This window comes from Haemorhous mexicanus, chromosome 5 (assembly GCF_027477595.1).
Source record: "Haemorhous mexicanus isolate bHaeMex1 chromosome 5, bHaeMex1.pri, whole genome shotgun sequence".
NCBI lineage: Eukaryota > Metazoa > Chordata > Aves > Passeriformes > Fringillidae > Haemorhous > Haemorhous mexicanus.
The window spans coordinates 46009414-46140408 of NC_082345.1; the positions used below are offsets into that span (position 1 = coordinate 46009414).

Sequence of the window (130995 nt, forward strand, 5' to 3'; positions counted from 1 at the left end):
AACCAGAAGTTCTAAGTCTCCTTCATGTCCTGGATCCTTCTCAGCAAGGGACTGGGTAATAATGTACAGAATGAGTTAATTGAAGAAGCTATGGAAGTGCAGTGATCAGAAAATGTGCAGTAGTCTCTGATGTACAAAGGTACTGTCTGCAAGCACTAATGCCTCAGCTGGTTTTCCTCCATCATCTTGTCTGCTATTTATTTTTGACCCTGATGGTTTGATCAGTGCCACGTGGATTGAATGCTTTAGGTACCTGGAGCTCGTGGAGGGCTACAACAGCAGGTGCAAGAGGCTCATGGTAATGACTGCCATTCAGCCCTGTGCAATCTGGTTTTATTGGAAATTATTTGTTACAGATAGAGATCTCGAATCATTAATCATTTTAAATCCCTTTTGTCCAAGGTAACTTGCATCCACTAGTAATCACTACAAAAGTTAAAGAATAAAACCTGTGCCAAAAATGCTAAACTTTTTCTTCTGTGTGTCTCATTGTTTAGTGAGTATTTCTGGAATAAATAAAAGTAAACTTAGGACAATGCTTTTTCCAGAATACTTGTTTATCTCAATACCTCCTTTTTTACTTTAATATTGTAAGTGATAATTGCACCCCTAGGGCACATCTTGGCTGATATCTAAACCACATCTAAAACTGTTTCATTTTACTATGAAAAATTGTTTGAAATGAGAAGCTATGGATACTTTAATACCAGGGCCAAAAAATAAGTTATCAATAAACCTCTGTCATTTAAAAATGCTAAGTGATGCTGAGATTTATTAAATACCAAATATAATTTCACTGCTACCGAATACCATAACCCCATTCTGTTGCATTAAAAACAAAAGAGAAAATAGAAAAATAATTAGCTCTATGCATTCAGAAATCTCATAGAGCCCAAATAATAACTCTGGTCTTTACTTGGTAGTACACAAAGGATCTACCCTGGGCCACAAGATTTCCCAAAAACTTCCTGCTACTAATAATGCCTAATGGCTTCAGTGCAAAGAAAATTACTTTCTCCTGCCGTTATTGCAAAGTCCAAACCAAAGAACTTCATTAAAATTACGTTGTGCTTTCCAGCACAAATAATGATATATTCTGTAGGCTTCTCCATGAGAGGTAAGCAGCATGGATGCATCTTTCCTAGTCCTTGCAGGAGAGATAACTTGAGAATCCCACAAGGTGCAGTAGGCATAGGACAATACGTTGTGATTAATCATCTGATGAGGAATGCCAACAGGGAAATTCACTGGAAAACACCATTTGGCTGTAACACAAGTCCTTGGGGGACAGGTAGGAAAAAAAATGAAGGGAGAGCAACAGGTAAATTCATATTTGCAAAGTGAACCTATTCCAAGCCTGCGTCCTGTGTCATAAAGCAGTTCAGGATGTCCACAACTGCCTCACAAGCTTTGTGCACAGGAATGTGCTCAGTGTGAAGTGGATATTCTAAAATAGAAATATTAATAATTATTCTCAGTCCTTCTCTTCTAAAATTATAGGTGTTTCTAACTGAGCAGAGTTGAAACAGTCTTTACATGCTAGTCTAAATAAATTCAGATTTACTATGGATAAATATGAAGTCGCTTTGCCTTACGTACAAGACTTTGTGGATTCCAAGACAGTGGTATGAAATTCCACATTCTGTTCCTAATTCCATTCTTCTAATTTCAACACAATAATTTATTAGAACATGTTGCAATCATTTTTCTTTCCTATCCTCCTCCTGGAGGAGGGGGCCAAATAAGAAAACCCATGGAACCAAAGTTTGTGGTTAAAGTTACTTTTTTTGACACGATATTTATTAATGATTTTCCCATAATACTTCACTTTGAAGATATTTTTTTTCTTAAGGTTTTTGACAAGAGGTAAATGCAAAAGGTGACTGAGCAGAGTTACCTGCCATGATCTGGAAGCTGTAGACTGCCTTTCCTGCCAGAGCTGAGCCCAGGGCCAGCACACTGCCAGTCAATTGGGCACTGGCTGGCACCATCCTGCAGTCCCAGCTCAGGGTGTCCATGGAGAGAAAGCACCTCTGCTTTTTGTGCTTTCTGGGGTTTTCTCTTTTTTTGCTACCAAGTCCAAAACCATTACATTAAAAAAGAAGTCTAAAAACACAATTAAAATGTTATATCTTTTAAATATTAAACATTAGGTTTTGGTGAACTGAATTACCAGAAAATTTGTGGATTTTTTCAATCAATTTCATATGCAAGAAGATAGAAATTTGCATGTATCTGATGTCTGCCTTTAACAGATTGCTTGGTGCAATGGGAAAACTTTGAAAATGTCTCTAGTCACAAATCTCAAGAATGCAAAAGACAATCCCATTGATCTGCAATGTGATGTAACAGTCCACTATTTTTTGCTACATATTGATATGTTTTATAGAAGCTAATCCAACGCATTCAACCATAAGAGCATGAAAGGAAAGAAGCAAAGCAAGTATGGTATGAAATGTGTGCTGGACAGTCTTCTGAGGAGTGGGAAAAATGTGAAAAGAAAGTACAATTTTATATTCTGTGCATTCTGGTTCTTAATAGCCATCTGAGCAAACCATCTACTATTAGCTGCCCTATAAAGAAGAATGGGAAATGGGTAGGTAAAATATGTGAAAGGAACAATAGTCTAAAAGCTAATTGCTCTTATTTCCATATAATTCAAAAATATAAAATTGTCTTAGTAAAATTACTGAAGTGATTTATTCCTAGCCTGTGAATACCCTAAGGCTCACTTGTTTCCCTGTTCTAAAAATGCTTGGGTAGGAAAGTTGAAACAGGAAGCTCATGTATGCATTTCTTTCCAGGGTGAGGTTTGCCATTCAAAGATGGTAGGTAGCTCTCAAGCCTGAGCAAGGACAGGTTATATCTAGAGATGCATCCTTCCCTTGCACAGGCTTCAGATCCCCCACCACAGCTTCAAAGTCAGCAGCCCCTTTTTATACAAGGAAGAACTACTGCTCTCCCCAAAAGCATCCTGGAGAGGATGCTTTGTGCCAGAACATGTGTGGTACTGTCTTTGTGCCAGAACATGTGTGGTACTGTCTTTGTGCCAGAACATGTGTGGTACTGTCTCCCCCACAGCAGGGGTGTTTGGGGTGACTGAGAAGGTTCACGGTGCCACAGCTTCCCTCAGTGCTGGTCCATCAACCTGATTTGGTGGATCCCTGCTTTGTCTCACCAGAGCAGAGGACAGCATCTCCTGCCTTAGCAGGAGACTCCAGTATCAAGAAACACTGCTTTAACTGAAAGTAGCAATTAAACTCAATAATGGCAGTGCTACATAGCAGGACATCAAGTTTAATAGCTCAAAAGTTAGGACAGTAAACATCACTCACAAAAAAAGCATGCATCAAATGCATTTTTTTTAAAAACTAAAGCAATTAATCTAAAATTACCAGGATAGAAAAAATTAGTTAAACCTATAGAACTGAGTGAAAGGCAGTATTGTCACTACTGTCATAATAACATAGGCTAGTAGCATAATTCAGGGTGAAAAGGATCTCAGAAGGTCACTAGACCAGCCTTCTGCTCAAAGCAGAGTCACCTCTGAGCCCAGACCAGGTTGCTCAGGGATATACCCATTTGGGTCCTGAAGACCTCCAGAGATGGAGGCTGTGCAGCCTCTCTAGGCAGCCTCTTCCACAGTGTGGTGGGGAAAACGTGTTCCCTTTCAACTAACCCCTGAATGTCTCTTATTTCAAATTATGTGCCTTGTCTCTTATTCTCTTGCCATGTACCACTATGATGAACCCAGACCTCTCCTCTTGCCAAGACCCCCCCCCAAGAGGTGCCAAGGGCTACTCCTGGGTCCTCCCGTATCTTTGTCTTTTCCAGTCTGGCCAATCTGGTTCCTTCACTCTGTCCTCAAAGGGAAAATGGTCCACTCCCCACCCAGCCTAGGGGCCTCTGCTGAACTCAATCCAGTCTACCCATGTTCTTCTTTGTTCAGTATCTAGAAAATCCCTCCCCTCAAACTACTGACTAATGCAGCCCAGGAGAGTTCCCAGTCACCTTCTCCTTCATGTGCCAGAAGTGCACTCCAAGAGGACTCACTGAATGATTTCCTGAGGAAACATCAGTAGGCTGAGCAGTCTGCAGATCCCTGGGTAGGTTTTTGTGCCCTTTTGAAGATGAATGAAACACTTTATGTTAAAGGAAAAGAGCAGAGGGAAGAAAATAGAAGATTGGACCATTTTAAGCTCTGGCTTACAGCTTTTCAGCTTACAGATTTTCAGCGAGGTCGGAAAGAATCAGAAAGAACTCTGAAAGTTCTATGAATTGTCTTCTGGAATTAGGTCAGATTATGACTCTGCTGCATAATGCTAAGTCTTATAGTGATCAAGGTAGGATGCCTAGGGTTTGGGTATTAGAAAGAATATAAATAAGGGTTCTCCTGTGTGGAACACCATCTCGTACCCCAGGACAGCATCTCATCTTCAGCAGTCATTGAATTCGGACTGGTGGGGCTCTCAATTCCACCTAAACCGCTCTGCTAAACAGTCCTGGTAATCCCATTGTTTGCAAACTCACTAAATTCCTTTATAGCTCATTATAACTTTGGTAGCAATAAATTACATCATTAAATTCTCCGTTATGTTGGAGAAAATGCTTCCTTGTGTTTGACTTAGAGTTGAGGCTGTCCCCTAGCTCTTGTGTAGCAGGAAACAGTGGGAAATGAACAATTCCCTGTTCACCTTCTTTCCACTGTGTGCAGTTCTCTTAGATCCCATCAAAGCTGCTCTTGAGCATTTTCTTTCCTGATGAACTTCGTTTGGGATACATTTCATATGTCCATCTGTCTCTCATCCCCTTCCCATGTGTCTCTCCCACAAACACCAGTTTGAGAACTGTTTACAAAACAGTCCACAGATCTCCTGGCAGACTCTTAAGCAAAACACAGCCTCTAGCCAAAGTCTGTGTTTTGGAAACTGTTTTTCTTTAGTAAGTATAGTTTCATTTTTATTTGATTATCTCTATTTGCTAAATGTAGTTAGCTAGCATTTTACAACAGCTATATTTCATCAGCTGGAAAGAGAGGAGAGACTCTTGTACTGTATTTGGAAATGGGAGTGAAACATGTCAGGAATGGCCTTCACCAAGGTCTTTCAAGTTTTTTGTATTCAGAGGGCTCCCTGCATCCCATGTCAAGGCGGCCGCCTCGTGGAGGCCATTGCTGCCACTCTGGAATTCCGGTGGGAGGCTTTGGAGAAAGACTTGGAGATTGGAAGAGAGAGGCAGGACAAGGATGTTGGGGTGTGAGGGCCTGCACACAGCACCTGCTGGCATCTGCCCTCTGGGCATCCTGGCTCACAGTCCTGGCTGCCTCATCCCCTCAGGAACTGGAATCATGCTTTTCACACCACCACCGCTACTTTTGCTCGGAGCTGGGTGCAGAAACTTTGCTGTGCCAGCACCAGGAGCAACACTTCCTCTGTATCAGTGCTCCTGCAGAGCACAAGACAGTCTTAAAATATTACCCTTGGTGCAGTCAGTATTTTGGTTTTAATGACCTTAGAATCAATAGTGATATAAATCAGTGCTGGAAAATTATTTCTTGTGGTGAAGGGAGAGTTTCAGCATACTGAGGTGATGAAGCAGCATGTCTGGACTGACTGTACCCACAACTCCGTGCACTGCTCTATGAGGCTTTAGTATCCATCATGTGGCAGAGAACCTCCTTTCCATTGTTTTTGTCATATGGAAATGCAAATTGCATTTTATCCTTTTATTAGCAAGCCAGGTCCACCAACAATTTTAATTCTGTGGGGAGAACTTACTTTGGGGGTAACTTTTCTAGTCATTCAGTTCAGAGCTGCACATGTTGTCCCTACAAAGCAAACTCCTTTCTCTGGGTCTCATCCTTTCTCCAGCAAACACAAAACACATCAACTAGAGACATTATTCTAAATAGAGCTGGGAAAGGACAATGTATTGGCTTTTCCTTGCAGTGACCAATAATGGTGATCAAGTATAAAAAAGGAAAGAATAACAAGGCAAAGCTACAGATTCTGTCCTGGGTGACATTTGGTTTTAGTCTAGGCTTTGGAAAACCTAGAGCACTTTCCTCAAGTTTATAGTATTTTATGTGTATCTAACTTGTTTCTCAGGTTTGAGTTTGAGCAAAAGTGTGGGCCTTCAAGACACACGTTTGTAGTTTGTTGTTTGTCTCTGAATTTTCTGTGTCAGGAGTCATACACTTTTTAACGTTTTCTTATTAGAGAGTTTAGTGCAGTGAAGTTGGGGCTGCTCAGCCTGGAGAAGAGAAGGTTGTGGGGAGATCCCATAGCAACCTCCCAATATCTGAAGGGGGCCTGCAGGGAAGCTGGAGAGGAGCACTTCATCAGGAACTGTAGTGACAGGACAAGAGAGTATGAATTGAAAGACATTAGGTTTAGATTAGATGTTAGAAAGAAAATATTTTCTGTGAGGTTGGTGAGACACTGGAACAGGTTGCCCAGAGAAGCTGTGGATGCCCCATCCCTGGAGGTGTTCAAGGACATGTTGGATGGACTTTGAGCAATCTGGTCTAGTAGGAAGTGCCCGTGCCCTTGGTGGTGGAGTTCGAACAAGATAATCATTGAGGTCCCTTCCAACTCAAACCATTCCAAAATTCTATGATTCTATATCAACACTCCAGCACTTATGTTCTCTCTTCCACAAATAAAGCATTTTGTTTTCTAGCAGCTCCATTGCCGTGTCAAGCCACACAGACAGATAGTGTCTGGATCTAGAAAACTTGTACTTTTCTGTTTTCCTGTCACAGGAAAAGGAGCAAGCTGAAGGTACTTAATGAAGTTGACGTGAATTTTGTTTGGCAGAAGCGTCAATACTTTGAAGATCTTTCACTTTTTTTATTTTGATTCAGCCATTTAGTACATTGTATTAGTTTTCTTTAATACCATTGTGTGCTTTGATTTTCCTTCTTTTCTTATCCAGACTTCCCTCCTAATGGCCACAAGCCTTAATTGTGTAACCTAAAGAAGAGAAGGCCATAACACATTCTTTTTGCCAGTGCAGATAACATAGAGAAGATAAGAACATTTACCTATGGCTTACTCCAGTGCAATCTCTTACAGACTGTGCTGAAAATATGCAGACTGGCAATCTGCATAAGGTTTCTGTTTGTGCTCTGGACAATATTTCTGACTAGATCCTCAGCTAATTTAAGTCAGCATGCGTGTGCTGACTTTAAAATTATTTCAGTTATGTGCAGCGAACATGTTTATCTCAAATTTAAACAAAGTTTAAAGATGGCCAAACATCACAAGCTCTATTACCCAAGAACCCATTTATTCCTACTTGAGTGATAGAAATTTTAAAGCTGGTTAAAACTGTTATGCAGCCAAATGGTTTTCATTGGGTAAACTTAAAAACCTGGTTCAGAAAGGCTTCCAGTATATCTTCAGTCTCTTTGATACTCAGTAGAAAGAATTATTACAGTACAGAAAAGTTCCACAAATTTTAAGAAAAAAAATTCCATATTAATTCCACAGAATTCATATGGAAGAAAAAGAAAAAGTAGAATTTGAGGTAAAATAAATTTTCATGTGACCCAGAAAATTACAAACTTATGAGTGAAAGAAACAGACAAATATTTCAAATGTGCTTTCTGTAGGCAGTGTTTCAGATTAAGATACTTTTTTCAAAATTTATTAGTTTGGAGTTACAATTCCTATGTACTGTTACTCTTTGAAGTAGTTCTATTTAGCTATAGTATGATGAACACTAATAGGAATACCATGGGTGTTTCGAAAAATGTTCACTATAGATGTCTCTATTCCATTGTGTGTATTGTTACATCAGATTAAATCCTGTTAAATCCTGTCTCCTAACTCTATGGGTGATCTTATTTTCATTTATGATTAAAAATTATTGATGGTTTCTGTTTTCAAAATTTTTCAAGAGATAAATTTATAAACTTTAGTTCATATACATCTTCATCTCTAGTACTAGGGTTATAATTCATTAAATAGAAATAAATAACCTACACATTTCTTTTGTGTACTGTCTAATTACACTTACTTTATACAATCTAAATTACTTATGCTAGTGTTTTTTCTCTGAGATATACATAACATTTATTTTCCACTTTGGTTAGTTTTATTTAGCAAGTAACTGCGACAGATTTTATTTATTCACACCTTTGTTTTTCAGCGAGGGCATTTTCCTCTCAAAACTACACTTAGATATTTTTTCATGTGTAGCTGTAGATGTACTTGTACTGCTGGATAAAGTTGAGCTATTCTCCTTCATCAATATTCTTGGTGGGCATACTTTATTTTTAAAGGCCTTGTGGAAAATGTGGAAATAATTTAACAGGAAACATTCAGTTTAGGATTTAGACTTTGTTAGACATTGAAAAGAGTTGGAGGAAACTACAGTACTTAATCAAAGTGCTTGAAGATCCTATTTCCTAAAGTATGAGGAAAAAAAAAAAGAAATCAATATTTTATTAAATAAGCTGTTAACCACAAAGGTTTACATCATCCAGCATGAGTTTCCAAACAAGGGAAAGGTAAAAAAAAAGCAAAAATTCCCCTGCTTTACATTCCCATGGAGGGCCTGGGCAAATTCCTGCCTCCATGGTGAATGTTTCGGTGTCCCCTGTGGCATGGTGGGAACTGGAGGAAGCAGAGCCCCCAGAGCCAGTGCCACCGACATTGCTGTGCCACTGCCACAGTCCCTTTGCCCCTGTTCTCCTGTCCCTACCCAGCTTCTGCTCTCTCCCCTGCTCTGGGAGCAAGTAGTTGAGGGTCCATAAAGAAAACTGAGCTTGTGCCTCTTTCCAACAAGGATTACCTCTGCATTTCTCCAGTCTCTGCAAAGGTTGTAGTTGAAACATTGTGTTTACACCCACATGAGTACAGGACAGTTGGATATTTTCTTTCAAGAAGGACAGAATATAATCTGATGCATTTCTAAGTGATTGCAGTATCTCGAAATACATCTTTTTTCCTGCATGGAGCAGGAAATATACCCCATGGTATACCCATTCTGAAGTACATGGAAGAAGATTTCTGCTTCTTTTTAATTCTTCTGACATTTTTCATAGTCTTTCTGGAAAGTCTCCAATATGGAAACTGCTAATTCACAAATTTTTGTTGCGTGTTGTTGGATTTTTAGTTTTTGGCAGTTCTGAAGAATCAATCTTCAATCAACAGCTTAGACATTTTCCCCAATGCCTATATTCAGACTGTTAAAATATTCTATATTTATATATAAATATATATTTATATCACATATGCTATCTATCAAACAGAATTTGGTTGTGCAGGGTTTTTCTGAGGTCATCTGCTGTGAAAAGTTCACAGATCTGATCAATCTGTTAGATCTACGTGTCTTTTCTACCCTTTGTCACAGTTTTCTGTTTCCCAGTGAATTATTAGAACCCTTTTAAGCCTCGGGCCCTAGGCAATGCCCTAGGCTCCCTGTCCTTGTGCTAAAACTGACTCTGGGCGTTTAACCTCAGCAAGGGAATGTGCTTCCCTGGGATTCACACTCAACAGTCCAGCAAGAATGCTCTCTTTCTACTTTGACACCATGCTGTTAGAGGGTTAAGAAACTATGTTTATTTGATTTGTCTTCCATTACACACAGGGATTCTCCAAGATCCCCATATCTCTCAGTGAATCCTTCACTGTGTACAGCCTTCCCGGCACTCCCCTGCCTCTCCAGTCACATGTTGTATGGTTTTGGTTCCTTTTAGCTTTCTGTTTGTTCTCTCAGTCTCTAGTTTCCCCTAAAGTTGGAACACCTTTATGATGTTCCCACCCACACCCAGCTCCTGGGGTCTGGCTGCAGTGCATTGATGTTCTGTGGCTTTCCCTGCCCTAGGTACCACACGATGCTCTTGTCCACATGCCTGTAATGAGAAGCCAGTTCTGACATTGATAGAATTGCAAAAATAAATAACCAGCAACTTCTCCACACCACTACATATTTCATTCCCCTTAAATGTATTTCTGCACATAATGAGTTCTGCTGGTTTAATATTTCCCCGTTTGGAAGATCTTCCCACTTCTGGACTATCTCCACTGTGTTTCTCCCACATCTATACCATTTCTGTGATGATTTTTTAAATAGCTGGACCTGAACTGTCACCAGTAAGGGTAATTTCACCTCATCTACACAACACCATAATTTCTGGTTTGACTGTTATTCCTTTCTTACATATTGACACAGTGTCTAGGCTGGCACTCTGCAATCACTTGGCAGAGCACAGGGGAGCAGAGAGAACAGTGCTGTCCAAATGTTTGTTCCCTGTGATCATGCTTAATAAAGCTCCCTACTGACTTATCCCATGTTACACCTATGTTGTGAAGCACTTGGTATCCCCAGATATGACACTTGACAAAACTATGTTTCTTTCTTACTGCTATTAACAGTGAGCTGAGTGCTCCCCACAGACCTACCAGCAGTGACTCCTAGTTCCCTCCTCTGTTTGGAAATAGACAATTTAAAATCCATTAATTAATATGTGCCTAGTTAAAATTGTTTGCCTCCATGTTCATTATTTTACATTTAGTGACATTAAATTTTTGTCTGTTATTTTACAGCCTACATATCCAGAGCTTGTTCATCAGACTAAACATAGGAAAACGTCATCTGAGCCAGGTACCATGTGATCCCATTATAGGCAGCAGAGAGAAAGAGGCATTTCCAGGGCCATGATTCCTCCAAGCCTAATATATATATATTATATATCCCAAACAAATCAGGGGAATCCAGCCTGTTTCTCTCCACTGAGTACAAAATGAGCCTCAGGTGGTTCTTTGTTTCTCTAATAGCTAAGCTGTGGTCAAGTAAAATAAATTCCACCTGTTGTGAGCTGTCTCTTCTACATTGCAGACAGCCTTTGTGTTTATGTTGCCCTAAACTATTTTGTATCATCTGCAAATGCTGCCATGCTGCTATTCACTTTTCTCAGATGATTTTTATGTGAATGGAACAGGCACACAAATCCACAGATGCTGGTGGGACTGCTCTGGAAATGTCCCTTTTAAAAAACCCCAAGAAAACCCCCTTGACAATCTGCTCCTACCCTTTCTTTCCAACTGTAAGAGCTCCATCTATTTAACAAGCTTTTGGGAAGGATGTTCTCAAAGCTGCTTCAGAAACACAAGCATGCTTCATGAACAGCACCACCACAATCTGTGCTCTCACTGACTATTTCCAAGGAGCTCAGTGGATTTATGATGTAATATTTTCTCCCTGCAGAAGTTCTAGGCTTTATTTTAAGTTTCCTATGTTGTTGTTCCTAAGTCAGCATTACCCATTTATAAGTGTTTGAACCTTTTCTAATTTTCTTTTCCAAAACTGAGTTCCCATCTACCTTTTAAGGGGAGGGTTGAGCAGTTTAAGCAGTTCTTTTACATGTCTGGGGAAATACCTCAGGGTTCTGCTGATTCATTACTACCTATTTTATTGTTCTCTCCTAAGTAGTCCCCTACTACATTTGAGCTGCTCCTATTTGCTGTCATCAGGAAAGCCTATGCAGTGGGAATGTCCCTGAGTTCTTTGTGGTCACCAAGCCTACCTAGCTTTCTTCTTTCTGGAAACCCCATTGGCCGTAGGATTCCCTGATTGCCCACAGCAAGTTTGGGAGAGATTTCACTACATAATTTGGTTCTTTTAGCAAATTGTCTTCAAAATGTTTTTCAGACCTGACTCCTTGTGATCTTACCTTTTGCTTACCAGAACACAATCTATGCTGACTTCCTGGAGATTTGTCTTTGATGTTGTTAGTATCAATAAAATATTTTTTGTTCTGTTTTGTAGAAAAAGCCAGTATTTTGATAATAGTGGATTAGATTAAGTGAAGCTATGACCTATATTAGGCACTTTTCTGATTATTATGGTGAAGGTGTAGTTTGCCTGTTTCTGCTCACAGTCGGTAGTTTTGGTAACAAGAGAGTAATTTCCATTAGTAGGGATGGCCCAAGGTGGGCAGCAGAAGTTTTTGTGCTTTGGTACCCATCCTTTTCATGGCATTTTTAGAATGCTCTCTGCTTCATTAAAAAAAAGAAGAAACACCTTCCATTTTTAAATTAATTGAGTTAATACTGTTTTCATGAGAGAGGAGATTCCTCAGAGGAAGGTCAATAACGTAATTAGGAAAATATAATTAAGACGGGGGTGCTGAAGAACAAGAATCAAGTTGCTGGCCAGATGCTTCCCTTAGGACAGCTGGTAGGTTGGTTCTGTCCTTTGGCTAGGCTTGTGAAAAAGACAGAATTTAACAAGAAAAAAAAACCTCTTGGGTCTGAATATCTGGCACTTGAAAGTCAGCACGTACTATGATTTCGTTTTTTAAGCACTCAATTTTTTGCAGCTTTGCATCATGAGCAAGAAAAAAGGCATAGTTTATTTTCTTCATTTCAATAGTTAATTTTACGTCACATATTAATTTGTAATATTCCGTGCTTTCCATTTGCCCTTTCAAGTATATTTGCAGATATGAGCCCTACTGAAGCCTGAAACAAGGCCGTTAGTATAACCTACTAATGCAGTCCATACTCTCACTTTTTCTTGATGAATACTCTAATCCCTGGGACTTTTTATAGAAATAAAAACTAATTCTAAATAATAGCCGTATTTGAAAGTTTGAACTTTTGTTTGTGACAATTCGTAAAGAGGAGAATCAAAAATTATCCAGTGAATTACTGGCAATGAGTTATTGTTCTTGCTCTGTTGATACTCATGGGAACAGAAGAATTGCTATAGTGTAGCAGACATCTACTGCAATGAGTCTGTTACCAGTTCTTGCACAGTGATCAATTCCTTATGTTTCAAAGGCATATTATGTAGTAACCTACACAAAAGAACAGTTTTTAATCTCTGGAAACTACTGCCCGATTTAGAGCCTCAAACATGGCAGTGAAAGTCCCAAGTGTTTCAACTTGTCTTTCCTTACAATGACTCCTGTGAATACCTGAAATGCCAAGACCTGGTTCTACCTGCACACTGTGGGTTTGGTTCTGTTCTTAGTTTTTAAAGAAGAGTTACTGACATTTCATATATTTACTTGCCATCTTCAGAAAAAAAATCATCTTTATTTATCTCTTTGACAGATCCTGGAAAGGCAGGAGTTTCCTCACACAGCTTTATGGGGGCAAAGTAGCCACAGCATTAAGAGTGAGAATGAAACCAGTCTTACCTCCTCATTTTTGTTTTTCAAACTCCAGACTTTTTTCCATCAGAGCACTGCTGCTAACTGGATTAAGACTAATTTTACATACAGGAATGTAATTTTCCAATTGCTAAGCACTATTATCTTTCAGCAGGTTTGTTTTTATTAACAAGTGGAAATCTATGTGTATTTTTTATTGTTTGTAACCCTTTTTCTTTGTATGATCCAATTCTCATCTGGGTATATGATTCCAGAAAGACTGTAAACTCAAGTAATTCAGTCATCCAGAGTGCATGTTTAGGTGTTTGAATGCTCTAAATATGCTTTCTTGAAGTTCATTGATTAACACAGGGCTCCAGATTTTATTTAGTGGCCAGTGATTGTTTCTATAAATATATTTTTGGCCATGGCTTTAATTCTGTTGGAAACCCTACTTAGGCAGGGATGACTGATGGACCATTACAAGTCATTCACTGTGGCCAAGATTAATCAGACAAATCTCATTAACCTGAATCTGATTCTCTCCTTTATTATTGAAAGACAATTTACATTTTCACAGTGAGGTTAAGGAATGAGTTATTTTATTATAAAATATGTCTGTATATTAAGCATGTGTGCAGTTTATATGAGAGTTTCTAGAATAAGGAATACATTGTGCAAAAGCATTTTGTAGTGCTATTCAATCAGAAAAAACCCACAGTACACTTAAATGAATAGAAGACTGTTCTTTTTCAGTGTACAAGTGCATAAAAATGGCCTTGATAGCTCTTTTCTTTTTTTTTTTCTTTTTCTGTGTTCCTAGATTGTCTTTTTTTTTTCATTCTGCCAAATCTTTTTTCATTGTTTTATATTGATGTTTCATTTTCATTGGGCTGCTTACTTGCTTAAATACATGACTTTCCATTCCCTGCAGTGGTGATCTCCACCTTGTCTGCCTTGTCTAGCTTTTTTCCAGTCTTGCACATAACCCTAGTAACCTTATTGGTGGCACAATGTTGTCTCCAAGTAGTATGTTCACATTTTTGAAACAGATCTAAACATGGTGAGCTTTATTTCTCAGACTAATGGGTAAACCCCTGTTTATTTCTCTTATTTGGCAAACATGCTGTGCCAGTATGCCATGAGGAGTGGTATGTAGATAGCAGACCAACTCATTCCTTCTGTCCTTCAAAAATGACATACTTATTTATACAATTTTGAATTATGTGTGGCAGTGTGCTACACATGTGCCTCCCTCTATACGTGGGAAAGGGAACAAGACTGAGTCCTCTTTCTTTGCAGTCACTGGACTTTCCCTCAAGATTCACATTGTAGAGAAATCTGGAAGCAGTAGGATTTCCTAGCACATCCTACATACTTATGGGGACATCAAACCGCAATTAAATACTTAAAATCTTGTTTCTGTTGCTAGCTGACCCTGGCAGAATCATAAGTCCTTAGGCATCTACATTTCTGCCAGAAAAATCTTCAATTTTTTGAATGATATGTTGGGATCATGACCAACTTCATCTCGTTGCTGAGAGTAACTAGGTGTTCTCATATATCCGCTAAACATGGTAATTTCTTCTGTTAGATCAATGTTTTGATTTCTTCTCCAATCAATATTTTATATCAAATAACTGAATAATCTTGAGAGCAGAAACTGTAATGACACAGTCTTCCATGCTTTCTCCAAGTGACTGGATTAGAGTCATTCTCTGGCTTGCTAGCTCAACAGACATGCAATCATTTAAGTAAAACTGGAAAATTAACCTGAAGAAACTGGAAAATGACATACAGATGTATGTTGCTGGCCACAACAAGATGTAGGTTAAAACTGCCTTGGCAGAGGTGAATGGGCAAGGCTCCCACAGACCTGGATGGTTGTCCTCTTTGCTCCTAGAAAGCAAGGAAACCAAGAAGGTTGCATCAGCAGCTTCCTGGGGCTGAGGGAGAAAAGGTTTTCCCCCTCAGCTCAGTGGCAGCTGGATGAGAGAGTTCTCTATTCCTTCTGGTGACTTCTCCAGATCCTGTTCAGAGACATGTGGATGTCCCCACATATACAACAGGGAGCCTAGGTATATAACTCAGGGCTGGATATTTCTCTGTGGGATAAGATATTGGATTCATCCCATGGAAGAGTCAGCCTGAATTATTGCTCGGATTCTCCATTAACTTCAGAGGAGCTCTGCAAGGTCTTTGCTTCTGGCTAAGGTTCCCAAAGTTAGCGGGATGAAGCCGGCTGAAAGTGTCAGAAGTTCAGAATTGCGACACTTGATATTGCAACTTCTAAAGGCTTTTGTGGAATGATCTGGTGGGGAAATTTTTGGTTAGGTAAATGCAGTGATATTTTACAATTTACCTTAATAGCCCTGGAAGGAATTTAAAGAATTCTGTCAAATAGCTAATGCCCCTACTCTAGAAGTAGGTATTAACTGCCTTTGGTCCAATAATATTGAAGGATCAAAGCCATTCCTCCTAGGTCTTGCTGTAATGAAAGATAGGGTTTTAACCATTCTTTAAAAGCAGTGAATCGTTTCAATTCTTTCTCTCCTGAAAGCTCTTTCTATCAGATGTATTTTGATAGAGTTAGAATCATGTCCCTGTTTTCTTACTAAATGTTCCTATTTATATGTTAAAAAAGCTGGCAGGTTTGCAAGTACTGAAAAAAAAAACCTCAAGGGGACAGCATTTTTTAAATGGAATGGGATTCAAAGTGAGAATTCATGAATATGCCTTTGGCTGGCTATGACTGCAATTCTTAGAGAGATCTGTGACACTCTCATTCAGCAGAGTCCAGCTGGGAACTGGCATGTTGTGTCTGTGTAGCCCTTTGCTCTCTGCATCTGTAGAGAAGGAGGTCAGTCTCAAGCCCCGTGGAGGGGGAGGACATGGGATCTCTGGTGCAGTTTGGGGAGGGGCTGTGGTTATGGCTGGAGAGTAGGGTCTCTGCTGGGGGTCATGAGTCCTCGATCACTGGGCTACTGTCAGCCTTTTGTTTGGTTCTTGATTGGGGAAACCTTCCTGAGTATGAACACACACATCACTAGAAACCTGTTTTGGCATTTGCCGGTTTCTTCTCTTTGAACACTGACTCTGCAGAATAGAAATTACCATATTGTGCTGTGCATCCTTAATACAGAAAGCAATTATAGTCACTGCCAACTCAAAAACATCTGCCTGAGGGAAGATCTTGCTGGTCCAGGCCATGAAGCTTTTTCTCTGAGGTTATTCCAGCAATAACCATTTGTGGTTATTCCAGCACTGTTCTGTGCACACTGTTGTGTGGCTCAGTTCACTTCTTCTGATTGTACTTCCATCTTACTCTTTTTCTACATTCCCATAAAGTGTGGGATGAAAAAGGCCTTAGGAGCTGAGAGGGTCTGGAAGAACTACTGTCAGCTGCCACAGATTAGATAAAGTGCTGCGAGGGCTATAGGGTGGTAGGAAAGATGGCACCAATCAAAATACTGGTCTAAATTTTTTTGCCTGATTGAAAGTCACTAAAGCCTAAGAACATACACTAAGATAACTCATTATTGCACTTAATGGGCAGTTGGTTGTATTGCATCAGGTTTCCTTTATGTTACAGAGTAATTGGACAAAGCAGAGTCTTGCCATACCAACAGGCATCATCTAAAAGCCAGGAAATATTTCTGTATATAGAGATGGAGGGACCACAGCTGCTTGATTCAGAGAGCGAATTAAAAAAAGTAAATGTATGAATAGAGTCAATATGGAGTGGAAGATGCACAAAAAAATAAATGTTATAGAAAATCAAGGTCTCCTATTTATTCTTGAGCATAATGCTGAAACAAGGTAATTTGAAATGGAAGTGAAAAGCAGCATATCCTGAGTGGTATATTATTAATTTATGGTATTGATTGTCTCATCAAAAGGAAGGATTTAGTAAAAATAAAAGCAAGGAGAAATCTCTGTATGGATAATGAGAAGATCTAAAACCTGTTAGACAGCACTGGATGGCACAAGCCACGGGAACAAAAGGCAGGGCCTTAATTAATTGGCAGTAGATTTCTTGTCCCCTCATTTTGGCAGCAATCTGAACAGGAGTTTCAGATGGCCAGATCATTTCTCTGGTCATGTGTTGCAATGCTGTACAGACAAGCTTAGGCATGATTTTGCTAAAATGCTCAGAAAGACTTTTGTGTATCCACATTTCCAGCTAAAATACGTTCAATGTGACTTCAATTTCATGTGCCAAGGACAGCTTGGTGTCAGCCACAGTTGCTTTTCATGGTCTAAGCAGTATTAAGGAACCTGAATTTGACAAGAAACAGCTGAAGAGAGTACATTCATTCCTACAGTAACTCCACTGACCTTGCTAGAGCTGATCCAAAGTTCAGTTTAGCCTTGACCTGTTTTACTGTAGTTCGCAAGTTGCGTGCCTGGAGAGTTTCTTCTACTTCTACTCTTCTGTCCATCCTTGTTCAAGGTAATAACAAAAGAAATAAAAAAAGGTTCAGAGAATGGTGACAAGCTTAATTGGAGCACAGGAAAACTCTCATATGAAGGGAGATTAATAAGGCTGGAGTGGTTTCTCTCAGAGATAAGACAAATCAAAAGGAGGGGAAAAAAAAAAGAAATCTAGAAGAATTCACCCACATACCCCTTGTGACCCACTAAAGGGCCTTTAGAGGTCTACAACCATGGAATTGAACTAAACTGCTGCTACCTGCTGCTCCCTGCCAGCTGGATGTGAAGTTGGGCTCTCTGCCTTGTATCTTTTAGGGTATAAAGGCTAAAAATCATCCATATAGGGGAGGAGCAGCTGTTGTCCGTGCTTCCCACACAACAGAAAATAGGGGGAGTCACAGAAAATCTGAGTATTCCAAGCTAAAGGAAAGGGAGATATCTTTCCACGTAATACACAAACACGCATGGAACTAAGCAATTAATAGTGTTTGAACTTATTATGGTTTGTAACAAGACTTTTCTGGTTTATAAGTGATGCTGGTAAAGCTGGGTGCAGCTGTGCAGCCTAGGGGATGCCAGATGCTCCATGGGTGGAAAGGGGATGCACAAAGACTGGCAGCAAGTGTGCTTCCCAGGAAAAGGCAAGGCTGAGGTGTCTGAGGCTTCAGCCACACTGGGGAGTCAGCTGCCTGAGTCCAGTCATTATCCTGCATCATCTGAGCCAAGAGAGTCAGCCCAGCTTGTGAATGTAGCCTGTGGTCAGTGTGGACAGCAGTATTCACAGAGGGATGAAACTGGGTCAGAGCGAGCACAGCTTCTCACACATTTGCAGTAGACAGGCTGCAGAAACAAGCAATCAGTTACCGTGGTTCAGCTGGTGTTTAGTAACTCGGGGGTGATGGTGAAATATCACAAGGCCAGGTCCTAAAAACATGCCACCTCGTGCCTCTGTATTTCACAGGCAGCAACCATTGTAACCATCTCTGAGGACTCACCAAACAAGCTCCCTAAGCAGCTGATGATAGTGCTGTACCTTCTCAGTAAATCCAATTTCATGGCAGTGTACTTTATTTGATGAGTATTTCTTTTTTTGCTGCAGGGCTTCAGCAGCAGTGTGGATGGAGACTGCCATGCCCTCGCTTCTTACCATGTGGATCACTCGCAGCACACCTGGGTTGGAAACCCAGCAAGCCCCAGAAATGGATAAATGCATCTTTTGTGCCTGGCCTGGGTACTCTGGTGTGTTCCTTACTGCCCAGCAAACACCTGCAGACTTGGCTGTCATTTGGAAAATGGGAAGGATCAAGGCAGTTCCTGGGACATTGCAGGGACCAAGCCCCAGAGATGACAGCGGATCCCTGCTCCCAAGCCTGGTGAGAGATCTGAGTCTCTGGGGCTTTTCTTTCTAACTTCTCTTTCTTCCTTAGAGAGTCTTTGAATTCCAGTTTATTCTTCACTTAATATGAAGGGATTTACACTGATCACTCTTGTTAATAACTGTTAATGGGAATTTTTTTCTTGAATCTCTTGTGTTTGGAAGTATAATTTTGTTTTCAGTGCAAATTTAAATTTGTAAGTGATCTTGGGAAGAAAAAGTTATCAGACCACCCTCTGCACTTCCCAGCTGATGTTTTACAGCCTCCTCTGATTAGCTTTAAAAAACTATTTTTAGCTTAAATGTGTAGCATAGAACCCTAGACACAAAGCTTGATGGTGCTTATCACTTCAAATACACTATCAACAACCTCCTCCCAAAAGGAACAGATTGTAGGTGTGTAAGGGACTCCCTTTTTTCCTCCTGCAGAGAGTCTTCACTTTTGATATCAAAAAGCTTGGCTGCAGCGAGTCCCCCAGCTGCTTCAGCCTACCTCCAGAGATGGCTGAGGCTGCAGGTGAGCTCCCTGCAAAAACTGGGGCAACCCCAAGTTCAAAGTGAAGCAGCTGGAGCTGGATGGGATGCATTCCACAGACACTTCTCCATTTTTCTTTTAAAATTCCCTTTGCTCTATTATATTATTATATTTCTCTTTTACTTCTCATTTTTCTGACCCAATTAATGTCTTTTCACTTGAAATGGTTTGTACAGTTGTTAGGATTTGAGGAGAGATAGCAGAGTAATGCTCTAAAAGCTGGGGGATTTTATCCTGTAGCCCTCTTTGTGCCCCTCTTTGTGCTCTCTGAAGCCTTTGGACATGGTAACCTTATTTAGGGGAGTTTATCTAAGGAATTGAGGTTGTCAAACAGATCTTAGTTTGTGGGGATGGTTGGGTGGATTTGGGATGTTTATGTGAAACTGAGTATATATATGTGGGTAAAAATAATAGTAGAACAAAAGAAAATATCTGCCCAGGCAAAAGTAACAGGTTTGTGTATCCTAAAGCACATAGGATGAGCTTTCTGATGACTAGGTGTAGGAGTGCTTACTTATGCCCCAAATATCACATTGCCTTTTGCTTTTTATTTTGTTTTTTTTTTTTCTTTTAATGTGAAAATAATTTAAGAAGTCAGCTCTAAAAATAACAGTGTTGTGCAACAACTGCAGTATTTTTTTCAGGTGAGCTTTGAAATCCAGTGTTTGTGTATATAGTTAAGAACATATAAGTTCTTCCATCCCAGCCTCTCACATCTGTTAAGCTGATGTCTTTTATATTTGCTCTTTTCTAGAATAAAAGTTACTTGCTTTTAGGCTGAGCAAAGGTTTCTCAGGGACCTTAAGTAGGAAAATGGTAGGAAATATGGCATAATCATCTTTTTTTCTTGTGACATTTTCCCAGTTTGAGAGGTTCCTGAGCTACTCTTCAGAATATGGATGCAAAGGTTAAGTTATAAAGGTATCTGGCAAATTATTTTTATCATGGATTTAGAAAACTGCCCTGCATTGCTGCAAGTGAGGAGGGATGGGTATTTACCATTTCTGCCATTACAGCCAATCTCTAGAAATGGGTCTGGCCATTTCATCTTCCTTATTCTGATAGAAGAAGGAAGACAAGTGTAACAATCTGTATTTCATTAACATTCAAAGCTGGTTGGGTTTTCATGGTAATAGGCTTTTAATGATTTTGCATGGGAGAATGTTTAATGAAAGAGGAAACAGCTGTTAAGTTCAAACATAGGAAAAATAATTTAATATAACTCATGTAGCATGGCAGCATATTGGAATTTTTATTGTAACTTGTGCTGCCTCAGTTGTGAAGTGCCCTCATCTTTATTCAATTCCATATACAGTACTCAGCTGAAAGACTGTTGTTAGTGACTGTTTATTTTTAAAACCTTCACTAACAGCATTATTTTGCAGCCCATTTTCAAACTAGGGTGCATTTTAGAAATAGACCCTTTATTAGATCACCTCATATAGGTCTCTATTCCAGAGGGCAAAAATAAGATGCTTAAATGACTTAATTTTTGCCTCAGTGGATGCTTGTAGAGGCCTCTCTGAGACATCAGCTGATGGGTGAGGATGGTGTGGTGGGCAGGTGGCTGTGTCTGCTCCCCCTGAGCAGCCACCACGGAGACTCTGGTGGGGAGGGGTTTCTCACACACCCCTACAGCCTCCAGCAACAGTGCCCCCTGTCCTCTGCTCTGCATCACTTGGGAACACATTGATGGATGACAGCACATTTTCCTCTGATCTAGAGACATTTCTGAACCTTACTAAAGCTGCCTTTTGCTTCAGCCAAGGGACAACTAAATTCACTAAAAAGGAAGCACCTAAAATCAGAAGTGCCACAGATAAATAAGTACAGAAAAAAAAAAAATTCAGTTGCTGCCTTGCTCTTGTTCACCCTGTCTTTTGAAATTGTAGTGAAACTCCACACTGCACTTTCAGGGGAAGAACAGAGTGGTCTGTGACTTACAGGCTTTACTTTACACAAGGAGGGATTGCTCTCCTAATCCATCAACCAGATGAACTGCATTGCATTTAGCCAGTAAAAGGTGGATATTGGAGGAAATAGCCCATTAAATTACCATTACCTAGTCCTGGAGAGATATTCCTGAAGAAACAGATCACAAAGGTGTGAAAGAGCAACCAAGTGTCTCCTCAGCTCCTAGTTTTTTGGGTTTGGAAAACAGACAGCAGTGGTGCCTGTCTTTGGGTGGTGAGTCATGCAGCTTAGAGCAAGGACTTAAAAAATCTTCTTATCCATTAGAGAGACACGTGTGCTACACCTGCTGTGTGTTACATGCAAGCTGTAAATGAGATGCTGTAGAGGACTTTTCCACAACTGAACTTAATTTGGGTTCTGTTTTGGGGACTGGTTTACAATGAAAAAAATGGGTTTTAATGCATTTGCAAAGCAATGCAAACCAGTACTTCATTTCATGCAGTATCTGTACATCTCCTTTTATTTGTAATCTAAACTATCATTCACAAGTGGAAGCTAAAGATAAGAAAATATTGCATACATTTGTAAAAGGTGTAAATAACCAAGTAATTCAGTTTTTTTTTTTTTTTTCAAATTGCAAGGTTCCTTGTGACTTGTCCTTTTTCCTAATTTAAAATCCTGGAAATTTGTTCAGCTAAATTTGGTACATTCCTAAGATCCAGATCCAAAACCACTCAGATGTCTTAACTGAAAATTCCTCTAACGCTTAAGTTGACAATGATGAATCTTAAAATCCAGCTAGCATCTATGTAGCTTTTTTTACTAATCAATTCAAAAGTGATGGAACTTTGCCACCCTTCTACAAGTTGTACTACACATACAAGGCACTGCTCTGGTTTTCATCAAAGCTCCCAGCAAGGATAAGACACACTTCTTGACAGATATAGACCACTGAAAATCAGCCTAAAAGTGGAATGCAAACAATGATAAAATCAACTTTTTTGACAACTAAAATTTTTAGTCCTAGCCAGGATCAGCTTTTGGATTGCAGATGGTCTCAAAACATATATCAATGTTGCTAAGTAGACAGGGTCACATAAAAACTTGATTTTTAAAAATTTCCACTAAATTGCATGACAAAACTTGGAAAAGGTAGGTTTCAGCTCTTATCTGCTCTATGTTATGGACTTAGATGTGTCTTAGCAGCAACCTTTCAGTCTTAGGGCTTTATAGAATATTAATTTTCACACTGTGAGATCTATAGATTTGTTTGGCTTTTTTCACATTGACACACTTTCTAAGGAGTTAATCACTTTCACTTTTTTTTGTCTCTTAAACCTATTATTCTAAATTGAAGCTGATAAGAAAAATTATTCCTTTTTTTACAAACACACACAAATGCTTTCAGAAAGGCTCCTGACTAAAGTGAGGTGAGGAAGAAGAGGGAGGAGGAGGAGAAGGGGAAAGAGGAGATCAGGGGGGTACATTTCTTTCTTTCACTGTGGGGGAGTGTTCCAGGCCCCTCCCTGGGATTCTGAAACCTTTGACTGAAGTCAAGCTTCCCTGGTTTCAGGCTTGGCAGGAATGTGCCCAGTTGCTGGATGGTAGCTGGGATAAGAATTAACTGGGAAGGACTCACTGAGTTACTTCTAATGAAATATTTTTGTACCATAATTTTAGATAATTAGACATTGGCATAGAACCTCAGTCTGCTTTCCCCAAACCCCTGGTGGAAAAGCTTTACTCCAGCCCTTTCCAGACTTTTAAATATGTTTGTGGAAAGCTTCCCAAGGTCTTGGGTTTTCCTTTGGTTGCAAAATATGTAAGTTTGGACTCTTAGAAACTATCTGGGGAGGGAAAATATTTCCTATCCAGCTCTTGTAACAAAACAACACAAAAAAAGAAAAAAAAGAATTTTTTATTTTTTACTTAATTATAAAGGTTGCTAAGAGATAGCTACTTCATTCCTTAAAATTGCTTTTTCATGGAACAGTACTAATGTTAGCAGACAAAGCAAGCTGCTCTTGCTGTATTGTAAGGTGTTGCAGAGAACAGGCCAATAAATAGATTGAAAAGAAAAAATGGTGGGAAATGCTTGCTATGAAATTAATTAGATATTTAAATAGGAGGAGCTGATTTCTGTAAAACCAAGAGGATTTCTGTAAAACCAAGAGTGCCTTTTAATCTTCCATAGTGGTTCTGAGATTCAGTCCTCAAGTGAAGAAGTCCTAGAGGGCAGCTCTAATGTCTTGGTAAGCAAAGAACATGGACCAGTGAATAAGAAAGCAGTATCTGCTTTATAAATACATAGAGACAGCTTCACCTCTATAATGTATTCATCATGAAGCATTAAAAGCACTTTGGCCCCAGGTCTGGAGGAACATTGAAGTGTTACTGTTACTGCAGTGCATTGCCTGTGCTGCTTAGTGTTACTGCACACTCAGTGTATCTTTTGGGCTTGTAATCACAGTAAGTTGCGGGGTATTTCTTTATATTTGAATAATCATGGGCCTAATTTTCAGAGAGTGTCAATATGTCTGGCTGAAACAGAATCAGTGGTACCAAACTCCTTTACACTAGCTAAGGAGCTGGTCCTGTGTGCTTAAAAAAAAATAACCTAATGAGGGAAGGACAGGTCTGCCTACTGAGAGGTTTCATGACCTACTTCTGCAGCTCTCCTGCTCCTCTGGGAAAGCTCTGCTGGGCTTCTGGTTCTTCATCTCCTTGGTCTCCCCCAGATCACTCACAAAAGCAAATTCCACACAAGAGATAGAGAGAGAGACAGCTGCTTCTTCATATATGAATAATACACAGCCCTATAAATGATTAATAAAAGATAGCAGTGACTGTGAATGATGGTGTAGTAATTCACACGTAGCTGTTTAGATGGCTCCCAGCCTTCATCCTGGTGATGCATGAGGCACCTGGGATGAATGATCATCCTGTCATGCAGACTGTTGTTTCCAGTTGCTTAAATTGAGCACTGCACATATTGGACAGCATCATGCAGCTGATTATGGCCCACCACATGGATGGTCATAGTCTTTTTAAATTGGTCAAAGATGGATCTGTGGGAGTGGTGTCAGCCACACTCTGTGAGAGCTTCATCCTTTGACATGCTGGAACCTAGATCTGGACCAAAGAAGCATCTAAACTTGATCATGTTTAATTTAATCACATGTGCAGATAGTCTGGTGAATCCTATGGAGTGCCTAGTACAGAACAAAGTCCTGCTGCTTCTCTGGTGGTGGATATGTTCATGTTATCATTCTCCAGCTGTTAACTCCATGGGAAGTCATTGCACTCTCTGCTCTCTGAGCTCTCCATGATGATTACGTTTGTGTGAGGTCTATCCCTAAAAGGGGAATATTAATTTTTAGAAAGCCTTGCAAAAATGAGATTGTATTTAAAACTAACAAACCAAAAACCCCCAAAGTGAGAAGCTGGGCATTAACTGAGTAGCTGGGAGCTGAGTAAAAGAAGTTGTCCATGGGAGATAGAGAACAGGAGCAGAAATCCAACCCTGTCTAGTCACCTGTAGACAGCTCAGCCTCTTCTTGCTTACCTCCACCGTGTCCCAATGTCAATCAAAATGGATCAGAAAGATAACACCTGAGAAGTGCCAGTTTTTCCCTGTCAATTACAAAGGGATCCTGAGGTGGCTTGCTCAAGTATAGATGTCTACCCTCCAGAGCCCTAAAACTTCAGGAGGTGAGGCTTACCTTTTAAATCCCTGTATTCCCTGTTCTCTGTAGCATTCTGTTTGGCTGCCAGTACACAGAAGAGCGAAAGGCCACAGCATAACTAACAACCTGTTGATCGAATAAAGGTGTTAAAATGCTGTAGTGGAGAAGTGACTGCTGATGTGGAGCTTGTAGGGGTGTAAAATCCCCACAGACACCTTGTCTGTGACTATGGCCTGCAAAGGGGAGCTGGAAAACCTGGTTGGGTTATCCCAGATAGAAGGAAAAACACCAAAGTATTTAGATCCACAAGTGAGGCTTCCCTCCTCTTCAGGGGAAAAAAATGGGGCCCCAGAAGGAGTCTGGTGCCTTTGTGTGGGTTTCTGAGCGAAGCAAACCTTTGAGGGGAAACAATGCCAATAGAGTCATCGCTTTGGCACGTGAGCCCTGCTAGAAAGGAAGCCTGTTAATCCCCTCCATAGCCTCTCTATTTATGCCCTTAGGCTGCACATAAACTGGCCAAGTACAGGAACAAAAGCTGACTAGAAAAATCCCTCCTGTGGTTGTTGTTCTCATGAGTTATTATCGCCTTTATTAAGGAGCAGGCTTAGAACAACCTCTCTTACGGACAATGTTTGTGAAGAAATGTGATTATTATGCTGATTTAGGTGAAACTTGGCCTTCTAGCTCGGCTCTCCCTCTGCCCTCCCTGCCCATTTTCCTCATTGTGCTCTTAAGTGGTGGTGCCATCAGCCAAGCTGGAGGAATGCCCGGGCCCCAGCCCTGCCCCTTGCCTCTCCGGGAGATCGGTACCAACCTACAAGGTAAGCTTGTCTTCCCAGCCATTACTTTCAAACATTTGGTTATAGGAGTTTTGCAACAAAAAAGAAAAAAAAAAATCTTGGACTATGAATTTCTGTGTCAGTGGGATCTTTTAGAGAAGGGCAAGGTGTGGAACTGTTCACCAGATTACTGGTGTCCTTTCTGGTATTTCTTTACTTATGATAATTTAGAAATCAGTGTTTGTGGTATTTAATTTGTTTCTTTAGTAGATCTGAAGCTCGTTAATATTTGGGATTATCCTCTCTGCAGTTTTTACTTAAGAATAAAAATCCTCCCCAGTGTCCTGTCTCACTGTGACTGAATGGAGATGCACCTTCTCAACCTGGAAGGCAATAGAGCCCAGGTTCTCTTGTGTCAGTCAAATTACAAGAGGAAAAAGATGGCTCTTCTGATCTTTCTGCAAAGTATATTTCCAGAGGCTTTTGAAGAAACTCGTCCTTCATTGAAACACACTTGACTGAGAAGTTACTTTAAAAATATAGAGTGCAAACAATTCTTCCAGTGGTTTTGTTGAAGGAAAAGGAGCAGGAGGGATTCATCATACTTGGCTATACTGAGCACGGAATGTCTTCTTTGGAAAACTGTCTGCATCAAGAATAGCTGTGTTACAGCTTATGTTCCTGCAATGAAAATTGTTAAAAAGATCAGGTTAGACTTACCTGTGAGAATTTTACAAATTTTGACTAAATGTAACATTTCCATTAGTGTATTGCCAGTATGATTGAGGATAATTCACTAGGTTAACATGGACTTAAAGGGGCCTATGAACTTAATAATGGAGATTCTTGAAGTAAAGTAGTAAATATCTTTTTTCAAAATTATGTGCTTAAGGTTTTCTAGCCCTTCCAGTGTTGGGCAATCAAAAATTTTATCTACAGTATACCCTGACTTTTGAAGTCACAATTCTATTTAAGGCCAGGCAACAGGAATAAATGAAATCAATGCAAAGAGCCATACATTATTTTGTGGGATTTTTTGTACTCTATAAGCTATTTGTTAAATGAAACTGAGTTACTCTAATATTGGTTTAATTATAGGTAGGCCGGATGAGACTGTATTTAAAGACAGGGAATGTGTATATTTAAAGAGTTAAAACTCCTGTTACACTGGAAAGATAAAGGAAAAAAAGGATGATAAGATAGAGTGATGTTTAGGTTTATGTCTGAGGCTGACTGGAGCCAGATGTTGGATGTAGATGTGGTGATTGCTGGATTCCTATGAGCTTTCTGCTGCTGAGAGGGCACCAGAGTGGGATAGAGAAGAGCTGCCCTCATGCTATTGTACCCATAAACTGCAAAGTACAAGTATAGTCAGTACTCCTTCTTTTGAAGACCAAGTGAAAACCAGAAGCAACAAGAGAAAGCAAAGTTTTGGGAAATTTTGCACAAAGGTGACTCATTATGTGATACCTAAGAGGTCAAATTGGGTGTTTCTAATTTTTGCAAAGGCCAGACAAATAAGAGGATGTTTATTAGGTCATATGCACCAATCAGGCCCTTCTGCAGCTGGAGGGAAGGAAAACCTTTCTGGTTCAGAACTGAGGTTTGGGCACACTTGTATCTTATTCCTGGGTGAAGAAAAGGGAATTGGAAGACCTCTTGGCCACCATACTGAACATACATGGGCTTGGCTGTCTGAACCTACAGATCATCTCTTGCACATTTAATCAGGAATAGTCTTGGAAGGTGCTGCACAAAGCCCCTAGCACCCATGTAGGACCTACGGTAGCAAATATGAGAGAAGAACCACTGGGAATGTCCTGACTCCTTATTCTAAGAATTTATTTTTCTATTAAAATATCTATTTAAATATTTCATACGTATTTGTTTTCCTGAGAATTCAGGTTAATTGAAGAGGGGTATCTGAAAAATGGAAGTGGTATTCCTGAGCCTGATGTTTGCCAGCACTATTAGTGGCTTTTTGAGAAGCCAGTCATGAGAACAGGGCTTGCTCTGTCTCAGGTCCTTCAGCATCCTCCTGGCCAAGCCTTGGTAGATGTTCAGCTTCCTCAGGGGGCTTGAATTTGGTCCCCTTCTCCTTTCCTTCTGGCCTCTCTGATGCATTTTGAAGATGCATATTCACAAGTTAGGACGTCACACATTGCTTGCTCCTGCACTAGCACATACAGGATTTAATATTAATCTTTTTTTACTTAACAGTGTAAGTTGTGTTTAATCTAAGACCTGTTAAATTTAATACTGATAAATTGAGCACTTTCTTAATGTATGTTCACATTCTGTCTTAGTCTATTATATATGTGCAGTACAGATGTGATGCATTGGCTTTGTAAACAAAAAAATAAAAACAAGATTAAAAAAAAGCATTTGCAAACCAAGTAACTACTCTGTGAAGTAATGGAACTTTGAGAGCTGCAGTTCATTCCATGGGCTCAGTTGATCTAATATATCATGAACCCTGACAGGGCAGGTTTGATCCCTCAGCTTTTGACTGTGTGCTCCTTCAGCTCTTGCTCTTGTTCTGGTGATGTTTGGGTCTGTAATGAACCAGGTTGACTCATTTATCCAGAATAAAATTAAATAGATAAAAAATGGGGGAATTTTGACTTGGGTTAAGGAGTTCAATCATCTTCACAAAGGGCCTGAGGAATGCTGTGCCTAGTGAAGGTTGATGGAGAGGGAGAATGATGACTCTTAGGTAGTAGAGATCTGCTAGACCCCCTTAGCTGCCTCTTCCACCTCCCCAGCCAGGACACCAGGGTCTACAAGACTTTAAAGCACTCCAAAGTGGGTCTTGCTGTCCCACCCTGCTCTGCAGTGACATGGTGCCCTGCTCTTTCTGTGCACCACTAGATGTGTTCACTCGCCCTGGGATGAGCTGGTAGAAGAATATTCAGCATTTGTATGATTTTAGTTAGGTCTCTCCCAGTTTTGCATCTTGAGCTGATTCTTCAGGATGTCAAGTAAACACAAGTGATAGCTGAAAAATGTGCAGGAAAGCGTGGGGACACAGGATGTGATTGAGCTCTGACAGTGGTTTAGATTACTTGAAGCTGTAGGCTTCACTGCTACAACAACCTGTTTTCTGCATTTTTGTTTCCCCTTTGCTTGGGTGGATTTGAGAGGCACAGTTACATTTTCTGTAACTGACTGGTTTTTCATCTGCACAAAGCCATATGTATCCAATGGACCTAACTCTGATATCTGGGTTGCAAAACTCTCTTTGTTTTGCAAACCCAAAGGATACTGAGAGCAAGCTACAAGAAGGTGAATCTATCTCAAGAACAAAGGTACATTAAAAATTTTAATAAGATTATACACAGACATGACAACTAAAAACCAAATTGCCAACTCATGTTTGCTCATCAAAAATATCTGCAGCTGGTCTAAAGAATTTGATGAGGTGCAGAGATCAGCAAATAATTTGTCATAGACTCTGACAAGACTAAATCGGATTGTAAGAAATGGATGGACCTTTATTTCCAGGCTGATCCATGTGTCAAGTATAGTGTTATGGAAAAGTTCCAGCACTGTTCCCATATGTACCAGAGATCATATTTTCACTGCTTGCTACTTTGGGCATACCTCTTGGAGTCAGGTCTCTGTACTTGACTGAGTTTGTGGTGTGGGTGTCAACTGTGCTCACCTTCTGTGTGCCTGGGACTGCTGAAGGCCATTGGAGAACTAGAGCAGACATTGTCTCTGATTTAGCAGTAAAACCTGTTTTCATTACTAGGTCTCAAGTACTGAAGACAGCCCAAATCCTCCAGTACTGGAGCTTTCAATAAGACATTGTTTGTTCTGCTGCACTGTCAATAAGATGTCATTACTTTAACAGCAAGATAAGAAAGGATTTGTTAATGGCTCCTCTTGGGGGATGGTGACATTTTTTCCCCCTTATAGATCACTGGGGAAAAAATACAGGAGCAGGCTGACAAGGAAAGAAAATCAGTTTGGCACTTTTTTCTTTTCTTCTCTTTTTCCATTTTTAAAAAAACTTATCTATGCTTCTCAGTAAAAGCTGTAAGTTATGAAAAACACAAATTCAGCCTTTTTCTTTTATTTGTATTCATGTGCAAAACCAGTGATATAATGTTAAATGTTCATGTGCATATACCTTTTAAAGAGATTAAAAGAAATACTTCAGCATATTTTAAAAAGAAAGCTGCTGTGAGCAGTGACAGATCTATAACCTTTCATTAATCTGGAGGTACAGTACTCCAGGGCAGGCAGATCAGTTTTTGCCTTTCCCAGGTCCAAGTAAGTAGTTATTAATTAACAGCAGATGGCAAGAAGTTTTCAGTCCTTGCTTTGGCACTGCTGTCAGTGCTGTAACGTGGGGACTGTGTGGCTGGGCATGGGGCTGCTGCTGCCCTCGCCCTGTGACCTCTGCCCCTGGACAAAACCTCCTGCAAGTACCCTTGTCTGGTGTCACCTCTGTCCCAGGCTGGCTCCTGCACGTTGGTACCATGAAACTCCCTCTTTGTCCTGGGGTTTTTGGAGGTGGCATTCTGGCAGTCTCTGATAGAACAATGAGATATTTTTTGCAAAACCACATTTAGGACAATGATAAAGGGCCCGATCCTATGAGTTTTTAGCCACTGTATAATCATTTATATAGTTAAGGATAGGAGCACAGACAGCATGTCTGAACTTGGAAAATTCATTTGGCTTCAGGTGAAGCCTGAACTCAAAGCACAATAGCTCCACCTGAATAGGGATATTCAGAGGACACAGAGCAGGTGCCAAGACCAGACCTGCTTGTTTGCAGCTGTGCAGGGGATTCTTAAAGGCACAAGCCTGCCCATTCATCTGTGTAACCAGCTCAGGCGGCAGGCAAGCCCCTCTTTTTTAAACTCATTAAAATAACTATGGGACGAGGAGCCCGTTCGGCTGTGCTTTGGTAGATTTTTTGGGCCAGAGGCTTCCCTGAAACTGGGCTACCTCTCCCACCATCTCATCTCTCCTTCCCACCCTGTGTGACCCTGTGTCAGGCTGCCCGTGTGGCCACAGCCACCCATGCCAGCACAGCCACCCATGCCAGCACAGCCACCCATGCGGCCGCACTCCCCGGCCCAGGGCACAGCTGCACAAACACGGGCGTTGGCAGCCCCTGGGTGGCAGGGAGAAGGCAGAGCCCCTGCTGGCATGGCTGCCAAAATATTTTCACAGGACAAGTAATCTTAACCCCTGGCAGCCTGGGGACTCTGAGCTCTATAAAACTCAAGAACATGACAAACCCCGAGCACACTCAATCCTCAGTGGAGGGGATGGATATGGAGGGCTGAATGCCAGGCTGGGGGTGTCAGCCACAATTTCCATTGGCTTTCCTGGCTCCAGCAAATGAAGATCATGCAGTGCCCATCCAGAGAGGCTCACAAGTTACTGCTCACTCTGAGCAGCCAGACCGGTTTAGAACATGACTGAGTGAATGAGCACAGTGAGGCTGTAACAGGACACCAAGAGGGATGCCAGAGAATGGGAGGTAAGGTGATAGCTGCAGGGGGCTGTGGATCCCAGCACAGCTTACTTAGGCACTTGTGGGCATCATAATTTCTCAAAAAGTGGATAAATTATGTGAGAGACTTACATGGATAATATACAAATACCTAACATCCTCTGCCCTGATATTGTGTTAATGCTGTCAGAGTTGGTTGTAATTTCTTTTGTGTTGTAAAAGTTAAGATATGATTTTCTCCCCCCAGCTCTCTCTTTGAATGCTAGAGGTGGCTTTTTGGTGTCTTGGCCTGTGCATGCTGCACTGTGGAATGCAGTGGGATTTTCTCCTTGGTCTATGTTGTGTACTTTTTCTTCTTTTTCTTTCTCTTCAGCATTTTTACAGGATGTATCAGTGAAAGCAGAAATTGTAGAAAGCAATTTTAAAAGACTCTTGTTTTGAGGCACTTCCAGCTTGTAAATAAAAACCACTTTCTTCAGCTTTCCTAAAAATAATTTTTTACTGTTATCAGGCTATTAAAACACATTATCTGCTTATAAGGAAAATATTGCTCCAGGCTGTGTTGAGGTTATTTATTACTAACTACATCCATATCTTTATGTGTTTTGCATACCTGTTGCTGATCCATGCTTGAGGTTCACAAAAATGCAAATAAAATATAACTTGCAGCCACCATCACTTGCTCCCCTGTATTGGAAAAGCAGCCTTATGGACCAGACTGGAAATGACAGGTAGGCATACCAGAGAAAAATCTAGACTTGGTGTGAATTGCTCATACCTTTGCTGACATCTTTGGTGATGTGCAGGCAGAGCACAATAACGGGGTTGAGTGTTCCAGGTGGGGCAGGACACAGTGTGCTTTCATCTGGTATATACTGACTATCCAAAATCAGTGCACTTCATCTGTTCTGTGACAGAAATTATTTCATTCCAGCATTATCAGAAATAAAATGCTATGCTTTGACTATTTATATTAAGTAGAAAAATAACTAAAGCCTCTTGTTTGAACAAGTTTAAATGTGTAAGTGAATTCAAAACGGCACAATCCTCATATGGATTTGGTCTATAATGCCACTTTATCTTTCTGCTTGTGGGACAATAATCCTTATTATGCTTTATTCCAAAGTTTCTGCTGTTCTGGCTCTGCCAAAGCCCATTGAAGCAAGGATGGCAGGGCAATATGGGTACTGGCATGGGTAAGACACATAGCCCTTAGTCAGCAGAAAACAGGCTGGAAGTGGTAGTACTTCTGCTTCTACAACTGCCATAAAGCTGCTGAAAGCAGATCCTGAGAACCTCTGTGTGCAATAAAACCAACACACTGCAGTGCAAAGAAGAGATATATTTAAAATTACCCTCTAACCTCTGTTCTCTACGTCTTAGGAAAGGATTTCCTGGAACCAGAGAGCAAGACCCAGAGCAGAAGCAGAAGAGAACTGATGGCTGGATGGCAGGGAGAGAGAGAGACACAGTGGACTGCCTGGAGGTGAGAGCATCCCAGATTTGATCCAGATGAATAAATAAGTGATGACTCTGAAACATAACACAGGGTTTATCATGACAGGAGTGAAAGGTCATAAAGACCTAAACTGTTTATCTGTGTATGAGAACATAATGGTCCTTGTCATCAACATGGTGTTGAAAGGAATGACTTCCATCTAGGGGATGCAGAAGAACCCAGAAGATAAATTTCAGCACTAGTAACACTTTAATGAAATACAATTGAAAAAGAGGATGAATATGGAAATTAGACAGGGATGACACTGTAATAATTTAAGTGTAGCATTTGGCAGCAGCAGTATCATTCCAGGAAAAACAAACAACACTAATCAACATCAGATGTATTGATATTTTAAAATAGACTTTATTTAATGACAATAAATATAAAGAAATCTTAATATTCAGAAACTAGTTGCAAACATTCTTAGAAAAAATAAAAAACACACTCTTACATTCCGAATTTTATTGACATACACAGTCTAAAACAGTGGTGATGGTCTGTAATTTAGGGTGCTTGGTAAGGCAATGAAATGGTCACTGGTCCAAATTCACCCTGACTTCAATAGATCTATACAAAGTAGGAGTGTGGTCTACATATCAAGTGTAGAAAAAAGGTAAAATGGAGTCAGAGTTTAAAACAAATGCTGATTTTCCCTTCAAGCAGATCTTTAATTAAAGTGACAAAGACTAAAAAAAAAAAAAAAAAAATTACAAATACTTATATGTTGGCAACTGGCCCCCAGCATTTTGTTCTCATGCCTCCTCAGAGCTTCCGGCATGCAAGCAGAGCACATTTCAGCAGCTGGAGGTAGAGGCTTCAGGAACTGCACAGCTTAAATCAAACTATTAAAATGCAATTATTATTAGGCACTGTGTTGGTCTCCCTCTTCTTTCTCTGATTCAGAGCTCTGCTGTGAATAACACTGAGCACATGGCAAACTGAACTGAATTCCTGATGTAATGTCTTCTGAAATGAATTGTTACAGCTACATTAGCAAGGAGCATGGCATTTCAGAAGCAAATCACTCGAGCAAAAAGTTAATGTTGGCTAGGTGATGCCCATGCAGAGCTCACCACTCTCTTCAGCCTGGTTTCAGCAGACTAAGGGCCCGTCAGTGACCACTAAGTGCATATCTAAAAGCTGCCTTCTGGGTCAGTTTGAACCAAAAGGAATTCAGTCCATGAGTGCCCAGACTAATCTGTGACATCTCCCAGAAAATGGAGACAAGTGGAAGACTGGTTTCCAAAGCACCTTTGTCATCTGAACAAAAAAGATTACATAGAAACACACTCAGGGCTGATTAGGATTTTATTATGGGAGGAGCCCAAGCCATAGGCACATAGGCTTTGCCGATGTAGCAGGTTTTTTAATTGTTATTTTAAAGGCAGGAATAGAAACTCTTTATGACACTGGGGGCTAACTCTCCCTTTAGGAAATGATGCCAACTGATGTAGGAAGAAACAACTTGGAGACTCCCCAAGTGTCAAGCAGGGAGCATAAGTCTAGGCACTTCTGAAAATCAGCCTTAAGCTCTGCTACTGCTCACAATATGACAATTAGTTTGTTTCCTAGTCTCTTTAACTCTCAAAGAGCTTCCTTAAGACCAAATAATTACCTGAAATGGTCCATTTTGTGCTGTATTTTCCCTCCTTTATCACAGGATGCCTCCTTACCTGCCCCAGCCCTCTAACACCACATCTGGAAAGGTATTTAAGGCACACTGGTGCTGTGATCACTGATGAGGGAATAAAAATGCCATCTCCCATCTGAACACAACTGCAAATGACAAAGGTCCAGTTGAAAGTTAAAATCAAAAGCTCCAAGGATGAATGGAGTCAACTGTCCTTTCTAACCCAACTCATTTTCCACAGGGAAATCCTGAGTACTTCACTAAAACTGTTCCTTGAAACAGTTTCTTTGACAAAAGTTGGTTTTAACTGAAAGTTTGGTATATATGCAGTGACAGGACCAGAGGCAGTGGGCAGAAACTGAAACACTTTTTCACTGTGAGGATGACTGAGCAGTGGCACAGGTGGCCCTGAGAGGTTGTGGAATCTCCATCCCCAGAAATATTCAAAAAAAGAGAAGACCAGCCTGGCTGAACAGAAAGCTTTGGCTGGAACTCAGGTAAAAAAGGAGAGTTGTTGACCTTTGAAAGAAGGGGCAGACAGCTCAAGAAGACTAATGCTATGAGGCTTTGCAGGGAGAAAATTAGAAGTACCAAAGCCCAGCTAGAACTTGATCTGTCTACTGCTGCAAAAGACAATAATCATGTTTCTATAAACATATTAGCAACAAAAGGAGGGCTAAGGAGACTCTTGATCCTTTATTGGATGTGGTGGAAAACACTCAGACAAAAATGAGGAAAAGGCTGAGGTACTCAATGCCTTTTTTGCCTCAGTCTTTGGCAGTAGGACCCAGTTCTCTGAGAACCCAGCCCCCAGAGGTGGGAGACAGGGGCAGGGAGCAGAATGAAGCCCTCATAATCCAAGGGGAAACAGTCAGTGACCTGCTACACCACTTAGACAGCCACAAGTCCCTGGGGCTGTACGGGTGCTGATCTGCTCACAGCTTGGGCAGACCTACTGCACACTAGACAAAAAACTGGCTGGATGGCCAGGCTCACAGAGTGGTATTTGAAAGACATCTAGATGTGGCACTCAGGGACATGGTTTAGTTGTGGACTTGGCAGTGTCAGGTTAATGGTTAGACTTGATATCTTAAAGGTCTTTTCCAGTCTGAATGATCTTATGATTCTGTAGGGTTTGCTTCAAAAGACAGGCTTGAATTACATGGCATTCAGTATTTGGAGATTTTGCTGCAAAATTCATAGGTTTAATTCCTTCTGATTATTGACTGGATAAAATGCTATTTAAATTCTGTAAATGGACTTCATACTTAAAAAGCCATATGAATAATCTGCCTGAAAATTCTGCATATTGATTGCATTTAAGAAGAGTACAAAATTACAAACACAAAGTAATCACCTGGTTTATAGAGCACAGACATATTTTTCTTTTTAAAAAAGGTTTTGGCAAGTTAATAATCTGCAATATCTCTCCTTTGGGTGCAAAATACCCTCCCACATACAGGTCTAATCTGTAATTCCCTAATTCCCAGTTTGCAGCTGGAGCCAAAATAAGCGGGGAGATGGTCAGCCTGATTTGAAGATGACTGATGGCTGTATCACATGCCTCCCCACCTCTGAGATCCTTCCATGTTATTCAAAGCTTCACAGCATGGTTAAGGCCTATTAAATGGTTTATTCCAATCTCCAATTCCAAGAGATTCATAGTCTTGTCAGAATTCACTTTATCACGCAATGTTGTATCGAAATGTTCAGCTGCACATTCGTCCTATGCCAAAACCTCAGGGAAGAGCACGTTCTGGCGTGAGAGAAATGCAAAAGACAGCCCTCCACAAATATTGATTTACTATGTGAAAAGACTTTTAACACTTATTGCTTTTACAGGTAGGAGACCTTCAAGGCTATGAGCATCTAGCTCAGAATGGGCAAGTGAACTAATGGAAGTACATTGACTGGGGAAAGATAAAATGCCTGAGTTTTCTCCTCACTTGGTGTGCTGTAAGGTCAGTTTGCGTGCATTGATTTCAAAGGCAATTCTCCTGTTTACACAGAGATTGATGAACAGGATGGGCTTACAGTCCTGTTGCTTCTTGTGATCCAAGTCCATGATTAATTGAAATATCTTGTTATCCATTTAAGTCTCAGTGTGCATAGCTAATTCAGAGTAGCAAACAACCATCCTTAGTATGTCAATTCCAATGGCTTAACAGTGGGATTTTGAGTTGTATCTTCTTTCTTTTTCCTTCATGTTTTGGCTTTTCCTCTTCATTTTATAGCTGAGGTCTGCATTAGCAAGCAATCAAAAGTCCTTCATTGGATGTGATGGTATTTTTATAGCAAATCATTCTTGTTCTTAAGGTTTATTTAAGTTAGACTAGTTATCTAAAAGCTGATGCCTAATAAGAGTAGAAAGCAGCCTAGGTGTTTAGGAATTAATCTGCATCTTCTTAAGAGGATAAATATTTTTTGCCTTTTTCTTTTTTTTTTTTTTTAAAAGTCCTAAAAAGCCGTTTAAAAAAAATGATAACTCTTATCTGCATTGCAGTGGCTGCATTTGTCCAAGGTAAACTGGTAAATGAGCATGTAAGAGTTGCAAGAAACAATGTTTAGTAAATCCAAAGTGCTTGATAGCTATTGGTAATATCTGGACAGATATTAGATGTCCAAGTACTGTTATCCATATGAAAAAATACTTATTCATCTTTAGGTCGGAAAGTGCTGTCTGCTCCTTTGATGATTTTGTCAGCTATTTTGCCCATGGTTTTTTTCACACCTTTGAGATCATTCTCGTGCAATAGTTTCTGTGTGAGGTACTTCTCTCGTTTGACCTTGCTCTTGGTCTTCTCTGATACATCCGGAATTACATATGAAATAATAAACTTCACAAAGTATATGACATGCTGGGAAAGGTGAAAATGAAAAAAAATGTCAGTCAGGCTGAATAGGACATTATTATCATTATAAATGAAATGTCACTTTTTGTCTTAAGATGCTGAGCTGATTCAGTGCCAGTATCTAACACTGTAGAAAAAGATTTTAAAAAGACATGACTAATAAAATAGAATAATTATCTGATAAACAAGAATTTCTCATTTTCCAATCCTGATTTGAGCAAGAACTTCTCTGCCTCCTTTGGGGAAACCCTGGTACACAGCACTTCCTTCCTGCATGGAAACACTTGTTACAGTTTCCTTTAAGATTTTTTATGTTTGTTCAAATAACTCTGGGGCAGTTACTTTTCTCTGATACAGGAAGTCTGCTCTAATCAGTTTCTGATTACTTCAGTAGTCCCTGGATCAGGACTTAAACACATTTTATAATTAAATAGTACCCAATATTTCTCTCTCTTCATCTTGGACTGATTCCCATCTTTCGTAAGCCCAGGCTGTAGCTGCAGAGGAGGGAGCAATTGTTTTTTGATGATCATCTAGAGGCTCACTTCTTGCAGGGACTGTCTTTTATAGACTTCACTCTGCCATGTATTGTACCTGTATTACAAACAGGTATCGTGCATATGCATTCAGGACACTGGGTGCAAACTTCCTCTAAGTACATGTATTCTATTTCTGCTACTAAAAATTATTCTAGAGCTCTTGAGAAAAGAAGCCGCAGATTTGTGGAGTAACCCTCAGCTGATGTAATGATTTCAGGGAATTATTTTTCCAATGTTGCCACTCTTAATTTACATCCCCCAAGTTCTTGCTCATGCTAGCACAGATCACCAGCTCTGATAGCTGTGCCTGGACCGAATGCCTCTGAAGGATTTTCCACAGGGAGGGAAGAGACTAAATAAGCAATGCTCAAACCCCATACACCGACCTCCATGACGATGATGAAAGCCAGCTTGGCTGCAATGACATGCCAGTAGTATATGTTGTGCTCATATTGGTGCTGGTGACCAGGAGGGTAGCGCAGATCCCGGTATCTGAAAGCAAAGCAGGAATACCAGGAGCTGGTCTCTGGCATCTCTGCAGTACGGCACTGTGGCCAGAGGATGGAGCACGACATGGCCCTGCTTAATGTGTCCAGGAACAGTTAGCTCGGGGAACTACGGTGATGGGTAAAATCATATCTGCAAGATAAGCCATATTTGGCTGAAATGTCGTATTTTTGCCATTTTATTAAGGATTACTGATAAAAATTTTAAGGTGCTTTTTTTGGAAAAGTATCAGCTAAGAGAAAGCCAAATTAAAAAAAGAGTTTTCTGAGTAGCACAAACTTATGGGTGAATACTTCCACTCCATTCTGCCATTCAAAATATGCTGGGTTTTCCTGTGTTTTAATGTTTCTCAAGGGATATTTTTTAACTGAATTAGATGGCTTAGATACAAACCCCACTATTTTTGTAACTGGAAAATGACTAATACTTATTTGACACTTGCCTGCATGTTGTTTGGTTCCCGAACCAAGGGGAAGAAGGCTTGCTTTCATTCTTGAAGTCTGATATACTGAAGACAGAAAGTGTGCTGTTTATATACCCCTCCATAGTGTGAGTGCTGTGGCTCCCGTAAGGAGGGACCGAAAAGGACCAGTAATAAACCAGACGAGGAATCATGTCAGATGTAAAAGCAATGATCAAAGCCTGCATTTCAGACCGAGAAGACAAAAAAGCAGAGCAGCATTAAAGAAATAAGCTTTAATATGCATTCCTTTGCCATATACTTACCATCTCAAAAGTTAGCATATGAGCTAAAAATAGAAAATATGTTCTTTTCCTGTCAGTGGTTGTTCATTCTGTAAATGAGCATGAAGTCTCTTGTGGCACAAAACAATCCCTTTCTGGCATGTGCACTCTGTACAGTTTCTAAATTATGCTAGCTCTGCTGAATGCCTTAAAACAGTTATACTATAAAACATTTCTTTCACGTGCATGCAGAGAAGATCAGCAAATGTGCTTCTTATGAGTACTAATGAGATGCTTGAAGAAATTCTGCCTGATGAAACTAATGGAAACAACAGAAGAGTTCCTCAGTAATAGAAAATTAAATGTCACCAGGTTCTCCGATGTCTGAGTAAAGGAATTAAATAAATTAGATATATAACTGATCCATCTCTGATCCTAGAAACCTCCCACCCTTTCTGAGGTGCTAGCCAGCCCAAATTCATCTTGGTACTTGTTGCCTCCTACTACAGCGTAGTACTTGTGGAAACTGCTCTTGATGCCAAGATAATTTTTTTTTAGTAGCAGCTGCATAGTGCTGTTTTACATGACGTGACCATTTGTTTTTATCTTGCTCCCAAGAGAGTCCCTGTCCTACTCAGTCTGCTAGTCACAAACTGGGTAGGAAATATGATCTGTGGGTTTGTTGTGGGAAGTCTTTTCTAAACCCATGAACTTCCCAAAACATCCTATTCTGGAGGACAGGTTAACTATGTTTAATCCAATTTCCTCCCCTGCTACTGCAAGTTCAAAAGGTTTCACTGTGAGGAAGACTTTCCACTGGCAAGATCTGCAGCTGAGTATTTAGCAAGAGGCTGCCCAGCCAGCTGATGACAACAGGCGTCTCTGGTGCCCAGCACCTGGGAAGGAGTGACCAGCACTCCAGGACTCTAAGAGAAGTGTTTTGTCCCATACCAGGATAAAAATACCCACTTGACAACATGGATGGAAAGAACCAGGGCAGAGACATGGAAGAGAAAGGTGTTAATTGGGGATCTGATGAGATCAGGCAGAAGGAGGTTTAGGCACAGATGTATAAAAGAGGCAGAAAAAACTTAACGAAAATCATAGGACAGAGTCAGGGGCAAAGTCAAACAATAACAGGTAACAGAGGAGCATAAAAGCTGGTTAATATCTGTTTTTTATTCCCCATCATGCCAGTCTGTAATTCATGAGATCTGTATTTCCTTATTTTGATGACATGGAACAAAAAAAATTCTATTTTTGTGCAGCATTTCCAGTGAGACAATCCCAGAATGAGAAGGTATTTATAACAGTTTCAGAAAAAGGGAAGGGGAGAGAGGAGAAAGGGGGAAAAATAATATGGTTAACTCTTCTACAGTTCCTTGAACAATGCTTTGGTGGCAGTGCTAGCTAAAACAACATCCTGCATCTGCCTCTAGCAGTTGACTTGTGCTCTGTGCTGGCTTGGGCAGTCCTGGCCCCATTCAGCAGATCAGATGAAAATGCTGATCTAACTGGGAATCACCACTGGATCCTTTCCCTGGTCTGATTCATCACATGTTTATACAGCACTGGTGCCAGCACAATGCAAGAGACAGGATCAAGGGGGAAAGACAGCAAAGGAAAAGAGCAGAGAATTTAAAAGGGGACAAGACCCACCCTACATCAAGTAGCACTGCTGCAAAATGATGAATGATATCCTAGTGTCTTACCTTTTGAGTTGGCTTACTTTGAAGAACCTGAGAAGCTAAACTGTAGCTAAGATAAAAGTTGCAGAAACAATCCTTCTGAGACTGTGGTCCAAGATCTGTATATAGTTCTCCATAATGTTGTTACAAGTGAGTTCAGCTGAGAGAAAGTTTGGCTGATGAGAAATAAAAGGAAGGCATCCTAGGTCCAAAACTCATTGAAAATTTTCAAGGATAAGGTGTTTTTCTTGTACTGCACTTTGGCGTAAATCAAATGTAGTTAACATGCACTTCTAAAAACTGTTTTTAAGCACTACATGCCAGTGTGAAATGAAGTGAAAATTATGTGTTGTTTATATTTACATGCTGAGTAGGTGGTTTTGACTGACAAGACGTATATATTACTGTGTCTTGCAGCTGCAGGGAGACGACCTCACAGCTAAATTCCTCTGTTTTTAATTCTGAAGTGGAGTTAAAAGTAGAGTACAAGTAAAGTATTTGTAGTCTGAATTACAAGCACAGAAAATTTTTGTTAAATAAATTTTCTTTCTGTTCATTAGCTCATCTAGTCAGACCATAAATGAATTAATATCAACTTAACAGTAAGGCAAAAAAAATCCTTCTCCCTTTGGACCAAATGAGTTTGATGCTGCTTCTTTGTATCAGAAAGACGCTGGAATATGGTATTTACAGAGCTCAATACTTGATCTCACTGAATCTTTTTTGCAAGGCCCCAGGTCTCTCATCATCCTAAATCTGAGCCTTGTCTCACTCTCCTCCCTCTCTCAGAATGATCTCCAGATGTGCTCCAGAGAGCTTCAAGGACAGAAATACGAGAACAAATCCTACGGCATCCTCTCAAAGGAAAAACTTTTTCCTCTTGAATTATGGGCTGCATTTCAGAGTATTGCACTGGAGAACTACAAACAAACAGCACATTCTTTGCTTCCCAAGCCTTACTGCACACAGTTTTCCATTTATACCATAACTAATTAAAATCAGCCTTCAAATCAACAACAGATGCAATAGCAAGTCCAGTGCCTCACGGCAACTCTCAAAACTGGTAGCTTTGTGCAAAAGTTGATTGCAAGCACTAGCAGCTGCTACAAAGGGAACATGCATGAAGGAGAAGATGCACCAAGGGGAAGATGATACACTACTCAAGCATAATCAACTGCAACAAGTCATGTAGAAGAGAAGAAACACTTTCTGTGTACCAAGGTAAAATCAAGGCAGGGTTGTTAAAGACTGATGATTTGGATCAGTTCCTGGATGTCAAACAAGGAAAGAAACACACTTAAAGGAGGAAAACGGCTTCTAGCATTTGCTCAAGCACATGGCTTCATGGCCCACACTTCATTAGCAATAAATACCAATCTCTTAGAGGTCCTCACAACACGTGCAGCGGGGCTGTTTGAACGTGACAGTCTCTGGAGCTGAGCCCCTCACAGGGGGCTGTGCCCTGTTTGCACACTGACATCATCTGCAGAAAGCAGGGCATGAACACATTCCTGACTGAAGCCTACACAAGGCCAAGTCAACCAAAGGTGAAGTCACCAAAGCCATTGTAACTCTGCCCTGAATACCACGAGAACTGTGATAAGGCACAATATATTAAAGTAATCTCAAGATACATGTTCAACTTCTAGTTTCATATTGGTATTACAAGATCCAGCTGGATTGACCAGGAAATACAGTTATCCAATAGCATAACATATTTGGATCTCTCTGAAAACAGATGAAAACAGCGACCTTGTTGAGAAAGGCTATTCCCCATGGATAGTCTGAGGCATTATTGTGCCTCCAGTGGTCATTACTCCTTTAAAAAAGGCCAGCAGCGACAATTTTCTGTAGGTTAATACATACTAGTTCCTGTTTAGTAATCACAAATAATCCACAGTGATAAATAATAATGGCTTATTTTTCTTCCCACAATGTAGTCTATGAATAAAATATTGGTGAATTGATACAAAAAACGTGAAATGTCTGAATTTCATTGTTAGAAGTACATTAATCAGAATTTTTTTCTTAAATATTTTCAAGAAACTCTCTTAAAATTCAATTTGTTGCGTACTTAAAAAAATTAAGTACAACTGAAGAACAGATCAGAGTCCAAACTCTCAGAAAATTCATTGTGTTACGCAATTTTGGACACACGTGGTATTCTTAAGCACACAAGAAAGAAGCTGCATTTCTGTTTTCAGAAGATGTGCCTTAAGGATCATTTCAGTTGCACTGCCCCACACAGCATTCCCACATTTGGATGTAGCACCTGCAGAGAAGGCATTTTCTCTTTGGCAGCTGCTGGCACCGTACTTACATTGGTGACCACGGCCAGAATGGCGATGCCCTGCAGGATGGGCTGCCAGGCACCAATGTCCTGTGCCTTCTGGGGAACCATGCGCCTGAACTGCGTTGTCAGCTTCCACGCATCCAGCCGGATTTCCAGCATGTTGTTAATAAGAGCCAGGAGAGGAGCCAGGGGGAACGACGCCACAAACAGGGTCACAAAGCCAAACTGGATCACTGTGAAAGGGAGAGGTTCCACGCATTGGTGAGGCTTTCATTTAATGGAGATAAGCAAGTGTAGGCATGTAGAGTTTATATACTCCAGATTCAGGTGGGAGAAACAAGAAAGTGTAGCTGGGGTCCTAGTGAATCTTTTGGATGAGAAAACAGTAGCACAACAGTACTGGAAAAACCTGCTAGCTGAAGGGGACAGGAAAATACTACAGATCACAACACAGCGTGAGGAACTATTCTGGGTATTCAGATATCCATTTCTTTCTGACATCTTTATCATGAAGACCTGGAAATCTCAGGACTATCTGTCTCCATACTGAACTGGAAGGCCCAAGCCAACAATCATCTTACAGGTGTCTGGGTACTGCCTTAAGCACACTGGCAATGTTGTCACAGAATGGATGGTGGCAACAAACCAGCCATGGCCTGCCAGCTCCCCAGTTACCACCAACGAGTCCTGGTGACTGCAGAGCTCCAGCAGAGCAGTGTGACACAGGGCTCTGCTGTGCAGCACCAGAACATGACAGGGGTCTGCCCTCTGAATGCATTTCCCACAGGATTAGGCAAGGAAGCAGCAATACTCCTCCTTGTACAATCACATCCTGCTTCCTAGTTATAAAATGGATTAAGGCTTAGCTATTTAATAAAAGCTTGTAAAACCATCTGTAATGGCTTAATCAAAACTTGTCTCAGAAAATATTAATGTCTCCTCTGTCCACCATATTAAGCATTGTTTGTGTGAAGATTTTCTTTAGAATGTGTTTGTATCCAACAGTGGTAGTGAATCCAGACTGAACTGTTCCTTACCCATTTCAAGATACTCATAAAATAGTCCAAGTTTTCCAATGGGTTGGAGGTGGTAGTCATGTTCCCAACGTGGAACAACTTTTTCTGATCTAGCAGCTGCAGAATATCTTCCAATTAGATTCTTGACCAAACTATCAGACAGGGAGGAAAAGAACACTAACATTGTTAAAAGAACCTAAAAAGTTCAGTAAATAAAATAAATAAATAAATAAAAAAAAGGCATTTCATCTTTTATATTTCTGCTATAGGTTTAAACAATGGATTTATTTATTTATGAATAATTCAAAACTTTCTTCCTAAGAAAGGCAACTTTTGTTGCCTTATCCTTAAAGTGGGTTTTTACAAGCCATAAATAAGAGTGTAAATATACCAGAATCACAGTGATTTATATCTACTAAATGAGTTAAAATATTAACTTGTACATGACCTTTAAAATCCCAATGTATAACAACAAATCATTCCAATCAATATTAAGCAAGTCTTCAGTTTAACATTGTCATATTTACCTCAGTTTTGAATATTCAACATGAAACACATTGAGTTTGACTTGCAGAGGAAGGAAGAATTTCTGATTAGAATTAAAATCAGTTAAAACAAGAGAGACAGGAGCCCAGACTACCAGACCAAAAAAGACTCCAAGGACAAGTCTTATTCTTTCAGAATACAATATGCACTTACCAAACTCAGTGACCAAACGTCTGAAGGCATCAAGCAAAACAGTATTTTTCAACTATGAAAGAGCAGATTACTGAATAGTTTGAACTTACGGAACAAGCACTTCTTGAATGTTGTTCCAGATAGCTTTCCCTCCCACTATGATGGCAAGCTGGGTTGTGAGCTCGAGGAGACATCCACCTGGATCACACTGAAGGTTGGGAGAGACAGGAAAATTTTTTTGAGGTTGGTTAACTTTTCAGGCATGAATGAATCATTTAAAATTATGCATCCCTGATTTATTAAAACAACATTACTGAAAGCAATCAAAGAAGACTGTCTAGGCAAACCGTTCCAGCAAGGTGTGGAAAAGCCAAATCCAGGCCACATATGGTAGTATGACAGACTACCAGTGAAAGAGTGAAATACTAGGTGAAGTCATGCAGCTCTGTGCTATCACCAGGTCAGGGTCACCCAGCAAAATAGGAATGCTTCTACTGATACTCTCTCCCTTCTGTGTGCCCAGTCACAGATTGTAGGACCATGGTAAAATACAGTTTTCTGGGTATGTGTAATACATTTCTAAGCCCAGCTGGTCTTGTGCCACATTCTTTTATGCTAGGGGTTAGTAAGGAAATAATTACCTAGGGAGGCAGTCACTTTTAAATCCTAATGTTAAATATGTGCAACTATGTTTTACTTTATGTACTCCAAACTGCAGCACAATACCTGGACTAATTATACATTGTACATTCTTACCTCTTCATTGCGATACTTTCCCAGCCAATAAACTGGACTTCCAGGGTGACCTACAAATTTACCCTTAAAGAAAGCTATGTAGAAGCATGAAGAATAGTAGTTGACAAACTGGAACAAGAACATCTTTGTGGTCAGACTGTTTTCATAATCAGTTTGTGTCCTTGGAAGTTCTGCAACGAAAGAAAATAAATTTAAATAAATAAATTTTAAAAACCCCAACCCAAACGACAAGTAACCTACAAGCTGTTCTAGAGCTTCAGCTGCAAAGTATCTGCACGCCTCATATTCCTTTATATGACTGAGAGCATTATCATTTAGATTGTACCTAATCCCCATGTATACTGTAACCATTATATAATTCTAAAACTGTTGCAAAAAGAAAATAACTTGTTACCTGACAATAAAGAAAGAGAAGAAGCAAAAATTCTAATAACTCAGGGGAAGAAAAAGCACCCAAATCCAACGGATTTGACAAAGATGCAAATGTAACACTTTGGACTGGTGAAACAGTATTAAGTAAAAATACCACACTACTTCATGCATCCAAAGTAAAATAGCTACTTTAATGTTGATGGCCTGGATATAGAGAATAATATTATTTGTGACTGTTTATCTGTTTAAGAACATCAGAGTGGTACGTAGCTTTGGAATGGTGATCTTAGTTCACTTATTTACAAGAAAATAGCTATTTTCCCCATACACAAAAGCTAATATAATTGATCTGTTTTCATAAACCTTGGTTGTTGTAGTAATTTTCTTTGCTTTGTATGTTTCACAAGCACAAAACTGTAAATGATCGATCTTTCATGCTGCCTATGTAAGGTCTTTTCAGGCAAAGAACTAATATCATATTTCTCTGATATTGAGAAAATCTATACTGGAAAATTTCTAGGTGGTATTGTGTGATTTTGTGGGAAAATTCGGAAAGGTGTGGTACAGGTGTTCACCTATTGTAATACCTACTATACATATAAATGCTATTTTTTTCTAGCTATTTTACCCTAGGTTTCCATCCGAGAAATGAGATTTCTCAGAGCAGCAGCATACCAAAGTCAGTGATCAGGATTGCCACTTTCTCATAGACGATGTTGAGAATCATAATGACAACAAAGCTGATGAGGGAAGCGGTTACTGACGTGGCCGTCTGTGGAGTCAAGTACTTGCGGATGGCCTCCGTTCCATTGATGTGCTGTGACAACTTTGAAGAGAACACCAGGAAAACTGAGAGCCTGTAGACAATGATTCCAACAACTGAAGCAATAATCAAAAGGATCTGCCAAGGGAATGCAAGAAAGATGTTCATGTTCAGCCACCGGTGTTAGGAAAAAGTGAGTTCAAAATACTTTTTATGATAGGCAAAAGGAAAGCAATTTTGTGCCTGTCATTATATTCCAAGAAGATAATAAAATAAGATACAAAGCAATAAATAGAGAATAGCATTTTTTTCATGTAGCATAGTAAATCTGCAGGAAGGAAAAGAGATGGTCTGTTTTATGACTAATAACAAGGGTTTTTACTGATGTAAGCCAATATAACAAGAAGTGTAATCAAATCTTGCACCTCAAGGCATGTGATGTGAGAAAACACTTCATATTGGACAATTGGCAGGATGGTAAATGTACCAGCTAGTCTACATTGATTATGGAAGGGGCTGCACCTTCCCTTCCACAGGATACTACTACAGACTACAGACCCCTCCAAGGAATAGAAAAAATTTAAGTCATGCAGTCTGCAGGAATTGCATTAATGATCCAGGCACCCCATCTTGCTTGCCATCTCCTCTTTCTGTCTCTCTTCCTGCTTTTATTTTTTGCTAGTTCTCTAGCTATCATTCAGTTTAAGGTCCACAGGCTGTGTATCTTTTCTTCACTATCTCAGCAAACTGCCATGAACTACCTTCCCTGACCCTGCACACAGTAACTGCGCCGTAACATAAGCGACAAACCCAGAACAAATCTCTTCCCTCCAACATGAAGTCTGGCCTATATAAATCCAACTGCAAATCCGTATTCTTTCCTTTGTGTCAGTGCTGAGGCTCTCCTGGGCTGCCAGACACCACTCTATCTCCTCTCTGCATCCTATCGCTGAGAATGAGGTCTTTTCCAGCTGCTATTTGTGCTACAGATGAGGAGCGTGCTAAAACACAGAGCTCTGCAAGGCAATCTCTCTGGGCCTGCTCATTGTGTTATATATTGTGTCATGGTTGACTGGACTGCTTTCAAGGTTTAGTTTTAATTAAAGTAGCAGCTCTGGAAGATTAAAGAGCGCCCAGCTTTGCTCTGTTAAGTGAAACACAAAACCTGAAAGAGGTCATGGACTGTGAGACACAATATGGAAGAACACAGCTGGAACAAATCAGACAGAAACTAGCAAGGAGGAGAGCACATAAACCAAAGTCTTCCCCTTACTGCTCCCCTAAAAGCAAAGGCATTTGTCTTAAAATAATGAAGGAAAAATTAATGGACCACCTTCCCAAGCATAACTCACAAGCTACAGCTGCAGGATATTTTGATACTGTGTGCTAATGACTATTGGGTGACAACAGCTACTTCTCCATGTGGGTCCATACCTTATGGGCTTGATTTATGCATGAGATGGAAATCCAGCTGAACCTGTTCCATTCTCATTTTTTATTCAGTTCAGGAGGACAGTTACTAGAAAAGTGAATTTATGAGGGGAAAGAATAAGATAAGAACTTTACCCAGAAGAAGATGGCACTTGTACAGAAAGTCATCCGTACGCACTTCCCACATGCAGTGTATGGCACGTGTTCTTCTTGCTGTAAAAGATTAGGAAACAGATCAAGAAAGCACACAATCTTCTTTCTTTTTTTTTTTTTTTTCTTTTGTGTGTGCTCCAATTGAACTCTTTATTGTACTGAGGGCAGAAAAAAAGAAAAAAAATTCCTTGTTTTGTTTCCTGGAAACTCAACATTTATTTACGATTTCAGAAGTCATGCCTGATTACAGGTGCCTTTTTTCGCTGCCCCTTCTAAGACAAAAATTACTTCCATAGAGGTAGAGGGTCCTCAGATCTTACTGACTTCAGCCATTACAGGGCACATAGTCTTTGTGCATGGACCCATCCTTCCTGGCTGATCATGGCATCCAAGGTCATTATTTTTCAAAATTCAATGGCTAAATTTAGCGGACACTAAAAATTTTGGTCCTTGATCTCTGTATTTCTCAATGTATTCCATATGAAGAATGGGATGGCTTCCCCAAGGAAAATGACTAGCTCAATGTGGTACTGTGGAAATTCACTTAGTCTTTAAAGAATCTCTGAGGATCAAAATAAAATATTTTAGCAAATTCTTCACTCTTTGAACTGTCTGAAAGCAACTTTCTAGCTATGACTTTATATATTCAAGGTGGCATAGGTTTATAAGCTTTTAAACAGGATGAGTTTTTTGATAGCACAAGATATAAAAAGAAGATCTATATAGGATACATTCAACTATGGCAGTTAATTTTGAAACTTTTCAAGTGCCCTCTAATAAACATTACTATAACGTGGATGGAATGTGAAAGCAGTGCAAATGATTAGACAAAAGACAGAGTAATCTATTGACAGAGAATAATAAAAAGTGAAACTGAACTTGAGTAAGCTGCCAAAGCTAAAGCTATTGAAATGTATAATAAATAGAAATCTAAACTAAGATCCTCATAAATATGAATCCTCTGTCATTGAAATGAGGTTTATCCTTGTCTCTGCAAGTTTGTTGTTATTAATCATAATTTCATCCATATGCACTTAGCAACAATAGCTATTTTATACATTTTTCAAATAGAAACATCTTCGGTTAAAAAACATTCCTGGCATAATATCTAATGATGTATTGTTTCCCTTTATTCACCTTTTTTTCCTTGATGCATTCCTAGGTAAAGATAGCAAATGCTCTTTGATCTTGGCCTCTGGCAGCAACAATTTATAATTTCTTGGGGGTTTTAATAAAGTAGACTTAGTCTGCTAAGCTGGGGATGATGCCTACTTCTGTTTATTTAAGACAGAGGAACCTCAGCAGTGCAATGTCCTCCCTCTCCCTGCATCTGTACTTTATCAAGTCACTGTTTTCAGACCAGCTTATCAATTTGAGGCACTGCTGATTTATAAAGCTCCAGTCCTGATTCACCATTTTCATACTGTCTGCTCACAGCATGCCCACACCAGTTGTGAGAATATTCTTTACCTGTGTGATTTCATTCATCACTACGTGAGTGCAGCGAGCTTCGTATTCCGGGCGAACTTGCTCTTCTTGCTCTAAGTACTCAACTGTGTCCCATTCATACTCCAGCTCAGCCTGCCGTCGCTTCCAGAACTCCAGGAAAAAGGTAACTATCCAAATGATAGACAAAATGAGCAATACCATGGGATATATATATATATATGTTATAGCCCCTCTGGGCTATAGCACATGGCTCAGTATTCCATACAACTTTTCAGAGACATGGAATAAAGCCTTTATTGGCTAATGCAACGGGTGAAAACAAGTGGATCTACTCCTATATGCAGTTATGATTTTGGATGTATATGTACTTTAATATGAGAAACCTGAGGTAAATGGTGGTGTAACCACATGCTAAAGAATGTATATACTCTATTTATGTATTTTCTTTCTGCCAAAGGCCAAAATATGAGCACTTTGGATTTTATATTACAGACCACTTTGAAAAAGTTTAATATGGGATACTTAAGAAACTAAATTGTTTGGATATGTGAAGAAAAAATGCTGTAAAGTGCAGACTTCTAGAAAAATTAAACTCAGTATGCGAAAAATTGTCACAGGGAAGAGCTTATACTCATTCATGCTGCAATTTTTGTGTCGACAAGTTACAAAGTTAACTTTGTAGACTACAAAACCAATGTTTGTTAAGGTAAAACTGCCTAAATACAGCTGTCTTTCCTGTTCTGCTAGCACAAACCTGAAGAGACTGCAGGTCTTTTGTACGGCATGGAGCTTAGAAACTCCCTGGGCTGGGCCAGCTGTTTCCCTGGACTGTGGTCCTGCAGCTGGAAGTGCTGAGGGATCAGGTACACAGATGCCTAAATGGTAATGGTTAAACAGGAATCCAGCCAAACTCATGGCCTTGTCCCAAGACATTACACAGGCAGATCTGGCAGCAGAGGCAATGACAAACCCAGATGGGAAGGCTGGGAGGAGCTCAGGATGCTGGGTGTCAGTACCATCCTCCCTGGCACACACCTGAATGCTTCTTTCTTGCAGAGGGTGCAGTCTCAGGTTGAATGAGTGGTGTGGCTCTGCAGCACTGTTTCCAGGAGGAATAGTACCCAATCACTTCACTTTCATTGCTCTCATTGTCTGGGAGTAATTAACCCTACAATTTGGGATTTTTTTTTACTAGTTTGGCCCCTCATTCTGAATGATGAAACCTCAGCAGCATGCAGTTACAAGCCCAAACATTATGTCTAAAATCAGGTGTGGTTGAAAAATCCCAAACTGAAACATTTGAAAGCCAGAAAACTCCATGGGCTGGGCGGTGAGATGACCTTGGCATCTGCAAACGCAGAACTCCAGAAAACCCTGCTCCCCTGATTACTCAGGGGCCTCTTTCACAACTTCTCCGCCCCTTCATGCTTAGAAGCAGCAAGGACACTGGAAGCAGAGGACCAGAGGATCTCATCTGCCTTCTCCTGCAGAGCAAGGACATTAGTCTTCCATAAACCTTTAATTGCTGCCCAGCCCAAATCACAGGAATCTACAGGCCAAACTGATTTGTTCCAGCTGCAAATTCAGCTGCTGCTAGAGAGCCCAGAAGTGCAGGGACTCCTTCTGTGATGATGTGCTAACTGTGACAGAAGAGCACATAACACAGGGACAACTCACCCAGCCCCCTATTAGCTGTGCTGTGTCTTTCAGAGCAGGAAAGGAGCTCCTGCTGGATTTGCCATTTTCCTTTTATCTTGAAGCAAGATTGTTTCAACAGTGAAAACACATGACATTTCAGAATCAGGAGATCAAAGCAGTCATTTCATGTCCTTTTGAATGGTGTCCCCTTTTGTGTGCTCCCCAACACTGCCCTTCAGGCTGGCCCAGGTATTCTGCCTCTGAAGCTGTGCCACCAAGGTCTGGGAAGAGGTGCCTCCATTAGAGAACATTTCTTGGCTTAACTGACCTTACTCAGGGAGGGGATCCAGGAGTGGCAGCAAGTGAATTGGAAGCTGCCTCTAGTTCATGACCTTTGCCAATCTAGTCTTACCAGCAAAGGGAGAATTGGCAGAGCATTAATGTATAAAAAGGGCTAACTCCTGAGGCCAAATTCCCTGGTGTTTTATAGTGCTTTAAGAGTTTTGAAGGGAATACACACAAGAAAATATGCTCTTATTAGAAGCGTATTGATGATAATGATGCAATAATGTATCTAAGAGTCTAGTATTAATTTTAATTGTTTTGGACAAGGAGGTCTAAAAAAGTAATAGAGCAAGATGAAGATTACAGCTGGAATTACACCAGGACCACGGGTCATTTGGATTCAGTACAATTTTGGCTGAATTTCTGTAATATAATTCACCTCTTTATATAGTGGACTTGCAACAAGAATACTAATAGACCTTGCAGCCATCTCTATAACCATGAAGCTTAACTTTGTAATTATTGCTCCTGGAATCATTCTTCAAAACAGGAAACACAATTTTAATTAAAAACCAAATTGCCAATAAATTAACTCTTGAAGTGATGGGAGAAGATTACATTAGTATCAAACTTCTAATAACTTTTAATTTAGTGAATTCCCTGCTGGTATTTTGACTGCAGCATATGTTTAGGGAAAAAACTTCTTTTTGAAGTTATACATTTCATCTTACATTTCTTTCAAGCAAGAGTTATTTTGAAGCACTTTAGGTCATCACAGGAAAATGAAATAAAAATACAATATATTTTACAAAGAAAGCAAATTTTGCATTCTTGTCAGCCTCTATATGAATTCAAAATATTACATGAGATACATTCTCTATAGCACCTGGTATCAGACCTAACATGGAACTTACTTCCACAATTACTGGATAAGACACTGCAATAAAAGCCAATTAACAAAGCTGCTAATACGAATAAAATAAATTGTTTCTAGGGAAATAAACCTTGCCTAATCCCTTGAATATAGCACCAAGTGTTTTCACCTGTGAGAAACATCCTGGTTTCATATATATTTTCTCTGCTAAAATATAAACCTCGTGCTTGTAACCTGCTGTAACCTACCACACTTTTTACAATCAGCTTCTTAAATAAAGACAGAAGGAAGAAATTCCTGGGAAATAGAACAAATTACTATTTTTCAATTGCATTGTGCATTTACACAGCTGTTAATAGCACAAGCATCTCCACAAGTCTTTGGGAAAACACCCCAGCTCCTCTGACAGACATACTTCAGCATGTGGCTGGCTCCTGCTGGATGAACATGTAGCAGTCTTACCCACCTCCCTCAGAATTTTCTTCAAGTCATCAAGACAGAGCAGATCCCGAAGATTAATTTTTAAGACTACAATTTTTTGTTTATTTATGGTAACTTCCTGTGAATGTGCTTGTTTTCTATGGAACTACTTTCCAGTGAATTCCTAACTGCTAGCAAATGAAGTCAGTACAAATTTATCCTTGGCTGATGCTGGAGGCTTGGCCAAAATTAGATAACAAACCACAGTTGCTGAAAGTGACTTACCCCATATTCCCATAAATACTGCAAACACCAGTGTTCCATAGCTATCAAATATACAGAGTTTCTGGAAAAGTGGAAAAGAAAAAAAGTCTCAAAATATAACTGACCATTTTTATTCTTCTACACCAACCCAGAACAGAACCCAGAAGCTGCTTACTGAAAATGTTGATTTTCACTTTTTATGTAGTTTCATAAACAACCCTTGTGGATCGTTGTTTCCTCAGTTTCTGTCCATGCACACCACTCTCCAGTAAATCAAGAAAATTAAATGCAAAGTTCAGAATTAAAAATAAAAGCCATATATGCATTATGAGGGATAGTAAAATGGTGTGCTATCAAACTTCCTTCCATCTGTTGCTTACTAAGAGGAAAAACAGTGCTTCTGGTCTGGGAACTCAGGGTAGAATTATGGATTTTTAGTACAGCCACTAAGGCCATGGGCACATCTGGTTCTCATAAGCAGGATAACAAATAAGTTAGTTAGTAAAACCACACTCTGATGAAATACCTCTGTGGTCACTATCTCCCTTTTTTTTTTCCCATTATAGCCTTTTCCCTGCAATCTTATTTCTTTTACTGTGTAAGTGTGCTGATGCAACACATTAAATTTGGGCAAAATATTTTTGATGAATAGCTGAAAAATTGCAGTTTTGGGATTGAATCTAGGGAGAGAAATGATGAAAGGCTAACATTAGCTTAGTGAGACAAGGTAATGGGGAAGGAAAGTGAGGCTCCTTTTGACAGGAATAAAGAGCAGATAACAGGACATGGCTTTGTGACAGCTTCTGTCATGGCCAACACCAGCCTCTCCTTGTACCCATTTTCTCCTTGGCAACACGGATCAAATTCAAGGCATAGATCCAGATAACTTCTTCATGCAGGGAGGAGGCAGAAATTAGAAATGTCAAAACAAGCTTTAAATGTTTCCTTAGAAAAATTGATTCAGAGCTACTGAATCAAGGCTTGAACTGAATCTTTCCTTCCCTCGAAAAGAAGTACCCCCAAAAGAAACCAATTTTCAATTGAAATAACATTTTATTCTCCTATCAAATATCAGCAGCAATGTGAAATAAAAAAGACTAAATTATTAATCTTAGATCAAGTTGGAGCAATTAATGCTGTTTTTACTTTTTGAAGTTGAGTCACTGTACCAAAAGGAACAACTAGTTGCACATCTTTAGCAGTTCTGCAGGACGCTGATGGAGGACCAACATTGTTTTATATGTAGTACTAGAAAAAGTGCAACTAGGGTTCAAAAGTGTGTCTAGAAGCTGTAAATGTAGTTACCTTGGATGATTCACAAGTGATGGTGAGGTTCCAGTAGGTACATACTCTATCACACTGAGGGCACATTATGATGTTACCTCCTATGTTGGGGTCACATACTTCTTGGCTAAAAACAAAACTAGTCAGTGACTCAACAACACTAAATGATTTTTTAGTCCTTTTTCACACATGAAGACAGTGCAATAATCTCAGGGAATTAAGGAATAATTTACCAGTGATCTGCACTCAAGAATTCCACCCCCACCCCTTGCCCTGGCAACATATCCCCATTTCCATTCATAGTCCTCATCTCAAAAATGGATACCCATAAGGAAAATAATTTCTATTCCTTGTACATGGTAGTAATTCTCAAAACTGCCCACATTAAAAATAAAACAGCTCTTAAAAGATGTCACTCTCTTCAGTAGGAAACTCACAGTTGCACTGTGGCTCACACTTGCTATTGTAGCAAGTCTAAAGGGAGAAGGCAGAGCAGCACTGCCTAGCAGAACAAGGAATAGCTGCAGAGCCCCAAGGACTTCCCTGTGGTCTCCTAAACAGGATCAGACTGGAAACTGTGCAGAGGGGAGCTGCTGCAAGGATTCACAGGTTTACAGATCTATCTCCTAAGTGTGGTGGAGGCTGAAAGGGAATGTACTTGCCTTACATCACTGGGGTAAACACCAGGGAGAGAGCTGAGCTGGTTAAATGAATTACAAGTCTGGCAAAAAGCTAAATGGGTATAAATTGGGCACAGGAGTGGAGCTGTGGAATAGCCCTTCAGCATGGAATGTGAACACCCTTCCAGGAGGGGGTATACAACTGGATGGTCTGTAGGTCCTTTGACACAATGCCATCATTTTTTTTCCCTGGGTCATTTGGCCATGATTAAATTTTGTTGTGTTCTGATGAGAGAAGCTGTGTCATGGCTATGCCTTGACTTCCAAGGTATCCTAAGCAGCTGAAGGCCCCTGTGCTGTTGCTTTTCCTATATTTTCCCAAATTAGAGGAAAGAAACTTTTAACATCTTTGTGTATCTAGTGGAAGGATTACCACAGTGAAAATTATGTATTATGGCAATTCGTGTTGACTTCTGACTGTAACTCTTTTCTTTGTGTTTCTACACTAGGTATGGTGAACCTCATGCAAAATATAAATAAAATTGTGAAATAGCAAACTCCCAGATGTCTATCACTGTAATGGTCCATGGATATCCATTATTCATCTAATATTTTATGCCTTTGCCTTCAAATCCACCATGGCAGTTGTTCTTGGGCCCCTTAATTTTGTTTCCTTCATTAAGCAGTGTCTTGCAAACTGTCCCCCCGTGTACAGGACTGATCAAAATTGTGTGTGATACTAAACCAGGCCTGATCAGGTACCTCCATGTGCAGTTGTCCTTTGTCAGGCATCCATACAGAAAACAGCCAACTCCTACAACAGCAGCCACAGTCAGCATATTTGTGTAAAAGCCCAGCCAGGCAAAGTAGATGCCAATTTTCTCTCCATAGTATTTCCTGTGGAAGAGAAAGGTGTTGGTTTTGGGTTTTTTTCCTGAAATGCAAGTAAATTTGCATTTCTGTTTCAAATGGCTCTTCATTTCACACATTTTATGCCAACCCATATTGTCATAGTCCTCTGGTTTCAAGTTTGGGATTGCAGTAGTATTGCTTTTGTAAAAGGATAGAAATGGGGGGGGGGGGGGGAGGGGAGGGGAAGGAAAAAGAGAAAAGATAATGGCTCGCAAATTTTAAGAGGTTGCCTTTTCATAAACCAGATCATCATGAAACCAATCTCAAATTATGCTCCTGTGCATGAGCTGATCTGGGTGTATCTTCCCTCATAGCTGACCTGTGTCTCTGACTTCCCCAAAACCAGACCTATTACGTAGATTTCTCTTTCTCCCTGCCTTAGTCCAGTGCCAGTTACACCCACCTGATGAAATCCAGGGGTTGCAGTTTGAAAATGTTTTTAGGATGAGCCCATTCTCTGTAGAGGAGATATCGCTCACTCGGGCACCTGGGATCAGTCGACAGGTGCCTAAAACTTGACTGCAAAACAGAACGAGCATGAGAAGATGGCACTAAAATCTAACCAGAGCAGCTCATCCCTACAGATGATCTCTATGCCACAAAGCTAGAGTCTGGAGTAGCTTTTAGACAGTCTTACTGCAAGCTAGGAAAAGGAGCAGCAGCTCTGGGAGCACACCAGGATTCAGGATAGAAGACTGTCAGAAAGGCACTGAATGCTAAAGCAAATGCTGTACATATGTGAGCTGAAAATAACAGGGACTCATCATGAACTTAATCAAAGCACATGTCAGCATCTTGGCACTTAGGAATAGAAAATAAAAAAAGGATCCATTCTAATTAGAGAACAGGACTGAACTAAAATGGATTTTAAGTAGCTTTAACATGCTACACATGCTTTGCTTCAAAATAATACTGTATTAGAATACAGGCTGGAAAGACTGAGGGAAAATCCAGGGCCTCTAGTCTCTATTTTAAATTTAAAAGAGAGTTCACCTGGAGATAATCTTTGTATTTCTTAGTAGGCTATTAAAAAAGATATTTCAATAAAACCTGTTTTGTTTGAGACATTTTCCATTCTATACCTGTGATGCAACAACATGAGTAATGTTTGCAGAAATCTGCTACTTTTCATTTTCAGCATAGCTGTTATGTGTAATTTCAACTGTATAAAAAGACAGTCATTAATTACTAGTCATACTGAGTCCAAATTCCCCATGGCATGACAGAAATATTCTGCAACGCAGGTTTTAAATCTTTAAAAGGAAACCTTAAAAATAGCTAGTCACAAATTATATGAATTCTATTCTGTAAATCTTTGATTACTTACAAGAAACATGGTTTGTCTTGATTCTGCCTTAAAAATTTCTTTGAAAACCTTGGAGGCCTCCTAAATATTTTAAGCCAAGTCCATGCAGCTGAAGCAGTTATCATTCCTGACCTCCCATGTTCTCAATGTCTCCTCGACAGAACACACCTTGGACACAGAATGGTGGCTCTGAGGGGGACAAGTTGGGATGCTGCAGTTATGCAATAGATAGAATACAGAAAATCAGCCCACAGTCTTTGCTCGCTTTGCATCCACAGCCTCACGTGGAGTTTTTTCTTTGTCAGTTATTCTGAAATCTGATTTTTTTCTCCTTGTGTTTTTTGGTGCTATTGCTAGCCTCAGTATACAAAACAATTTTCAGTATAAATTTCTTATTCAAATTATATCATTTAAAAAGCTTCAGAAGTGTAGCTGCAAAAGCTGTATTTTTATTATTGTGAGGTGAAATTGAAACCAGTGAAGGTTTGCCCTGCAAGATTCTGATGAAACCTGTGAGGCATTGGACTGGCTGGGCAGAGTCTTCCTATAGAAACCTGAGTCTCATGCATGTATGCTGCAATGTTTGGGAACCAAGGGACTGCTTCTCACTGTGCAAGGCTTTCACACATCCTAAAATGAGATTTGTAGTCTACATCTTTATCAACAATGTTGATAGGAATTTTAATATTGGAAAATTGCATACTAACAAAACGTTGGTTTCGGACTGATAATGTGTCATAGGAGCTGTCTCTCAGTCCAGGTGCTTTACTGAAACACATCTCCCAGAAAATACAAGTCTAAGAACTCTCAAGTGAAATATATTGTTTTTCCTTTATAGAAATACACTTTTAACCAACAGTGCTTTGGAAGAAAATCTCTTTAGCAAAACCACATCCTATTCTTCTATGTAGATATAATACCAGTCCAGGAATAAGGCAATGAATAGTGCTTCTATCCTTTGATATACCTAGAGGATATATATAGAGCTAGATATAGTTCAGACTTCTAGATGTAGTTCAGACCTCTATTTCAAAGTGTATTTTAGTTACAAGCACCAGGCTTACATCATGAAGGGGAAATGCTGCTTTGTAGATTCCAGTGTCCAGTAATTTGTTAATGCCAAACTTTTTCACATTATTTTTTGTTGCGTATTCCACACGGGACAGGATAAAATGAACCTGAAATTAAAAAAATATATATTTTTGTGTCCTTGCAACCTGAAAGAAATCATATACAGCTATACCTGTATCAGCATACAATCAAGTTAAGAAAATTAATTGGACAGGGTGTACAATCCATTCAAATGCCTCCTTTAAATTCAGGTGGAAGAGAAATAGGATAAATGTAAGTAAAGTTTTCCTTCTGGATCACACAGGACTGTTGCATCCCAAACATTTTTAATTTTTTAGGATGTTCTAGTGAAGGTAATTGCATTGATTTGATAAAAGGAATAGCTTCTTTTTATGGGTAAATGCTAGAAATACTCCATGGACTTACAATTCGGCTTCTAGTTGCAGGATTGAAAAATGTGTCTTTGTCTTGGATGTAGAAGTTGGACAAATGTTCCTTTTGAAAAGGGGCAGTGAAAAACTCTTGCTCAGGTTTGATGATATTTTCGTCCACCCTGAAGAGTCTACTGAACCAGTTGAAAGCTGACTTTCGGGTTTTCAGGTCATTGTGTTGCAGGGGCAATTTGATGTGCATAACCTCGGCGTACGTGCACAGCACTTCCCAAGGTGCATGCACTTTCACAAAAATAAGTTTCTCATCCAAAACCTGAGATGAAAGAATATTGAAAATAAGTATGTAAGCGAAGAACTTCTCATTTTAGCAATTCTTGAACTCCCTAGACTATCCTTCTCTTTACAGCTCATAGATGACCTACTCAAAGTTGCATTCATTGTCCATCCCAGCAAATATATCATTGGCTTCTGTAAAAGCGCTGACATGAGGAAACACCCAGGCAAATGAAGGTATATAAAGGTACCTAAAAAAGACAGTTAAATCTTCCCTTAATGCCTTAATGTTTACATCTCTGCAAAGTACTTTACAAAGCAATTTAAGTGTAATACTTTGCCCATACAGGGTCATTAGGACTCTTTTTACTTCTAGTTTGACAGGGCAGGCATGGCTCCATGGCTCCATGGCCAGCAACTCCCCAGCAGCTCAGTTACAACCCAGTGTGATGGGAGCAGCCTAGGCACTCATGGGTGCTCCTGGGCAACAAGAATTTAGAGAGAATGGGGAGAGGGAAAGGGAAATTAGATGAAACTGCTGAAAAAGACAGCATGGGGCACATTTGCTCCCACTGGAATGCCCCAATCAGCAGCAGTATGCAGTGGGAGCCCTGACAGCCACTCCTGCCTCCTGCCCACACGTGGCCTGTAGACCTACTCCTGCCCTGCATTAGTGTCAGGCACATGAAATTTCCTTATGTAGCTCATTGGCTCAGGGGCACTGGTCAGATACCTGATCCAGCCTGGGGAAAGGTCCAGTTTCAAATGTTTTTCAGTCATAATCAAATGTTTTTCAGTCATAACCACAGCAGAGCTATTGAAGACTGCAACATGTAAGTATCGCACCAGATCTGCAGCAGCCCACCGGACAGCAAGCATTTACTTCTTTATGAATGTGAAGAACCAGACTGCATTCTTGGACATGCAGCAGGAGCCCTCACTGCAGACTAATAAATACTGTGATGCCATAGATTCTGAGTCTAATTTGGGAGGAAGGGGCAAAGCGAGTATTTCTGAAGCTCACTATAGACTACCAGACAGCAACAAATTTAGACTGGAAGTGATTGCCCTGGAGAGGGAGACAGATGGAGCACTGCAGCCCTGCAGGGTAGGAAGAAAGAGAAGGCATTCAGAGGGGCTCTAACCCTCCCTGCCAGAGACAGCAGCTCTGCAGCTGGTGTGCATTACCTCGGTGCTCTTGAACTGCCTGTAGGCGACATCGCAGCCTTTTGAGAAAGGGTCACGCACTGCTCTTCTGGCAGGGGCATTCTGCCCCAGACACACACTAGCCTCCCACCTGTACTACACAGAGTATGGGAAGTACCTCTCTGCAGGGTACAGACAGTAATTTTTATCTTCCAAGCTCTGAGCAAACATGAGCTATGTAATCTCCCAGCTTCATGATGTAATCTTCCAGCTTCCCTTCTTTTATTTTGCAGAGGAAGGAGAAGACATAAGTTTAAAGAGATATTGCATCAGATCTCAAAGACACTGCTAATGGAAGCAAGGTAGGCCTTTTTTCTTGAGAGGAGAGAAATCTTACAGTGAATTAATATATCCAGTTTCCTTAATCCCATAGGGACAGCTGTGCTCTCAGAACAGCCATTCACACAGAGAATAGCACTCACCGACCTCGTCGCCTCTAGTTGCAAGCCATTGTTTATCAGGTTTGATTCATATACTTGTCTCTTCCTCTGTTAAAATATATTGAACACTGTAAAACATCTGTTCCAACTTTGACAAAAATGTATGCATAGAAAAATGGAATTGCCTCCCAAAACCATTCTTATGTTATCTCTATCTCTTGATAGCTACTGCGGTGATACGTACAGTCCTACCTTCTAATTAATCTGGAGCAGTTTTTTTGTCTGATTTGCAATTTTGCCCTCAGATGCAATTGTGGAGAACTTATCCTCTCGGTTTCTGGTACTTTACAGAGGAGTAAGTGTGACTCAGATTTTGAAAATTTGTAAATCTACTACAAAATTTGTAAATTTTAATCTCTTTTGCCTTTAGTCACTAAGTGAACTACATTATTCTTCCTTTAGAAAGTCTTCATCTCAAATGCTTTCCACCCCACTTTCCTTCCAGGAACCTGTAACTTCATGCTTCTTTCACAGTAATCATATGCATTCACACAGTGGTTCAAACTGTGTATGCCAATATATTTTAGTCCATGGACTACATCCCCAAAGGAAGAAGCTGAGAGCTATAGCCCTTGTAGAGTCAGTGGTGCTATTCCAGGAGCATTTAATGTCCTAAGAAGGACATAAACAGTTTTTCTCAGTAAAAATCAAATTTGTGAACCATTTTAATTTCATTTCATAGTTACATAGTTACTTGGCAGATAGTGAGTTACAAAAAACCTGAAATGTCTTTCCAATCTTGAATCTGCTTCTCCATACAGATGACCTCCTCCCAAGAAACAGAAACATCTCCTTTCCCCTCAAATACAAAACATACAGCTCCATAAAGTATTTACAAGAAATTTTGAAACTCCATGTGAAGCAATCAAATTTAAGAGCTATCTGCACAAACTGGGTAGTTTCTCAATTATTTATTTGTTTATGTGAGTCAAGGGTAGCCAGCTCTCCCTGAACTACAGACTGCATGTCAAAATACCAGCCTGGGTAATGGGGGGCACCTGTAGGCAGCTGGGGCTGGGAGCTCTTAAGTGAGCAGTTTGCTGGAAGAAGATGAATTTAATGCACTGGGGACTGAGAGCTTTATTCTCGTACCAGGTTAGACTAGGGCTGCAGTGAGGTTCTCAGAATGACTTGGGGAAATTACTTCCTCCCTCCAAGATTTTTTTCATGCCACTGGTCAATTTCTTTGTTGATTAATATGTGCTTAAAGGAATTGGCATCTCCACTACAGGAACTTAAAGAAGAAGGACCCAGTGGTTTTTGTCATGTGGTTCTCTATAGCAATTCTAGCTGCCTGAAGATCTGTGCCCAGGATCCAGACCTGCTGCTACTGTGGATGACCAGAGTCAATGAATGACCCTCTAGATAAAGTCTTGGAAACTTTGATAGGTATGTAGAAAGTGGTCCTCAGGGCTAGACTCAAGGCTCACCCACTCTAGGGACAAAAAGATGCTTCAGCAAATGGGTAAAAATCTTCAGTTCCACAGGAACAGATCAGTTGTATATCTAAATAAGTTTAATCCAGTTCTTGAATATTTTAAGATGGTTATAAGTCCCCAAACAAGAAAATGCTATTTTTCCAAAACTCTAGCAAGTCTTGAAATTAATAATTATAGAACTGAATAACAATATGAACCTATTGCCTACCCCATTTATAGATTGTTACTTCCCAACTGCAGCAGCTGCATGTGAAAATGATCTCAATGGACCAATATAATATTTTGTGAAAAAGCATTTTTCTTATCTGTTTTGGGTTTTCTGCCTTTTTATTCCAGTGAATATCACCTTCTACTCGAGTTAATCACAAGAAGAGCCAAATATTTCAATGTGGTTTTTTTTTTCCTCTCATTAATACTTATCACCTGCTCCCTTATTCCTTGCATTTTTCAGGACAAAACCACAAACCCAGACTTTGATAGCACTCTTCATGGAGGGATCTCTCCATGTCTCAGAAATTCACTTGGCTATTTGAGACAGTATAATGCTGTTTATATTTTTCCTTGTATATATATATACATATATATGTGTGTGTGTGTGTGTGTAATATAGACATTTATGATGTGTACATTTAATTATCTTTGTTGTACTAACAGCTCTAACTTAAAATCGCAAATGTGAATGAGTGTTTTTCTTGCAGTAATATATTTTCTTGCATTTTCAAGATATTCACTATCTATTTAATTGATAATAACACTCTCCAGTCTCTTTTAAAGCGAAAGGTTTTCAGCCACCTTGGCTTCTAAGTAAACTATATAATGATTTCCTCTGTAATTTTTGTTTTATCAAAACTCAACTCTCTTACCAGTTCATTAATATATGTAGTACACAGCACACAGGAGTTTGTCACTCTAGTAGTAAATCTTCTGCCATTTCATCCCCCCTCTTTGCTGCTTCCATGTTCACGGGGTTGTTTCTAAAGTGAATACTACTCAGTCACAAAAGTATTTCAACCCAAGTTCTCTTTGTTCTAGCAAATAAAACAGGCAGGGGGCTAAATACCTGTTTGATTTTCTTTCTAAATAGCATAAAAATAGATGCAGAGCAATTATGATTTCCAGAAGTCTAATACTATCGTAAAAAAACTTTTAATCAGATTCCTTTAATAATTGATTATGGCAAGGAGTTCCCAAAATTAATTTTGCCCTCAAAATCTTAGATGAATGTTGACAATATTAAGGTTTCTAATAATGCATAAATTCAAATAGTAAGAAACAAAGCCTCTGGGAGGCTTTACTAATTAGGGGCTTTGCTATTTTATATAAATGATTGAATTATGTGTATAATGATCTATGGAGGAGCTAGACTTTTACCCAGAGGAGTCTACAGTGGTTTTGTATTGACTGGGGAATACAGTCTATAGATATAGCAGTTTATTAGGCTGGAAGGTGGAGATCATCCAAAGTCTATTTTAGTATCTGGCATTTTGCTGAGCTACCTGCAAGGCTAAATTGTAATAATAAAGCAATCATGGTAATGCTGCTGATCTAAATCTGACATAGGTTTTGATGATTGAATGGCTAGTCAATAGACTAAGACAGCTAGGATGCATAATCATACACAGTCTTAAGAAAATGAAAGCAGATTGTAAGTAAATGCCAAGTATTACAGGTATGTGGAAGGATCAGCTTTTGAGAGCTGCTTTTTCACCATGGTGCTTTCAATTTCTGGTGATTGTCTTGCCAAGTTGAGGAGATTAACAAGATTGTGGGTCTGGAAATTGGTAGCAGACCAGTAGCATTTTTCCCCCTGTGTGTTGTAAATGGTAGGGAAGACTTGCTTTGATTACAGTTACAGAAGAATTCCAACTCATATCTTTGCTAAGTTTCTTTTGTGCAAAGAGAAAAGTTTTCTACCACAATATCCATGTGGGTTCAGGGGAAAAATCCTTACTTAAAAAGAGAGCTTGAATAGCCTCCTCTGCCTTACCTGACAGGCAACAGATAAATCACAGTCAATAAGAGAAAGTATGTGGGGCCCAAATCCTCCCCTATGGAAAACAGCTGAAGGAAGTGAAGAGGATCATTGTAATAATATTAGCTGCCTCACAGTTTCTTTGATGGTGTTTGGAAGCTTTCCTAAAGGCCCAGCTGTCAGCATCAGAAAACGAATTGATTGAGAAGCTCTGCTCTGTAAGCTTCTTTCCCTTATGTTTGAAGACAATCATACAAATGCAAAGCAGGCCATGCTATAGAGAACAAGCCCCCAAAAATGCAAACCCAAAGAACTCCAAATACATATTTTCTGATATATTCTTTGATTTTAAGCCAGCTTCGTGGTTTTTTGCAACCTGATCTGTGACCACACAGAACTGGTAATACTGCAGTCCAGCCCTGCCCTCAACAACAGCATCCAGTCACCCTGTTTGGAAAGACTCATTTCTGCCTTACAAATGGATGTAGTAGAGTAACTCCTCCTTCTATCTGTCTTCATATTCTTCTGTCATCCTTCCTTCCAAAGTAGTAAAATTTGGGGTTGTGGTTGCCTCAGGAGCAGAGTTTTTATTTCAGTGAGTTTCTGCTTCAAAACCAAGCCATCCAGCTGGGATGAAGGCAGCTGTGGCCACCCTCCTCCCAGTGCTGAAGGTCCCATCCATACTTACCAGACTTCCTGAGCAGGTTGGCTGAGCACACCACGGGCAAGCAGAGCCTGTCATTCTCTGCTGCCTCAAATCACTGCATAAAATGGCACAGAGATACTCTTTTACTGTAAACCCAAGTGCTGTTCTCTCACTGCAGGCTAAGCTGTGGGATAAGTATAGTTCTTGATTGAAAAGTTACCCAAGCTTATTTTTGTTCATGTTCATTCTTTTTTTTTTCTTTTTTTTTTCTATATTTTTTTGGTTGTTTTATTGTTGTTGGTTATCTGAACTAGACAAGTATAGAGGCAGGAACTCTTCATCATTTGCTTATGAAAACAAAATTCTCCAGCTCTGCTGAAGTTCTCAGTAATAATGTACTTGAAAAACCCAACAAGATGTGTGTGATACTCTCCATGAGCGATAGTTTAATTCAATTTGAAAAAAATAATTCCATCTATTTCTGAGAAGCACAGATTCCTCCATGGCTGGAAATTAAGGTTTTGCCCATATTCCAATTTAAATTACTGACAGTCTTTCTGTTTATTTCTGTTGAGGGGAAATAGATGGACTAAAATGATATTCTGCATTGATTTATCTCAAATTTACCTTTTTGGCCCTGATCCTTTGACTTTCAACAGTGAGCTCCTTGAGGACCTCAAGAGATGAAACTGGTATTTGGGAGCATTCCTGAAGAGACTGGTGATATTTAAATTCTATTCTGATGGTAGGCTATCCTGACAAATGAGTACATAAATTGTAGATTTAAAAGACACGCTTTGAGCAAGAATTTCAATTACTTGCAAGGTACAGTTTCTGGAATCTTCTCCTGGCAGTCTCATTTTGCTAGTGCTTGCAAAATTAATTGTATACCAACTTTAAAAAGTTTGGAGTTTGAATTGAGTTACATATTTGAAACTTACCTACTAGCTTTTGGATCTATAAATTATGTTAGACACTTCCCTGAGGTTGTCATTTCATTAGTTTGACTTTGCCTACCCTAAACCAGATTTCAGAAACAGATGAAAATAAGAGAAGCCCTGTGGATCTCCAAGAGCTTCAAAATCCCATTTTTTTTCCTTCTATCAAATCACACCCATGTTTTTTTCCTGCTGTCCTCTGAGCTATTTTCCCAAGAATATTGCTTACTACTGTAAACTAATGCTGGACCATTCCATTACATTTATCCAATTACTCAGGAAAAGAACAGAAAGACATTCAAATCCAATATAATGATACTCCCAGGATCTGAGTCTTGTCTTGCTGCAGAAGCACACGTGGATCTGTGCCCTGTTTCTCTGAATCTGATCAATTGGATGCCTAGGTTGTGGCCTGATTTTCAAATCCTTCTGTCTAAATTCAGTAAGAATTTAGGGACTCCTCCACAATCATAATGGGTCATAAAAAAACCCACCCACTGCTGCACACAAAACATTTCACTTCAGAAATCTACAGATGTCCACTAATAATTTGTATTCTGAAGTGACTTCCACATCATGCATTTGGGTGGGGTACTCTGTGTGTCAGACAGTTTTTTTTTTCCCAGTGACAAATCTCTAGATTTCAAAGACCTGTAACATTGCACACAACCAGCAGAAAACTTGCTCCTGACTCCAGTGACTTGAGGATGTCATGCTACAAGAGCAGACTTCACTGAATCTTCTATATTTCAGTAAGCTGGAGTTTCTAAACTCTGTGCACAATAAAGCTCTGGATAATAGCTCTATAAAACTGTCAGGGAAGTCAAAGAAAGAGTAGCATGGGCAAGGAACTTATCCATGCTTAAAGCACCCTGAATTACACAAGATACTACTTATAAAATTTGGCATTTTCAGTTCATCACTGATCAGTGATGTATGCAGCATTTAAAACTGACTGTACATGGCAATGCTCCTTATTTTGGTTGCAGTTCATCACGAGGGTGGAAGTCATTTTTCTCAGAAAAAATTAAACCAAATAAAAAACAATGTCAGTAAAGACAAGCTATTAAGTAGGTTTTATGCCAACATGGATGAAATCTGAGCGTATCTTGGGCAGCACCAACCCCACACCATTCTGAGAACTGTGATAGGCCAAAGTGTTAATTTCCTTCCTGGAATTCTAAGGATGTAAAGCTGCACCATAAATGTATTCTTAATTTCAATCTCAGATATAAAGTATACGTGTACAGTCCCCCTGTTGCTTCAGCTTCTGGGGGGGATGGAAATACTGGTTTTGGCTTCCTTCTGACAATCCCAGTCACCCTAGGCTCGTGTGTCACTCTCCTGGCTGTACTTGTGTCCCTACAGGTTTTGTTGGCCACTTTGCTGTCAGGCTGCACAACTTGTTCAGCTTGCTCTCCACAAAAACCACAGGGGCCTCTTCCACAGAACTTCTCCCCAGCCACTTTGTCTTCCCCTTATCTGGTCACTTGTCATATATGGTGGTGTCCTCACGTGTGTTGCATGTAGGTAGATTGCTTCCTCTTCCTCAGCACACCACAGAGCCAACGTGGCTGCAGATCTTTGTGGAACTAAGACCTTGGAAAGTAAATTTTTTATGCAAGCACTTACCCACAATCTCCTGGTCTAGTTATTAATGGTTTCATTCTGGCTAATGTCTTAACATTAGCTGCACTGAAAATACTACTCCACTGCTCACATTTAATTTCCATCACTACTTAGAAAAGATGCTCATTATATTTGTAATATATTTGGGCAATGGCCAAGTATTACAAACATAAATGTAAAATGCTAATTGATAAAAACAATTATTTCCAAAGGGGCAGCTTTTTTCTCTAATTACCTCTTTCAATTAATTTATATTGCTGATCCTGTGATCATGTGTAATACAACATCCACCCACGGCAGGACTCCCTCAAACCCTACTAATGACATTCCTTATGGCTATCCTGTTGATGCCAACAACAACACTGTGTAATGAGGATCAACCAACTTAGCTACAGGCCTTTTTACTCCTACTCTTCTACTTCCTAACTGCAAATTATTATTTGTATATGAGCTGCTTTCAGTGATATCTTTGTCCCTGCCTGTCTCTACCATAGGCTGCTGCTGGAACAAGGATTATTACTAAATCAGAGGAGGATGTGGGTGGGTGGGTGGGTGGAGGAGTGCAAATGCCAAGGGAACAATCTCATGGATGCTCATTTCTCAGATGGTTCAGTAGCATGGCTGAGATTGCTTTTGTGAACCTGTGTGCCATAATGAATGTAGTCCTCTGATGGAACTAATGAAATGATTAAAGAATAATACTTAATCTATTATTGTGCTTCAGTGCTAAGGAGCTATGGAGCTGTGGATGCTAAGGAGCATCAAAAAGTCACTGGCTTGAGTCAGAAACTTTGCAAGGTCTCTGTCAAGGGTGAAAGTGCCAAGGGAAAGAACTGATGCGCAGTTATTTCCCTTAAACAACTTAGCTATGTTTTTAGAAGTCAGCAGAATGTCAGCAGCTGTGTTCATAACTCTGATCTGGAGCAACTGGTCTGCCTCCTTTGGGTTCCTCTGAACACTCCGATTTTATTACCAAAGTCCATTAGGGGCCTAATTGAATCACTGTAGCTACAGAGGATTTTTCCAGTGTGAAGATCTTGGTGTCTAACTCTAACCTGACACCGGCATTTTCCTGCTCACATCTTCTGAAGGGTGGCCTCCCAGGAGGATGCTCTGATGTCACCAAGCACACACTGACAGACATGATGTGCAGTGCTCTGCCCACCTACACAGCAATCTAGTGGCTTGAGTCCTGTTCCCTGCTCAGTTTGATGGGCTTCAGTCTCTCAGTTCCCAAGAGTACACTGAGAATAAGGCAAAGCAATTGCTGTTCTGGGTGAGGGCACCATCCTTTCTGCCCACAGCTCTAACACCCAATATATGAAAAATACCTCACCTTTTGCTTTTTACGATCACTCCTCCTATGAGTCATTTTTTTACTTTCATCTTCATACACCAAAACAAAGTCAATTCTTCTCTGCCCATCTTTGAAGAACAAGGAGTCAGGCTTATCATCAAAATCCACCTGAAAGGCAGGTGGCATAGGTTAACATGAAGATCTTTACTTGCTAGTTCCTTACTTGCTTCCCTTTACACAGTTTCACTGAACATAGAAATTCAACATAAATCAGCTTTGTGTAACAGGAAGCCCAAAATGACAACGTTGCACAGAGTAAAATGAAGTAAAATAAATTATCCAGAGAACTTCGTCAGGTCTCTGCATGACTGCAAATCAACAGAACCTTGACCTAACTTTCTTCTTTAAAAATGGTACGTTAGCTTTTCTTAATGAGAGAAGCACTGGGATGCAGAACCAGTACCAAATAATGCATCTGTCTAGTAATTTGTACACCATCATGGACATATCATTAGATAGTTTGTCTACAAAATTGCTGTTGCCTGATGGGAGTCTCAGAATTAGTGCATTCCCATCTGTTCCCTTACCTGAACAAATCTAAGCATCTCTGCAATTACTAAAAAAAAAAAAAAAAAAAAAAAAAGAGGTAGTTGTTTCAAGCATGCTTGTACTTAAACCCACCACTGCAAAGAGAACAAAGAACATGGTCAGAGCAGAGATGAGATCTCCAAACAGACACATATTATGTGGGTTTATTTCTCATTTTATCTGCAACAACTCAGCAAGCAAAAACACATTGTTGTGTGCCACACATCCATCATGTTATAACAGATGCCAAAATCAAAAGTTTTAATATATCCATAAGCCATTATCTAGTCCCTGGAGGAAAGTAGGATAGATTGTCATATCCACTAATAACATCTTAATGTGTTCTTTCATGCGTGAAACGATACAGATACTTTGGTGACAGGGAAACCTGAACGCTTGAATAATGATTTTGTAGTTTCTTAGAGCACTCTGGGGGCAATATCACACATTACCAACCCCCCCTTTAGGTAATATACAGCTGTAATGTTATCCAAATCACGCTATGGAATGTGCACCAGGCTCTCAGGTACTTGGCCAAACCCGTCCATGCTGTTAACAGAGGCGGTGCTGCTGGAGTTGATAGACACCAAAAGCCTGAAGTGGGACTCAGCACGGCCTCAGAGACAGGAACATCAACAGGAACAAAGCTGGCAAGGCTCCCACACAGAACTGCAGAGGAGCCTTGGCCTCCAGCTGACTGGACATGGAGAGTTGGCCAAGCCAGGATCAGATTAGGAAAAATGACACAGAGTAATCTCTTGCATTTGTTGTGGATGCGGCAATGATTCCCGGATGTCCCATCCCTGGAATTCCCCTGTCAGCTCAGACCAAATTTCGTGAGACATGCCAGGTCAGGTTTTGGAGGTCTAGGATGTCTGGTCCACTGAAAGACCACGGAAATGTGGTTATGGTGTCAGAAACCCCAGCAGTGCAGCCTGAAGTGGTTGTTCTTCAACTGAGAAGAACCAAGAATGTCAGTCTTCAGTCAGGAACACCCAAGTTCCAGGGAGCATATAGTGTTTTAGGAACCACGTGTCAGTTTTTCCAAAACAAATTTTCTCATGTTTTTTTTTGCAAAACCTCTCCCTGTAGATTATTTTGTAAGTGTTTATTGGCTGAACCAAAACAGGCAACCAAGATGTAATTATGACAAAATTTCCATATTTTAAATAAACTCGGGGGAGTTTATTTAACAATTTTTTTATGTTGTATGTGCAAAGGTTAGGACCTGCTGCAAACAGGTCCTGTTGACTTAGTTGCTTCAAAAGTCTGATCAGATTCTTGAATAAAACAGTTTTCTTTGAATGCCACCTGTGTGCTGGGATTTGTGACAAACCTGACAGCAAGCAGCTGCTGACACACATACACATATGGCCAGTATACACACATTCTGCATGTTAGTTTCACAGCCAGGAAGAGGATTTAGAGACTACCTAGGCAGTCACCAAATCAACATACAATTGCAGACTGTGAAAAAAGTTTTAGGAAAAAAAAGGCATCCAATTTCCAGATGACATCAGCAGACCACAATGACACCGAGTTATCTGTATCGGCCAAAGCAAGTCACAGGTGTGAATTTCTAAATTCTTGAGAGATGAAGTTGGCATAGTCCTATCAAGAAATCAGAATTGGCTGTGACAAGCTTTTCTCCTGCTGAGGATAGTCATAGGTGTAAAACACAGCCTTGCTGCTATAATTTCCAATCCCATTTAAAACATAACCATGATGATTTCATGTTGACAAGATTCACTGTTGGGAGGAAAGCACCAACAACAGCCAGCAGCCCCTGTTGGGACACAGCCTGGGAGGTGCCTGAGCAGCAGGCACAGAGCCCAGCCTGGGAGCTGCTGCTCTCCCCTGGGACCCCAGCAGGCTGTGTCACATCATGGGCTACGATGGCTCCGTGTTGCAATGTGGAAACACAGGGCCCAGATCCTGTGAAAATGAATAACTGGGGGAAGGGCTGCCACTGCATCAAGCACAGGGTCTTTAACTGGGCTTTTTCCTCTTTGGAATCTTAGAAACATCATTATAATACCTTCTGTTTAAAGACACACAGTTTAGTTGTGAAAGTCAAGCACTCAAAAGCATAAAAGTAGTAATAGCTTTAACTTTTTTTCACTGCAGCCTTTAGCACATCCTGTCCTCAGAATAAAGAAAGACATGGAAAAGAGCAAACATCAAATCAAGTTTTGATAGAAGAGGATTTGATGGTAATTTGTGTTTGCATAATTTCACTGAGTAGGTTTCCTTTAAATGTAGGTTTCCTTTACATGTAGTCTTTTTAAAGCTGAAAAAAAGCAGTGATAACTGGATTATTATTAATAATTTATCATATTAAAAACTATATCTACAATAGTTATAAAAAACCCAATTTATAAAATAAAATCTGCCTGTTAAACCAGCATTGTGACTGATAAATTTACTTACATAAGTGTTGTCTTCCACATGTGTCTATAACTGTTATTGTATGCACACACTTTTATCTCTCTCTTACACACAATGGACATATAAATTGAATATAGCTGAAAGATTAATAAATATTGGACTGCATGAATCCAGATAGACAGAAGTTTATACTTATGGAGCCAACTTCTTATATGTAATCTCCACTGCTTTTAATCACAAGGACATTGATCAGTTGGCCTTTCCATAGACACTTTATATATCAATGAAATAATAAAGAATTGACTCATGAAGCCTGAATACTTAAGAGATCAAGATTCAGAACTACATAAATAGATTGTTATGTAGCTCATAATAAATTAAATATTGCTCAATTAAAATTAAGAAGTAAAACGTAAAAGGGAAGGTAATAGCCAAGTTTCCAACAGCCACATTAACTTACATGTGTGGTGTATTTTGTAATCCCTACCGGATAGCTGGTAATGAAAAATCATATATTATTCAACATAACTACCCAGGGAAAAACAGGACTGGAAACCAAAAATATGTAATGTACTTTGAAGTTAGCATTTCCTTTGAAACAATGTTTGTTTTGGTTTTTTTTTAAATATGTAATATTATTTGACAGTTTTACAAATGTTACTATCATACCAATGCACACAAGCTTGCATGCATAGACAAATTAATGGGGCTGAAATTTCAACACATAGTTTTTTAAAGTATCAGTAGCAAATTATAGCCCCAAATAACCAACAGGCCCATTGGCACCTCTTCTAATCCACAGGACTATTTACTGCACTATTTAATTTTTTAGCCTTGGCATAAACACATTTTTAAGTACCGATGGAGGCGATCAGTTGTGCACTCTAGTGTTTTAATAATACACTAATGGACAGCAGGTTAATAGTGATTAACACCACTAATAAAAAAATATATATCTATATTGCTACGAAATACTAATTATACTTGGCACACTATCTGCAGCTTTTAATAATTGTCCAAGTGCTGTACAACCAACTGTTGCCTACCAGGGAACTATCAGCTGCTTTTTTAACAGAAGGAATCTGGAGGAGAGAAGGACCTGGCCACAAATACAGTTTTTTGTAACACTGGGGTCACACTTCTAAGGGTTAGCCTAGAGGCAGCATGGCCAGGTCCATGTGGCTGTACCTCTGTGTTTCAGTTCGGAACAGGTCAGATCAGGTGAGCATCACAGGCTCTTCACTCCAGGGAACGAGACCGGAGGAGCCCGTGGCAACCAAAAGCCCAGAAATGTGTGTAAAGCAGACACCACCTCCTCAGCACCGCATGCCTTCTCCACATTGCACTGCTGGGCCCTCACTGCCAGCAATGCACAGCCAGGTGGTGGGTGCGGGAGCCTGCTGCCTCTGGGGAGTGCTGCACTGCTGCAGGCACACTGAAGGCACGGCTCATAAGCAGTCCTGTGCCATGCCCTCCCCTCCCCTCACACACCTTATCTTCCTGCTCCCTGAGTGTGTCCCCCTGTGGCCACCTCGGCAGAGGAACAAGGAACTTCCTGCCCTCTGGTAATCCAGCACAAGCCATCACCAGCCAACAGCACCGGCGCCCCCTGACCCTGGGACACAGCAGCACTTGGAAAAAGGCAAGTGGGACAGGAAGACAAGCTTGCCCCAGCACAGAAGGCTGAGGGAACTGTTTTGGCTTCAGAATCCCACACCATGGCAGGTGCCCTCAGCCCCTTGACTCAGAGTTCCTCAGGAGGGAGACTTCTGCATGCCCTCCACTCATCACCAGGCTGGCTGGTGCCTAAGGGAGCTGCTGTGTCTCTCTGGGAGCTGCTCCTGTAGCCATGGCTACACACGATGCCTGCAGCAGATTAAGGAGAACATGTAGGCAGAAAGCTCCTTTCAGCAGCAGCCGTGCTCCAGGGAGGAAAAATGGTTCCTAGAAACCTGCCTCACTTTTCCAGGCTTCTCTAGGCATAATATAGTTAAATATTCAGTGGGGATAATGGTGGGATGGGCAGCACAGAGACAAGCATGAAGAAAAATATGTGCGCAGGAATTGCAGCTATTTATTGTTTACTATACCCTGAACAAGCACAGTATTGTAAGCTGGAATTTTTAAATAACAGGAGATTCTGCAGGAATGATTTATCTAACTGGAAATATGATAGAAGTGCTTTATTTTGCCTGCAAGAGCCTTTGGTATGACTGTCAATAGCACCAAATGTAATCATTACTGGAGGGATAAACTACTTGTCTGCAACCTCGCATAATTTTCAGATATGCTTCAAAATAGCATCCTGCAGCATGCCAGTGAATAAATCAGCTCTGGGAAAGAGGAGAGCAGAGCAGACATTGCCTCTGCTGATAGGCACCTGCAAAAAATCCTCCCACTGGGGCAGAGAGACAGGCACATGGGAGATCTGCAGGTTGCGCTTCAGTTGTGGGTTTTATCAAGGGGAAAATTTCAGAGTGACTAATTAGGAGCACAGTTGTTTCTCTCTGCCTGCTTCAGGAAACTTTAAAACAAGCAAATAAAAAGAAAACAAATTATATTACCAGGGTATCAGGAAACATAATTATTTGTAAATGACTTTGAGATCATCTGAAGAAAATGTTACAGAAATCCAAAGTTCCTCTTACTATCACAGTCATATAAAAAAGATTTTTTTATTGCTTTAGGTTCTAAGCAACCAATAGAGACAATTTTCTGACATTAAAACCAGCACAAGCCTTTATTTCTGGATTATAATTATATATATATATATATATATATATATATATATATATATATAAAAAAGATAGTACTGGAAGATGTAAGTTTATTTGCATATTGCATAATAATGTTGGTCTGTCTCCGGAGGACCATAAAACTGATGTGCCTTTAATATTTTCCTTTATTATTCATATTTTTAAATAACAACAGAGGACTGTTTTTGTTCTCTTTTTAGCAATAATGTGAATATTAGCAAGCACTTCTTCAGAAGGGTTTTTTTTTCATTTCATCAACAAGCAAAAGAATTTCAGCTTTGTAACAAATTGAAATAAACTGAGACTAAAGAGAAGTAGAAGAAATATGGGGTGTCACTACAGGCATGCATTACTGTCAGCAGAAAGCAGCTGGTAACTGGCCAGGCATTGGGATGCCTTGGCCCCTGAGCTAAGTTTGGACCAGACACCCACTTGATTTCCTGTCTGAGCGTCAGGTTGCTGCTGGCTGCAGGAGGAATTCCAGTCACTCCTGATTAGAGAGAGACCAAATGGCCTTACTTTTAAAGAAAATGAAGAAAGTGCTCACTGAAAATATGCTTTTCAGCAACTTCCATCTTTCATGGGATGCAAGAGCTGGGAAATTCACTCTTTTGAACTTCCCAGAAGCCTTCTTGCAGAAGCAATTGTGTGTGAGAGGCAGCAATAATAGAAAGTTTGAAGAAGTTAACCTTCTCTCTGCAGATATTCACTTTAAAAAAAATAAATATTGTTTTAAAGTGCCAATTCAAATTATCTACCTACAAAGCAGATAAGCTGCAAAATGAAACAATTCAAGGAAAAGCCTTGAATTAATTCTGTTTGTGCAATTTTGTCTTTCTTGAACATGTTGTTTATGATACATTATTAAACTGTAGCATCACATGCCATATTTCTATGCTCCTTGTAATAGCTATGGAATACTCCTTATTATCATCTTCATTTAATGTTTGGTGGGGTTTTTTGCTGTTTTTTGTTTGTTTGTTGGGTTTTGCTTTATTTGGATTTTTTTTGGCTTTGTTTTTTTTGATTACACCTCACCTAAATAGCTTAAATGCTTAAAATAGGGATTTCCTTCTGACTATGATTTTGGCATTCTCCTCACAGAATCTTAGTGCTTTGCAAATGTTGTGAAACTTAATTTTAAAAGATCGCCCAGGACAGAAAGCAACAGTATAACTTTCATTTTAATGGTCATAAGGTATCTAAACATCTATGCCAAAACCTGTTCACTGTCTTCTAAATTAGGAGTTACAGCTTTATAGAGCAGGACAGTGACATCTTTCCAGAGAGCTCAGCAATTCTCTCTCTTTAAAGAGCAATACACTCAATTCCAGGTCCACATGTCACTGCCTTGCAAATGCAAACAGGGCCATGGGTGTTCTCTTTTGGCACTCAGGAAAATCTGTCTGCAACCCTACAAGTCTAGCACAAAAATCCTTTAGCAGGGGTTGTCCAATTATCTAGGACCAAACTCAGTTTTTCTAGTTGTAAGAGCCTTTCATTCCTTCGCTGCAATTTCCTGCCACATTTAAAGCTTTGTGACGTACCACAAACAATATCCTCACAGATTTTTGGCTTTTGGGAGATAATTGTCCTATTCATGTGCCAAATGAGGCAGGGATCTTGTGGCAAACTCAGCCTATGATCCTGTAATTAGAGAAAGCACCATAAGAAGAACAGGACTGTTTCTATTAGCCAATAATTTACTTAGTTTTGGCTCCTCAGAAGAACTTGCAAAATCAAATCAAATTTCCAGAAGACTTTTGGCTGCAGCACATGATCTGTGCTGTGGTACTTCCCTCAGTACTTCCCTCCTATTCAACTGTTTCAGGTCAGGCTTCCTCTTCAGTTTCTGTTTCCAGCTCCAATTAGCTAGAAACAATATGCAATAATGCATTTAGCAGAGGTTCAGCAGCTGTCAATTATATCTTTCTGTCTCCTCCAACACACTGAAACTATCTAGATCAACAAGGAGGACTTGACACAGAAGGATCAGTGCAGAAATGCTGCTAAAACTGAGAAGAAAATACAATTGCTGGTAAGCAGGAGTAACCAAAAATAAAAATCAATTTTGACCATCAATTTTCAGTAGAAATAAAAATAAATTCTACCAAGACTGTTCAGAGGAGACTGTTCTAACCACAAGGTATACAACTTTCCAGCTGTTTTGATGCTATTTCACTTCATAAAAATACATTAAAAAAATCAATGAACCACAAGGAGACTCTAAGAAGGATTTTTATAACATCAAAGTCTAGGCACTCAATTGGGAAATGGAAGCTCTTGATTGCACCTCATGCTTCAAAAATGTTTAAACAGCTTCAAATGAACACCTTGCTGCAAAACACAGGGTCAGGGGAGGTGAGGATGTCCACCTCCCAGAAGGAAACTCATTTCTAGTTACTTTGAATATTGGTTTCTTATGAGATCTGAGGCAGGGGTTCTTGAGCTAGAGCCAGCAGCCTGTCAGCTGCAGAAAATCTTAGGTGAGCTGGGAACCTGGAACTTTGGACAAAGGGAATGGGCACCTCCAGGGCTTTCTTTTTCTTGTCAGTTCAGTCTCTGAAGTAAGGAATTTCTTGGTGTCTCCAAGCTTTCTTGGAGCTTTCCTGGGTATGTGTGTTTATGCGTAGGGTGTGTTCAGAACTACTTATTCTTGTATACACACACAGAAATCCTATGCATTTGTGAACAAAATCACATAGAGAGAGGAGTGTATGTGTATATATCAGTTTACAGTGAATTTTTATGGGTCACTTGTAATTGAGCCCAGTGCCTATGACAACCTGTGCTCTCAGATCTGAGCCAATTACTTTGGGTGCCTTTAGGGAAATGGGGATTACAGCAACTTAGACTTAATCACGAAGATGAACTGCATGTGATGCAAATGCAAAGGAATGCCAGTCTTCTGGAATAGCTACTGGACTGCTGCATACCTACAAGAGAGAATTTTACAGGTATTCACAGTTAAAGTAAACAGGTACCCACCCATTCAGGAGTATGAAGGTTTTGCTGGTCTGGCACAGTTCCATAAGTGGGAATAATCACCTGGTTCAGTTCCAAGACTAAAATGAAACATAAAAAATGAAACTAATTTAGCATTTTTGTGGTATGAATTTTTCTTTCTTTCTTTCTTTTCTTTTTTTTTTTTTTTTAACTGATGCTTTGTGGAGAAGCCAGTTTATTGTACTTATTTAGTGTTCAGAAATGGAACAATTGTGTGTCACACTTCATTTACAATCAGCAGGTGACAAGAAAGTGAAACACCAGGATGACAAGGTAATGCTAGGAGAACATTTTGGCAGTGATGCATCCCTACAGTGATGCAAACAGCATCCCTTTGCTAGTATTTTACTAGTTATTTAGTGTTTCAGAAACTCCATGGACATTGTAGCAGAAGTTTATTTTTCAGTGAATAAGGGTTCCAGAACTGGCTCCAGCCGTGCAAATAACCCTAGCTCATGCTGCTGTACTTGTCAGGCAAGAACAAATAAGAGTAGCAAAGAATTCTTCCCAAGGCTTGGAATGGGTGTTACACGGGCTGTGATACTGTAACATTCACCCAGGGACACAAACCTAAAACACACCTACAGCTTCAGCAGGTACTGATGCCTCAGCTACTCTTCATCTGTTCCATCAACACCTGTGAAAAATGAACAACCTGGAAACTGAATTGGTTTCCTGAAAATACAACATGGACTAAAAATGACTTTGTCAAATATGCTACTGCATGAAACCATTATCAAGCACTCTGGGAATACTGGCTACCAAATCCAGCCCTGGATAACACACAAATTCATCCTAATAAAGCTACTGGAAATAAGGTACAGAAGCTCTACAATTGCTGCAAGGTATTTGCAAGGCTTTTTTTCTTCACAGCTATTTTTGTTTCTTAAGGAGAAGTCAGATAACATCCCGAGGCTGAAGATAACATCAAGTAGCTGAAGGGAGCAGGCTGCTTCCTGCCTATGCACCGCAGGCAGATGGCTCCCATCTGTTATTTTTAGATCCTTAAATCTGAGACATCTCTTAGTTAAGTCTGTCCTGTGCTGAGGAAGGGTCGTGGAAAACACAGGTACCTAAATACCAGTGTTGTCTGGAAAGGATAGCCTCAACCTACCAAAAAATACTATAATACTAAAAGAAGATCTCCAAACTCTAAAATAATTAGCCGATGGTGCTTTTAGAATAGCTCAACACCCATAGATACAAAGCCAAGAAGAACACAACTGATTTGCCTGGTTATGTTTTGGTTTAGTTTAGCTTTTTTTTTGTTTGGTTTGGGTTTTTTTTTTTGGCTTAAAACCTTCATTGCTAAATGGCCACATTTTCAAGACATTTTAAGAAGCTTTTCTTTTTCACTGATGATGCTCATTTATACCAGCTGAAGATATGTCAAAACACTTAGAAAAATAGCACAACAAGATTACAAATTAACAGAACTCTCTCATGGCCTCTAAGAAAAAAAAATTCTTGTTAAAACACCCTTTCATAGAGTTTGGTAGGACTTAGTTCCAGGTGGTGTTGTCAGTTTCCAGATCTCTGCTCTGGTGATAGTAAATGCTCAGGGGAGAAGACAAAAGCAAGTCAATGTATCTTTCCTGAAATATTACAGCCATAACCCAAAGGTCTGCCCAGTTGAATAATCAAGGTCTGTGAGCTCTCAACAACATTAAAATGTTCAGAAACATTCCCAGAAATTAAAAAAAAGGAGATGGAAAATGTGGACTAGTGCAGCATTCAAACATCACATGGTGAGACAACATTCAGACTCAGAAAACACAAGCACCTCTCAGCAGCTACTAAAAATTGCTGAATATGTGCATCATTATGGTTTAATGGATTCAGCTTAGACTAGGGTGAGAAGGGAAATATATATTCTCAATGTCAGTGTAATGGACATCTCCCTGCATTTCCTTCATTCTTTATTCTCTGTGTGGACACAAAGATATCCAGATGAAAAGTATTTCTGAAAACCCACAGAAGAAGGAGTGTTTCTGCCCACATGTAATGGGCAGAGGGAAGTAGAAATTTAGGAATCTTGTTTTGAAATACAAACAGTTGCTCTGAAACTCTGTGTGCCATTACACAAAATATGCAGGGGTAGACAAAGACATGAAGACTCCCAGCCACTGAACTGCAGAATCAGGAGTTAAAGTTGCCCTTTTGCTAAGTAACCACACCCCCATCATCAGTTTTGCCTAGAAAACCCTTCAGACAGAACTGAAGCTGGAAACATGGCATTCACAAGAAGAATTCCAATTCTCCCAAATCCTGATGGATCTGTGGCTGGTCAGATATATCCTTATGAAATTTATAGGTGAGTACAGTTTGCCTCTGCATCAGGGTCTCTGTCCAGAATACCTTCCTCCTGATACACTGAATGTCATGGAAACCATAGAATTGGGTCTATATTTAACATTTTAACACATTTGTACTTGAAATAATGCTCAAGAGAGTCCCTGGTCATCGTCCCTATGAAAGAACTTATGTAAAAGGGGCCTGCCACTCTCACCTCTCATGAGACAATAGCCAAGAACTTCTCTCAAGTTAATTACAGCTTAACGTTCATGTGAATCCAAAATTACAAAGCCTTGACACTACTTGAATGGGTACTTAGATAAGATTTGTTTTGACAGTGGTTTGCAAGGGCAGCTGTGCCAATTCGTGCAGTTTTTATCTGGAAGAGACCATTCTAGTCTCTCAGAAATACAAAAACAGTACTGCAAAACTCAGCTTTGTCAATAAAAGGGGCACAAAAAGTCCTTTTTATACCCCTAAAATCACTTAATTTATTTCTCCCACCTCCCTTCCAGCATTACGGTAAAGTCAGTTTTAAGTATGGAAGGAAAAAAACTGCAGCATAAAAGTTTGGTGCTAGACACTATGAAAAACAGCAAGAACAGTAGAAGAGAGTGCCTGGGAAGGCAGGTGAGGTCATGTGAAGTCTTTAACATCAGAGATTATTTAGCACAGATAAATTAAGTATCCTGGAATTAAGGTCATGTTGAATATGGGATCACCTTTATGAGGTTGGCCTAGAGGAGCTTTCGAGGTCCTTCCCCAGACCCAGGTTCCTCTGAGTGTAAGTCTGGTCCTAGTTGTTCTCATAGTTATGTCTAAGGGCTGCTGTGCTGAGACTTTCTATTAAAATAATAGTTCTTCTTACTCATATCTTCTTCAGAAATGTTATCACTCCTGTTAATATTTGAGTTACAGTACATCAAGGCTAGATGTTTGTGTTCTATCACCCAGCCAATTACAGCAAAGGAGGTTCAAGGGAACAAAGAAATCTACTGGCTTTGTGCCAGCATACTCTGATTTTAATTGACAGATACATCAAATTCTGTCTTCAAGCAATCCAACAACATATGCTTTTGTCAGAACACTTAACCTAATTTCTTTCTATTGGAGTCATAGTTCTGAGTGTCTGCTCAATGATACCAGTTGGTCTTTGATCTAGTCCTCTCAAAAGATGTTGTTGTAAAAATTTCAAGTACTGAAAATGTGCAAACTATTTTATAAGAACATCTTGAACTGTCAATATGTCAGTGGTATTTCCAGCTGCCTGGAGATTGTTCTTCAATGCAGGACACTGAAGTGAGCTGTCAGCACCTCACACCTTCCCTCAAATACGCCTATGCAGAAGTTCTAAGTGGTCCATGTTCATCCCACACTACTTTTTTATAACCTATGTGTATCCCATTCTTTTGGCCAGGCCATGGGAGATGAATCATGCTCTTTATTCTACCAGTGATTTTTAAAATGAATTTTCTCGACAGCCTTGCTTTTTCACAGGTGACCCAGAATTTCTGACTGGTTTAAATAAAGACACAAAAAATTTCTTGATAGCCAATGAAAAATTTCCAGTCTTTTCGTTAGTTAATTGATACTGACAGTGGATGGTTTTGTAAGTTCAGTGATTTCTCATTGCATAATTCAAATTTCAAGGCTTTAATGAACATTTCTACTAGCAATCTCTACCTATTGCTATAGGTGAGAGGCAATGGCCTACTGATAGACATGTAAGCTGCTCTTCCTTTGTAAGAACTATAAAGAAGAATTAAATATAAAGAAATAAACCTTTCCTTGGGGTCTGAACAGCAAAATAATGGAAGCTGTCCAAAGCACATGCAGTAGGGATGAAAGGTTGTTTTCATCTGTAAATTAAAGAGGACTGAGAATGAAAAAAAAAAAGTATCCAGAAACGAAAGAAGATGCAGTCCAAAAAATTTTAATGACAAGAAAACCACAAAAATGTTGGATAAGCTGATGTTTGAAAAGACCACTGGGCTTGGCTTTGCAACAAGGACATTGTCAAACATGCCTGAAGATGCCAGTCTTTTTGTGACAAGGAAATTCTATGTATTTGTTATCATTGATTTCCTCTCAAATGAAAACAGTCAGAGGTGAAAAAGAGCTGCAGCACTCTTTTGGCTTGTAAATAACCTGCATAAACCCAAATTAGTAGGCTATTCTGAGAAGTCAAGAAGATTTTACAACACTCACAGTAGCTGGTATCTAACAAGCCTGTGAGACATTGTTAAGGACAAGATCTCAGCCCTGGCACTGAACATGGTACCTCATGAGCAACCAAGAATGCAAAGCCAGGAAGAGACATCTGGAATCCCCAGGCTTTGCTGCTTTGCTATGGAGATCACATCACCTCTCACTTCCCACAGAGTTTTGTGAGAGTGCTGACAGTCTCTCACAGAATTTTTAAACAGTCTAATACCCAAATCCCCTTCTTACAGGGAGAAAAATAAGTTAATAGAACACTGTGCTCTCCTAAGTACAAAACCAACGTGCTCAAGAACATCTGCTCAGCCCCTCAGTGGACTTGCCTGCAGCAGGGAGCTCTTGTTCCCCAAAGAGGGAAGTTTACAGTGTGGTTAGAGAAAATGAGATGTTGCAAAGCCAGACCAGTGCTGGGGCACAGCAACTGGTCTGCAGTACCTGGCTGCACGCACAGAGCAGCAGGTGGGAATGCAGCAGGGCAGGAATTGGGCAGCAGGCGTTTGCTGAAGGAGAACTGAGTAGATGATATTTCAAACCCCTTTTCAAGCTACCAACAGCCCTGCCCTCACACAGCCGTGTCTGAGGCAACAACATTCACTGCACACAGAAATGTGTGAACATTATGTACACAATTAGACACGCTCAGGTCGCTCAGGCCTCAAACAGATTGCAAAGAAAATTAGTATAATAACAAAATACATCACTGATGGAAAATATCAGGAAATATTTACATGCAATTTATATCTGAATTGACACATTTCCTGATACATTTGACAGCACTGTCACCACATTGGAAAAGAAAAAAAAGGTGATTAGTAAAGTCTATGTGTTCCAGTGAAAATCAAATGAAAAGATCATATCATGTTTGCCACAGTGAGGCTCAAAGAACTGGATGGAGTCAGATTGTTCCCACCTGCTGGGATAAACAAGGAGATCCAGATGCTGATTTTTCCTGACTAGTGGTTCTCTGGGCTATGGTGTTTTCTCCATGCACATATGAGAGCAGTCATTACAAAAGTATCAATGGTTTCACCCCATTCCACCAAATACTACTGGCTTGCATTTAGTAGCATTCATTCTGCTAAGTTCTGTGATTAGAATGTGTTTAAATTAGTTTTATTTCATACCTATAGACCTCATCAAAGAATGATTTGATCATTTCTTAGAAATAAATTATTCAACAACAAATTTAAAATCATGCGACTAAACGCCATATTCTTCACTTTCAGAGAAATTATGTATTTGAAGAGAAACTGAATTATTTTTATATCAAACTATGCTTTATAACTTACCATTTACAGTTAATAAGAGATCTAACAGCTGCCTTCCATGTGAAAGTCTTGTTCACTTAGGGTCACCTGCAGTCTTACAGCACGTGAGAAACATGGTGACAATTAGTAATGTTAAAATGTGGTAATGCCAAAATGGCTTTCCAGCTGTCAATAAATTACATACTTTGTGCACTCACATAGAGCAGATCTGCAGGTATCATCAACCCAAAAACCTAATCTATGCCACATAATAAGGAAAACATTGATCTTCATTTCAGAAGCCCAAGGAAACCTAATTATGAAGCTATAGAGGTTGCTGGAGAAAAAAGGAAGTGAAATGGCTGTCTTAGAAGATGATTCTTTCTTGTTTGAAAGACTATTCTTTCCATTAAGTTATCTTCTTTTACAGCTGTGCAAACAAAGGATGGGAACATGTGGAATGACTTTAAAAAATAAATGCTCTTTCATGGCTAACCCTAAACAGGAAAACATTCAGTTGGCTATATAATAGAGGGCATTGCAAGTCTGAGTCGCTGTAGTTCACCAAAAATAATAAAGTAAATAGCAGGCAGTTATAAAACCAAGAAATCTGACTTTGTGGAAATGATTCTGCTGATAGCAGTACCTAAATATTTAAGAGACACTGAATTGAAATGTTTATGGGGCTCAGTAATTGTAAAACAGTTCTTATGTGTTCAGAACTCAAAGAGGGCCAATTGCCCAAAACCTGTGGCAAAATTCCTAAAACATTTCAGTGAAACCTGGACTATCCCCAACCTCAGCTTCAAAAACAAAACACTGGACTAATGATGTTTTAGTTACAATTCTGTGATTTCAGAGTAATCTGCTGAAAAGCCAAAGCTGGCTCCTGTTTCTCACTGCTGCAGTGCACGCCAGAACCAACCTGGCTTCATCCAGTATCCATGTCCGACTCCAGCTGACTGTAAATCACTGCAGAAATTCACTTGCTAATTACAATATTCCAAATGTTTTTTCTCAAGCTAAACAGTTTACCCACGTTCAGCTGAAATGGCTGTCAGAAAGAATTATTTTGGCTCTCATCTGTCTATAGGCAATTTAAAGATAAACAGCCTTTGGTTTCAGAACGCATTAGCACGTCTACCTGCTATAATTTTAAACAATATTTGATGTGCTTTTCAGTTGTGAACTGATTGTATGCATGGCAAACACATGGCTTGCTTTGTCAAAGTATAAAGTAATGGAATAAAGTGATTAAGTCAGAAGGCATCAGACTGATATACTTTTCAGGCATTAATCTCAAGCTGGACTCTGGGCTTGAATAATTTTCTCTTCTCCACATATATATTTTTATAATTGAGTAAGTAACTTAAATATATTAAAATGATGCAACAAACAAGCCTTCTTAAATTTTTCAGTTAAGGACTGCTTTGGTTTAGTTATATATGGAATCACATAGAAAAACTACTGTAATGTTGACTGCCAAATGAGCCTGTTTCATGATTGATTCTGTCACACTCCTACAAACTGCATACTTACATGCATATGTGTTTAATTTCTTTCATTTTTAACAATAATGAAAACATTATAATCCCTGCTGTCAAAAATAAAAGTTCTTAGTTTCTCTCTTTCTTAGAGTTGAGAAAAAGAATGACCTCAGTCACATTAAGAACATAAGACATAAGGGATCAGCTGGGTCACTGAATTCAGCACCAGCATACAGACAACTTTGACCTTTAGCTCTGTTAGAAAGTTCTGAGAGAAAAATTTCTTTACTTGGAATAATCTGTTTTAGTCTGAAAAAGGGATCAAGAAGAACTGGCTGCATTTTTTTCCTGTTGCAGTAAATAAAATCCAGGTTGCAAAGGGTGAGACAGACAAATTTTAAGAACCCAAAGGGCATTAGGACAGATTTGCAGAACATAGTAGGCATTTAAAGTAACAGATAAATTCTTGCTGATGTATTCCAAAATGCCCAAGCAGACTGAGAATTTTTAAGCCAAATTGTATCAACCATAGCATATGGCCCTTAGTGACCAGAATGAATCAATTAATTTCATTAATTGATACATCAATTTCATTACTATAGTTAATATTTCTCTTGCTTAATAAATTATTTTAAATACAAAATGTTTCATAAATGCACTTTTAAAAAGTATGCAGCATCTTTAAGTCAACTAATAAACATGTTTTTCTCTATGGTATATTAACTCTACTTACCAACAAGATGCATCTATATACCAGTTTGGAGTAAATAGGAATTATCTAGTAGATTAGAAAGAAATTATTCCACAACAAATGGCAAATCAAAGAAAGCGTGCATTGAGCTATATACTTGCTGAAATTAATGTGTGTCTATAGAATTAAAGAAGAGATGTATGCCCCTAAAGCAGGATTTGGGAGTAATCAAAACATCCAGTTCCAGAAGAGGAAATTGAAATCATGATTTTGCAACTGCTGACTAACAGGAATTTCTTGCCTTGCTGTCATGCACTGTGGGTAATTTCCTGGGGATTGCCAGGGTCCAGACTGGGCACAGCCCCTGTGGTGCCCTCAGAAATGTCATTGTGCAATAGAACACAAGGGGTTTTCTACCTTAGCTACTTTACCAATAAACAAGAAAAACTTTTTTCTCTGAGAGCCTTTAAAATAAAAATTCAGGTTGCTACATACTACAACCTGTGAATTAAATTAGTAACTTCAATAATTCCTCTTTGGTTAATATGGCCCCAAATGGTAGAAACTGGCTTTCAGGGTTCTTCTGAAAAAGAAATTTATAGAGAGATGCGGCAAGCAAGCAGATCAATAAGACTCCAAACTCAAACTCATGAGCACTGAAATAGTTCTGGTCCAAGACTGTTTGTCATTGCAGATCCTCGTTTTAAAGACACAAAAGAAAGGACTGGATCCTGGTTTTTCTGTTTCAGAATTTTTTGTGACTTCAAAAAAGGTAAAAGGTACAGAGTAACACCACTTGATCTAGCACAGGAGATGTTAGCAGACTTTAAGGCATAGGAAATAATTTTCTAGTATAAACCCCAAACTTTTTTCTTCAGGACCCTACCTTCTTTTGTATACAAGATGGGGCTGGAATGGTGACGACTCCAGGTTTGGCTAAGTAAAACTTGTCTGTCTAGAACTTTAAGTAATTTTTGTAAAAGACAGATAGTATATAGGAATGTTGGAAGATTGAAAGAAGAAAGATTATCTCTTTGTCAAAGAATTTGCATACAGCCTCAGAGAAGGGGCCTGTGTCCCTGCTTCAGGATGTGATACATGTGGCACTGAGCAAGCTGCTCAAACAAGGTTTGGCCCAGCTTTTCTCAGCAGTTTTCAAGCCAACTGCCCAGGGTGCTACTGCCAGGGAGCTCAGCACTTCTACAGCACAGCTGGGCATTTGTCACTGAGAGAGACCATTTACAACAGCATGTAGTGACAAGACAAGACAAGGGGGAATGGCTTCCAACTGAAAGAGAGTAGGTTTAGATCACATTCTAGGAAAAAAACCCTCTGCTGTGAAGGGCATGAGGCACTGGAACAGGTTCCACAGAGAAGCTGTGGATGTCCCATCCCTGGTTGTGTCTGAGGCCAAGATAGATGGAGCTCTGAGCAACCTGGTCCAGTGGAAGATGTCTCTGCCCATGGCAGAGGGGTTGGAATAAGATGGTCTTTAAGGTTCCCTCTAACCCAAACTGTTCTATGATGATTCTGTGATGAGGTGTGGTATGGTATTTGTAATAGCCAAATTGGAAAATGCTCTTGTTTCTGAAAAATGTGTCTAAAAGCTCTTGTCAATGGTGAGCATTTTTAGATAACTTTGTAAGAAAAGCAGGGAGTCTATCAACTATAAACACAGAATGGGATTAAGATCTGAATGTACAAAAGTGCTTGAAAATGAATTATTTTCTTGTGGCCCTGCAGAAGATGCATTCCTGCCATTGCAATTGCACTGGATTCCTGCCAGGGCAATCTGGATCTCTCTGTTCAGCATCTTGTGCTTGCACAATCCATTCAGACGTGTTTTACCTTCCCCACATCTAGTAATCACTTCAGCATCCTACATTCCTGTGAAAAGGGCCTGGGTTCCTAAAACTCCATGACTCCCTAAAAACAGGAGTTAGGCAACCCAACACTCACAAGCCTGTTGGATAGAGTGTTCAGGTGTGGCAAAAGCACCATAGAAACACAGAGGATGAAAGGAATTAAAATGTTCTGTGCAATGCTTCGATAATTTGAGTTAAACAAGACCTGGAGCCATGCTGTTTATGAGGAAGATAAAAAGAAACCGCAAGTACTACCAGTTTACTGAATGAGGCAGTAGACTTAAGAGGAAAAAAGAACAATGATTGTGTACATAAACACTGTAACTGGCATTTAAACAAATGGCAGGGAAATGGAAGTTGTCTGGGCAATACTAATGCTGACACTGCCTAACTTCTAAGAGCTTGACTTCATAGCCTTAATGTTAACATTTTTTAGTCATAACATATTATTAGCTACAACCAATTAGAGATGCTATGGCTCCTGCTGGTAACTGGAAAAATTTGCATTTAAATACAGAGAAAGATTACTACTGGCTATACTGTATTATCTAATTATACAGTCAGTTTAGAAATGAAATTATATTTGGAAGCATTTGAGTGATTCCCTTGAGCAGAAATGATGTAATAATTATTGCTGCAATTGGCATGAGGAAACTTTGCTGAAAGTCTAGAATTTCACCTAATCAGGCAATTTGATTAGTGGTCCACACGCAGCAGCACTCTGTGCTGCTGCAGAGTAATCCTAAAATGCACTGCAAGAAAAGTAATCATAGTAACTATAGACACTTTTTGTCATGGATCAAATTTATTAAGTCTCAAAGGTCAGTTCAGAATAATATAAATAGTGTAAATTCAGTACCATGATGGAAAAAACCACAACCAACCTGTATGGTTGTTTTAGCTTATTACAATCACTATGAATAAAAATTCTGGTTTCTGCTGAAAATTCAACTCGTGATGCTCATTAAGTACAGCTGGTAAGGTCTCACACTTCATGCCAGACAGAAGACCACATACCACAGACTCCGTGGCTTTGAAGACACAGAGGTTTCTAAGTTCCTTTCTGGGAAAAGAGGCATTAACAAGAAGGATGCATGTGTGCACACAGCTTTCTAATAAAAGTAGTGTGGGCAGTCTGATGGAAAATAAGAATATGCTCCCTCTGCCTGGCATTGAAAAGTCCACTCTTCAACTAAAAAATAAAAAATAAATGCATATGAAACTACCAACTTACCAATTTTATACACAAATACATTTCAAAAACATGAAGGCAATAAAAGCAAGCTCCAGGGAGGACACAAAATTTTTTCCCTGGACTTTGAAAACACGGAAATAGAAGGATGTAAGATCCCAACAGCCATTACAGTCCTCTAACAAGACAAGAATAGAAAAAACGAAAATTCCTCCGGAGAGAGAATGGCATGCTGAAGGTCCTGGTCATTTTAGTCACTGGTTAAAAGCCCCCAGATTTAGGTGACTGAATGGACAGATCAGCCACTGCACATTTACCAGAGCAAGCCTTGAGCTTAGGCAAGGTTGACAATTAGCTTTCTATTGCCACCATCGAGCCATGCCCTTGGCTGCAATCAGCCTCTTGCTGGGATGAGTGGTCTGTCATCTGGTTTGTAAGCCCAACTGGTAGCTTGTCCTTTTGTCAGATGAGGAGTGAAACGCACTACAGCCTTGTGGTCATTCAGCTGCAGGGCTTAGCTGCAGTTCCTGGCCTTTGTCCTTGGGCAGAGTGCCTGCTCCCAGACCCCAGCTTTATGTCACAGCAGAGTCATTGGCCTACACCTTGCCTTCTGTGCAGTTCTTACTGCATCTTTTCACCAGTGAGTGAACACTCAGGCTGTTCACTGGTTTTACACAAGGTCAGTGGCCCACCCAGCTCGGCCTCCTGGCCCCAAGAGAATCCAATGGTGCTTTGGGTCAAAACCACCATTCAGTGTCCCAAAGTGTAAAATGAGGGCACAAAGACAGGAAAGCTCCCAGAGTATAGGATCAGACAGTAGTAGTACATTTTTTTTTTTTTAGATCATCTTAAATTCTGAGATGAGTGAGGAGCAGCAGGTTTTTAATCACCTATCCCCGAAGTGGCACATTTAGAAATATTCTAAGATCTATTACACAGTACTACAAGCTCTGAGGCAGATGCCAAAGACACCTGGGAAAATGTAAGAACGCTTCTGACCGTGGGATAATGGGAAAGCTTTCTGATTGCTTGACATGCAACAATATTAATAAAGTATAAGGTATCTAGCTTAAGATTTGTGCTTATGAGCGACCAACATAGAAGGATTATTCCCTGGGTAGAGGCATGCTTCAGATTTCAGTATGGTCACCCACCCCCACTGTGAACAAGCCTTTCAGAGTAGGAACAGCAGGAAAGCTTTAGACCCAGCAGAGTAAGCATGTGATAGTCTAGCATAAAGTGCCATTTCTAGATTTCTCTAGCAATTGCTGCTCCTTCATAGAAGAATTAACCATGGTAGATTGAGGAAATTTTCTCCAAGAATTTATCAGTAAAGAATACTCATGAATTTAAAAATACAAGTCTCCTTTTGCTTGGCACAGAGGATAAAAATATGTGTATTTTGATAGTGTATCTCAGGAGGGAGCTAACAGAGCTCAGGACAATACTGTAATGATCCTGATGAAAAATGACTAGCATTCAATCTTAGATACCATTCAGCTATAGCAAAACCAAGCAGCAGGAATAATAAGGAGGAAAAAGCCAAACCCTTCCTTTCCTCCTATCTCACCTACACCTCAGTGTAATTCCTTGAAATCTTAAAAAAAGCCTACAGAAGAGGAAATGCATGCTTTGTTTTGGAAAGCAGGGAAAGACATTACTTTGGTGTCTGTAAAGAATCCTGCTAAACTGTTTTACAATGTTATGAACATACCAGATGGCAGTTACACAGGAACAGCCACAGGGTTTGCTCATTTTGTACAACATTACAAATCTCCGTGAGAGAGACCAGTGCCGAGAGACCCAGTGATAGCCCTCTTCACAAACTCATTTCCACTGAGATTCTAATCACTTTTTTCAAAACTCTGGAAGGGAGAAAATGTAAAAAAACAGTTTTCCAATGAAATAAAACCAAACCCCAAGCAGCAGCCTCTAGAGAGTTTTTTTCATTTAAGCAGAGTTTAGAATGCTTACGCATCTCGTTACTACAGTAGGGAAAATGCAAGTGTGATGGGCTGTTAGGAGGTTAGTCTTTATTCCTTGATATCAATACGCTGAGATTTGTCTGGTTTTGAAGAGGCTTTACTGCAGATTCCGTTTTTTGTGTTGAAGGTGAGAAAAATGGCCTTTTAAAATTTGTGGATATACCTCCTAGACTGTAAGACTAGAAGGTTCTAGTCATCCAGTGATCCCTGCAAGGTCATCCACTCTGGTCCCTGCACACAAACCAGAGGATTTTACCTCCAGATTTTAATTTGGTTTTAGTATCAACAAACTGGAGAAAAACAGAAACATGAAATCATGGAATGACTCCTCTATCCCTGCTTGCTCCAGGCTGGCACTTCAGCTGTGCAGTTTGGACCTGAAGAACATCCTATGCCACTTGTAAATGACATTTCTCTTCTGCATGAGCCAGATCTGGTCATATGGACTCAAACTTGGCATTGTGAATGCCAAGAGAATGACTGGCCCTAAAGGCACAAGAAAACAGCAAAGAAGATAGTGATGGATATGGAAAAGAACAGAAAGACTCATCATGAAAGAAAACAGGATTTCTCTAATGTTTGTTTTTGCATGCAAGGTGTTCCTGAGGAACATTCTGATGAGACAAATGGTTAATGGGTTTGGTTGGTGAACTATACACAGTGAGAGATGCAGAAGCTCTTCTGATGGACACATTTGATCTTAGAGCACAGGATAAACATCTATCCCCAATGCATTTAATTAAACTCTCCTCCATTCTGAAGAAACAAATTAAAATAAAGCAACCAAAGTACAAATGATAAATGGAGTATTATTATTATTTATGCTTTCATCATGAAACATTTTGGAAAATAAACAACTGAAAAAACCCCACACTGATTAACACCTACTGAACAGCTACTCCCAGGCTCTGGGGACTGAGACTGCAGAATTTACACACTTAGATAACTTCAAAGACACTGCTGAATCCACTAATCTCAAAGGAATCATGTTCATGTTTATGTTCTCATGTTTGGCTTGTAATCCTTCCCTACATGGACTGGAACATAGAAAGGAGCAGCAGCAGCCTGCTACCTCAGAAGTTTACGCTGTTGTGTGAGAACTACAGGAGCAGGCTGCAGGTAATCTTGTAAAAATCAGTATTCTTACCACAGCCTGAGACAAGTACATGGATGGAATGGTGGCAGTGTAACAGCTGTCAAAAGGTTGAGTCCAAACTTGAGCCCAAACTCCATAAAATATCATTGGTTCAATGTTTTCTTTCCCTGAGTAATTCCAGAGGAGTTAGTGAGATCTTATCTAAAGCAGCTGCTAAAGCACAGTACTGCTGATATTTTAAGAAGTAGAAAGGATGAAACCAAGAAGCAGCACAAGCTGTTTACTGTTTCTGTGAGAACACTCTCTCTCCCCTGTCTAAGTCTCAGCATGCCCAGAACCATGACACACATGCATATACTCTGAAGGCTGACTCACTGTAGGACTGCAACAGAACGCTTTGGAGAGGACAATAGAGTTTGGCCTCTGGTCATAAGTGATAAGCTGCTTTTATACCTCCTCCAGTGTTGAGGGTCCCTGAGGGCCTTCTTGAATCAGCAGGTGTTTTCTTCATTGCTTAAAATAATGTGACTTATGTTTGTTTGTTTGTTTTTATCCCATATCAACTAAAACAAAACAGCTGTCCTGAAGCAGGAAATATAAAGAAGACAAGCTACTTCTGCTTTTGCCATGAGACAAATTTTCCAAGATCAACCTCAACCATACTGCCAAAATTACTACCCCTTTACAGAGGGAACTAGCATACCCTGCCTTCTGTGTGTTTTACAGGAGGGCAGCACTCACACAGCAGCTGCCCCAAGCTCCAAATTTTCAGCAGCCAAGCTGATCCCTTGGCGTTCCTCACCAGTGCCAAATCTCCAGGCAGCAGCTATGGAGCCTTTTTGTTGGGAGCTGACATGATTAACACAATTGTAATTGTAGATGACTCTTTGGTCAGCCTTCAATGCCTATGGATCAACGAACTATCTAATTAGAAATATTGAGCTAGATTTATAAAATTATACCCACTGCTATTAAATTTACATGTCTCAAAGGAGATATATTTGAATTTCTGTAACGAGATTCTCAGAATGTTTGCTTTAAAGTATTTCCCACACTCAGATGTTAGACAGTGAGTTTACAGGAGGGTCCCAAAGAGATACTTTTAACTACTTTAAAAACAGTGAAAATATTAAGTCAAAATCTAGATTTGTACCTTTTAACTTGTGTGTAGGTGCAAAGACTCTGCCTGCAAGCATTCTTGATGTTGGACCCAGAGTTTAGAAACAAACTGAACTTTTGTTTCCTAATCAGGAAATACCTTGTAGTTTTAGCAATTAAAGGACTCCTCAGATTTTACTGTGGTGACCGTGACAGGACCCGAGGGAATGGCCTGAAGTTGTGCCAGGGGATGTTTAGGGTGGGTGTTAGAAAAAGGTTCTTCACCCAGAGAGTGGTTGGGCACTGGAACAGTCTCTACAGGGAAGTGGTCAAGCACCAAGGCTGGCAGGGTCCATTTCAACCATGCTCTCAGGCACATGGTGTGATTCTTGGGGCTGTCCTGTGTGGGGCTAAGAGTTGGACTCAATAATCCTTGTGGATCCCTTCCAAATCAGCTTATTCTGTGATTCTGTGAAAGATGAACTTTGCTTTTCTTGTAAACTCCAATAAACTTACAAAAACATCTGGAGCTATCCTTGGCTGGACTGCATTGCCCTTGAAGCTTTCTCTCTCCTCACTTGGTTATCAGCAAGGAACAAGTTAAAAAATACATTCCATCACTGACTCTTCTATTCTTCAGGTCATAAAAAAAAATTATTACATATTTAAGTCTTACCAAATATTGTAGGAGCTATTGCTGGGTTGTGTCTCAAGTACTACCATCTCTTTATAGATTAAATTGTTCTTTAGTGTGAAATTCCTTCTTGCATTTTATAGACAGCAGAATGATTAAATGAATTTAATTATTTTTCCTAGAATAAACTGGCATATATGGAGATGATGAAATATTTAATAGAGATTCCCTTGATTAGGGACTAATTCTGCTTTTACAACATTGTTTACAAAAATGATGCTATTCCCACTCGAGCCAAAGGGACTGTTCAGAAGGGTAAAATGTGCCTTGCTTGACCTCATCCTTATTCATTAATGCCTGTAAAAACCCCATTAGACTACTTACAGGAAAAAACCAGAAAAAGAACACCAATAATCTTACTAACAAACTAATAAAACCCTCTGGCACTGCTAGAGCCCTCTGGATTATCATCTCAGCCTTCTTGTTGTCTCTAACTGCAGTGCCAAACCTACAGCAGTGGAAATTTTTTTGCAAATAACTAAGACTATAAAGATAGAATTTTTTTTTCGTGCTGGATAAATTACCAATGAACACATTTCAATTTTTACTATATATTAAAAAAGCACATGAAAATGGCACAGATGAATTATTTCAATTCACTGCACCCATAGCTTTATTTTCTTAGTCCCTTCTGCAGTTTATTTTCCTGATGAACTCAGCTGGAAGAATCTTTATGCCACTGCTTAATGAGTTCCTGACCAGATAAAGAGGTGAATATAATTACAGAATCATAGAATCACAGAATGGCTTAGGTTGGCAGGAACCTTAAAGACCATCTAGTTCCCAATCCCCCTGCCATGGACAGGGACACCTTCCACTAGACAGGTTGCTCAAAGTTCCATCCAGCCTAGCCCTGTACACTCCCAGGCATATGGCATTCACAGCTCCTCTGGGGAACTTGTTCCAGTGCCTCACCACCCACACTAAACAATTGCTTCTTAACAGCTGCACTGGCCAGCCCTCCCCTGGTGAATACTGTCTAGAGTTCTTCCTCTTTCACTTTCAATTGCTTGCTTTTTTAGTCTGTACCCAGAACTCACCATGTTTTGCCTTCACTTCCATTTCCTTACTCTTTTCATGACTTCAACACTTTTTATTTTATGAGAACCTACAGTGAAGACCCTGGTTTATGATATGTGAGTCTCTCCACTGATCTAAGCTCAAATCTGGTGCTTTTCTCAGGCTTTCTTGAATGAGTAACAGACCACAGTTTCTCCACAGGCCGTTTGGTCATGGCTCTTAACTCCTCCACTCTGTTAGCACACCCTTGGATTACTAATATCAGTTGCCACATCTTTAGCAGCGTTGCTACACCACCAATATTTTACAATCACTTCTCATACTTTCCAACCTGATCTGCAACACAGATGACATTTTTTAGTTCCTATTCCTCCCACAAAGAAAGGAAAGAATCCACAATATTTTACCCACTGAAAAGTCACAAATCTCATCCCCTTCTCCTTACACAAGTCCATTAGTATCACCACACCATAGGAGGTGCAGGGTATCTTGACACAAGCTCTTCTTGCTCCCACTCTTCCTAGACAGTGAAAATTCCTTAACTGACTGTAATTTCCCAAACTAGTAGAGGGACAGGTCACTGGTCTCTGCTGCAGCTGTGGAAAAAGAACCAAGAGCTTTCAGGCTGAAGAGAAGGCTCTGGGAAAACGTTATTGTTCCATTTTAGGACAAACTGGGGGCCTATAAGCAAGATGGGGACAGGTTTTTTAGCAGGGCCTTTAGAGACAGGACAAGGGGTGATGGTTTTAGGCTAAAAGAGGGTAGACTCAGTCTACATATAAGGAACAAGTTTTTAACAATGAGGTTGGTGACACACTGGAACAGGTTGCCCAGAGGTGGCCGATGCCCCATCCCTGGAAACATTAAAGGCCAGACGGGATGGGGCCCTGAGCAGCCAGATGTAGTTGAAGATGGGGCTCACGGCAGATGGGGCTGGACAGATGAGCTTTAAAGGTCCTGTCAACCCAAACCATTCTTTGGTTCTATGATCTATCTCCACCCATGCTGGAAGCCTGCAGGACAGACACACATCATGCAAACTCAAGTTTTCCAGGTGCCTGCTGGTGCATCCTGCATCAGCTGGTCTCAAACAGAACTGAACACAGAAGAGGTAGTAGCTGTTTCCTACAGCAGAACACTGCTACTCAGCTCATTCTGATGACTGTAATGTAAGCAGTCTCCTATGCAAATATTTAATGTCCCATAATAAATCATATCTAAAAAATGCTGGAGAACCTGACTAACCAGATTAATGGGGCCAGATGAATTCCATCTACAAAAAAACTGAAAGGAAGGGAAACAGTAAAAGCAAAGAAAAATGTGCTGTTGATGGCAGTTCTAACAAAATTTTAATTTTTAGTTATGTCAAAATTATGTTGATGAAGAGTGGCTTAGTTGGAAATTATTTTAATTGTATTTAATGTAAAAACTAAATTGAAGTGCCTTTACACAACATTCTGAAACTAAGCTGCCATTTCTACCACATGAGTCACAAAAACAATGAAAGGAATGTTTATGGTCCAGCAGACTTGTAGCTACACTTCTTAAAGTGCAGTTTGCAGTTTAATATACTTTATTAATTTTACAATTTGAATCTGGCACTCATTAAGGATGCCTCAGAAGCTCACTTCTCAAGTCCCTGCAGGGAACCATGCCTGTATGTCTACTGCTGTTATCAAATACCTGAGAAGGGGGTAGGTAAGAGGAGAGTAATTCCATTGAATTAAGCAAAAATGTATTTTAGATGTCTGTATATTCCCTTGGGATACAATCAAGACACTTCTGTCACAAAGCCTTCAGAGAGATGTGGGATGTCTGAGTAAATTGTGAGGGGTGGAAAAGACAATAGATCTATGCTTAGATACTTGCATTCTTAGACTGACTACCAAAACCAACCTATTGTTTGGTGGCAGTGCACATGACTGCCACTTTCCATTTGCCACAGACAGCAGCAACAAGAAGATAAAGTGTGCAGTGTCCTTCTCTGCAGCTTTGCATTCCTACCACACTGGCACTGAGACTCCCCAGTGAAAGACAAGGCCAGAATGCCAAGGAGACTTAGGCTGCTGCTGTGGGCTGGCTGTGCGTGGGAATACTCTTTGTAGCCAAACCAGTTTGTGCTGCTTCACGTGTTTGTGACACTACAGCTTCCCGGTTTTCACTTCAGCTCCCAGATCCATCAGACTGGAACCAGAACACCAGACAGCAGCAATGTCCGGGTGGTCTCTAGTCACAGCCAATGCACCAGATGAACTCACTCCCTTCAGAGGTAAGACTGTTCCTCTTACACTCCCACTAAGACTGAGTTTGAAGCACAAAACCCTAAAAACCGCAAGAGATATTAGGCCCATTGAATATATTTTGCCCCACGTGAATATTTTTAAATTTCATATTAAAACATATATACTAAATATCAGTTTAATAATACATATTTTGTACAGCAATATTTCAGACTGTTAGAATGGACTATGCCAAAGACATGCACTGTAGCACTAGTGACAGTCCACTAAAAAGAATCTGATTCTTTCTATTAATCAGGATACAGAGCTCAGCACATGGATAATATTTCTCCCCTCACCTTTGTTTCCTTAATATGAGAACAGCACATAAACCAAACCATGGCACCTTCTTCAGAGCTGTCCTCCTTGACATTCACCCTCTGTTAAATAAATTATCTTGTTAACCACACAACTGCAGCAGTTCCATATGCTTAAGGCCTGAAGCACCTTTTCTAAAGGTTTTCTCATGTCAAGTAAACAATATTTAGTTTTATTATTTGTGCATTATGTAAAAAGCACAGCAGTCAGTAACCCCTTTTTCTGGCTACACCAGTTAATCCCAAACTTAGGCTAATGCTACTTTATTTGACTTTTTAAGGAGTCTATTTAATTTATGCCAAAACAAAAACAAAAGGGTGCTTTTGCTTTTGTGTTTGGTTCTTTTTTTTTTTTTAGTCACAGCAGAAAACACCCATTTTAGTATCAGATTCCCCTTGGGGTTTGCCACATGTTTAGTGGCAAACTATATCTTAAGCACACAGCATGCCATCCATCATTTCCAAGGAATTGGCAGGTATGAGGAAATAGTATGATGAGGTGATTTCATTGATAACTTTATTGAATGGCATAAATTATCACAACTTTATGGACAACAGAAAGCAGGGAAGAGTGGCTGACACCCCAGAAGCCTGTGCAACCCTGCAGAAGGACATCAACAGGTTGGAGAGATGGGCAGAAAGGAGCTACTTGAAATTCAGCAAAAGCAAATGCAGGATCCTGCACCTGAGGAAAAATAACCCTCTGCACCAGGACAGCCTTGGGGCCCACCTGCTGGGAAGCAGCTCTGTGGAGAAGGACCTGGGGATCCTGGTGGATAACAAGCTGCCCATGAGCCAGCAGTGCCCTTGTGGCCAGAAGGCCAATGGAATCCTGGGCTGCATTAGGAAGAGCACTGCCAGCAGGTCCAGGGAGGTGATCCTGCCCCTCCACTCAGCCCTGCTGAGGCACATCTGGAGGGCTGTGCCCAGTTCTGGGCTCCTCAGTGCAAGAGAGACATGGAGCTCCTGGAGTGGGTCCCACAGAGGGTGACAAAGAAGATCAGGGGAATGGAACATCTCTTTTATGAGGAAAGGCTGAGGGAGCTGTGCCTGTTCAGCCTCAAGAAGAGATGACTGAGGGATGACCTCACCAATGTCTGTCAGTGTCTGAAGGGAAGGTCTCAAGAGGAGGTTTCCAGGCTCTTCTTGGTGGTGCCAAGCAATAGGACAAGAGGCAACAGGCAGAAACTGATGCCCAGGGAGTTCCACCTGAATATGAGGAAGAACTTTACTGTGCAGGTGACCATGCTCTGGAACAGATTGTTCAGAGAGATTGTGGAGTCTCCTTCACTGGAAGGTATTCAAGAATCATTTGGATATAATCCTGTGCAATGTGTTCCAGGATGACCCTGCTTGAGCAGGGAGGTTGGATCAGTGACCCACTGTGGTCCTTTCCAATCTTACCCATTCTGTGATTCTAAGAATTTCCTAGGCATATAGTAACAGATCTTATTGGTAATTCTTCTCTAATTACTCTTGAAAGGTCCTTTTGTGTGGAAACACAACATCTGTTATGGCATGCACACATCTTCCCTTCCAAGTCTCTGGTCTCTTCAAATTCAGGTTCTCTAACTGCATTTTCATATTCTGCATAAAGCACAAATCAACTGATATTAGGACAGGGTTTTTTGTGAGCTTTTGATTGCATTACTTTTAGTAACTGTAACATTATAGAACTGCTGCAGTTCTGTACCATGGAACAAAACTCTGGCTTTTCCCTACGTATTGAATTTAATGAGTTTTCTTTTGTACAAATGGTAACACTTGAAGACTAATTTTAAAAAATATTGAATTGTTGTTGAGCAGAACAGTCTCAAGTATTCTTCCTCTTAAAAGAAATTGTGGCTTGTGTAAATAGAGGGAAAATTCCAGGGAATTACTTGTGAGAAATATCCACCATAAAATTTATTACTTAATAACTAGGAAAAGAAACAAAACTATTACTATTAAAGTTGTGCAATTTGCACAAGCTAATACACAGGCAGATAAGTCCTCCCACAGTTTGTAGACTTACCTGTAAAATGCTCTCCTATGTTCAGTACATTTAAATTCAAAATAGAGGAACAAAGAATATTTTCACAGTAAAGGAAGTTTTTCATGGACCACTGTGAATTCAGGTACGGTAAAAACCCTTTAAAAATAGATTTAAAGTGGGTATATGTATGAAGGTTGTATAAATTTCCTACATTCCTGCCTGATTCTCTGACGTCCTCCAGAATGTATGAATTATAAATAGCTGCAAACTGGTAATTATATTGCAATTAAAGATTTATATTCTTACCATTTGTTTTTTAGGAGTTTGGCAGAAAAATAATTAAACCAGCCTTAAAAAGTGAGTGGTACCAGCACGCTTTCAAATGGAACCACATTTGGTGACAAGGTTGATGTCATTGTGTGGCATGGATTGTATACTCATCTGTGGCCTGGATTCTGCAAAGGTGAAGTGGCAGAATTTTGGGAGAGAAAAATGCCGAAGTATGAAGACACAAAAAAATGTAGGTAAACCATTGGTGTAACAGATATAAGAGAAAGGACATGAAGGCATGAAAAGTAGTTTAGATGTTGACCAGTGTAACACACCAGTGTTTCCTGAACCTTTGCAAGTCCCAGCTCACCAGGAAGAGTTTCTCACTGCCCCAATAGTAACTGCAATAGTAATTTAATAGAATAACTGGGACCATGTGTCTGCATTCCTGCTTGTTTCTGCAGGAACGTACACGCACAGGATGTACAGGCATGAGAACAGTGTCGCAAACAGAATGCAGGGAGCAGAAACTCTTGATTCTCAGCTCATCAGACAGTTTATTGCCATCTTCAGCAGAACAGAGAACTGCAATGTGCCCCAATCGTTTTTAAGTTGATTGCAAGTATGAGAAGCAAAAGAGAAGAAAACTGGATGTGAAAAGACACCACTGGGGCAGTTTTACCTACTACTGTAGGTAGACTGGAAAAGAAGAAAGTGTCCATTCAGAAACAGAACCACTTTTTAAAAAGAATCTGCTTTTAAACTCTTGCATGTTAAAAAATCATTAGATCTGGCCCCTTGGAAATTTTCCAAAGGTGAGGATTATACTTAATAAATTGCAGGACAAAGCCATAATTCTGAGAAAAAGAATTTAAGTGTTCAGGCTTTCCATTGCCTTTAGAAGACTTCTGTAGAGAATTGCCCATTTCACAGAATCATGAAGGCAAAATGGAGTAATTTGGAGGACACTGTGGATATGGTATATGTTAATATTGGAGTACAGTATATGATATCAATAATATTTGTAGGGTCATACAAGGAACATCATGTTATTGGAGCTATTGAAAAGGGAAAAAATAAAAGCTCTGGGCAGGCAGCATGACTGAATGCAGTATATGCCATGAGGAAACAGGCAGAGAACATAGTGAGCAAAAGTAAGGAGGTGAAGAATAGCTATGTCTACTCCACACCATTTGGATTACAACATCACCCCTCAGGGCAGGGCTCCAGTTGTACAGTAGGCTGAACAAAACTGGTTGTCTTAGGCTGTGACTCCACAATTAATGTTGCTTGAATAAACTGGTACTTTTGTACATTTTTATTGTAGTTGCTAAAAATGTGTCCTGAACAACAGCATGAAAGCCTTCTTAGAAAGAAGAGCTGGGATTCTCCCTGAATCCTCATCAGCACATGGTGTGAGAAGAAAAAGGCTGACATATGAACATCCCTTTCTTGGCCACCTATAAAGCACAGTCTGGTCATGATTGCAGCAGTGTCAAAAGATGACAAGATGCAGACTCAAGGCTCGAGAAGCAAATAGGATATATGTTTGAGTAAAACCAAGACCACAAAGCATAAGCAAGTTGCTAACATATCCTTATGAAGACAAAAGTATTTCTTGTCAGATGGGTAGTCAGGATAAATGCCTCTAGATATTGTCTGCACAAGTTAATTTTTCTGGAAACCATACTCAAATATTCTGTAAATCCTCAAACACAAGCAAACCAATTTGGATATGCTATGAGGTTTGCACCAGGGAAAGAATAAATTATGGGGGAAAAAAATGCCACTGATGTAAAAATCCTCTTGAAAACAGCCAGAGCCCAAACGAAAACGTTGTCCATCTTTAAGCATTGGAAAGAAGAAGTTTCAGCTTGCCAAAAAGTCTAACCTTAGGACAAGACTTTCTTCCCTAAGCAGAACTCTGATCCAAACAATTAGTTTCAAAGCTCTGTACAACAGGCAGAGCAGCTCTGGTACCTCCCTGTGGACTGGGACTTGAGTACAGCTCTTTCTCTGGATACCTGCCTAACACTGCTTCTGACATGAGTGGCTTGCTAGTCATCAGCATGGATAACCAAAAACAACTGTATGCCAAAATGAGACTGATCACTCCCTTTATGTGCCATGACTGCAAACTTTGACATTCCATAATAATGCTTTTCTGATGAGCTATAAACACTTTGCATTGACCTTGAATAGAACTGGAAAGAGTTCAGAAATCCTGCTTACTTCCTGAACCAGGGATGGTGTCCTTGGGAAAAATGCAGATGTAAATGGCAAAATAAAACTGGAGGTAAATGGATGATGAACATACTAATAAAATAGTTCTCCTGTAATTATACCTAATATAAAAACCTTAAGACAGTTACACATGCATTTTGCAAGGCAGAGTAGCAAATGTGACAAAGCCAGGTACTGTGTAACAGGCTCTGCATAACAACTCATTAAATCCTCACTGCACAATTTTTAGGCAATTTTGTCACATAGCATGAGTTGTTCCCAACTGTTGTATACAATACATGAAAACTCATGATTTGCTGGCTCTGAGAGCTGAACTATCCCCAAATTGGATAAAGAGTTATGAGTAGGAAAAAATTCAGTTGTTCTCAGGGGTGAAGAATGGAAAAGACAGCTGTTGATTAATTCACTGCAGAGCTGATCCACCCTTTAAATTCAGGGAGTGGAGTCAAACAATACCTTTGCCGCACTTCATATGGAAAACTGGATTTGTCTTTGGACTATTACTGTAAGTCAAGGGATACTCCCATCTGAAACAAAGGCTAATAATGTTGGAGGAAAGACATTCCCTGATTTCCACAGACATTGGGTGAGGCTCAAACTTTATGCACTTCTGGAGTGAGCTAACTGAACAAATGTGGCAGGCTGTATTTACCATTATTAAGGATTAATATTTGGAGGCAATGAAAAAGAGAGAGTTAATATCACTAAAATTTTTTACAAATGCAGAAATTCAGAGCAAATATTAAAAAAATCATCAAAAAAATGTGCTTTTCAGCAAAAGTATTCACAGCCTTTTGAGAAATAATGAGCAGAAACCCTTTTTATTTGTTAAAATTTATATATACAGATCCAGCTTCTCCTTGCTTGTCTAACTGACTTTTGCCTGCATTCCTTCTTTGTTAGATTTATTTTAACAAGTTAACTAAAATAAAAGGCTTTAGAATATCTTGGCTGCTGCAGCTGAAAAACAGCTTCTGAACTGAAGTAAATCTGTGTCTCTTCAGTGAAATGAACAGGCCCCTTCAGTCCAAACCAGCTGAGAAACAACCCCTTTTGGGCTGTTTTCTGGAAATACTTTAATAGAATTCATTCCCACAGTAAATACAATGTCATTGTCCTGGGCTACTGACATTGGAACAAGACTAAGATACGCTTTGAATTTAAAACTCTCTGTCCATTTTAATGTCTGCTTTTCTTGCAGGCACAATATGCCTTTTTTTCCCCTCCAGTAAAATAATTATCTTTCTTTGCCAATTTTCCCCTTATATTTTACTTCGCTTTGTTGAGTGTTTTGTTCTGAGGGGAGGGAGTGGCATCACTGAGGGAGGGTAGGTTTAGATTAGATATCAGGAAAAACTTCTTTACTGTGAGGATGGTGAGGCACTGGAAGAGTCTGCCCAGAGAAGTTGTGGATGCCTCTTCCCTGATTCTGTTTTAGGCCAGCTAGGATGGAGCTATGAGCAACCCGGTATGCTGGAAGGTGTAGCTGCCTATGGCAGTTGTGCTGGAACTGGATGATCTTCAAGGTCTCTCCATCCCAAGCCGCTCTGTGATTACCCTTCTCTTTAGCTCGGTGTCAAGCTAAGGCACGCCAGTCAGGCAGCGCGGCGAGGAAAGGGAGGCTGCGAGCGCCGGGGCGGCCGGAGGCGATGGCACGTTGGTATTTTCCTAAGGACCGAGGCAGCGGGGCACGGGCTGTGCCCCTGATGGGAGATCACTGCCGCACCAAAGGTCTCCGGCATCGCGCTCCCTGCAAAGAGCTGCTTCTGGCCCCTCTCACGCGTTTCCCTCAGGTCAGAGGGAAAGGAACGGGCAAAGTTTTTGGTGCTCGTCGCCCACTGAGCCGTGCCGATGCTAGGGAAGCAGGACCATCGCCACGGCGCTCCGTAAGGCAACCACACCTGGCGCACACCCGCCAGCAGGGACAAAGACATCCCGTATTTTCCGCGGAAAAATCCTCAGTAGTTTAACAGAAGAAGGCGAGCGGCGGTGCGGGCTCGCTGTCTGCCAGAGGCTCCCGGCCCCGGCCGGCCACAGCCCGGGCGCGGCGCCGCCAGGTGCGCTCCGCAGCCCCGGCCCCGCCAGGGACTGCCCAAGGCTGGAGCCCCGCCGAGCCACACCGCCCGGGGATGAGCCCGCTGTCCAGGGGGACCCTCCCCGCGCCAGCCTCCTACTCACCGATCTCCCCATCATCATTATCATCATCTTCCTCCTCCTCCTCCTCCCCCTCCAGATCCAGCAGCACATCCTGGTTCTCCACATTCATCTTGCCGAAGTTGCAGTGCCCCGCGCCCGCTCCCCTGCCGCCGGGGAGCGAGCCCGCCCCGAGCCCGGCCAGCGCCGGGGGCGGAGCGGCGGCGGGGGGCGGGCGGCGGGGCGGCCACGGCACCTTCCCGGCAGGAGGAGCCGCCCCCGCCCCGCCGGGCACGGCCCTGCTCCGCGGCCAGCGGCAGCGTCCGGTCCCTCTGAAGCCCTGGGTCTTTAAAAAATGTGTCAAAATAAGCACTGAAGGACTCACCGCTGCTAAATACTGCTGAAAATGTGAAGCCTACGGATGTAAAAAGCTTGAAAGCAACAAGTAATGGTAGAGTTATTTGGAAAAGGTAATGGAAATTGAAGGGGGAATGCTCAAGGACTGAATAACAAGTCCATCTCTAGAGCTCTAGTAATGTATTCAACTCCTTGTTTACTATTTCACAGGAAAAAGGTTGTCCTCATCTCCATCTTAGCCTCCAGACGCAACCTAGGAAAATTCTGCAACACAGAGAATGCAGAATCGTCACTATGCAAGAATACTGCAGGGGCAGAAGTACTTATGAAAAGGAATTTAAGAGCTCATCAATATCTACTATTCATCAATATCTGCTACTAAAGATCATCTACTCACATGTGTCAGTTTCAGGAGCAAGTAAAGTGTTCCTAAAACTGCAAGACATCTGGAGGAGTGCCCAGGCAGGAACTGGACTGAGGTGGTATAGTGGGAAGAAATGGAAATAAGACTGTAAAAATGGATTGAAGAAATGGAGAAGCAATATTTGGGGAAAGGAGAAGATAAGAAGCACAAGATACCATTTGAGGCTTTTTTTTTTTCCTGCAGAAAGCAGTAAAACCCTATAAGCAATCTATTTTCACACTCCAGTCTATTGTTGATACCAAAATGACTCACAGGACTCAGGATGTTTAAAGTACAAACAAGAAACTGGATGAAAAGCCATTTGTCAGATAAGCTTGTCGCTTGTTAATATGGTTATGTTTTGTCAGTCAGCTGTGGTTAGAGTCACAGCAGGGGCTGGTGTTACAGCAAGTCTAAGTGCAAGTATTTTCAGCAAAAAATTAGTTCAGAAATTTAACTGTTTTGAATCAGCTCTGCTTGGAAAAGACCTTCTCTCATAGTCTGCTTAAAGCCAGAAGTGGTCTGCAAATGCATGAGTGAAACCATCAGAACAGTAGCTACCACTTTTGCCCTGTTGATAATGCCTCACTGCTATTATTGTTATCTGCACCATCTGACACTGTGCATTTTTCTCACTCAGATTAGGAAAGACTCACAGAACTGAACCAGAGAAGGAGGGCAATATGATGGGGGGATAATGATGCATAGCAAGATTTGTTCTTCTGTGTCCTAAATTAGAAATCTAGTGTTCTGCCCTGGGACACATCCAATCTGCCTCTGACCATCTAAGAAGGTGCCTTACCCACTGCTGTGACTGCTTGTCAGGTGTCACACTCCATGAGGTTATGGGGAGAGAGTGAGTTACATCGCTCCCAGACAGGAGTGTTCACTCCAAGATGACTCATTTGCAGACACATCATGGTTTTGATGTGCCTGGCACACAGCTGCAGTAACATCTTTACATACCTGTATTGTGTAATATTCAGCTGCCCCCTTTTCTTGCAGGTCCTTCCCAAAATGTGGTCCTGGCTGGTGAGATCTTGTTTCACAAATGATGGGAAGAAGGCAGGTTACAGTCAAGGTAGAGCTTGGTTTAGGATGGTGACGTGAGATTTGTGCACTTGGATACTCTCCAGGGACATCATTGTTACCTTGGTTACATACTTCCCATTTTCACATTTAATGAATGAAAATATAATCCAATAATAGCAAAGTTAAAAAAAGAAAGAGCACTTCAAAACCAGGCTTTAACAAAATGTGGGAGTTTTTTTAACTTGATCCTACTAAAAATACAGGAGGATCTACCTCCTGCTCCCAACATAAAGATTTCTCCTAGTATTTACATAACATAAAGATTTTGTAGGCTTCATTCAGCCTTCAACACCTGAATGTTCAATTTCATAGATTACAGAGCTGTTTTGCAGATACCTTAAAAACCAAGGGGAATATTTTGTGTAAAATTCACATGAAAAGCATCTATATTGGAAAATGCATAGCTATTTGTTTTTTGACTTTGTACCAGACGAAAAAAATTTCTATATGTAGTTTTGGTAAAACACCTAAGCTTCAGAAGCTCAGTTTTGTTACTCCTGAAAAACAGATTAAAAAAAAAAAGGAAAGGAAGACAAAAATGCAACAGCACCACCCTGCTGCCATCTCTTTGTCAGATGGATAATAGCAAAAGATCTACTCAAAGAACTGCAGCTGGGTTAACTCTAGCCAAGTTTTTCAAAAGTCATCTGAAATGAAGAAGTTAGGCTAACTAATCCCCACCCCAGCTCAAGCATGACTGTATTCAATTTTATTGAAGAAATAAAATTTCCTGGTAGTGAGAAACAGAGACAGTCCATGCAGCCAGTGGAAAAATTGCTTCCATGGGTAAGGGTTTCATAGCAACTGTAACAATATAGGTCAGGAAGAGAGTAAAAGAGATTGTTTAGCCCAGTAGTGACAAAATTCTGGCACAGGCACCAAGTCTTTAACTGGCGTGGATCTGGGCTGGCACCAGGAGCTCTGAGTCACAGGCCCTTTGACAAAGAATCTGGCACTGAGCATCAGGAGCTCTAGTCACTGCTCCGTCCAGCCCCCAGCAAAAAGGCAGCTTTGAACATATCCAGACACTGGTGACAAATATTTGCCATCACGTGCTTCACATTATCTGGTGAGGAGTCCATGAGGCCCCCAGTTTCACTCCTGTTGATAAACAGCCAAAATAATTTTCCAGCATTTGAAGTTCTCTTCTTGTCCTTCTCCTAGCATCTGTGAGAACAGCTGGTTGTTGCTCTCTTGATAATGACATATTACATGTGGAAAACTATCACCTTAATGCCCCTGAAGCTTTTCTCATCCAGATTACACAAATCCAGGTCTTGCAACCTTCCAGCACATATCACTGTCTGTGCTTTTCACTCTGTTACAAGTTATTGTAAAAAAGGCAGCGTGAGAATCTATGGTAGGCGAAGGTGATATCATTTTCCAAAATCTTTCAAGTACATTGGCTTTACCCACTCACAGTCCTTTTCTCAATGATTGCATTCCTTTATACTCTCACATCCACACAATTACAAGAACCAACAAGCAAGCGTTCAGGTGGTCTGGGCAGGGTCACTTGTCTACAACACAGAGGACCAGGGTGCCATGGGGCTCCATCCTTGGAGATACTCAAAAGTCACCTGGACAAAATACAGGTGGTCTTCCTGTAGCAAGGGGCATGGACAAGATGACCTGCAGAGGTCACTTCCAACCTCAGCCTTTCTGTAGTCCTGTGATTCTGTGATTCCATGAATGCCAGGTATCAGGGCCTAATCATCTCCCATGAGCAGTGATAAACTAATTTTTGGACAGGTGTTTTGTACCCAAGAACCAAAAATCACTATGACATGATTCTTTTGCATCGGACTTCTGCTTATTTCTACCTCCAGAAATTTTAGGCAAGTCTGGTTGGAGTTCCTTAAGGCCAGAGTCTGTTATAGATGGGCCAGAAATAGAAGGAATGGTGTATGTGATGTTACTTTCTTTTGTTAGAGGTAGAGTCTTCTGCTGGCAGGCAATCTGTGGTCTGGTTTGACTGGAATGGTAAATGCAGGAAACAGTCCCCCTTTCTGCTGGAGACTATGCACTTCCTTTAATATGAATATGGTTCATTTTTTAAATGAATATAGTCCATAGTTATCATGCTTATGCATGATATCCATTCATCCTTCATTTCTGCCCTCCTGATATTTCTACTACCTGTCAATATCTCTGTACACTTTGTTTCATTGCCTCACCCTTTATTTTAATGTACTGTGCTCAACAACAAATACTGTATTCCAAGTAAGAACTCACCCACAGTGAATACTATTGCTGCACCATTTTGGACATGATTTTCCTGCTAACATATCCACAGTAACAATTTTAATTTTTGTCTTTCCACAGTTGTCAACTCATATTTCCATTGCAATCTGCAATAAGTCTTAGATAATTTTTGCAGCTGAGCTCTTTGTCAGGCAGTTTCCCATTTTGTATTTCTGTAGTTGATTTTCTGTTCCTAAGTGGACATTTTAACCCTTGTTTTTATAATATTTCCTCATTTGATCAGTTCTTTTTCATTTTTCATGATAATTTTGAATACAAGTGTTTTTCTTGGTATCAGCAAACTGCTGGGGGACAAAATTCATATGGCCTAAACCACAGACCTAGCAGAATAAAGTCCATGAGCATATAGAAAGCAAAAAATCAGAAGATTTGGAGGACCGGTAGGTCAGGTGTTCTCCAAAAAAACACCTTGGAGGGAGTTTTGTGGGAAAGCTATCAATTACTGAAAGATACTAAGGCCACTATGGAAATTTGTATCAGTGCACTGGAAATTTGGGAAAAACAGCAGGAGACAAGTGTCACTGTGTGAAGATTTCTTTAAGGAGACAGGAGTTGGAGTGGTGCATCACTGTGGGATTCATTGCAGAGCAGAGAACACAGCTGTCTTTCTATTCTGCATTCTCAGTTGGAATGAAAGAAATAATTATCTCAGGGACCAAACAAAGTCTATTATTTCACATTTCATAAAACATTAGACATTTTAATAACTGCTGGGATATTGTGCCTTTGTGTCTGAAAGTAGGGGACTTTTACACCATTACTGAAACTTTGAAACTCAGTAACAGAAAAGAGATCATTTGAAATGCAAAGCCCCTGCTATAACGAAAGTACAAAATCAGAGAGAAGATAAAAACTAACTAAATAAATAATAAAGAACACATGTATAAATATCATATATACTTAATAAAATGGTATTTCCCCGCAAGAAATTTCCTTAAGTGCACCAAATTTTTCACAAATTTGCTGCATTAACAGTCAGTAAAAGAAAATGTAGAAGAAACTTCTTCCAGTTCACCACACCTTATATTTTTCCTTTTTTGTTAAGTTGGTACTTGCAATCTGTTCAAGCCTAGAGAGAAATGACTATGAAGAATTTTGAGATAATTTTGTTTCATCAAGCTCTTGTGTTTATTTCAGTCTGATTCACAGATAGGGAGAGCAGTGAAGTATTAAGAGAAACTAAATTACCCAATTTCTGTACAACTCTAGTATTTTTCTTTTACCTTGGTTATGTTTCCAATTGCATGTAATCCTCACAGATTTCTTAATTCTTACTCTTGCATGCAGCCTCTAGTCTGAGATGACAACTTCAGTCTCTTTTGCCCTCTATTGAAGTGAATTGGTAATAACAATTACTGAGGAAATGTGAGCTACAATGCATAAAAGAGGATATAAATGATGGATCTCAGACCAGTGGCGTGTGTAATTACTTGATGCAGAAGTCTCCTAAGGGCTGCCAAGTCTTCTGCTGACTCCTTCCTACAAGTTCCTTTTGCCTTCTTCCTCTAGCTGTCCTTAGCATGGGAAGTAGATGTGGTAATCATCTGGCAAATTTTTGTCTGATATTTCTAACCTGTTTAATATCAATTAAGGTATGCACATGGCCAATGTGTATCTTAGAATTATAGACTCAGAGTTCAAGTACCGTTATTTTTCTAACACAGATATCTGAACTCATATAGTTCAAAATATTTAAACTTCAGGGAGATAATGAGGTTATTTCAAAAGATGAATTATGAACAATAACATTCAGTAATTTTCTTGGCAGTATGCTGTTCTAGTTTTATATTTTAAAAGTCCCCGGTCTGTCTGGATACCTCTAAATCCCAGGAAATGAAATGACAGTAGCAAATTTATAATTCTTCAACAGAGAGTATATTCTCAGTCATCATGCCTTACCCTGCAAGGGCACACTCACTCCAGCATTGCCATAGGTAGGTGGTGGAGGAGACAAAGTCAGCCACCTGTGTTGGTTAGTCCAGGTGAGCTACATGACTAATGTGGCCAGGCCTTTCAAAGCCAGGGCTAGGACCTCTGTGGGTTCTGGGGATACACTAAGCTGCTCTGAGCTAGCTGTGGTACCTGGCATCACGTCTGACTGCTGGGGAAGTTATGGCCCACACCTGTAGGGCAACCAATAGGTTTTGTCTTAGTGCTCTGAAAAAATGCAAAGAGCTGCATTTAGCCCTGACCCGAACCCCACTGAACTGACCTGAACCCCACTGAAATGTAATTTGCATAATGCTTTGCATCTTTCCTGTATCCAAGTGCAGGTACACTCTCCTTGGGAAAATAAAGGATAAATAATTTGCTACACTTGTTGCTAAGCTTTTTTACATTGTCAGTATCTCAGTTTCTTGGGAAAAATGTTTGATATAAGCCAACACAGAAATGACACAACCATAGCTGAATGTTCAGACTACAAAAAATATACAATGAAGTCTTTAATAACAGTTTTTCTAATTTGAACTAAGAGCTGTATGTCCTGGAAAGATAAAATTTGTGAATTTTTGAACATACGGAGATAAAACTTATTGAAAAAGTTGAAGAGTGACCATAATATTGTGGTAATAGTACAGTTTTTTCTGCAGCTGCCACAAAAACACACATTAAAAAAAGTGAATGTTTCCAGAAATTTGCTCACAGAAGCCATATATTTTATTCTTAATAAAATACTTTTTTAACCTTTCTATTTCCATGTTGGCTTACTCAGACAATCTTTCATGAGCAACTGAGAAAGCTCCACTCTGCAGAACCCACTTAGCAATGCGTGTTGCAAACTTACCATTCCATTATCAGTGGAATAGATATTTTTTCAGGAAAAACCTGAACTTATCTGGTGAAAAATATGCATATGGGAGTTTATCAATGATAAGGTCAGAAGGGCTTATCTTGGCAGTTACTTGTGCAGGTTACATCCTGTGCCCTCATTGTCATCCTCTCCCCTTACTGTGGTGGCTGATGCATCAAACACTTCAGCCAATGTTCATTTTAACTGCAATTCCAGTGGGATAAGCAAGTGCTACTTCTGCATGCTTTCAGTAAAGCTCTCTATTTGTGGTAAGCAAAGTGCTTTCAGTGACTGCTGCTGTACATCTCCCCCACCACTTGCAAGTGCAGATTTTCCATTAAAAGTTGAAGAGAGAGGAAGAAAGAGGAATTCTGAAATAAATCCCACTATTAGGTAAGTGACTTTATGTCAAAATACTTCCCAGCACTTTTAAAGATAATTTGGTTCTATCCTGTGGCCATGAAACATTCTTCAAATAACTGTATCCTGCAGGGATAGAACAGGACCTTCTGATATTAATGAAAACCTGGCAATCAAACTTCATAAGGCTTTACTTATAGCTGAAGAATGAGCATAATTGCACACTTAACACTTAATTGGCTTTCCTTTATTTCCCAATCAGACTTCTTCTATCAGGACGGGTTGCTCTTCTGCTGGGGGTGGTCTTAATATTCACCTAATCTTCAGTAACATTGCTGTTTCTGGGTTGTTCCACTGTTAAATGCTATGTCTGTACTGGCTTGTGGTCATGTAAGTGGCATAAATCAGTAGACTCCACAACTAGTGATGTGAGAGCATTCTGTGGCAAGCTTTAGTGCTTGCACAGGACTTAGAAGAGCACATACAACTCCTGTATCAACTCCTCTTCCCCTCTGCTGCAGAAGGAAATGATTTTGTCACCAGACCTTCCTCCTCCTCCACTCTGTTATGTCATGTTGCACATCACTGTATTTCAAATTTACTCCAAGAAGGAATTACACTGACAGGCAAACAAGGAGAGTTTTGGTCCTCCTGAAGAATGTGAAGAAGGGGTTTTGCTGTATGCTGGTTTGGAACCCCAGGAGGATTAACCACATGCTCTGCAAAGTATCTTTATTGCACTTTAAGGAGAAATGGATATTTCTTCACATGTCTTCCATGTCTTGCAAATGTCAAGAAAGAAAACCACTCTTATTTACTATGAAACATTAAATATGTATCTATATATACATGTACACACACATACATACATACATATATATAGATATATATATAGATATACACCGAGTGTGAGAATTTCCTTACCTCAAGATATGAGTCAGTTTTAAGCAGCTTCTTTTTTCTCTCCTTGTGTTATTTTGCTTTTCTTGTTTTCTATTGAAAGTGAGATTATATGAGCCTTAAGATGTTAGTTGGGTAAGACTGATCTCATTCACCAGGTAGAAGCAGAAAAGGAAACAGATAGATGTGTGAGGAAGCTTGGACCACGGACCAAGGTACCCATCCTTTGCCAGGTGTTTGACACCTTTGGTGATTTTAAAATGAGGAGTTTTCTGTTTGTCTCTGTGGCTTTGTCCTCCTCAGTGCAGGCTGCTGCATCGCCAGGAATGTGGATGCTTTCTGCTGCCCAGGATCCTGTTTTGTTAATGCTTCCTCCTTTGGCCACTTGCCAGAAAATCACCTTGGAAACCAAGGCACCAGTTTCCATGGTCACTTGGAGGAGCATATGTTTCCTTCCATTGCATGGGGTATTAGGAGGAGGAAGACCACAAGCTTTTTTTGCCAGAATAAATTCTGTGGGATTGGGCTCAAGGAGCTGCATCCCGACCTTATTTCCTCCATCAAATCCCCAGTGAAACCACCAGAACTTCAGCGGATAAACAAGTGCAAAATGTGGCTTTACATTAATGTCCTCACAACTGAGATGTGAAATGACATCTTACAAACAACTTGCTTCTGACTTATCATCCAGAGAAACTCAAGAGTGAGATAAACGGGAATAAAACAGGACCTTGTTCTCCTCCAAATGCAGGCACATAAAATTACATGAAGAAGAAAAAAAAGTCTTTAAAAGCACTCACTTGATGGTTGAGGTGAAAAATAGCAGTAGTCAGTCAATCTAAAGGTGTGACTGTGCCATCACCCCACACTGAGAAAGGGCCCATGGCTGGTTGTGGAAAAAAATACAAGAAATAGCATGAGGACTTTTGCTGACTCCCATGCTAGCTGGATTCAAGCACTGTAGAATCAAAGGCTAAAAATGTAGAGGAGGAACTTGTTGACTTCCTCTAAGGAAAAGCAGAAATGTTCCTCAGGCTGCTGTGTTAAGGCTTCTCTCTGTTTTGACCACATCAGGCATTGACAACATTCAGGTCAGAGAAAACGCAGCAAATTTTAATACTCATCTGTGGCTTAAGCTTTTCCAGGTAAAGCTTGTCACAATTCCCCTTCCATATAAAATTTGGTTTCCTTCTGAAAGGTACTATACCCATCAAGTTCCTTAGAGAAACAACATGCCTAACCATAGGATCCAGAATGATGGTTATAATGAAATAACCACATCCATATTGTGATCCTGCAAAGTACCAGAAAATCTATTTAACATTTTGCAACAGTTTTCCAGATCTGCAGTTTGAATCCAGGTGATTGCTTTGTGAACTGCAACTCTGCTTGTTGCTGTTGGAAATTAAAGTTTCAAAGCAAGAGGTCTTCCTTCCCATTTAAAGGTGTGACCCTTCGCAAACTTTTGTCTGAAACACCAAGTCAGTACAGCTCCTGTTTCTTGATTCTTACTTTTTCTAACCTTCCATTCTGAAGCAAAATTATTAGATAAACAGGAAATTAGGAGAATCCAAAGCCAAATACCATAAAAACATTTTCTGTTATATCTGATGTTTCAGTATGGGGATGTGACAGATCACTGCCAATGCACAGAAGGGTGTGAGCAGCTTTGATCTTATTTTGCTGAAGATATGAGCTGACTAAATGCCAACCAGCCAGTCCAGGAACTACACAAAATGGTAGCATTCCTGATTAGTTCCTCACTCTGTAAGCCAACATACCCTTGCAACCCAAAATGGCTCTCTATATTATTTTCCACATGATACTGAACCATGCAGAAACTAAATTATACCACTGCTGTGGCCCTTTCAAAATGAATTTAAAGTGAATAAGTTCAATAAATTCAGGCTTTTTTGGGACACAGTGGCTAACCTGGCTAACCCATTTAATCACATTAATTCACAGAAATACATTTGTGGGAGCTACTGTTCAATGATGAGTTGGTTCCTGCTATGTGATATCCCCTCAGAACACCACACCTGGGATGCTTTTACTGTGTTTGTATTGCCATCAGCAACTTTGATTCCCCTGAAAGCAGCTGATGGTTTTCAGTAACCAGAGCTCAAGTGAAGAGTTCACCTCTCACAAATTGATCAATTTTGTGGGTGCCCTGCAGAGCCATGGATGGAGTTACAGCCTTTAACTGCTAACAGGTGAGAAGAAAATCAACTCTGCTTAAATTAACTTGAAAACTCACTTTCAAGAAACATGTATCTGCACCTTCAATACCTATTTATTTGCAATTTCACCACCATGTTTTTGTATTCCATCAGTTATGATCAGTTTCTAAACAGGTACTGTAAATAACTACAGCATAGATTCCATCTCTTTATGGGCAGGGTGCAATGTGAATTGGAGCCTTCACTGCACCTCAGGACCCCCAGAGGCTGTGTTCTCTTAAATGTTTTCAGTTGTTGGCTATATACTCCAATTGCCCTGTACATGAACTATTTAACCAAGGTCTAATATTAGGCCTGGCTCACTAACTTTTATTTACTTTTTGCTAGGAGATTGCTTCCTTCTAAATTATGCATGCCTAAACTGCAAACGTCAGTTTCTCCTAAACTCCCTCCCTTAGCTGGATATGACTAAATTAATTATGTTAGTTCTGTTAAAATTGTTTTCAATAATCCATTATTTCCTGCTGCAGCTATTTAAGCAGAAGCAACTTGGCTTGGCCATAGGAATGTGGCATGTCAAACTACTCTATTTGTCACTCTTTCTAAAATGACATTAAAAATAATTAAACAACATGAAATGGCTGTGATTTTAATTGAGAAAAATTTAGGAAATGCCAAATGTTGGCTGTCTGCACTTTCTTAATAGGTTTACACAGTGTATGTACTTTAGTTTACACTCCATAAAACAGCTTCATGTTCCTTTTTTCCCACCAGTCTTATGGAAAAATAGCAACAACAGCAGCAACAACAATAACATAATTACACATAATTATTATGTGGGCAAAAAGGTCTACATAAGACCTAGTATTCTCAGGAATAGAGGCTTAGGTAGCTAAAAATAAAATAATATTAGAGCCCTGCATTGGGAAGCCTTAAGAATGCATGCTTGTGACAGATTCACTTCAGAGGAGAAGTGTCAGAGCAGAGCCCCAGGAAGGTAAGTTGAACACAGCCTGTACATGGACGGTAGGTATCCTGACCAGTAGATGCAGTAGCTGCAGCTTTAGTGTGGCTAAAGCAAAATACTGAATAGCTTTCTCTCTGAACAGGTTCCAAGCAAGGGTCCTATGGTGAAAATTGCACTTTTTTATGTAACTGCAGTTAGTGTCAAAAAGTAGAAGTTTATTCAATATCACCCTTTGTGCATGTGTTATACTATTTTGCAGTATTTACATTATTTACATTAGAGAATGCAACTTCTATAAAATAATTTCTCTGATCATTTCTGTCAGTGATGCATCTCTGCCACTGAATATACTGTATCTGGTTTTACTCTCAGATTCTGAATATAAGTGTCTCGCTCCATGCTGGATTTGGTTGCCTCTGCAGAGTGATTTTTCTCCTTCCAAATATGCCTGGCAGCTCTTAAGAGCAGCACACACATGCTGCAGCTACCTGGGGATGCTACACTATTAACTTCTCTCAGGTTTATGCATGTTTATGTTTTGATTGTTGGGAAGACCTTTGTAAGACAAGGTAATACATGAGAGAAAGTGGATAAGGAGAACATGGCATTTTAGCTCAGCACATAGACCAGAATTGTGCTGCCTTGGCAGTGCAGCAAGGAGCTCTGGCTGACATCACCACCTGCCCCTGTCCTCCAATCTCCAGTCCATCTCACTTTTTGGGCTTGATTTATTACATAGGAGGTTGTACAAGTCATAATAGAAAGACCCCAGTACTCTAGTCTGGGGAGCTCAAATATTTCAGGATGGAGATGGGAATTTTAAACCTTCCCATTCCATTTCTCAGGACTGTGTAAATCCAGCCATCTTTCTGTTAGCAGGGACAGAGGAGGGGGATAGTCCTTGGTGGAGCTCACCTCTACGTTGTTGGGAGGGAAATCTGGTCCCTTTTCACCCTTACCATGCATGAGTCTTTATGTAGGACTTGAGAAATCATCCTTCACATGTTCCCGATGTTTCCGCCCTTAGAGATACAACTCTCCTGGTCCCAGAGACAGTCCTAAACATACTTTTCCCCAGATATTGCTGGGGACATTCCTTCTGGGGTAGCCTTCCAGCGACAAGGTGCAGTGATGCTCTGTGACTTCCAAGAGACATCCAAGCAGGCAGATGAGACACAAAGGACATCAGAGAGCACTGCTGTTTAAAATTACAGCCAGGCACGCCTGGCTGTGAGCTGAGACTGATGTGCTGATGGGTTGGTTCATGGAGGAAGAAGCCCAGTTCAAGAGAAGAGTCTCTGTGACCATGAGGGGAACAAACTGAGGTGCTGAACCCAGCTCTGTGTCTGCAATTCACAGACCAGCTGCAATGCCTGCCTTGCAGTCACATGATACAGTGTTTTGACCTGGTTTCATAGATCTTTTTGTAGAAGAACAATATTTCTGACTCCATAGTCTGATCTTTCACCTTTGATGTACCCATCTAATGCAAAACAATTTTTTCTGAGCTCCTCAAACCCTTGTAAACATCAAATCTCAAAGTTAGAATTTCATTCTGAATTATGATTTCAGTGAGGGTGGGGGTACATTATGCCAAGGCTTGGACAAAATCTCCTTGCAGGTGTTTTTTATAACAGCTGCATTTAACTCATAATAAAATAGAGGAAACAGTAGAGCTCCTTCATGGAATTAGCTGAAAAAAGGGCCATTGCCAAGATCATAGCAATATACACCATTGTAAAGGTCACAGATAAAAAATGGGTTATTTGGGCTGCATAAAAACGCAGAGGTGTAGACACTGTTTGATGGAGGTAAATGTGAAAAGAAGCTGCAAAACTGTCAGAGGCTGACGCAAAAACATCAGAAAAGCAAGGAAACAGCCACAGCAAGTATTAGGCACCTAGCCTCAAAAAATCTCAATAGCCAGAGACATATTTCCACGGCAATTCCACTGCAAGGATTTTAAAATTGAGAATAAGGTCATTTGATAACTCTGGTTTTAGTCTTTGTACATTAAAGGGACAAGAGTCAGACAAGTATCTAACTTTAACATTGTTTTTTCTTTCTAAAGGAAACTTCCATTAAGACTCTGAACAGCAGTTCACATTCAAAAAGAAAAACATCTGTCTCCAGAATCTTGTCATAGTTTCCTGTGAAATTCGATGTATTATGGCCAGGAATAACAGCAAAGAGAGTAACAGATAAATATCATTATGGCCTGTGCTTGTTTCATACCCCAACTAAAACAGCTCCACCTCTCCTTCCTGCTTTCACATGGAGGTAGGAGAGACTAAGCGAGCACTGGTAGCACTTCTCCATGGGCACAAGCTTTGCCCAGCCAGTAGGAGCAGGTTATCTTGCCCAGGAGCTCCTACCTCTGTCAGCCTGGAGGAACCTCCATCTGATCCTTATTGGGAAAATTAAGTCTGTTTCCAGGCTTGAAGCAGCCCTTGAAGCTTTGAACACTAGGAATACTCTCTTTCTGGTGCTGTAAGGGACCTTCCATGAACCTGTAAAGGGTTCATGGAAGGCCAGCCACTAGGTCTGGCTTTGAGCTAATAGATTCTCCTTCTTTGGTGGGTTTCTTGCCTGTACAGTAGCTTGGGCTTCCTTGAGGAACACATCTTCCTTCATAATCTGCAAAACTTCCTCATAGTGCTGTCAGAAGAGAAAAAACTTTATTTCCTGGGGGATCAAAGGGCCAGAACCCATGGAACATCCCTTTGAATAAAATGGTCTAAGTTTAAAGAGACTCCTTACACCACAATGTGTAAGAAAGTAAAGGGTGGTTGTAGCAGAAAGCCTTTGGAGGTTTGTGCAGACAAAGTGAGTCACCAAGAGAGACTGTGTACTGAAAGTAGGTAGAAAGCTCAAGCCTGGAAGCACAGACTAGCAGCTCCTGTGAAGTTTGTTTGTGCATTTGTCAGCCTGAGCCTTGTGGGACTAGTTAGTTCTTTAGTACATTTCCATCTCCTAGAGCTCTTTGAAACTTTCTGCAGTATCACACAGCCCTGAAAATCCAAGCTAGGCTTAGTATTTAAAACGTGTTCATCATTTCTGAAGTGCAGAATATGGGAAGAGGCTGCTGACATCCATAGGGTATAGACAGAAAATAAAGCAAAATTATAATTCTCAAACATAAGAGTTTATTAAGAATCATGGTTCTGGCTCCTTTAGTTATGGCCAGTGGTACAATACTCTCACAAATTCAAAAGAGACATGCTACCTCTTGTGAATAGAACAGCTTAGTAAAGAAAATAGTCTCAGAATACATACCAGCAGTACTAAAGAAAAAAAGACTGCCTATTAGGAGCTAACAAAACTTGGACATTGTTTTAAAGAAAATAGAGTGTTCCTTGAAATCTTCCTATTTATATTTTGATATAGGTATGGCCATACAAATGCTATGGACTTTGAATATGTGAACATGAAGAAGTTGCCTCTTCCTCATCCAGGAAAGGTGCCTGTCAAGTAAGCCAAACTTCTGGGATCTGTCCAGCTTTTGGGAAGGAGCAGGAAGGCAGGGCTATGGGCGGAGATAAATCTGGTGTGCTGGCTTCCCTTGGGTGCTTGGGACCCTTCAGCAGTGCCTGCCAGCACATAGGAATTTTATGCAGGTTTCCCCATTTTCTGCTGCCACACTGGCTACCATCAGATGGTCTCAGCATTCAGTGAAGGAGCCAAGTGTCTACCTGGTCCTAGGGATAACTGAGTGTTTTAAGATGAAACATACTGCTAACCAGAGCTAAAGATAAGCTCTTTCCCCAGTCATATCTGGGCTGGCTTTTAATGGAAATCTATCACTAGTGTTCATTAGGAGCTATAAAATGGTGGGTGTTGTGGTGGTACTGAGATGGTTGGTGGGAAGGTGGCTGCTTCATCCTGTAATGTCACTCACCACTGTCAGAAAGAAGCTGTTACTAGAAAGCCTCAGCAGATGTTATTGCATTATCCAGCAGAAGAGATGCCATTAGGCATTTTGGCTGGAGGGAAAGACCATTATACTTCAGAACTCCTTTCCAGTCCCCCATAGGTTAGTAATTCATGACAATTATTTAGTTGATCTTGATCTAAGGATCACAAGGCACAGCTAGGCTAAGAAATTCTCAAGGCCACGGGACAAATTCTTGATAGACCAAGGAAATGCAATGGAAAGAATCCAGGCTCAGTCTGGCAAAGGTGAGTATGTTTAATTTACAGAATGCTTGTCATAATTGCTTGTGTCTGCCTAAGGAAGTGGCTCTTTATGGAAAAGGTTACCTGAATAGGCCAGGACTGAGTAGTTAGCTTCTCTAGGGAAAAAAAAAAAAACCAACAAAAAATCCCCCAAAAACCAACCAACCAATCACCCCCCCCTTTCTAATTATCTTTGGATAAAATATTGTCTTTATATTAAAGTTTTCCCACAAATAACATAAAGTAAATTATCATAGACTGCAAGGGCAACAGTAATACCAGCATTTTCTACAGAGGCATTCTTAGAGAAAGTTGTTCAAACCATTCATCCTGAGGTAGCTCCAATGACTCCAACTGCAGTAGGTGACTTAGCCAATACACGTGTTTGTCTGTAATCTAGAAATATACTTAAATTGCTATTGAAAGTGAATGAGAAAAAAATCCTAAACCTAATATACTATTTTGGTGGTAAGATAACTGATATCAAATTGTTATGATCTTATATGAAAGAGTACAGAGTTATTTCATCCAGGCACTTAGTCTCCTGGCTGTTTTGAAAGAGTCACCACTGGCACGGAGTGATTTCCACAGCTGTATTTTGCAGCGTGTGGCTGTCACGTTAGCGCAATTAAACACACATTGACTCATGCATACCCAGCGCAGGCACTAGCAGCCACTTCACTCAAGTCACTTTTAGCCACAGTTTACATGCAGCCCTGGGGTAGCTCAGCAGTTCTCTCTCACTGCTGTTTATATAGCCACGAGGAGAGCTGGGGAAGTGTTCACAGATGCCTTTGGAGCAGAAGGCGCAGCGCTGGAAGGAGCCCGGAGGAGTGCAGGCAGCCTCCTGGTGGCAGCACGTTCCCACGGAGCGAGCACGCCCACCATGCTGCAACCCGCCAGGAAGGGCAAGCAGTCACCCAGGGGGGATAGAAAGGAAAAGAGAAAGAAAAAAAAAAGCCCAAACCCACCCCGAAACAAAACAACAACAACAAACCACAAAGCAAAACCAAAAAACCCAACCAAACACCCCCCTCAAAAAAAAAAAAAAAACAAAAAACAAAAAAAAAAAACCAAAAAAACAACCCCCAAAAAAGGGAAAAATAGAGAAGGACGAAAAGAAAGAAAAGAGAGGAGGAAAGGAAAGAAAGGAAAGAGAGAAAAGGGGGGAAATGAAAAAGAGAAAAGGAAAATAAGAACAAGAAAATAGCAAAAAGAAAAAAATAAAAAGGGAAATTAGGGAAAATAGGGGAAAAGGTGAGAAAAGAAGGGAAAAGAAAAGGGAAATGAGAAAACAAAACAAAGAGAAAAAAAGGAATAAGAAAGAAAAGGAAAAAAATGCAAATAAAATTTTTAAAAAGAAAAGAAAAATGATAAGATGAAACAATAAAAACATTATATATAGGCTTGTTAGCATGACAGGTTGGGATTTGGAAATGTACTTAACTAGAGAATATTAGGTGACATGTCTCTAGGAAAATAAAAATGAATTTAATCATTCCTTTAAACCTCTGGAGACCTTTAAACAATTCAAAAGTGTTAGACATTTGTTGACATTTTGATGTAAATTTTACCACACACTATGTAAAATGAAAGCATTTTGTATGGTTTATGTACTCCGTATTTGAATATACTATTTCCCCTGTACATAAATTCCTTTAGTAAATAGGCTTTAACTCATAAATTACACAGAATAAGAAAGATTTGGTATTTTTAACCACCAAAGGATTAATACACAAGAAAATACACAAGTTCTGCTCAGACTTTTACCTCCAAGTTACTTGTTTTAGTCCCTAGCAAATGATTTCTCAAAAGAATGAAAAGCCTTCACTTGCAGAAATGACCTTGTAGCACTAAAAATTCAGGTTTGCCAACCCAGCACGGGGGGTGCAACATGGAACAGCAGTTCTCTGCACCAGACAAGAATCTGAGAAACTTTGGAAAATTGATCCCCAAAATGGATGATGTTGGTCCCTCCTGGACTTCTGCATACTGGAAGGAAAATTGCAACAAGGAGTGTACTACTGCACTAATGGAGCTTTCATCCATTTCTCCTGCAGATTCTCATACCAAGAATTAAAAAATAGGCTGAATTCAGCCAAGAGAAAATAAAGAGTGAAATCCTGAGCATTTCAGTCAATTGCAATGATTATCTTTGATTTATCTTCTTCCCTTTCCAAACCTTACCCACTGAATCCACCCCACCAAAGAGAAATGTCCCATACTGTCCTGTTGAGGTGAGATCTGTCTGGAGCTCTCATAGGCAGAATCCCAGAGCTGTGAAGTTCCAGTTGCTTTCAATGCCTGGAAAGCTCCTTCCTTGACCCCATCTCCTGTTGCTCACCAAGGAAAACCCAGGCACAGACACACAAGAAGTTGGATCTCAATGCAGGTTGATTTTACAGAGAAGGAAGAACCTCTAGCAAATAAAGTAATGGCAGAGGAACTCCTGTGGAACTTCCCTCTAGACACACATAAGGAAGCAGGACTACACAATAACTTTCAAGGGCTCTGCTCACTGTTTTGTCTTCAAATGCAAAACCTGGTTCTGACCATAAGTTCTGTGTGCTGGATAATAACACACTTTTGTGTTGACTGGCACTTAGAGGTTGTGTGTTCACAACATTTTCAGTTTAACATATCTTCCTCTGTCTCTGTTTGCAAGGGGCACAATTTTTCCCCCAGAAAATAATGATCCAAATGTAGGTTATTTTTGCCAAACACTTGAGTAGAAGCAGCTCCCTTAATTAACAGAAGAAATGGTCCTATAGATCTCTATAGGTTCCCATTTGGCTGTGGAAATAATCTCCTCATGTTCAGTGTGCTGAAGTAAAGGAACTTTATTTCGAGTGTTTGTATTTTACAGCTTTTTTCTTTACTCTCAAGCACTCAAAATGTGTTATCTCTGTTTTCAGTGTGACAGACTGGTACTTAATCTACCTCACAAGCCTGCAAATCCTTTTGTAAATAAAAGGAAATCAGACTGCATGCAACCATTATGCAGGAATGATTCAGATATTTGATTTTGCCTACAAGGGAAATTATGTCTTATGGGCAATAAAAAATGGAGTAAAGTTAGTGGTGCTCTCTCTCAGAGTCCTGGCAAGACTTCCATCTAACACAACCCAATCCAGGGAAGATATTTAAGTGATTCTGATTTAAGTGTAGAAGTAAGAGATCTTTTTTGAGCTTTAAGAAAGAGACCGTTCTGTAATTTACCGAAGGGGAAAATATTTACAGTTCACATTTTTGCACCTTCATGGTAGGAAGAGAAGTTTCATTATTTTGATCATTTCAGCGTAAAGTTCTGAGGATATGACTAGGTTTGAAACTGAAGTATTTATTTTTCATTTTGTCAGTACTTTTTATTCTAAGTAAATAATTGTCAGTTTACAAATATTGAATAGACAATCTAAGCCCAGGACACTGACTATTGAAGAGGCAGGCTCTCCTTACAGGTTGCCCATAGTCTTGGAAACCTTTTGTGGGCAGAGCTCTTGCTACCATGGATACATAGAAAAATGGTGTGGCTTTTTTATGATAAAACAGACTCTGGACTTTCAGGAAAGGAATGGTACTGCTGCTTTCAGTTTTTAACCTAAAACTGTCAGTAGATGCAAGCCTTTTAGTTTGGGGTCACATGTCCTTGACTATTATGAGTTGAGTTCAAAGTAAGTCGAGTTGGCCTTACCATACCCATTCTTCTCCACCTGGAAGCTACAGTCCAGGATTTTGGTGACAGATTTTTGTGTGAGAAACCTCCCCACAGCCCCAAATGATTGTTTGCTAGCTGTCTGGTCTGCTGGCATTAGTGTGCAGCATTGTGCAAAAGCTGTTCCTGGGAAGGCATTTACTGAGTTCCATGTAGCAAAGGAATGTAAAACGATAACAGGTTATACCTGTATTTTCCTTCAGACATCTTGGTCAGGCAGAAGATTGGATTCTGCTGTCAGACCATTACAAAATGTTATATGTTACCTGTTAGACACTACATCATGCCAAAGGAAATCTTCCTACAATGCTAGAATTCTGTGTGCTTTTGGCTTTTGCATCCTGTTTCTGTTCTCTCCATCACCAGAAGGGAGATAATTCACCCCTGATAAAGTCTGTTCTGGGCTATGAGCAGTTATCATGCTTCCTTGACTGCTGACAGTGAGAAATACTTCAGCTAAAATTTGAGTACCTCATTGGAATTAAAATTTACAATGTAAGTAAAAGAGACTTTGAGATCCAAGATATGCAGCAAGGCTTAACCTGGAGAGTTTGCAGACTTTAATGCTGTGGAGCTGTTCAGAGTCTTTTAGCTCTCTCTTATTTATTTGTAACAGTGTAAACTGAGGAAAACAATAGGTTGGGTTTTTTAACAATTTATTTACAGGAAAGCAAAGCAGAGCAGCAACTAAGTGACTATTCTATTAATAATAGCAGTTATATAGATATTAGAACATAACTCAGAAGTTAGACATTCCTTGTTTACAAATGTGATGTTCTTCTTCCTTCTGTAAGAAACTCTGTGTGCTTACACTCCTGCTCTCCAGACTTCTGCATTATATAGAAGATTTTCAAAATAACTAGTTCCTTTTCAAAACTTGCATAGATACATAGGTCAAGACCTTATGTGTAGTGGGAGAGATATACACTAGAATAAAACATACATGTATAAACTTCCAATTCTTGTATTTTTCAAGATTTATTACTTTTTCTAAATATGTTGTATAGGTTATATATAATATGTACATGTGCAGATTGCTCATTCCTTAGAAGAGATTTTTACTACTCACAAAAAAGCTGGGAGACAGACAAAAAAAAATATCTGCAGTCACTTATTCTGGAATGGATTTTTATATTCTGAATTTCAGTCTGCTGCATGCTAGACTGATGTCCAGTCAAGTATGTGCCACTGAGTATGCACTGTTCTTTCTCACTGAGGTAGGAAACTTGGCACATATGGTTTTCTCTAGAAAACACCAGTGTCTTCAGGCCAAATGAGAACAACAAGAAGTCACATAACATGCTGCCCTGAGGAGCCTTGTGATTAAAGTAAATTGCATGATATGAATTAGCAAAGAGGAATGAAATTGGCTGATTACAGCTCTAACCCTCATGCTCCAAAGACCATGCCATCTGAAGATGTTATCTTTTCCCTTAACTACTGAATCAGTTACATCAGACTTCATGAGACATCTGGTCTGAGCCAGACCATAAGAAATAAAAGCATGGGTCCCCCTTAAAGCACCACATCTCAAATCCTAGCTGAAATCGCTCCTGACACGGGATCTAGAAGACTTAAATGATAAGCAGGAAGCTATCTAAGGGTAACCAGTGGAAAACACAAGACAAAAGAGTCTAAACTCACTACTTTTCTCTTTTGTTGATGCATATTCCATATATTTGTATATACTCATATTTCAGTACTTCACATACCACTTGTTCAAGAACTGAGAGCATACTTCAAGCCCTCATCCGAGTGTGTTACATACATTCATTATTTAAAGCATACAGTGTTTCCTCGATGATTTCACCCACTGCTCAAAATAATTTGTGACTTCATAACATTCTATTTATACAGCAATTACTTTGATTCTCATTGCTTGAATCATAACTGTATTGTTTCATTGTAGTTAGTTTTCCTAGAGTTGGGATAGCTAGATTCAGATTTTTTTTTTTAACTGACTTTGAATTGCTAGCTTCATAAATTTTCAACAAAAGCCTAAAATCTTGCAGAGTAATAGTTTTCTTTCAAGGCCGCAATATATGTTCACCAATCATGGATAGTATGAAGTAACCTTAGATGATAAAGTCTCTTTATTCTCCTTATGATCTGATAGTCTCTGGTCACTTTGCTCACATTGAAATGGGGAAAAAGACTACTACACTCCTGGATATTTGAATCTGTTCTCACTGACAGATAGAGAAAGCTATTTTTTTAAATGCCCAAGCCAAATCCAGAATGGAGCAGAGTTCTACATCAGGGAAGAGGTTATTTTTATTTCACTTAGTACGGATAAAATTTAAGCTCAAAATTAATGCAGACATGCATATTCTTGCACTAGAGATACATTGTCATTAAGAATCCTTGACTGTAGTTTTGGTGTCTTTGGTCTTAGAGGTAAGTTGCTATTGGTGCTGCTACTCTAAAGTGCCAGGATCAAGCTTAATTGGCTTTTCCACACAAAGCCTTGAGTTATACCAAAGTTTGGGAAATTATATTGGAATACATGAGGAACTCAACGTGCTTTTCTTCCCTACTCATGAAAATTGAGTTAAAAATTTAAAAACACCAAGAACCATATTTCTCGAAATAACTTGACAAAAAAAAATTAAAGTATTATTGTGTTTTATTATGTTCTAATGATTAAATGAAATGTTGAACCACTAACTTTCAAAAATGGAGGATGAACACCTAATGTGAACACCTGTGAGAGGCAGCAAATGGTGAAATCAGTAATAACCTTGGCAAATGCCTTGGTTTCCCATCTTTCTTTAGCAGTCACAACAGATACATCAGTGAAGCGATTTGTTTCTTTGCTTTTCATGGCCACCTCCTCCATTGTACAGCCTGGCTTGCTGTCCAGGCTTGAGTGGTCTGGAAGCGTGGATGAGATCATCAGCTGGCTTTAGCAGCACCACTGCTATGGGCTCAGTTTTCATGCCGGGCAGGGAGGTTTCCCCCTGAGTCCTGCAGCGAGACAGGCACAGTTTAGTGCAGTTTCTGCAGCCAGCTGTGGATGTTGGACCAAGCCAGACCCGTTCCAATCTCCCACCATCTCCCTGGCCAACGCAGGGAAGGCTCAGCTGCATGTGAGTTTCTACACAAAGTCTCTGTAGGAAAAAAGGCACCCCGGGAAGAGGACCTGCTCTCCATCTACCAATTAATCTTTAATTAACCTCAGAAGGAGGAAGAAAATTGTAATTTAGGTAACGTGTTTGCAACTGTCCTAAGGCAGAAAAGCAGGCAATGCTGCTCCATTGCTTTTGTTTGCTCACCAAGAGCAGAGACCACCCCTTCTGTCCCTCTGGAGTCCCCAGGCAGGTCAGGGCCATTCTTTGCTCCCATCACCTAAAGGACATGCTGGTAAATACCAAGTCTGAATGATTCACACATCACACTTTTTATTTTGTTCCAAAATAAAAAGATTTTTTTTATTTCTGCAAAATTAAAAATTAAATAGCATTACTAACTTTAGCATTATTTGTTTTGTTTAATTTTTCTGTTTCCCATTTCAATCATCTGTGTGAAGCTGTATTTCAAAGGTACAACATACACTTCTTGCAGAGTAGCTTCTCTTTGAATTATTTTTTTGGAAAGCATGTTGCCTAGTCATTAAAAGAGAAGTAAATTCTGCCCATTGAAAAGAAGGAGGTTCTTTTCGGAAATGTGTTTTTGCCACTTTCAGAAAGCTTACCAAATCACTATTTATATCAACATTTTATTTATCTAACAATACAAAATAGAGACAATAATAAAAGCTCCTTACCTAAAAATAAAGTTTAATATAGAGATGTTTCAAATGCACTGTTCTGGGCTTACAACTGTAAGCCTGTGAAAAGAAGTTAAACAATTATTAAATAAGCTGTTGAGCTGCTGACACCTGACCCCATATTGGTTCATAATTTATCTTGAATCATGAATTAACTTCATTAGTCTGATTAAACATTAATTACACAAATAAATATTTCAGGGCTAAACTAAAAGTGAGAAATCTCATTCACTTTCTGATAAAATTGTTGATCTGTCAGTACTGGAATCTCAGCCACTGAATGAATAAACTCTTTGCTTCTCATATGCAAATATTCTCTTACTGTGATCTAACAGATTAGAAAGGTTTTCTTATACGTAGGTTTTTCAAGGTCAAAGATTAATGAGAAGTTATGACAAATATTATTTGCTAGATATGACATTTAATGCACACTAATGTAATTAATCTCTTAAGACATGTAGGTAAATTGTGGTGTTTATTATTCAAGGATGCATTACAAAGTTATTTCATACATGGGGGATTTTCAAAGTCCCGCATGATGACATTGATGTAGTGCTACTACTCTGTTATAATCTTTGTATATTATTTAAGTGTAACAAATACTTCATTCACTGCCTGCCCTAAACTTTGCATTTGATGACATTCTTGCTGCTGTGTTAATATCGGGTCTATTAAGCTGGACCTCATGGTCCATTACCCTTTCTTTAGGCCTGACCCCATGAAGTTTAAGGGTCTTGAGCACAGTGTGAAAAAGCAAAGGGTTTCACTCTCACCCAAGGAGCTCATTAGGACTTTATAGAAACACAAAAAATACTCACACAGTACCAACATTTGCACTGAGGGATACTCACCAGACAAACAGCCTGGTGTCAGGAGGTGCTCATTGTTCCCTTTTTCCAGGCCTGCACACCAATTTAGCAGGCTAACTAAAGGGATCACTCATTTGTAATCTCCCATTTCAGCCTTTGTAGCAGAGATTCATTTGCCAGCATCTTTTAACTCTGCTTCCTTGAAATTCCCATTTAACTTAGGACAGTGTATTTGAAATCAATTGGCTACTTGAAATACACTGGCTAGGATTACACTTGCCAAAAGCTACAGCGGGATTTGGAGGTTGTCTTTGTTTGCTGCCTCAAGGCAAGCAAATAGTCATTCACAGCACATCTTTAAAAGACCTTTTCACAAATCATTTACTGACAGAGGGCCAGGTTCTGCTCTGTTTACCTGCCTTGAATAATGCTTCTTTTCTCCTAGATTTTAGCTGATTTACTGAAGGGGTAAGGAGCTATAAAAGCTGCAGAAGGCTGTCAGAGTCCAACCCTAACCAAGATAAGAATAAGGAACTGCTCTCTCTTCTGCCACTAACGAAACAACTTTGTACTTCTTGGTCAGGAGTCCATCTGTGCACCTGTCTGCACAAAGTGTCAGCACCTTTGGCAAATATGCTGTGTGCTGTTAGCGGCTGATAGCACAGTTCACTATGGCTTTGGATGCACTATAAACATCTCCCTATATCATCAATAGATCACTAAGGCTTTTGCAGTATTCAGACTCTGAGCACAATGACATAGGTTGTGTCTCAACCATATTTTAAACGGGTTTTCTTTTATGTTTAAGTCTTGAACATGAAACTCCAAAGTACTGATTTTTAATTCATTCTCATTTTTTGAAAATTGATGCTCAATGCCTTGGGCAGCAGCAGCCAGCTGTCTGGGTGGCAACCTCTGGTATACTTTTCAGAATTTCCACACTTCCCATAAACACAGGAACAACAGATTTGCAGACCAAAGGGACTCACTTTACACCAAATCCAAAGGGTTTTACATTTTCAGGCAAACAGGGAAAATTGTGTAGATAATTTGTTTCTGGCAAAGATTCCTTTTAATATTTCACAATAAGGTATCTTTACATCAGGAGAAGCTATTTAGCATCCCAGCATTTCTCACATTCTCTGTGAGATGTTTTGCTCTAAGAAAGAGCAACTGACATGAAAATAACTACAGCTTTGGGTTTGGCCAGGTGTGAAATCTGAAGTAGGGAAACTGTTCACACATAAATGGCATTAGGGTGGGTATTCCTACTATTCCCTTATGTTGATATACATTACACTATGAAATCAGTGGAGAAACATACAGCAAGAATTTATTAATTAGTTTTACTATAACAGCAACAGAAAAGTAGTACCGCATGATATCTGCATATTTTGGTTATAGCAATACTAGTTTTGTTACTCCCTGTTTAATTTTTCTACTTTAGAAAGAGCTACCATGTAAGTCAATTTGGTGCCATCAGTGGATATGATGTAAAATACAAACAAAACAGTCTGTTAAGGAAATATCATATCCCTTCAGAATCACCAGAATGGATTTGGTCACTGTTATAGTTCAGGAATGCTGTACATTTTCTGACAAATAAGTTCACAGTTAATCCTTGGTCAATGAGCCCTGCCTGGAGTACTAGGTGGGATTTATTCACTACTACAGCCTAGCACAGAAAAGGTTGAGTCCTGCTTGTTTGTCAGCCATTATAAAGCTAAGTCCTCAAAGCTCCGTGCTCACAGATTGGTTACTTTTTCATTGCTATGCCATCTCCATGCCATTTTCTTGACCGGTAAATTTCCATCTCTGGGAGATTCCTAGCCCCAGCCCACGAATGTTTCATCTGTTTTCTCTTAAGTAAAATAGTGAATATAATTTTGAAAGGGATTACAGGAGGAGAGGAAGAAGCCAATGAAAAATTCTGCACCTCATTTGAAGGCAATCCAAAAGCTAAATGGAAATGTTGAAAAGGATGCAATCAGAGGAGGTAGAAAAGGGAAGGAATCACTGGTCATCTGAAATGACCAGTGAACATGCAGTGAAAATAGTGATTTTTTGAAGATAGCAGCCACCTACACCATTTCAGTACCTTCAACAAGTGGCAGGGCCAAAGGACAAAACACGAAACAAGTTAACAGCAATTCCAGCATAACCCCTAACAACAGCATGATCAAAATGACTCATGTGGACTAATACTGTCTTCATGGCAAAGTGACTGAGTTTATCTTAACAGCTTTTCAGAGATAATTAAACTGATCTGATATGCTGATATTTGGATTCAGGAAGTTGCAGAGCCAGTTACACAATTGATTTTGGCATCTCTGCTTTGGGGATGCAGAGACAGGGGGCTTGAAGGGGCAGAGGCATTTAAACAAACAGCATCGTTTCTACAGTGAATGTCTGATTGCAGCCTAGGACTTTGGCCTTTGGCCTCCAAATTTATTTAATCTGAGATATGGTCAAGACACTGCAAACAGGAAGGCTCCTGAAGCTATCACATCAATAATCTGTAAATTGCACTTTGTTCTCTCACAAGCAAAACAAACAAACAAATGTAGAAGCCATTCTTCCAGCTGCTGTTGTTCTTATTTACAATGCAGAGGAAGAGTTAAGTCAGCAGTTAATTGAATGGAGTCCAGTAAAAGTCATTCTTTTTAAGAGAAAATGTATACTACTTGAAAGTTTGATAAAGTATAGCATAAAAATCAACTATAGGTCATTGACAATTTTAGTATTTCCTGTATGGATTTGTTTGCACTCTTAAACAGGCAGAGGCTGGGTGTAACATTATCTTTCAACATTTTTCAGGGTAGTATTTGTATCTTAGCTGAAATAATTTCTTGAAATAAATGGCATCTTTACTTGGCCCAGGTGCTGGGGCCAAGTCTTTGGTGAAGTGGCAGAAGCTAAAAAAATAACTCTATCTGATAGAACTGCTCAACTTGAAAAGTTTTCTTCAGACTTACTTGAAAGTAAGTAGAAATAAGATGAGGAAGGCCAAGGCCCACCTGGAATTAAATCTGGCCAAAGACATCAAGGACAGCAAGAAGAGCTTCTTCAAATGCACCAATAACAAAAGGAAAACAAAGGATAATGTGGGCTATTACTAAGTGGAGGGGAGGGCCTGCTAACAGAGGACATGGAGAAGGCCAATAATATCCTGGGCTGCATTAGGAAGAGCACTGCCAGCAGGTCCAGGGAGGTGATCCTGCCCCTCCACTCAGCCCTGCTGAGGCACATCTGGAGTGCTGTGCCCAGTTCTGGGCTCCTCAGTGCAAGAGAGACCTGGAGCTCCTGGAGTGGGTCCCACGGAGGGTGACAAAGATGATCAGGGGAAGGGAACATCTCTCTTATGAGGAAAGGCTGAGGGAGCTGGGCCTGCTCAGCCTCAAGAAGAAACGACTGAGAAGGGACTTCATCAATGTCTATCAGAATCTGAAGGGATGGTGTCCAGAGGATGTTTCCAGGCTCTTCTTGGTGGTGCCAAACAATAGCACAAGAGGCAACATGAGGAAGAACTTTACTGTGCAGGTGGCTGAGCATTAGAACAGCTTGTTCAGAGCAGTTGTGAAGACTCTCTGCAGATATTCAAGATACTTCCTGGATGCCATTCTGTGCAATGTGTTCTAAGATGACCCTGGTTCAGCAAGGAGGTTGGATTAATGATATACTGCGGTCCCCTTCAATTTTATCCATTCTGTGATTCTGTGAAATTGAGGATTCTAAGCACTCTCAATGAATAATTATAATGTACCTATGGCTAAATATAACTCATACTGACTTTTATGTTTGCATGTACAGCTCTTTGTACAACAGACCATGGCTAGCCAATCA

The 130995-nt window shown here is 40.0% G+C and overlaps 1 protein-coding gene and 2 long non-coding RNA genes across 12 annotated transcripts; 2 read left to right on the forward strand and 1 right to left on the reverse strand.

Moving 5' to 3' along the window:
- Positions 1-31343: 31343 nt before the first annotated feature.
- LOC132327660 (uncharacterized) lies at positions 31344-43029 on the forward strand. The gene is made up of 3 exons (XR_009486573.1): positions 31344-32038; positions 32691-32793; positions 41498-43029. It is a non-coding gene; the product is annotated as an uncharacterized LOC132327660 (long non-coding RNA).
- On the reverse strand, positions 33152-103589 carry ANO6 (anoctamin 6). Of its 10 annotated transcripts, XM_059847032.1 has the most exons (20): positions 103417-103589; positions 77246-77322; positions 68565-68693; positions 60587-60652; positions 58720-58998; positions 58287-58400; positions 56320-56435; positions 55767-55901; positions 54406-54511; positions 53122-53182; positions 49641-49786; positions 48153-48230; positions 46499-46724; positions 45452-45621; positions 44806-44903; positions 44039-44169; positions 43029-43234; positions 38779-38978; positions 38216-38321; positions 33152-37296 (listed from the first exon to the last, which is right to left on the reverse strand). In XM_059847032.1, the coding sequence occupies exons 1-20, from the start codon at positions 103502-103504 to the stop codon at positions 37090-37092; spliced, it is 2739 nt and encodes a 912-aa protein (XP_059703015.1). In that variant the 5' UTR covers positions 103505-103589; the 3' UTR covers positions 33152-37089. The 10 variants fall into 10 exon arrangements, with proteins under 10 accessions (XP_059703015.1, XP_059703018.1, XP_059703016.1 ...); XM_059847035.1 differs by lacking the exon at positions 68565-68693; XM_059847033.1 differs by lacking the exon at positions 60587-60652.
- LOC132327661 (uncharacterized) lies at positions 96229-99245 on the forward strand. The gene is made up of 2 exons (XR_009486574.1): positions 96229-96422; positions 99045-99245. It is a non-coding gene; the product is annotated as an uncharacterized LOC132327661 (long non-coding RNA).
- Positions 103590-130995: the final 27406 nt, after the last annotated feature.

Excerpts from the sequence above, each read along its gene's own strand:
- ANO6 (XM_059847032.1), bottom strand. The coding sequence starts at position 103,504 with ATGAATGTGGAGAACCAGGATGTGCTGCTGGATCTGGAGGGGGAGGAG. Across the intron at positions 58,999-60,586 it reads AACTAGAGGCGACGAGGTCG|GTTTTGGATGAGAAACTTAT; the intron begins GTGAGTGCTATT and ends CTTTCATCTCAG. Across the intron at positions 49,787-53,121 it reads AGTATTTATGGGAATATGGG|TTACCTTTTTCCTGGAGTTC; the intron begins GTAAGTCACTTT and ends TCATTTGGATAG.